This window comes from Carassius carassius, chromosome 46 (genome assembly GCF_963082965.1).
Source record: "Carassius carassius chromosome 46, fCarCar2.1, whole genome shotgun sequence".
Taxonomy (NCBI): Eukaryota; Metazoa; Chordata; class Actinopteri; order Cypriniformes; family Cyprinidae; genus Carassius; species Carassius carassius.
In genome coordinates, this window is record NC_081800.1 from 7,895,416 (window position 1) to 8,017,311 (window position 121,896).

At 38.1% G+C, this 121,896-nt stretch overlaps 3 protein-coding genes across 7 annotated transcripts in view; all 3 read right to left on the bottom strand.

Moving 5' to 3' along the window:
- Window positions 1-29,394, bottom strand: part of LOC132129295 (protein NDRG3-like) — an 84,746-nt gene extending 55,352 nt beyond the window's left edge. Inside the window, exon 1 of one of the 2 annotated variants that reach the window (XM_059540833.1) lies at window positions 29,245-29,394. The gene's annotated coding sequence lies outside the window, so the exon portion shown is untranslated. The remainder of the gene's footprint in view (window positions 1-29,244) is intronic. The other variant, XM_059540834.1, reaches the window with a different exon arrangement.
- A 719-nt stretch (window positions 29,395-30,113) lies between these two features.
- phf20b (PHD finger protein 20, b) lies at window positions 30,114-50,337 on the bottom strand. 2 transcript variants are annotated; one of them, XM_059540830.1, is made up of 19 exons: window positions 50,183-50,337; window positions 45,277-45,384; window positions 44,817-44,988; window positions 44,624-44,708; window positions 42,606-42,682; window positions 42,043-42,523; window positions 41,449-41,550; window positions 41,198-41,332; window positions 40,410-40,475; window positions 40,076-40,324; window positions 37,685-37,852; window positions 37,467-37,565; window positions 36,396-36,527; window positions 35,965-36,143; window positions 33,689-33,788; window positions 33,307-33,502; window positions 32,794-33,202; window positions 31,861-32,080; window positions 30,114-31,775 (listed from the first exon to the last, which is right to left on the bottom strand). In XM_059540830.1, the coding sequence occupies exons 2-19, from the start codon at window positions 45,357-45,359 to the stop codon at window positions 31,630-31,632; spliced, it is 3,099 nt and encodes a 1,032-aa protein (XP_059396813.1). In that variant the 5' UTR covers window positions 45,360-45,384; window positions 50,183-50,337; the 3' UTR covers window positions 30,114-31,629. The 2 variants fall into 2 exon arrangements, with proteins under 2 accessions (XP_059396813.1, XP_059396814.1); XM_059540831.1 differs by lacking the exon at window positions 36,396-36,527.
- A 3,598-nt stretch (window positions 50,338-53,935) lies between these two features.
- LOC132128922 (rho GTPase-activating protein 39-like) lies at window positions 53,936-121,691 on the bottom strand. Of its 3 annotated transcripts, none has more exons than XM_059540325.1 (10): window positions 121,498-121,691; window positions 90,338-90,763; window positions 73,934-75,248; window positions 65,865-66,498; window positions 65,311-65,409; window positions 58,482-58,555; window positions 56,235-56,434; window positions 55,400-55,491; window positions 54,230-54,399; window positions 53,936-54,154 (listed from the first exon to the last, which is right to left on the bottom strand). In XM_059540325.1, the coding sequence occupies exons 1-10, from the start codon at window positions 121,509-121,511 to the stop codon at window positions 53,960-53,962; spliced, it is 3,219 nt and encodes a 1,072-aa protein (XP_059396308.1). In that variant the 5' UTR covers window positions 121,512-121,691; the 3' UTR covers window positions 53,936-53,959. The 3 variants fall into 3 exon arrangements, with proteins under 3 accessions (XP_059396308.1, XP_059396309.1, XP_059396310.1); XM_059540326.1 differs by lacking the exon at window positions 121,498-121,691 and adding an exon at window positions 92,623-92,693; XM_059540327.1 differs by lacking the exons at window positions 90,338-90,763; window positions 121,498-121,691 and adding an exon at window positions 76,882-77,123.
- Window positions 121,692-121,896: the final 205 nt, after the last annotated feature.

Below are 121,896 nucleotides of genomic sequence, written 5' to 3' on the forward strand. Positions count from 1 at the left end.
GAGAATCACAGAAAGTGACCAAATTAGGTTTTATTGTGAACTTGTTTTTTTTTTTTTTTTGCAAAATTCGAATATCATTTTTATTTATCGAATAATTAGAGCAGAACAAATATTCGAATGTTCGACTATCCGTGCACACCCCTAGAACATATATGAATATACATATATGAAACAGCATGTTGTTCTAAACCTCTGTGACTTCAGAACATAAAATCAGTAAAGCAGATAATTGTTAATGAAGTGTTAATCACTATTATTTCTAATTCAAGCCATTTCTTAATTAGGGATTAAGCACAAGTGTTTCAATCTAAAGCCAGTAGTACAGAATAGAGCTGCTCTCCAATTCCATCACAGCAGCTACTACAGAGCAGAGATCAGGATCACTTTACTAGCTCAGCACCTTCATTACAGACATGCTTAAAAGTATAGGCTAGACACACTAACAAATCGTTATTGTGTTCACATGGAGACAAAGTATCCTTATATCCTTTTTTATCTACAGTAAGAGACGGGTGTTTTTCTATGGTATGGGAGGTCAATGTCTACAGGATATGAAGAGGAAAAGATGCTTATGTGCAGCATAATGTATCAGAAGCTGTTCCCTGGCTGCTGAGTATCTACTTTCTGTATTTCCAGGATCAGGTAACTGGACCTCATTAAACCAGCCCTTTCAAAACAGTACAGCAGCATCTACAGTTTCAGCCAGGCTGAAACACAGAGAAAAAGATGGAAAAAGCCAGGACTGCAGGACGAAAGTACTGCATGTTATATTGAATTCACTAAAGCTGGGAGCACAAAAAATGTCCTTTGAGATAATGAAAAAAATCATTATTATTTCTCAAGAAATTAGCTCTCTAACAGCGGTAAGCTAGTTAACTGTATAGTCATCCAACTAGGGATGTAAAATATAGATTAATTCCATGATCGATTGTCGTTTAAATTAACGATCAATTAATCAATTAATTGTTAACCATAATTCTGCAAAATTTATCTATTGCAGGCAGCAGTCACTGGCATGACAGGATGTGCAAAACACACACACAAAAAATGCTTTTCTTACTTGAATTAAAGGGGTTTTTAGTCTGAATAAAATGCTAGTAGCAGGTAGGGCTGGGTACCGAACTTCGATGCCTTTATGGTATCGAACAAAAAACTTCAATACTATGAGTATCGAAAAATTATTTATCTTTCGGTGCCAAATTTTGGTTCCAAAAGCCAAGCGGCGGTTTTTTATTTATTTTATTTTTTATTTTTTTTGCCAAGCGGCTGTGTCTGTGTGAGCTTGTAGCATACGTGCATGTAAGGACCTAAATTCGCCGTGATTGGCTGTCCACCACCACGTGACGTGACAGGGAGGATTTCTGAAGATACTCGCAGTCACACAACACAAGTGTAGTTGTTTTTTCTCAAAACGTTTCCGTTTTACAATGCCAAAGAGGTCTAAAGTGTGGCTACACTTTATAAAAGTGGATGCCGAGTCAGCAAAGTGCAACATATGCGATAAGAGTATTGCAACGAAAGCCGGCAATACCACCAATTTAATGAAGCATTTGTTTGGATAAGTGTTTTGCCCTCCCTCCCTTTTTAGTTTGGTCTACTCCATATTGCGTATCTTGAAACGCCCCCTTTCACATCGTCTAAAAACGAGAGAGAGAGAGAGACAGATTTATCCGGTACAGCGAATTTCTCTAAGCAGCAGGCCACTGTATACGTTCACTTAAAACATAACCGACTGTGTTTACGAGAATACTGCAGAGACAATTATTTTGATATAATTGTATGTGTATGTGTTCATTCAGAAGTTACATTATGCGAAAGATGAATTTATTCTCTGTACGCGCCTTGTCTGAAATGCTGCTCGCAGCGCGTGCTTTGAATGAGTGAGCACAAGCTCTGAACGCGTGCGAATTGTTTAAAACTCTTGAATCAGCAAGATTTAGAAACAAGTGCAAACAATCAGCTACGATCCATTTCACCCCTTCAAGCGAGTGAACAACGCGAATCAAGTTAGGAATTTTACATCACTGTTCACGATAGCCCATCGGACTGGAAAACACAATAGCCCCGGGACGTGGGGTTAACGATTTTGCGAGCACTGCACCTCAGATCTATCCAGTGTTTGAAACACTGGTTTCCACACTGGTTTCTTTAAACAAAATAAATTATTATTTTAAAAGATTGACTCAAAAGAATTATCGGTTCACTAATCGGATCATGAACTTGTATTACCGAGCCAAGAGACAATTATTTTGATATAATTGTATGTGTAGGTGTTCATTCAGAAGTTACATTATGCGAAAGACGAATTCATTCTCTGTACGCGCGTTGTCTGAAATGCTGCTCGCAGCGCGTGCTTTGAATGAGTGAGCACAAGCTCTGAGCGCACGCGAATTGTTTAAAACGCTTGAATCAGCAAGATTTAGAAACAAGTGCAAACGATCAGCTACGATCCGTTTCACCCCTTCAAGCGAGTGAACAACGCGAATCAAGTTAGGAATTTTACATCACTATTCATGATAGCCCATCGGACTGGAAAACACAATAGCCCCGTGACGTGGGGTTAACGATTTTGCGAGCACTGCACCTCAGATCTATCCAGTGTTTGAAACACTGGTTTCCACACTGGTTTCTTTAAACAAAATAAATTATTATTTTAAAAGATTGACTCAAAAGAATTATCGGTTCACTAATCGGATCATGAACTTGTATTACCGAGCCAAAGAATATCTATTATTGAACATCTCAAATGAATAAAGACTTCAAGTTCATCTGTCAAGCACATAAAGCTATCGTATCGTTGATGAGCATGTATCGCTCACTAGGAGTCGCTAAATGAACAGCTGCTGTTCTTTTTTTTTTTTTTCAACGGAGGACCAGTTGCCCTATTGGTTAAAATCCCCAAACTGTTTACTTAAATATTAAATTAATAAATGACATTAAAACAGGGGCGTTTGCGTTATGATGTGGTGGGCTGCTGTGGGACAAAGTCCAGGGCAACTTTTTGGTCCCAGTCCGCCCCTGAATGGCGCACCCTTATTCAAAAAGCACAACCAGTTGTATTAATAATGTTATCCTGAGTGTGATGTGTTACCAGAATTTGTTTTAAGGTGAAAAATAAAAGTTTTGTGTTTAATGTATTTCTGTTGATGTTGAAATGGATTTTAAAACATATGGTATCGGAAAAAGTATCGTTAAGAACCGGTATCGAAACTGAGGTATCGAAATTGGCACCGGATCGAAAGATTTTGAACAATACCCAGCCCTAGTAGCAGGATTATAAAATGAATAGATGTGATTATGATCATTTGATAAAAATGAAGAGAGCGCACCATACGTTTGAGGTCATTTACTTTGTTGACTGTTTTCTGGCGCGGAGACTGCTAAACGAGCCTCTTTAAATGGTTTTGTGGTGCTAGTTGTTGTATTTTAAAACACAACTGCAATGTTTTCAACTGACATTATGGCATTTAAAATAAAATTATCCCAGTGGCACGCGTGTGACTGAGCTGTGCAGTAAGTAAACCGCATCCATTGGCACTGCTGCAACTAAACACTGCTGCTCACATTAATTTGATCCTGCTGGATTCTGTTATAAAAAATGTCTGATTTTGAATTTTTGCGTTCCGATAGGCCTAGCCTATTTGTTTTAAAAAATCCGGCATACAGGTCATTAGATCATGACAGTGTGTGCGTGCAGACGAGGACGAGCGAGCGCAGGTTTGGCTAGATTTATTTGGAGGTTACTGCTCATGTCTCATTTGGCACAAATCCAAATGTTTCCATATTCGCAATGTATTTGAATGTTAAACCATTATTTATAATTCAAACTACTTACACATTCGCACATAGACAGAAAAGATGATCCTCTTCATAGGAGCAAAAACATCCTTTGAACAGCAGAGTAGACCAGTATACTGGTCTGTTTAAACTGATAGTGTAACCTTTTAAATGTTTAGTATCACCTACAGGTACTGGTACGTTTGAATCACATGCCATTACTGTAACCCACCCTGTTAAAATCCACTTTGTGGTCATTTATCGTCCCCCAGGTCAATTGGGAAACTTCTTGGAGGAGTTGGATGTGCTGCTATCAAACTTTCCTGAAGATGGTACTCCTCTGGTACTGCTTGGTGACTTCAACATCCACCTAGATAAACCCCAGGCTGCTGACTTCAAAACTCTGCTCTCCTCATTTGATCTCAAGCTAGTGTCTACTACAGCTACTCACAAATCAGGCAACCAACTGGACCTCATCTACACGCGCTGTTGCTCTGTGGACAACTCTTCAGTTGCTCCACTGCACACCTCAGACCACTTCCCCATTACTGCTAACCTAGCACTTACTCCTGAAGTGCCTCACACTCCAACGCAGGTCACCTTTCGACGGAACCTACGCTTCCTCTCTCCATCTCGCCTATCTTCTGTGGTTTCATCCTTGCTTCCTGCACTCTCTCAGTTCTCTGTTCTGGACACGAACAGCGCTACGGACACTCTTTGCTCCACTTTAACATCTTGCTTGGACAACTTTTGCCCACTGTTGTCTAGACCAGCCTGCACCACCCCATCTGAACATCGCTCTAAACTCAGGGCTGCAGAGAGGAAATGGCAGAAATCAAGAAACTCTACCGACCTCAGTGTGTATCAGTCTGTCCTCTCTTCCTTCTCTGCAAATGTCTTCACGGCTAAAACATCCTACTACCACAACAAAATTAAAAGCTGTTGTGACTAGAGCTGAAACAACTAATCGATTTAATCGATTAAAATCGATTATTAAAATAGTTGTCAACTAATTTAGTCATCGATTAGTTGCTAAATAACTTTTATTTGCCGTAAGCGGCTCAGTTCGTGCATATTTCAAATCTGCAGTGACCAAAGTGTGGCAGTAATGAGCCACCGGAGGTTTTACTCAGCCAGTACAACAGGAGAAGTAGCGAATAGCCAATAGCTGGCCTCGTTTTATGTCACGTGCTTCCCGAACAGCGTCTCTGCAGCATTCAGCGTGATGTGGGAGTACTTTATTTTGAGCCTTCAAAAAAGAAGAGTAAACTCTGCACTACTGAACTGTTTAAGGGGTCGTTCACATATCGTGACTTTTGCGCGCTCAGGTTCGTTATTTCCAATGTAGGCACGCGGTATGCGCGCTCATAATGGAAGCGACGCGGACGCGAGCCGCCCGTTTTTCCAGGCGCGTCCGCACCGCATAGAGTTAAAAACATCTCAACTTTTCAGAGAGCCGCAAGCGCACCGCGGGTCATGTGACAAGAACTAACCAATCAGCTTCATCCTCTCCCGTAACAACGCTGAAAGCTCAGCCAAGATGAAGGAACAGCTGATCATAGTTGTATATGGATTGACATTTTGAAATAAATTTAGTAGCAGAGCTACTGCAAGCGATTTTTAGAGCTGCAAATCCATTTATCCTTTGCTGAAATTTCCGCGTCATCAAGGAGAGAGCACGTCATGGTTGCTTAGCAAAGGCAGACGCCTCAGGAGCGCAACTGCACGAGCGCTTTGGAAAAGAAGGAGAAAGCGGTGCACCTAGCGTTTTCCACGCGTTTTTAGGCGCGATATGTGAACGGCCCCTAAGACTTTTATATGTTCAGATTCTCCAGTACAATGTTGTTTGTAAATGTTTAGTCGTAAAAGCTGATAACATTGCTTTTTAACAGTTAACATTTAAAGCTTTACAAACATGTTACATACAAAAATTCAGTCGTGCAGCCTAATTATGACTGAATGAGAGAGGTAAATGTTTAAAGGTATTTGAAATGCACTTTTTTTTCTAAGTATTCACTGCTCTTTTTCACACAGCAGGTTTTTTGTGTGTGTTCAATTTTTTTTTTCTGGAGAACCTTCTGATGGATTTTACTTTAAATTGTGAGTTCCATTCAGGTTTCATGCCATTGGCACTTTATTCGAAAGGATTGTTTACAATTTCACAGCATAAGCTATAAAGCTGTTTCCCAGTAAATAATAAAATGCAATGTACTGCAATTTGATTCTGTTTTATCCTTATTCTTCGTGAAAATATGTTCTTAAAGATTCCTTAAGCTTTGTTCAGGATGTTAAACTACTTTAGGAGCTCTAAGTACTGCCATGGTGAAAACATTATTTGAAATCTCCTTGTGAAATTTGCTAGAGTATGGGTCAGTGTTTTGATTGCAGAAGAGTTCAACAAAGGATTACTAACACATAATAAAACAACTCCAGGTATATTTTTGATGAGGATATGACAGTGCAAAATGGTTAAAATCTCTTAAAAATCTATGCTGGAGGATAAATACCCTTTATTTATAATTTACTTGGGGAAAAATGGGCAAAACTAAAATATAAGTACATAAACCGATTAATCGATTAATCGTAAAAATAATCGACAGATTAATTGATTATCAAAATAATCGTTAGTTGCAGCCCTAGTTGTGACGCTCCGACACTCTTTAAGACTTTCTCTTCTCTTCTTAATCCGCCGCCACCACCTCCTCCATTGACTTTACAGCGGACGACTTTGCAGTTTTCTTCACAAATAAGACAAGATCCATCAGTGACCAATTCTCCACACCGCAGACTGAGGACAACTTCACAATGACCGACGCACTCTCTTTCTCCTCCTTCTCCCCACTCTCAGAGATGGACGTCTCCAAACTTCTCCTGTCCAATCATCCTACTACTTGTCCACTTGATCCGATCCCCACTCACCTCCTTCAAGCGATCTCTTCTTCAGTCATACCTTCGCTTACTCACGTTATCAACTCCTCTCTTCACTCTGGACCATTTCCCTCTGCATTCAAGCAGGCTCGGGTAAGCCCACTGCTCAAGAAACCATCTCTAAATCCAGCGCTTCTTGAAAACTACAGACCGGTATCCCTTCTTCCATTCATTGCAAAGACACTTGAGCGAGCTGTGTTTTTCTTCAGTTTTCTATGTTCCTTGTACAGAACAACCTCCTGGACAGCAACCAATCTGGCTTCATAAGTGGCCATTCAACTGAGACTGCTCTGCTCTCGGTAACTGAAGCCCTGCGACTAGCAACAGCAGCTTCAAAATACTCTGTACTCATCTTACTGGACCTTTCTGCTGCTGTGTGTCTTGGAGGGGTGATGTTTCAAAGTCACACCACCTTGCTACTGGGGTTCCTCAAGGCTCAGTACTTGGACCACTTCTCTTCTCCATCTACATGACATCATTACGATCTGTCATTCAGAAGCATGGCTTTTCTTATCACTGCTACGCTGATGACACCCAACTCTACTTTTCATTCCAACCAGATGACCCGACGGTAGCTGCTCGCATTTCAACCTGTCTGAGTGACATCTCTAACTGGATGAATGACCATCACCTTTAGCTTAACCTTACGAAGACAGAACTCCTGGTGATTCCAGCTAACCCACTGCTTCATCACAACTTCTCTATACAGCTGGGCTCATCAACCATTACTCCTTCGAGGACAGCTAGAAACCTAGGAGTTGTGATGGATCATCAGTTAAGCTTCACAGACCACATTGCTACAACTACCCGGTCCTGCAGGTTTGCCTTATACAACATTAGGAAGATTAGACCCTTCCTGTCAGAGCAAGCAACCCAACTTCTTGTCCAAGCTCTTGTTCTCTCCAGACTGGACTATTGTAATGCTCTCCTGGCGGGCCTTCCTGCATGTACTGTCAAGCCTCTGCAATTGATCCAGAATGCAGCAGCGAGGGTTGTCTTCAATGAGCCAAAAAAAGCTCACGTTACTCCTCTCCTCATCAGGTTACACTGGCTACCAGTAGCTGCTCGCATCAAATTCAAGGTACTGATGCTAGCCTACAAGATGACCACTGGCACGGCACCAACTTCCCTAAACTCATTGGTTAAATCTTATGTGCCCTCCAGAAGTTTGCGCTCTGCAAGTGAACGACGCCTTGTGGTGCCATCCCAAAGAAGTTCAAAATCACTCTCACGGACCTTTTCCTGGACTGTGCCCAGCTGGTGGAATGACCTCCCAATCTCAATTCGTACAGCTGAGTCTTTACTCATTTTCAAGAAACATCTAAAGACTCATCTTTTTCGCCTGCACTTAACCAACTAACACTAGCACTTTTCCCTTTCTTGTCTTTTCATTTTATAAAAAAAAAAAAAAAAACCTGCCTATGTTTTCTATACTAGACTAACTGAGACTTGTCATGGCACTTGTATACTGTTGTTGTTCTCTTGTTGACCTGACTGCTTCTATTGTTCTCATTTGGAAGTCACTTTGGATAAAAACGTCTGCTAAATGATTAAATGTAAATGTAAATGTAAATGTAGTTGACTAATTTATTTTGATAATGAACAGACTGCGATGTAAGTTTGAATCGCTAGAAAATATATGTGTGCTCCAGGCTCCGGCGCGATCGAAACAGCTGAGACAGAAAAAAAAAAAAAAACTTTTTCGCAAAAGTGTTTACTTTCATTTGTGCACACTAACAATAAAAACAGAAGATTTGTGCTCTTAAAGGGTCATGAAACCCCCCATGTCAGCACAGGTTAGTTCTCACCACGGTTTTAAAAAAGGCTAAAAACCTTTTTTGGGCGTGGTGTGCAGCGGACCGGGGGAGGGGGAAGAGGGGAGACAGACAGCATTTGCACTCTGCATCGAAAACATATTACACTTCAATCAGTCATTTAGCAGACGCTTTTATTCAGCGACTCACAAATGAGACACATATATTATTCTGTGGCGTTTATATAAGCCTTCTGACAGGTTGTGTCACAGAGCTATAAAAACGGTTACACTCACCAAGTGAATGAATCGCATTTGTGCCGAACTCTTATTACAAAGAAAAAACAAACACTCGTCTGCAATCCATGAATGTTTCTCTGTTAATGTGTGCGATGTCATTTCTAGGTCTGATGAGTCTTTCATAGCAAATCAACACATGCTGTTGTGAATAATTAAGCGAAGCGTCTTCTCATAGGATAAGAACACGCAATCTTATGAATAATTGAATAGACACCGACGCGTCGTCAATGTACTATAGTCCATTGCCACGTTAAAAATCGTGACGTCAACACAATGTAGATTCTAAATCCGGAAGATGAAAATAGAGCAAAAAAGCTTAAAATTAACCAATTTTCTCCAACAGTTAAAATTAGCGGATGCTAACATTGTCTTCTATGATGTACAACACAAACACCTCTGCTATAATCTTAGAATAAGTAGTCTGGGGTTTCATGACCCTTTAAAGGCTTAGCAAATGTTAGATCGTGACCTTGCCTCTGGATGCCGTTTGAGATATAGCCTTCATGTATGCGGCTTTGTTCTGGTTTGCCAATTGGTCACGAATTTCCACAAATTCAATAACATCTAGGCATTGTTTCTTTTCTTTAATCTTCACAGTCTAACCCTCTAATTTCGCAGGTTTATTTTATTATCTTTCACTTTTAATCGCATCTCTTACTCTGTGTGGTAAAGATGGGAAGGGGAATTAAAGATTTCATGAATTAAGAATTTGTTCTATTTATTAATTTGTTCCCTTATTTCAGTTAAATCATGGGTTATTTAGGGAACAAAATTAATGAAACATGGACAATTGCCACAAATTAATAAGTCGTAGGAACGAATTAACAAGTTGAAGGAATGAATAGACTATCTGTCCTGTGTCCCGCAGCCCTCAAAGCGCAGTTATCTGATGAAATGACTTAGTTACTACATTTCTATTGCTTTTCATGTTGAATAACTTGTGTTGTTTCTATTTTAATGTACTTTTAAAGTTTAAATCACATTAAAAGCTTAATTTGTACATTGTGAATGAATGGTGCTGCATTTATATACGATCACCGTCACTCACAGCTGCTCGCACGTGTTGAGTGCACATGAGCCCAACATAAAATCAGTTAACCGACCATCGACAGCCGTAATCGATTGCATCTCTTATTGACAATTAACCCGATCATCGATTAATTGTTTACATCCCTACATCCAACAGATAATGGAAAGCAAGACGACAGACTGAGCTGTCATGTTTCAGACAGGAGAGAACTCTATTCTGTGGATATCTTATTTCCTATTCTCTTATGAGAGCTCAACTCTTCCACTCAAAAAATGGTTGGAAAGTCACATTTAATGACCGAAGTTAAGGGACTGTTCATTAAATTGTGAGGCACTTTAAAAGAAACTACAGCTCCCTCATTCCTTTATTATAAGGAGAATTTTATATTTGCTTTCTTATTTTTTACGTTCTGTCTCGTCGTGCCTCACTAAATGTAGTTACAGATAAAGTGTCAAGGGACCCAGTCCTGAGGGGTCCCATTCCTGAAAAGCCGAAGCAATTATGAGTTTAACAAAAGGAGACATGTATGTCGGCATGAAATTATATGTGTCTATGTTACCAATATTAAATACTGAGAAGGATTTAACCTAGGTATAAGTAGGGCTGGGCGGTATATAGAGTTTGTACAATATATCGATATTTTCTTTATAAGCAATTTGATATGAGGCAATATCGTTTATATTGATATGCAGTAATTTGATACTAGTGCATATGAAAATATAGCGGAGGACACAGACTGAGCTGCTGCGGAGAAAGTGCTTAATCCAATTTTTTCTAAGCATGTGACAAGCTTCATATTAAAAACTGGTTTAAGACATATTTTATAATTTCGTTTTGCTTATTAGTTTAAGTGGCTGCGCCCATCATATGCTCTGACAGAGAGGCTGTGTGTGCCGCTGACAGAGACATTAGGCTACTTGCACTGTTTAATGTGGCTGATATGTGCTGTCTTCCTGAATGCATAACTTACATATCACAAGTATATTCTCCATCTGTAAATGTTAGAAAGCCATGGAAATATTTTTCTGTCAGAAGTGCATAAGCCTTTTGCTTTGGGATTCTCTGCTAAACTTCACCGACAGACTTCATTTATAATGAGTTGGACAATAAATGTGACAGAATTTTAAACCCTACAGGTAAAAGTCTTTATAATAGCAATAGCACTGACTGTAAATGGGGTAATTAAAATAGCCTAACAACTCTGTGCTTTTGATCTCATTTATTTCCATTTTTAGTTTAGTGAATTTAACTTCTGCTTCAAAAGCCTTATTTTGTTTTTAGATTGCAATATTACAATGTTCGAATTAAATGTGATTTTAACCCTTTTTTGCACATAATATAAAGGCTTACATGGTTACATTCACTTTATTTGTTTTCATAGCCTTTAATATGTATTGTTTTGTTGGATACATTGGGCGGCAAGAGAGATATTTTCTTTATATATATATATAAATATATATGTATATATATATATAGAGAGAGAGAGAGAGAGATATGATTTTTTGGATCAAAAAAAAAAAAAAAAAAAAAAGAGAGAGAGATGTATACCGTATATCGCAAATTGGCAAAAAAAAAAATACAGAGATATAGGATTTTTTTTGCCTATATCGCCCAGCCTTAGGTATAAGCTTCTTTTACTCCTCCCAAGTCAAGTCAAATCAAGTCATAACTTGATCTTCCAGTGAAACACCAGATTCTCCAATCATTTAGACTGCATAAACTCTTGAACCGGTTTCTTACAACTGACTATTAGCTGACATTCTGATCTGCCTCCATCCAATGTAGCATCTAGTGATGTTCTTATTTATCTAACGGATTCATTTGCTACCTTTCACACAGAGATTCTAGAAAATACACAGATAATGTGTCCCGTGATTTGTCCTGGGATCATTTTATTTTGGTTCATTCACACTGCCAGTGAATTTCAAGAATCTGTTTGTGTGTGTTCACACATATTCCATTAAAAGATCCTTTAAAGACATGTTAAGGATATGATGTGTAATGTCACGTGTACCATTCCACTAAGCTGGTGAATGATCTCAGCTTCAGCGTGGATAGTGAGGAGTTCCCTGATCTCGTCATTCCAGTTTGAACATTTTTTTTCGTTGTGAATGTTGATCTGCTTTCAAAACACCCGATAAAAGAGTCGCACTATAATGTGCGTCATAACCATGATACACCCTTTACGACTAGGGATGGGAACCCGAAAACTATGAAAAGAACTGGAACCGTGAGCAATTTCTAAGTTTCGGTTCCGAATACGGTTCTGGTGCAACACGTGACCAAGCGCTGTGAGCAGCCTTGCGCCGGTGTTCTGAATATTCGGCGTTTCCCGTAAAGCAGCGGTTCTCAATTGCAGTCCTCGCGCCGCACTGCTCTGCACATTTTGAACGTTTCTCTTGGCGCTTCAGACATTTGTTCTATTCGAACATAAGTGCCCTGCGAAGTGGACATCACAGGATATTCAGCCATGATTCCAGTTCGAAGCGAACGTAGCTATATGTTCTAATCAAAGTGCATTGAAGTGTGCAAGACGTGAATTTAAATTGTATTGATTTACAGAGGTATATGATGTCACAGTTGTCCATGTTTAAAGACGCTGCACAGCACAAATCAGTGAATGAATGTTTCAATGTGAGGTAAACTTCAACAGATTTCCCCTGCTCAGGGAGTAGGGAGCAATGAACAATTGGAACACAGTTCATGCACGGAGTTCATTTCTAGCGAGCTGATTATCTGAATCAAAAAGAAACGTGCAAAATATGCAGAGCAGTGGGGCTCGAGGACTGGAATTGAGAACGGCTGCCGTAAAGGATGTCACGAACTGAATAACAGACACCCCTCCCTGCCTCTTTAATTACTGAGCACATTAGGGCTGTCAACGAATATTCTAAATTCGAATATGTATTCGAATAGTAAAAAAAAAAAAAGAATTTCGTAGGTGAAAATTAATATTCGAATAAAAAAAATGTGGAAAAAAAGGCCCGCATTAGTAGAGGCATGGTTGCCTGCTTTGCGAGTGGGCGCGCTAGCGCGCCTGAGGGTTCATGGACAGGTCACAGCCTCACAGGAGTCGCACTGTCTGGCACAGCATCACTGCTGAAAGTTGACGCGTCTTCATGGAAGATGCCAGCAAGTGCAGAGCCCAACTCGACCGCAGCAGAGAAAATGAGGTAAAATTGTTGACCCGTGAGATTGTATGCAAGCTATTTAAGATACAGTTAGCATACCATTCGACAACTAGCAACATGAGGTCACATCTCAAAAATGTGCACTCAAATGAGCATGGCATAATGTGTGGAACTCCAGCTAAAAAGTCACGTCTTGACACTTAACGTTACTTTGCATCGCCCGCCACAAGCTCTTTGTCTGCAACACGACAAGAGGCCATAACGGATAAAATAATTTCGTTCATTTGTAAGGACATGAGACCGATCAGTATCGCGGATGGGGCACGCTTCGGGGAGTTCTGTCAAGCAATGGATCTGAGGTTTGATTATTTATCGTTTCATGTCAAGGAAAAGTTCCATGTTTACCACAGCACAGCTCGCTCGGAGCATTCAATGTCAGTTCTATATGCTGTAAAACTTCAATTAATATTAATAATATTTGTTCCAATCACCGAATGAAGCCTGCTATATTTGTTTGTTCATTTAAACCATTATGCGCAGAGAACGTGAGGGTGAGAGAGCGTGAGGTCTGCAGTCTTGGACATTAGTTGATTTCCTTGTTTTTTTGTGTAGGTAATACGTTGTCATATATGTTTAAACTTAAATAGACTATCTATACAATTAGTTATGTCTCTTTGTACTATTTTTGCCTATTATTGACGTAATGCGCGTCATTGACAACATGTGCAACCAGATGTTCGAATAGTTCGAATATTCGTGTATTTTTTAGAGGGAATATTCAAATGTCAATTTTGAGCAATTTTGACAGCCCTAGAGCACATTGATTCCAATGACGCGCATCCACAGACTCGTTGCGCTGTCCCGTCTTTAATTGCCGAACACATTGTTTCTCATGACTGTATGGGCACTCGCGCCTTTGATAACTGTGCACATCGTTTTGTCTGACTGTACATCTAACAGCAGCGCGCTGCACCTGCCGCCACTAATAATAATATTTGTCCAATTTTGTCATTAATATACATACTGGCTTCAACTTGGACCACTAAATAAATAGACTGCTATTGTTATGCAAGTATGAGGGTTAGATTATTTAGTGTACAGGTCATTTCAAGAGTGATAAGCAAAGTGATAGAAAATATTTATTTTAATGCATTTTAAATGTTTAAAAATGTGGAAACCACTCATTGCATCACACCATCTCCTGACTGCATTATTATTTGTAAAATAGGGACTTTATGGAGAGTGTGTATACGTTTAACCGTTTATATTTCATTAATTAAGGGAAATTAACAAGTGTCTCAGCCCTCAAGGGACTTTTTGGCCAACAAGCTTATTCCTGCTTGAAAAGCAAAATGTTGTTGATAGTGTAAAAAACGTCAACTTTGAAACACATGCAGATTGATGGACTAGCATTACTTCCTTCCTTCCAGCAACGCTACATTCAGTGAAAGTAAAATAGTAAAAAACATAGTTCATTTAAATAAAACCAGAAGCCGAACCAGAAAATTAAAAAAAATACCCCACCCTACTTATGAAGATCTGTACACTGTAATATATGTTGCATTTTGACATTGCCAACCTTAAAAATTAAGTCGACAGTAAGTAATAAACAGTATTGAGCATTGAGTATTGTGCATTTTTCCTTACCACTATTTCTTAATAATTGTTTAATGATTTTAATGGAACCGGAATCAGAACCGGAACCGTTAGGTGGAACCGGAACCGGAAAATTTCTAACGATTCCCAACCCTATTTACGACATTGGTCCTGTCTTTTGTTCACACAGGGCTCGTTCAGGGACTGATCCCAGCAATGTTACTAGGTCCCGGGATAAATCCCACGACATGTTTGTGTTCACCCAGAAAAGGCACTCTGGCAATTTTCTGGACTGCGTGAAAAGGCTTCTAATCAGCCGTTCCCACTTCCCAGATCAAACAAACAGGGCTAGAGACACACTCACATCTGAACAGACAGATTCTGATCCACAGGTCCTGTTGTGCCAGCTGGTTTTAGTTGTTAGCTCTCAGTATGTCTGTAACAAAAGGATTATGAAGTCATTTAAAAGACTAAAACAACTAAACAAGCAGCTCATTAGACAATTAGGACTATGAAAGAAAATGACTCCAGTAAGCTTCCATTTCCAGCTGGATTGCTGTCTGACAACTGCTTTTCCTCCAGGAAAGTGATCAGATAGGTGCGGACAGATAAACAAGCCCGCGAGGAACCTCAGTTCCACCAGTCTACTTCTCCAGGAATCCAGTGGATGCCATGAGCTCTGTCATCCCGTGGGGGACGCCACCAGAAATAGAAGCAGGCGTGGATTGATGGAGGACTGTGGGAAGTATAGCCAATGGAAATTAAGGAACCAGAGAAAACACACAACAGCTGTCACCCAGGGAGGTTGTTGGCATAGCAATGGGAGGAGGGAGAGCCAAGTAAACCAATCAACAGAACAACAGTCAAAACAAGTGTGATCTGTCCAGCAATGTGCTTGGGATTTACATATAGGCCCATTTCTGCTATCTATATTAAAACAATATCATGTTAATTATTGAAGAAAATTCATCTGCAATAATGAATGCGATATTGCATAGCTTGTCAGTGAACTACAGCTCTGTCTATTAAATGGCACTCCACCTGAAAGCAGGTGATGAAGATTTAGCGGTAATCAGGGAACCGGCTTTACTGACGAGATGTGTGTAATCATCGCATGCGATATATATCACCCAGCCCTAATTAAAACACACACACACACAAACATTGCAGAAAACAGTCCAAACAGTTCGGGAGACTTTGGCTCCTCTAATAAACAAAACAAAAAGACCAAAGGAAAAGTACACTGGCCTACTTGTAGTTATCTCCCCATAAAAACACAGTGCTGCAGAATGATGTGTTTTTAGGGCCAAAACTTATGCCGTTTCTTAATACAAAGTACGCAAACTTCAAATTTGCATCTTTTTAACTAAAACAAATTATATCTCATGTTTAATCACTACAGAGACATCAAGAGCCAGCGGCTGATGGAACTGCATGATTTCGCTCCATCAAAATAATGTAACAGCTCAGCCGCTGCGCATCTCTAAAAGCAAACACAGGGGTGTTTCATTCATGAGTGAAAGTGCGTTTTTGAACTAATCTAGTTAGTCAGTGAGTCTTGATTACTCATTCATAAAGACAGTCACTTGCTTCAGTCCTAAATAAATCAGCAATTCATTGAATGAATCAGTGACATGCTGCCACCTGCTGATGGATTTAGTTACATTTTTGGTATGATTATTTAAATCATTTAATATTTTTGTATTCATTAAATGTCTGAAAATGTCCCTACAAGCCAACTTTTGTGTTTTTCTCTGCAACCTCTGTAGTACAAATTATTTTTTTATTAATACGAATTTCATATGATTGGTAACTTATTTGTCTTATTCTACTTCATATTATACTGTTTTATACAGAAATTTTAAAATGCTTATAAACATACTAGGGCTGCAACTAACGATTATTTTGATAATCGATTAATCTGTCGATTATTTTTACGATTAATCGGTTTATGTACTTATATTTTAGTTTTGCCCATTTTTCCCCCAAGTAAATTATTAATAAAGGGTCTTTATCATTCAACATAGACTTTTTAGAGATTTTAACTATTTTGCATTGTAATATCCTCATTAAAAATATACCTGGAGTTGTGTTTTATTATGTGTTAGTAATCCTTTGTTGAACTCTTCTGCAATCAAAACACTGACCCATACGTATTCTAGCAAATGTTAATTTTAAATAATGTTTTCACCATGGCAGTCCTCAGGGCTTCTAAAGTAGTTTAACATCCTGAACAAAGCTTATTAAGGAATCTTTCAGAACATATTTTCACGAAGAATAAGAATAAAACAGAATAAATTTGCAGTACATTGCATTTTATTATTTTTTTCCTGTAAACACACAGCTTATACCTGGGAAACAGCTTTATAGCTTATGCTGTGAAATTGTAAACAATCCTTTGAATAAAGTGTTAATGGCATGAAACCTGAATGGAACTCACAATTTAAAGTAAAATCCATCAGAAGGTTCTCCAGAAGAAAAACAAATTGGACACACACAAAAAACCTGCTGTGTGAAAAAGAGCAGGGAATACTTAGAAAAAAGTGCATTTCAAATACATTTAAACATTTACCTCTCTCATTCAGTCATAATTAGGCTGCAAGACTGAATTATGAACTGGTAAACGACAAACTGATCACAGAACATGTTTGTAAAGCTTTAAATGTTAACTGTTAAAAAGCAATGTTATCAGCTTTTACGACTAAACACTTGCAAACAACATTGTACTGGAGAATCTGCACAAATAAAAGTCTTAAACAGTTAAACAGTTCAGTAGTGCAGAGTTTACAGGTTACTCTTCTTTTTTGAAGGCTCAAAGTAAAGTGCTCCCACACTTTGGATGACTTTCGATTAGTTTTATCTTCCGATTTTTTCTTTTTCTTTCTCGAGCTTACTCCACTGCCACCTGCCTCTGTCATCTCGCTGAATGTCGCAGAGACCGCAGAGACGCTGTTCGGGAAGCACGTGACCTAAAACGAGGCCAGCTATTGGCTCTTCGCTACTTCTCCTGTTGTACTGGCTGAGTAAAACCTCCGGTGGCTCATTACTGCCACACTTTGGTCACATAAGATTTGAAATATGCACGAAATGAGCCGCTTATGGCAAATAAAAGTTATTTAGCAACTAATCGATGACTAAATTAGTCGACAACTATTTTAATAATCGATTTTAATCGATTAGTTGTTTCAGCTCTAAAACATACATTTTGAATTTGAAAGATAAAAATTATGCCATTGCAAAGGTAAAAAGAAAATACTCCTGTAAGTCACTTTAAGGAGTCAGATTTCACCTCGTGTTAGAAAGGTAAATTTTTCATCAGAAAATTTTCAGGTGGCCCTACATTTTCTTAATTATTGGGACAAGTGTATGGAAGTAAAATAATGACTTATGTCTTTGAAACAAAAAAGCATGCTGAATAGCACTAACTGAAAAATAATGCATTGCATTAACAGTACTTGCATTTTAATGCCTTGTATTTCCAGGGCTTGCATTGTTAGGTCCTGATATTTTATATAGTTGTTCATTTAAGCTGTGAATATTTCAATTGAAAATATTTCACACACCTTTTCATAATTAAAAAATCAATAATTCATATTCACGTTCCAGAATTCACTTCCAAAATATTAAATCGGTTAAAAAATACGATGTATAATATTCGACAGGCAAATTTCGGTCCATTTTATTTCACTTTCCAAATTCGCTTCCACAAATTCAGTGGTTAAAATTCGGCAGATAATTCGCCCTTTCACATCCGGGAGCTGCAGGAATAGCGGTAGAGCACAGAGGCTGTCAGTCGCTCACCAGGAGGTGGTGCAAGCGGCTGTTATATAAGGCCAAAGCAACAGGTGGATTAAGTAATACAGTTACAAAAACTAATCTGCAGAAATTAAGCAAGCGCTAAGTAGAAGTTTTGATTATCGGGGCATGTGGAAAAGCTGATTGTGCGTATGTTTATTTCAACCTCTTTGCTGTTACCAAGTAAGCAGCATTCAAAGGAGATTATAATGGTGTTTTACCCAACGCTTGAATTACAGAACTAACATTACATCTAAGGAAGACACATATTGCTTTCGGTTGTTTAGTTTCCGTAACTTTGTGTCATGGCTTGTGCGTCGCTGTGCTGTAATACTGGGGATCCCCTCACGTCACACTCCAGGATTCCCCAATGACGAGTAATGCTTCTCAGTCAAATAATACTGTGATATAAGACCTCAGATCTCAGAATACATTTTATTGATGATTATGCAAACTATATACAGGCAAGCAAATGGGGTCAAAAAGAATCCAATGCGCTGCATTTTCTTTATAATTGATTTCCATTACCGCTGATCTATAAAGTCGACAGTCACACAAAGATATCAATACCATGATTAGTTTTAACAATATGCAACCAATTTATATTAACATAAAAAAAAGAGTTAAAAACAATCTAGATATATTCTGAAAATTTAAACTGAAGAAATTATTGACGTGCTACCGCACCCAAGGGACCTTCTGACAATTCCACTGACTGGGTTAAAAGGTCCAATGTGTTTTAATTAAAATTTTAAATAACACAGTCAAATTCTTAATCCTGTATTTCTCATAGTGATTTTCTACAGGTGAGATTTTGCCAATACCTCCCTTCATATATTTACAGTATACAATTATTTACATATTAAAGATCCCTGGAAAGGGTTTTCATGTTCCAACAGTTGTAGTACATTGCTAGATACAAGACTGACTTAGCCTACTAGGGATGGGCGTTTTCCGCAAATATCACATTTGAATATTTGAGCTCACAAAAAAAAGAATATTCGAATATTTGTTTATTTAAATTAAGTTTAATGAGTCAGACGTTATTTTTCAGCAACATTTGTTTTCGTCATTTTGAACAAGCTTACACACAATAAGCTTGAACATTACACATTGTGTTTTGTAGCTGAAAACCTTTAACAATGCGTGCAAACAAACAAAAGTACAGGGTAAAGCAGCCTGCAGCAATTATATTGTACACTTAACCTCTAAACTGTCAGCAAATCTTTTTTGCTTTTTTCTATTGTTTCAAATGTTCTTGTTAAGAAATACGGGCATGTAAACATGATTGGGGGAAAGTCGGCTCCTTAGTCTGTTAACGATAAGGCCGGCCGCGGAGAAAACGCGCTCTGACGGCACAGACGTTGTCGGGACTCACAAATAACGGTGTGCTAAGCGAATATGTTTTGTGAAGCGCTTCGTGTTTTCGTTTACCACTGAATGGGATCCTCATCTGGTGGAATACATGGAATACATGGCTCCAGCAAGAACTGCTCCCACTCGTCTCGGCTGGACTCTATGTAATAATCGCTGGAGAACTGGCTCAGCCTTTTCCAACGAGTGGGCATTGCATCTTCTTCATCGTGGCGGCTGCATCCACACCACTCGCATCAAGGAAAATGTTCTGATAATGTTCAAAAAAAGTGTTTTTTTCTTACTTCTCTCATGTTTTCATCGAGAAACCTGAGATGTTTGTGCCGAGGGTCTAGGGCAGACGCGAGAAGAGGAGTTTTCACTGCATTCTCCAAGTTAGCGGTGTTTATTCGTTGCTTGAGAGATGCCGCAACAATGTTCTTGAATTCGGTCACTTTCTGTGATTCTCCACGGCATATTTGAAGTAGAAGACCGCAGTTCTTATAGGGCGTTCACATATCGCGTCTTTTGCATGCTCAATTTCGTTATTTCCAATGTAGGCACGCGGTATGCGCGCTCATAATGGAAGTGACGCGGTCGCGATGCGCACGCGGTGCAACGCGCCCGTTTTTTCCAGGCGCATCCGCACTGCATTGAGTTAAAAACATCTCAACTTTCAGGTCATGTGACAAGAACTAAACATTCAGCTTCATCCTTTCCCTGAACGTTGAAAGCTCAGCCAAGATGAAGGACCAGCTGATCATAGCTGTATATGGATTGCCATTTTGAAATAAATTTAGTATCAGAGCTACTGAAACCGATTTTTTTTGTGCTGCAAATCCATTTATCCTTTGCTGAAATTTCCGCGTCTTCATGGAGAGAGCGCGTCATTGTTGCTTAAGAGCGCTTCTGCCCGAGCGCTTTGGAAAAAAGGAGAAAGCGGCGCGCATAGCCTTTTCCACGCGTTATTAGGCGCGATATGTGAATGGCCCCTTATTCATTCATTAATTATTTTTTAAATAAATGAAATAAATTATTTTATATTTATAACATGCACTTTTTCTTGTTCCGTAACTTGCGTTCATATCCTCATCTGTCTGTATATAGTTTGCATCATCAGTCAGATTTGAGTTTTGTCTTTTAATCGCTGTCACTGTGCGCTGAGCCAAATGTGTTTTCTTTTCTTTAACAGATTTCTGAGGGAAACCGCGTGAAACCTTGAGCGTTCTTTCATATTTTACATCTGCTTAACTGTCTATATAGTTTGCATAATCATCAATAAAATGTATTCTGAGATCTGAGGTCTTATATCACAGTATTATTTGACTGAGAAGCATTACTCGTCATTGGGGAATCCTGGAGTGTGACGTGAGGGGATCCCCAGTATTACAGCACAGCGACGCACAAGCCATGACACAAAGTTACGGAAACTAAACAACCGAAAGCAATATGTGTCTTCCTTAGATGTAATGTTAGTTCTGTAATTCAAGCGTTGGGTAAAACACCATTATAATCTCCTTTGAATGCTGCTTACTTGGTAACAGCAAAGAGGTTGAAATAAACATACGCACAATCAGCTTTTCCACATGCCCCGATAATCAAAACTTCTACTTAGCGCTTGCTTAATTTCTGCAGATTAGTTTTTGTAACTGTATTACTTAATCCACCTGTTGCTTTGGCCTTATATAACAGCCGCTTGCACCACCTGCTGGTGAGCGACTGACAGCCTCTGTGCTCTACCGCTATTCCTGCAGCTCCCGGATGTGAAAGGGCGAATTATCTGCCGAATTTTAACCACTGAATTTGTGGAAGCGAATTTGGAAAGTGAAATAAAATGGACCGAAATTTGTCTGTCGAATATAATATATATTGTATTTTTTAACCGATTTAATATTTTGGAAGTGAATTCTGGAACGTGAATATGAATTATTGATTTTTTAATTATGAAAAAGTGTGTGAAATATTTTTAATTGAAATATTCACAGCTTAAACGAACAACTATATTAAATTTCAGGACCTAAAGATGCAAGCCCTGGAAATACAAGGCATTAAAATGCAAGTACTGTTAATGCAATGCATTATTTTTCAGTTAGTGCTATTCAGCATGCTTTTTTGTTTCAAAGACATAAGTCATTATTTTACTTCCATACAAGTGCTCCTAATCACAAGAAAAATCAAATTTTTGATTTGCACATCAAAAGTATATATTTTTTAATGATCAAAAAACAGTCTGGTTTTAAACATTTAACACTTTTACTTTCTTCCAGTTGAAGCTGGTTTTAACAGTCTGTGTGTTTACTGTAAATAAATTATAATACTAAAGTTAAAGTATTTGCAGAAGTAGTCCCACACTTTGCTGCTACAGCATTCACCTTTTTCAGCCATCTGTAGGCAGAAAGAGAGACGGAGAAAGAATAAGCATGTGTATTAATAATATCACCATGTATCATTACTCATGTCATCATTAGAATTATAATAATAATAAACTGGGATCTCCTACATAGGCAAAAATGAGAAATATATATTTTTTTTTATTTGTCAAGCAATAGGTATTACCTACTTATATTTAACAATATTATTTCAACATTTTCCTGTTATGTCTGTAAAGCTGCTTTGAAACAATATGTAAAAAAAAAAAAAAAGCGCTTGTTCAGCTCACATTTATTTACATGTCCCCTCTGGTTTAATCATTTCTGACGCACCTACTGTAGTTACTGTAACTACACTATATTTGCTCTCACAGACACATTCACAACAGACCCGTATATCTTCTCCTCTTCTCTTTGTGCAGTCTGAATCAAAACATCGTCTTGCCTACTATTACCGGAAGATTATGGAATCAATTCGAAGTTGAATGGTTAACGTTAGTGTCATGAACACACCGCTGTCAATTTTGAGAAGAACCACCTTCAAACAAGTTAATAGCAAGCATTTAAAGGGCCTGCTAAAAAGGAAGCTATTAGCGTTAGAGTAACGTAACCAGCCTGAATTCACCAAATTGTTCTCTGGACCTGAGGGTAGCCTCTTCTTCCTTGCTTCTCTCTTAATTCTCATCAGCAGGACTAGCGCTATCGCTCGCTTCTTACAACGGGACAGATACATGTTTGCTGCTGACCGAAAGGAGGAGGAACAGACTATGAAAGAGCTCCCGCTAAACGTTTTTAAAACCCCGCCTACGCCATAGCGCAGCGCAAATCGCGTTGTATCTGAAGGGCAACACTGAGCCCCGCGGCAAGCGCCGTGCATACCGCGTACTGTGTGAAAGGCCCAATTACGCGGTCATTATGTGGGAAACACACCGCAATAGAATAAGAATAAGTTAAACGCTAACGTTATAGTTTGACCTCCTATTAACGTTCGCGCTCTTCCACTGATAAACATGGTATTAGCTTTGTGGCTAATCTAATATAGCAATGCATTAGCGGCTGTAAGTGATGTTACAGAATATTTAGAAGTGATAATAATAGGACCGTTAGCTAGAACTACCACACAGTTTTTATATACAGGGTATGAACTAAATCTACAATCATTTCACATGACGAACGACAGACTCACCGTCAAAACAGTTTATCGCTTTCTTCTGTAGTGGACTTCTGGCGCTGTTGTTAACTCTGGAGCTGCAGAGCTCCCTCTGGTGGGCACACTGTGCAACACTCATAACATGAGTGAAGCATGAGACTCTGTTTCTTATGTTTCATCGGCCGTTATAAATGCCGATGCCGATTTAAATGCAATTAGCTTATATCGGCCGATAATATCGGCCGGCCGATATATCGGTCGGGCTCTAATTTTTCCTTCATTTGCACTGTAAATGAAAACTAACTGAAATTTCTAGTGTCTCACAGGTCAAGATTAGGATGACAAAAATTGAGACATTTCAATAGGCGATTGAACTAAGTGTGCCTGTAAAAGGCTATTAGTGTTATAGTTTCATGAAAATAGTTGCAGTCTTAACTACTACTACAATATAGCTATGAAGACAATTAAATTATTTACACTTATTATATACATTTTCTAAAGTTAATCAATTGATGTGCATTAGATGATCAAATTGAATAGTCTCCTCTTGTAGGTTATGATTTAGTCATCAGAAAATAATTAATGTGGAGTTATGAGAGGTTATGCTATTACACATACATTTCTAACATGTAAATTATTGAAGCCAAATACTTACATTTCCCCAAGCTGTTTAGCTGTAGTACAGTATTCATACTTCATAGGCTTAATCATGAAGCATACAGTGGCCCTTCTTTTATCTCTCTCTTTATATTACCCTTATTGCAAATGGATGCACAGAGGAAAACAAGAGTAAGAAGTGCAGTGTGGGAGTACTACACTCCACCAACACCAGGGAAGGCAGTTACTGTCATTTTGACAATTTTCATTATACACCCAGACATATATATCGGTTCAAAATATCGGTTATCTGTCTTCTTGATCTGTAATAATCGGTATCGGCATTGAAAAACAAATATGGTTCGACCCCTAATTGGACCAGTACTTGGGCAACAACTGATGATATTCTCCAAGTCCTTAAGAACACAAGTACAGAGAAGAAAGCATATCGAGAAACAACCTTAGAAAAGAGCTAGAATTTTAGAACATCAGATTCCATCATCCTCAGGTCAGTGGGTTTTTGGTTAAATGCCTGAAATAAAAATCTAAGGATTTGACATGTCTTGAAATGGTGGTTATTAACAAGTGACTAAATGGGACAACAGAGGTTGTCAGTGACATAAAAAAACATCACACCAAACAGAAAAACTTATGTACTCACTAACTCAGACTTTCAGGGAAAATTTGTTTTTATAAAATAAAGACTGAAAGAGTGTTGAATGCTTAATGGTAGAGAAGGTGAAGTCATACAATTGCGGTGTAGTTCATTTATATCCTACGTTAAGCTTTTTACTTCTGCCAACCTTATTTATCCAGGCTTCAAAATTCATAGTGTTCCCATTATGAAGATTATCATGAGAAACAAAACGCAAGTCAAAAACTTGTTAGTCAAAGAGCTTATTGTCTGCAGTAATAATAAAGTAAATGGAAATAAATCCTATTTGTTTTTTGTCAAGGGAACCAGGGTGATGTGAACTTCCAGGGTGGCCTACAAAAATACATCATGATTTCAGTGCTCTGTTGAGCAACACCTTTTTATGTTTCAGGTGCCTTACAAGGAACAAAAAAATTATTTTGGCTAAGCCACATGTCTAACATCTGGATTAGGGCTGCAACTAACGATTATTTTGATAATCGATTAATCTGTCGATTATTTTTACGATTAATCGATTAATCGGTTTATGTACTTATATTTTAGTTTTGCCCATTTTTCCCCAAGTAAATTATAAATAAAGGGTATTTATCCTTCAGCATAGATTTTTAAGAGATTTTAACCATTTTGCACTGTCATATCCTCATCAAAAATATACCTGGAGTTGTTTTATTATGTGTTAGTAATCCTTTGTTGAACTCTTCTGCAATCAAAACACTGACCCATACTCTAGCAAATTTCACAAGGAGATTTCAAATAATGTTTTCACCATGGCAGTCCTTAGAGCTCCTAAAGTAGTTTAACATCCTGAACAAAGCTTAAGGAATCTTTAAGAACATATTTTCACGAAGAATAAGGATAAAACAGAATCAAATTGCAGTACATTGCATTTTATTATTTACTGGGAAACAGCTTTATAGCTTATGCTGTGAAACTGTAAACAATCCTTTCGAATAAAGTGCCAATGGCATGAAACCTGAATGGAACTCACAATTTAAAGTAAAATCCATCAGAAGGTTCTCCAGAAAAAAAAATTTGAACACACACAAAAAACCTGCTGTGTGAAAAAGAGCAGTGAATACTTAGAAAAAAAAAGTGCATTTCAAATACCTTTAAACATTTACCTCTCTCATTCAGTCATAATTAGGCTGCACGACTGAATTTTTGTATGTAACATGTTTGTAAAGCTTTAAATGTTAACTGTTAAAAAGCAATGTTATCAGCTTTTACGACTAAACATTTACAAACAACATTGTACTGGAGAATCTGAACATATAAAAGTCTTAGGGGCCGTTCACATATCGCGCCTAAAAACGCGTGGAAAACGCTAGGTGCACCGCTTTCTCCTTCTTTTCCAAAGCGCTCGTGCAGTTGCGCTCCAAGGCGTCTGCCTTTGCTAAGCAACCATGACGTGCTCTCTCCTTGATGACGCGGAAATTTCAGCAAAGGATAAATGGATTTGCAGCTCTAAAAATCGCTTGCAGTAGCTCTGCTACTAAATTTATTTCAAAATGTCAATCCATATACAACTATGATCAGCTGTTCCTTCATCTTAGCTGAGCTTTCAGCGTTGTTACGGGAGAGGATGAAGCTGATTGGTTAGTTCTTGTCACATGACCCGCGGTGCGCTTGCGGCTCTCTGAAAAGTTGAGATGTTTTTAACTCTATGCGGTGCGGACGCGCCTGGAAAAACGGGCGGCTCGCGTCCGCGTCGCTTCTATTATGAGCGCGCATACCGCGTGCCTACATTGGAAATAACGAACCTGAGCGCGCAAAAGTCGCGATATGTGAACGACCCCTTAAACAGTTCAGTAGTGCAGAGTTTACAGGTTACTCTTCTTTTTTGAAGGCTCAAAGTAAAGTACTCCCACATCACGCTGAATGCTGCAGAGACGCTGTTCGGGAAGCACGTGACATAAAACGAGGCCAGCTATTGGCTATTCGCTACTTCTCCTGTTGTACTGGCTGAGTAAAACCTCCGGTGGCTCATTACTGCCACACTTTGGTCATCGCAGATTTGAAATATGCACGAACTGAGCCGCTTACGGCAAATAAAAGTTATTTAGCAACTAATCGATGACTAAATTAGTTGACAACTATTTTAATAATTGATTTTAATCGATTAAATCGATTAGTTGTTTCAGCTCTAATCTGGATACAATTTCATAATCTATTCATCTGAGTGCATAAACCATGTACGTGATCTCAGCTCCTGTAGTCATGCCAGAGAAACTCCACTGCAGGAGGGAAATAAAGCAGATCGAACAAGTCCAACTGAGAATCATCCTCATGGGGACAGATATGAGCAGGCTTTAAAACACATCCAGGTGTGTTGGTAAGTTGCATCAGCAATATGCCAAATGTTTCTCATGGCACAGCTTGCACTGCTTTGGTAAACGAAGGGTTCACAGTGATAGGATGCCTCTTTTTGAGTCTGTGCACACTTGGATGGGTGAAATGCAGAACACAAATTCCAAGTATGGGTCAACATACTTGGCCACACGTCACTCCACTTTCACATTTTAAGAGATATAAAAAGTCTCTGAGACGTCAGGATGGAGTTCATAATTTATTTTTTGAATCTCACTCTTCTTGCCACTTATTTAATATATAATGATTGAGTGTAGGTTTAAGGTCTGATAGAGGAATCTGACACTCTTCAACTTCCAAATCTATAGCCTCCTAAGCGGCAAAGTTAAAATGCCTTGATGAAGGATATGTCGTTTTTTTTTTTTTAAATATGCCACTTTTTGCTTCACAAGACATTAAATGATGTACTTTTATACTGATGGGTTTTTATCAGCTGTTTGGACTCTCATTCTGACGGCATCCATTCACTGCAGAGGATACACTGGTGAGCAAGTGATGCCGGACTGAAAATTACTATGAAAAAATAAAATTAGGCATTCTGCTGCGACTGACTTAATTGAAGCTCATGAACCTTTATATAAAATACTATCGGATATTAAATGCATATCGGATTTGTCAAAGTACAACATAAAATGTTAAAAAGAGAACAGAATTTCAATAGAAAGTCCATTTTGTTTTTCAATAACACAACAGCCCAAGCACTAAAGTATGAAAAATACATATATTACAATGAGGAGATGATGTTGCACTAAAGCAGGGATGAGCAAACTTGATCCTGGAGAGCCAGTGTCCGGCAGAGTTAAGCTCCAACCCGAATCAAACACACCTGAACCACACTTGGGCTGTGCCAACAGACGATAGTTCCATGTACCGACAACCTGTGGCTGATGCCTTTGACGACAGCAAGACGACTATTATCATTATTATTATTGCTATTATTATTAGGCTAGTATTATCATCTAGGATATTTTAATGCTTTTTTGTTCCATCATATTTCTTTTTCCAGTGTTGTGTTATAACCAAAAATAAGCATTTTAATTAGTAACTTAGTGTTTCTATTCAATTATTAAGTTAAATGCAGTCATATTAAAATATTTTATGATAGGACATCCATATGATACTTAAGTAAAAATATATAGTTAATAGATTACAGTAACATTAGGCTGCTTTTCCTTTACCCTGGAGTTGGTTCACTCTCCGGCTATGAATCTAAGTAAATAATTAAATTAATTAGTATGATAATATCGTGTATCGGTGATCTCACTGGCTGATGATACGATAAGACCACTAAGAATATAACACTATTAAACACATTTTAATTAAATATGATTATTTAACTTTTTTTTTTAAGTACAAAGACTGAAGGTCCTTTATTGACTACAGTGCAATTAACTAATGTAAATGAGGTAAATCTCTCTTATCTTGCCATGAAGTCTGCACCTCAATTATCAGTCATTCCGTGAGTGTTGGACCTTTACAGTATCATACTCCAAGCACAAAAAAGATGGAAAGCCTAATGATACACTGAAAAATAAAAGCTATAAACACTGAAACAAATGGAAGAAATACAGTAATTACACTGCTGCACATGGTGCCTCATTGCTTTCATATATCATATAACTGCTATCTATAACTGGAAGCCATCAATGGGTAAAAAAAAATCATCACTTTGGCCCACTTGTTGGTGAACAGCCTCGCATCAGAGCATCTGGACTCAAGTCACTTATCTGATGGCTTCGCTGGTGCTATCTTGTTTCTCTTGCAGTATTTTGGGAAACTGGATTAAAAGCCCTTTTATGAAACACGTGCGCAGATGCCCACTGATCAGACCGCTTGCTTTGCTTCTATGGCAATACAGCATCATCCATTTAAACCTGATACGAGGACTGAAGCTGTATCTTTTATGGACACAGTTCAGGAAGAATCGAGATTGGTGTTCAACCACACATCAACATCGCACGGTCTCTGAAGAGACTGTTGTCCAAACGAGGCTGATCCTGGATCATGGAAGTTAAGCTCAGCTCTGCAGAGTGCTACAAAGCAGTCAACACGTTCAAACACAACTAAATACTAAACAAAAAGAGCGCTCAAAGCATAAACAACATGTTAGTTACCCGATTTAATCGAATAGTTTGATTTTCCAACCATTGCGTATGGACTGAATGTGACGGGACTAACGTTAGCTAGTGACGGTTATCAGTCTTCCACACATCCAGGCTTCAAACAGTTATGCGGAAAGAGACAATAATGATACCGTTACCTCCCCCCGTTTATATTCTCGACGAAACAGATGTTTTTAAATAACGGTAACGTTATTATGTCTCGTTCGTCGGTTATCTTGCGTTAGCCTGCTGTTAGCTCGCGCTAGAATTGATGGACTCTGCGACTTTATGAAACACATTCAAACACCAGGACTCAAAAATTAAAAGATATCGCCGCTCACCGTTCAAGAGGATCCAAATGTGCCGGATAAGAGCTGAGGGCAGCAGGAGAGACTTGTTGTCGCCGGAGAGTGTGCGCGAGCGTGTGCGGGGCTCTAGCAGCTTCCTCGCGCTGCCGGAGGAGGAGCTCACGAGAGCAGGTTGCCAGGTTTCACATTTTTTCCAATTGCTACTCAAAACTAGTCTAAATGTAGTACAATGGTGTTTGGGTAAATGTTTTTTGGCGGGGTTCCCCTGGTTAAATTCACATTCCAGGGACTAAATATCACGTTAATGTGTTCGCTTCAACCCACGGACATGAAAAACAACCCACAGAAACGGTGTTAAAGTAACCCAATTGCGCCAGAAAACCGCGAACCTGGCAACACTGGCTGACAGAAACTACGAGTGAAACACGCGCGGCCTTTGGACAAGTGACGCTACGACTCACCAGAAACAAAGTAGACCACACATAAAACATTTTTAGTGAAAGTTTTAGTATAATTTCTTAACCCAAAAATGCAAACTTTCTCCTATACACCAATGGTTCTCAAACGTGGGATAAAGGGCCTTAATATTAGATAAAAATAAATGTATATTATATATATAATTGAAAGGATTAAATGCAAATTCTGCAACATTTTCAATTTAATTAATATAAAAATATACAAGAAAATGAACATTGGCTAGATATAATTAAATGTAACCATGCAAAAAGCTAAAACATTTGATTTGCTACCATTATAATTGTAGATTTACAAGGTTTAAAATAACAATCACTTTAACATTAAGTTTTAATTCCAACTCCGTTAGTCCACTGCCTTGCAATAAAACAATATTTAAGAACCATTAAAATTTTAAAGGAATTTAAAGCAGAGTAAAAACAACTCGATTGAAATGTCTGCATTTATTTCCTTGCGTTTGGATTATGTGTATATTTTTTAAAACTCATTATAGAGTCCCACGGGATCCTAACATAAAAAGTACAATGTAACATACAATGAAGGAGAAAGAAAAAAAGCAGACTGCAGTACTTGTAAATCATAACTAGATTTTCAATGACTGGAAAGCAACAGGGCAGATGTAAAAAAAAATATTACAAACAATACTGAGAAACAATCAATGGACTGTCAAATACTTACTAGCTGTACAAAGAAAGCAAAGAAGAAAACACCAATCCTCCAAACACCTTTCAGCAGGATTCTAGAAATACACAGACCTATAACAAATGTAGTTTGTGTATTTGAGGGTGAACGACACTCAGATTAGCCTGAAATAATAGATCAGGCACAGATTATTTAACAGTTATAGTCTAGGGAAAACAAACAAACCAAAAACTAACACCATAGAGTGAGAACACTTAAAAAGATCCCAGCTTTTCCTCTCGTTCTCTTTCTGACCATACAATACTCAGACGCACACTGTATAAAAGAAAACCAACAGACAGACGTAAAAAGGTGGCAGAATCAATAACTTAAATTCACAATTACAATAATTTAAAGGCATCTACCATAATGTCTTAAACAAAAACAATCTTGTAGACTTGAAAGCAACAGATAAAATTTACAGAACACAGTATCAGAAATATGGGGTGGGGGAATATGCATACAAAAATTCAGTATGCAAGAGAACAAGATTCTGTGCTTGTTTAATGTTGTTTAATCAGTGGAAAAGTTCACTGATTTGAAACGCAAGCAACATCAATTGTCAAAAATGAGAGAGAGGTTACAGGCAGAAAGCCCACAACTACAGTATTCACAACAGATCAAAGTTTACAGAAAGTCTTTACTGTAAATGCAACAGTTTAGATCAGAAATAAAAAAAAGAACATGAATTTAAGCAATTGTTTGGGGTTATTTACAAGATTACATGTCTTTGTAGTACAAATATAGAATTAAAATGCACGTAGTTGCAGATTAAAATATATTTTCATATTGTTATAGTCATATTTAACATTTTTTTTCACATAAAATACCATTTGGGTCCTTAAGCTTTCCACCCAGAGCAAAGACGTGCCGAGAGAGTCCAAAATGATCACTTATGAATTAACAAAATTATTTTGAATACAGAGAAAATACATCATAAAACAATAACAAAATGCCTCCTAAGTCTATGATAGACATAGCTAAGTGCTACCATGAAGCATTATATTCCACAAAAAAAAAAAGAAAAGTTTGCATCAGGTATTGTTAGCCTCAGTCTATTTCTAACTTGTGACTACTGTTAAACTGCTGACTCCAACATGCATGTGCCACAAAAACAATCACATCAGTGTAAGCTTGAATCATTTAAGGGTCTCCTCTCACAAAACAGGCACATGTAAGTATTTCAGCAGTTTCTGATCAGACTTTAAGGGACTCTGTGTGCATCCAATTGAGTGTGAGCCATTTGTATGTTCTCTGGCACCCTCAAGAGGACGAGGAACAGAGTGCGATCTGCTGGACAGTTCCCAGGTCAGTCAGGAGCTGTCTGATGCGATGTTTGAGTTGAGGGAGGCGCCCCAGTGGATCTGGAGGCTCCAGCTCACCTGTGTAGTCTAGCCAACTCTCCAGCACTGCATTATGATATCGACATGTTAATACGAGCAAAGAGATAAAGTACATCCATCTGAAAGTGTTTACAGTTTGTAAAAGTCTCACCGTCTAGTTCTCGCTCGATAAGGTCCATCCTGTGCGTCACCTCGTCCTGCACTGCTTCAATGTGCTCCAGCAGGTTCAGCTGCCACTGCTGGTGCAGCACAAGGTCAGGGTCAGGCTTTGGGTCAGGGGTCACAGGGTCAGGCTCTTCTTCCTTGAATTCTAGCACACAACTCTTTTCCTGCTCCGCGGAAACCAGTTGCTTCATACGGCACTCCAGCTCCTGACAACAGAAACCAATGAGTCACATTTTTGGTGTGTAATGATTATTGATGATGCTGCGACTATTTGCCAGCACTGTGACAAATTTTTTTACAGACTTTGAGCTAATTTGACGAGATGCATCAAACTGATGTACAACCAGATCTCAATCTGGTATGAAAACAGATGTTTTGTAAACAAAACTGGTTTGACAAATACAGATTTCACAACAGTTCTTAAATGGTTTTCTAAAATGAACTGATTTAAAAAAAATAAAAATAAATCCAAGTCTGATTTGAAAATTCTTAAACTGGTTTGAAAATAGAGTATCAGTTGATCTGAAAACAGAGTTCGAACCATTTTAAAATCACATTGAACTGTTTTGACGACAAACAGTTGGTTTGAAACCATTAAATATTTAGAAAACAGACTTCAAACTGGTTTCAATCTGTATGAAAACAGTTTGAAAACAAAACTGGTTTGACAAATACAGATTTGACAAACAGTTCTCAAATGGTTTTCACTGATGAAAAAACAAAAATCTGTCTGATTTGAAAACCCTCAAACTGGTTTGAAAATAGAGTATCAGCTGTTCTGAAAACAGATTGTGAAAATGTGCCTCAGGATCAGTTGGGCAGGAGAATGATTTTGTAATTGACACACCTACTCTTGTGATTGATTGTGTGCACTAAAAAAAAAGTGCCAAGTGCACAGTAAAAGTTGCTTGTAACTTACCTTACTAAAGGAGCGGTCAGCCAGCTGAAGCTTGTGCTGGTCGTGGTCCAGCTGTGTGCCGTACCTCTGCTCGGCCATCTCTAGTAGGTCCTCTGTGCTCCTCAGACTGTCCTCCAGCTCAGAACCGCACCGTGTCTCTACCACAAGTCTTCTCTCCACCGCAGGGTAGTATGTACGGGGCTTCTGGTAGCAGTGCTCGCTGCTAATGTACGAGTCCTGGAAAGAGCAATGCGTCTCCACAGGTGATGGGACTTCGCTCTTCAATGTCTCAAACTCATTCGCTCCCATTCCAATGGGTGAGGAGGGGAAGGGAGTAGCTATGCCCGAGTCACCTGCCGTCTTCCTCCGCAGGCTGTCTGCAGGTGTCCAGGGCTGCCGCCAGAACTTCAGGTCTGGATGGGCTTGTGTCCTAAAAAGAGTGCAGCTTTGCTTCATACCTCAATCTTTCACAATTTACTTTATTAGTCAAATAGCTGGGTGCATCAAGAGCATTAAAGCAGAGGAATTACTTACTGTAGGATGCTCATTTTGAGCTGAAGGCCGTTCAGGACCTCAAACACACCGTGGACGTCCCCCAGGAGCTGATGGGCAGTTACCACTTTCTTACTGTTCTGGTGGGAGTAGTTCTCCTCCAGGAAAGACAAGCCATACATGTGACCGCTGCTCAGCCAGTCTTTATCATACCAGTACCTTTGACTCTGCCTCTGGGCTGCATACAGAAACACGCAAATTTAAAGATTAACAAAAAAGCCCAACAACAAAATGTAATGAAGTGGTTGTCATATTTTGATCCTTGTTCTGTTTTGCCAACACACAAAGTCCAGACAAACGAACATCAAATTAAAAGTTATTATATGCTAAGCGGAGATGGTTTGGGGAGGTTCTGGTGTCTCACCTGGTGGGTCTCTGCAGATGTAGCAGCTGTAGCTGTCTGGCACACTGTCCTCATACAGACCCATACACGTCCCATGCTGCCAGCACAAACACTCATCACACTGCAGAGAGCACAGGACACACCCTTCAATCTCCCAGACCATCACTCAACATGCATATTAACCTTTACAATCCAATCCTATAACCACATCAAATAATTCATTATTCACAAAATAATTCAAGTAATTGTTATCAGTCTAAATGTTCTGCAAAATCAGTCAACGGTGAAAATCAATATTAGATTTCATTTAAAGTCCAACAGTTTAACACTAATATTGGGCATAAACGAACAAGTTAAATATAAGGTATTTAAAACAGGTAAGTTCATATATTTGGAGTAAAGTTGAATTGAACTGATGCATCAGTCATACAGCACTCCGGACCGCGCGCCTCATGACGAGTCTGACGCACCGTCACAGAAACAAGAATGAGGTGCATTCTGACATAACTGTGGCATTAAACTCAGTGAGGGCTCGTTTAAAATAGTTCACATATATAGGCCGTTCAGATTACTTGTTAAAGTACAATGAAACACCTTATATCTGCAGACGATGTACGTCTGTTTGTGGATGGTGACTTAGTATCGGCCAAAACTCATGAAAATAATAACAAGGCTGCAGAGCAAACTTATCATCCATAGTGGTTCTCACGTAGTCCTTCTACGTCATCACCACATAGTGAGTGTTATAAGTGATAAGTCTAATAGAAGGTCTACGTGAGAACCACTATGGATAAATTCGCTCTGCTGCCTTGTTAATTATTTTGTCTTTACTTTATTTGTGACACCAAGAAAGAGTTAATCTGTCATGTATGAGAAGAGCGTGTTGTCGTGTAGCAGCCATTAAATGTGTGGGACACCAACTCCTCGTTTTCTATCTCTTTCATTTCATGGATTTATGAGTTATCAGAGTCAAGGTGGACAGTTTCAGTGACTACAGGCTCTAATCCTCCTGCGCTCGCACGCGCTGTGTGTGTGTGTGTGTGTGAAATGCGATGCTGAAATGAAATAGCTGGGCAGTTTTATTTTAATAAGCAGCCTAATAAAAATAATAGTTGTTATTATTATTATAATCTAATACATTAATAGGAAAATGAGCCTAATATCGTCTTGATTATCGACAGAGAAATCTGCTTATGTCGATATCTCTGACGATCGTTGATACACGATACTATCTTCTATCGGCACAACCCTAGTGTCTCTACTAACTTTGCAATATTTTCTCACTCCTCTTTGCAGAACCGCTCAAGTTCAGTTCAATTTGATGGTGAGTGTTTGTGGACTGCAAATTATGATTTCAAATTATGCTGCACTTTATGCATTTGCCCAATGTCATATTCAAGTCATATTCATTGTGTGCTGTATGTAAAATGAGTGTTACCCTGGCTTTATTTGAAAAATATGATTCCCAATGCACACAGACTTCCCAGAATACGGAGTGTCCTGTTGATTACAGTGTTTACTTTTCTTTTTATATATTATAATTGTATAAAATATTTATTTGTGAATAATACTGTCATCTAAAGTATGTTTCTTTTACACATTTATGTTTAATCCATTGTCAAATGATTTCAAATTTCTTAAATATTAATAATAATAATAAAAAAATATCGGCTATCGGCCCCCTGCTTTCCAAGATACCGGCATCGGCTGTCAAAAAAATTGGTCGACCACTATTATATATGCACACACACACACGCACACACACACATATATACAGTACAGACCAAAAGTTTGGACACACCTTCTCATTCAAAGAGTTTCTTTATTTTCATGACTATGAAAATTGTAGAGTCACACTGAAGTTTGATTAAGTTGAAGATTGACATATCATATAATGTAACTGTCATATGAGATATATTTATTAATCATATTCCTGATTAATTATTCAAATTCCCTATATATCATTTGAGTTAATTATTATGTACAACCCAGTGGGGCTACAATTACATGTTTATTATATTATACATAATTCAACACATAACTAAAATATTTATTAAATTACAGCGAAATACCTGTATATATAAAAAATACATATGTGAAATATCTTAAATTATTTTATAGGTAATTCAATCGTGTTTATGAAAGAGACTTATTCATGAAAAAAAAAAAAAACGGAACAAAAACATGAAATTCTACAATTACGGGAAATGTGGGAGAAATTCTTCAAAAACAAACAAAATAAATAAATCAAATCAGAGGGTTGAGGTTTGGTCTGATTTCAGAGGATGGTATCTCACCTGAATCATGAAGTCGTTCTCCTCCTGTGCTTCACAAACACAGCGTATGATCTCAGAGCCGTGAGTGAGTGTTTCCACACCCTGCTCTGAGAGGGGCACGTTCAGATCCAGCTCAGTGTCAGACTCGTCCTCACTCCACACAGGACTGTCCGAGGACAAATCACTGCTGCTGTCTTCACCTGGAGGAAACAAGACGACCACAATACACACTTAGGCAGCAGATTTGATCTGATTTTATAACACCGTCATCCATGCAAGACAATCAGCAACTCTAACATGTTAAAAACATACAGCACTAGAGAGAAAAATCTACAGAGCGGTTGACATCTGACAGTGGACAACTAGTCAAGACACTGAGAGACAAGAAGGCAGGAGAAACACACAAGGCAGGCAGCTGTGAGTTCGGAGGACCTGCGCTCTGTGGTACCCACCCTGGCTGAGCGTCTTTTCAGGGAAGTGTCCCGTGTAGGATCGGTGTGTGAGGGAGAGGGGGAATTTGTGGGCCGAATTCAGATTGCAGGGGAGAGGCTTTAGGCCAATGCTCTCCTCAGTGCTGTAACAGTCTGTCACAGGAGGAAGAGCAGACGCCACACAGGGTTAAACACAGACGAGTGCTCCTCACCCACGAGGTGGCTTGTAGATCCGATTCAGTTCTTGATGTTGTCAAGGGGGATTGGCAACCAAAACGCTCATTTTGTGGGTGGCTGCGCACTTTCAGGGTCTATTAATAACTCAAGATGAATGACACACAGATTTGGTGTCCCAGCGCTGACACATTGTGCGCAGTGATTTAAATGTGTTGAGCTCTGCTTCTAAAATGATTGATCTTCAGTAATAAGTGAATCGAATAAAACAAGTCCATTTTCAAAAGACAATTTGTATTTATCTTGCATTTACTGAGTGGCATGTGGGAGAAGCTCTTATTAAGGAGTCAAAAAGTGATTGGTTGCCCACGAGTGAAATTAAATTGCAAATGTTCCATAAAATGCCATTTAAAATGTGCTTTTAAAAATGATTTATTATAGACGTATTTGTATTGTTTTATTTAATTACATTTTAAAACATTAAATCATTTTAAATATCAATATTTTTATTTTACTTTAAATGATTTGATCATTCTAACTACATTTTAAATCAAGAAATAAATAAGCAGTCTTAAATAGGTCCATTAATTGAATTAACTGTTTTCATTTTGTTTATTTATTTTATTATTAAACGTCTTAATTTTTTTATAAAAAAGGTAGTCTTTTAAAGACAAGTTTACAAGTTTAGTCATTTATGAACAGGCATTATTAATGTAAAGTAGAAGGCAGTAATTATAAGGTAGTAATTTTTTATTTATTGACATCATATCCCGTTGCTCGAATATATTGCCAGGTCTGAAGTAATTTTATATAATTGAGGAATACAGAGAAAGTTTCCAGCTCGAGCACACAAACAGAGGGGATAGCAGAGAGCCGAAGACACACAGAGACATCACTGCACTATAACAGCAGTCTCACCTGACTTCGACTTCCTTTTCTTCTTCTTCTTTTTCTTTAGTTTGATGCGGAAGAAATCCCTCTGCCGCTTCTCCCTCAGCCTCTCCCGTTCTTTCGCTCCTTCAGATGAAAAGAATCAATCTCTGTTACTGTCATGGCCCGACTGTGGTAGTATGCAGAGGAATCAGCGAGAGCATGTGTTCAGAAATAAGTGAAATGATCACGATGTTCTCCAATACCTGTTTCCTTGGTAACCCAGTCTGTGTCGTCATGCAGCGAGTGGTTGAAGTGCTGGTTCTCTTTGCTCCTCTCTGCACCCAGCGTGGCCGAGCGCTGCCGGTGGGTGGGGACAGCAGGGGGCGACAGAGTGCGACCTGACTTACTGTCACTCAGAGGAGAGGGAGTATCTGTGGGAGGAAGTGCACACATTATGCTTTTTTTAAATTTTACCCTTCTTGTAAAATGTAATATAGCTGTTTAACGTGAATGTAAAGCCTTTTATCCACACAGTTGCAGGTCTATTAGGGATGCATGGATCCGATACTCTGGATCCGTATCGTCTACGAAAGTGGCATTTTCTGCGGATCTGCCGATCCAAATCCGATATTGTGTGTATACAGTCGTGGCCAAATGTTTTGAGAATTACATAAATATTGAAAATTGGATAAGTTGCTGCTTAAGTTTTTATAAAAGCAATTTGCATATACTCCAGAATGTTATGAAGAGTGATCAGATGAATTGCATAGTCCTTCTTTGCCATGAATATTAACTTAATCCCCAAAAAACTTTCCACTGCATTTCATTGCTGTCATTAAAGGACCTGCTGAGATCATTTCAGTAATCGTCTTGTTAACTCAGGTGAGAATGTTGACGAGCACAAGGCTGGAGATCATTATGTCAAGCTGATTGGGTTAGAATGGCAGACTTGACATGTTAAAAGTAGGGTGATGCTTGAAATCATTGTTCTTCCATTGTTAACCATGGTGACCTGCAAAGAAACGCGTGCAGCCATCATTGCGTTGCATAAAAATGGCTTCACAGGCAAGGATATTGTGGCTACTAAGATTGCACCTAAATCAACAATTTATAGGATCATCAAGAACTTCAAGGAAAGAGGTTCAATTCTTGTAAAGAAGGCTTCAGGGCGTCAAGAAAGTCCAGCAAGCGCCAGGATCGTTTCCTAAAGAGGATTCAGCTGCGGGATCAGAGTGCCACCAGTGCAGAGCTTGCTCAGGAATGGCAGCAGGCAGGTGTGAGCGCATCTGCACACACAGTGAGGCCAAGACTTCTGGAAGATGGCCTGGTGTCAAGAAGGGCAGCAAAGAAGCCACTTCTTCTCAAAAAAAACATCAGGGACAGATTGATCTTCTGCAGAAAGTATAGTGAATGGACTGCTGAGGACTGGGGCACAGTCATATTCTCCGATGAAGCCCCTTTCCGATTGTTTGGGGCATCTGGAAAAAGGCTTGTCCGGAGAAGAAAAGGTGAGCGCTACCATCAGTCCTGTGTCATGCCAACAGTAAAGCATCCTGACACCATTCATGTGTGGGGTTGCTTCTCATCCAAGGGAGTGGGCTCACTCACAATTCTGCCCAAAAACACAGCCATGAACAAAGAATGGCACCAAAACACCCTCCAACAGTAACTTCTTCCAACAATCCAACAACAGTTTGGTGAAGAACAATGCATTTTCCAGCACGATGGAGCACCGTGCCATAAGGCAAAAGTGATAACTAAGTGGCTCGGGGACCAGAATGTTGAAATTTTGGGTCCATGGCCTTGAAACTCCCCAGATCTTAATCCCATTGAGAACTTGTGGTCAATCCTCAGGAGGCGGGTGGACAAACAAAAACCCACTAATTCTGACAAACTCCAAGAAGTGATTATGAAAGAATGGGTTGCTATCAGTCAGGATTTGGCCCAGAAGTTGATTGAGAGCATGCCCAGTCGAATTGCAGAGGTCCTGAAAAAGAAGGGCCAACACTGCAAATACTGACTCTTTGCATAAATGTCATGTAATTGTCGATAAAAGCCTTTGAAACGTATGAAGTGCTTGTAATTATATTTCAGTACATCACAGAAACAACTGAAACAAAGATCTAAAAGCAGTTTAGCAGCAAACTTTTTGAAAACTAATATTCATGTAATTCTCAAAACTTTTGGCCACGACTGTAGTAGATTGTGTTTAACACACAAAAGAGTGATGATCAGGTCAACACAGAGAAGTATTGAAATTCTACATTGTTATAAAACAACTGTGCAGGTATCAGATTTGATCGGTATTGGTTCTGAAAAATGGTAGCGTTGCATCCCTAAGGTTGATGCATCTCACAGAATTGAGTTAACATGTTTTAATTCTGACTATTTTACCCAGAATTATGACTTAATTTAATTTTCTCACTAAGGAATAAAAAAAACTAATAACTATAAACTATTAAACTACTAAAACTTTCTTACAATTCTGACTTTTTCTTTTAACTTTTTAACTAGTCTTTATTTTCTCTCAAGTCTGAGTTTACGAGTAAACACATAAATCAGGACAATGTCAGCAGACTTGATCGACAACCCAAACAAAAATAAACCCCCACACAAACGGCAAAAGTGAATACTGATAGACAAAGTGCACTAACTGTGGGAAGCCGAGACGGTCCGGCGCCTGCGAGGGGTCTCCTTGCTGTGGATCGGTTTTTCTGAGGAGCGCGTCTGGACACTGCGAGGGGGGCTCGGGTCGTTCTGTGCGTGATAGTACTTCATGTGGTAGTGCAGCAGGGATGCCTTGCGGAAAGACTTGAGGCAGCCCGCGATCTTGCATTTGAACAGGTTGTGGTCCAGCTCGATGGACAGGATAGGGGGCGGCTGGTTTTTGATGACCCTGTACACTGAGAGAGGAATAAGGTCACATACCGGCAGGCTTTTATACTGTATTGGTGAGAGAGAGAGTGAAAGCGAGGGTGGTGTACTCACAAGGTTCTCTGCTATACTTGTTTGTGGTTGGGAGGTGGATTGTTTGCGGCTGTTTGACTGCTGCAGCTGAGAAAGCAGGGCGCTAGTTAGCACATCATATATCTGCATAAATGCCGAATTAACCAGATCTGTACATATTCTGAAGAAAATGCAAGTGGTGCCTTGTGCAAAATTAACTGCTACAATAGCAGGGTGCTATTATCATTTGCATAAACATCTGATTTATTAGGAACTAGATTGGATTTAATATTTGGCTACTTCATCCCCTTTTTAATGATACAACGCTACAGTGACTAATTTCAAACATGTGGATGCAGGGGTTTTGAAACCACAATAAAGAACAATTCTTATAGTTAGAAACTGTTGTATTCACACATTGTAATTAAAGTCTACTTTACTTAACCCATGTACTCCACTAATTTCTTCATCTTCAAATGTTAAACCATAAAGCTTTTATTTTAATGATGAAAAAAATAAAAATAAAATAAATAAATTGCGGAGAGCCCTTAAAGCTGCTTGTTTGTTGGCAACAGGTTTCCAAAAGCTTTTACAAATTTGGAGGAATGAGTTGCATAGGTTGCATTATTAAATTATATGATAGCCCTAACAAATTACATTTCAAAATCTATTAAAATAGTTTCACAATAGTACTTTTTTTTTCTTTGGTCAGCATAAGAGACTTCTTTAAAATAAATAAACAAACACTCACCCTTAGTATGAAAAATAGCAATAATGATTCAGTCTTAATCACATCTGATTATCAAACCGAAACACAGGAGGATGTTTACCAAGATCAGGTGTGGATCCTGCCTCCTCTTTGGGTGCTGTATTTTCTGCATGACTGGTTGGGCCATCCTTACTTTCTAAAGTCTCTGGGACAGAGTCTGATTTAACCGGTTTGATCTGGGATTGACTGTTTCGGTCTATGAGGGGATCAGAGACATAATGTCCTGTCAGACGGTTTAATCTCCAACAAGTATAAAGAATAACAAGTGGAACAACAAGAATGAAGTATGATGAAGTGACAGAGAGAGTGAACCTGTGCTTGAATTGGCTCTGCTCCTTTTAGACGGTGGTGTCTGTCCTGTTGATGCACGTCTCTTCCTCAGTTCTGGACCATTGGACTTTTCCACATCTATTCCTGTGAGAGACACAAACCATAAACTTGAATCATTAAGCCTGAGAATAACACACGAGTAAATCACCTATTTTGTAACATTATTAAGTAACGGTAAAGCAATCTCCTTCAATGAGGAAAGACCAAAATCTCCATATGTGAAATTAGCAATCAACTTGATGACAACATTCTTGCAAAATAGCTTTTATAGCTCAAATCAAGGGTCCAGCTAACAGACACACATGTTCTGGTGCAAACAAACCCACACTGTCTATTAAAAAAGCAATTTGCTCTTTTAACTGAAAGGCGGGACTCTCTGTCCTACAGATATCAAATTGAGCATTATGATTTCTCCTAATCATTTTTATTCAAGTGCTCCATTTCCTCTCTTCACACTACTCAGCAAATGTTGTCCGTTGGTGTGTGTGTGAGGTTGAATCTGGCTCTTGGAACTGAATCACAACCAAATGAAATATTCAGATGTAACACCACCATGTTCCTCCAAACCAGACTCACCATCTGCCATCCTACTCCGTGTCCTTCTGGGCAGGCTGGGGCTTTCATCTGTTGCTTCTTCCTTCTCTTTCTTGTCTCCTTCGTTCTTGTCCACGCCATTTTGAAGTGCTTTGGACTCCTCCTGTCCACCATTCATCTCTTTCTCCTCTGGTTTGTCCGATTCTCCATTCTCAAGCAGTTCGGTCTTGTTTTCTTCACTGCACTGTTTTTGGTCGTGCTCGTGCTCAGCAGAATTTGGCTCGGATTCGTTTAATATCTTCGTTTCAGTGCTTTCACTCTCTCCCCCATTCTGGAGATTTCTGGACTCATCCATCACTGTGGCATCTTCTTCATCCTCCTCCGATTCGCTCTCTCCATCCTGGTCAGACGTGCTGTGTCTCGAGCCGTTACTCCTGCTGTTGCCGTTCTCCTTGGCCTTCCATTGTTTCCCGTTCTGATCACCCCGCTTTCGAGTACGCTGATTAGTCTTGCCTTCAGAGCTCTGTAGATAGAGACAAACTCATTAAACCAGTCTTTAATGGCCTGGTTTAGTCATTATTAGAGCTGAGGCAATCGCTTCTCACCTCCTTGTGGAACGGCTTCACCTTAATCCCCTTCACTGTCTTTATGACTCCATCAAAAAACTTCACTGTGTAGAAACCTGAGACATCACACAAGCACAGCCATTAGTAATGCTCAACACTTTCATAATATAATGGGTGTAAAATACATATCTATGAAAGATGCACTGATAATAAAATTCTTGCTGATACTGATTAACTGATTTTTTGCCACATTGAGGCTATTCTATTGTATAAACACATATTTAAAAACTTGAATCAATTATTTTATTTGCAACAAGTGAATTTAGGCATTACAACATTATAAGTTAACAGTATGAAATATAAATATTTAGAGACTGCCTATATTTTATTTTCAGAAAATTGTATATTTTACATGTACTTTTCACAATATGAGTTTTTAAATATTAATATGACAGCAAAGTTAATGTAAAAATACAGGAAATGAGCAGCACTAATAAATATGCAATACTAAATATAGATATGTATATACTACTTAGGAGTGTGTGATATTTATTGTTTACGATAATCATAAATGTTGTTTAAATGATTTGCAACTTGACTTGAAAGTATATTGTAAAAGCCAAACAAAAACGCACCCAGAGAGTGCACACCTACACTATGAGTGTTTCAACTTCGCATGCGAATTCGTTTAGCCTAGTTCGGACTACAAGACTTTAAATGTCGGCAGATCGCTGTGCTGTTCAGACTACAAGACTTGCTGTCTGTCTTGAGTCTTTGTGGTGTTCACACTGTGACACTACATAAATGATCAATAAAAGGGCATCTCACACTACACGAGCTGATAACAACTCTTTCAGCCAACTCTACACGGTCCCCAAACCACGCTTTCTCATGAAAACACATGAGAGAAGCTGTTGTTTTTTAAATTGTTTATTTAAAAATGGATGTTGGGAAGAAATTTGTGCTGTAAGCTGTTTGTGTGTTGATCTGTTCTGTAAAAAAACTGATGCATTTCTTGTCTCCAAACTTTTCTCAAAGCTATGCTATTGCTGCTGTTTTTCTTCCGCTGTTCTCAGCCCATGCCTTGCTCATTGGGTGTAGCACGTTTTTAAAACATCAAAACATTAACTATGCATTTGTAACTGCAGTTTAAATGCATTCATGTCCTTCATTAAAATGTCTTTGTGAATGCATCTAAACGCCACTTCAGATGTAGATGTAGGCCCTGTAGCTAATTTTACATATTAAAAAAATGTCAAGTAAATAAAAATAAAAATACATATTTTTTTTGTAATGAGCCTTATTAAATGAACTTTTATTTTATCCAATGATTCATTCAAAACGGCTGATTAAATTCTTAAACTAAACCATCCATCTGTATGGGCTGTGAATGACACGCCGCCAGTTGGTGGTGATTTAAATGACTCCTAATGGTCACATCTATGTGATCGACATCATACAACGAACAAAATGCAAAAGGTATTAAACACTTCTTGTTTCTAATTTCTTGCCATAATTTTGCCTTGCCATTGCCAAATGTTCGAGATATCAAAAATCCCTTGGCAATTTTTCATCCCTGTTGTCTTGAGACCATGTGGACCTATTTTGGTGGCAATTGGATGAAATTCCTAGGAGGAGTATCGCAAAATCCACAGCTTGTGCTTTTCACAAAACCCTGAGTGCTGACTGTCAGAAAGAAAGTTGTTCTTATACTGCTTAGTATTTTTGTGGAAATTTTAATATTTTGTAGATTTTTTTTATTCAGCATTCTTTGATGAATAGAAAGTTGAAAAGACCATTTATTTGAAATCTTTTGTGACATTATAAATGTCTTTACTGTCACTTCTGATCAGTGTAATGCAAACTTGCTCAAAAATATTCATTTCTAAATTAAAAAAGGAATGGAAATATAGATTTGACTGTTTAATAAATAAATGTGTAATTTATGATCATTATGATGAATTTTAAATAATTTTATATATTTTTTTAATTAAACTTTGAATTTGAAGCTGGACCATTCAGAAGATAAACTGAGGATTAACGTTGTGGGTACACACCATCTTTGTCCCGGGACAGGATCTTAGCAGGGTAGTACCGACAGTCTGACCAGCTGGCAAGAACTTTCTGGTTGACATGAAAGCCCTAAGAAGAAAAACATCTATATATAATCTAGAAACATAATGAGTCAGAGAACAACTTTACCCATGCAGCCTGTGAGTGACTCAGCACAGTTAAACAGGAAGTGCTTACTGGAGCGCTCTGCCGTTCAGGGAGACCTTGTTTTCGAAGCTGGATTCGTTGCACGGGTCTGAGGTAGGGACTGCTCCAGTCAAACCACTCATCATAACGGTGACTCCACTGCCTGTAGTGGATTAAAACCTTCTCGTCTTCATAGTCAATCCTCTCAATGCTAGCTGCATACCTGTGAACACAAAACAAACAGTTTGAAATGACCTACTTCAGATTATTTACAGGTCACATCTGGGTCTCTTTTGAAAAAAGATCTTTGAAGGGAGTATTATGAAACATAAAATGAACTTCGATTTAGATGGCTGAATTTTAGATTTGTCCTGTGGGCAAATTTAGAACTTTTTCAAAAATCCTGGAATGCAACAGAACTAGTGGCATCAGCACCAGCGAAGTGTCTGAATTTCAACCAGGCCGAGTGAATGAACGGATGTCAGAACAGAAGCAGAGGAAAGACACTGACCAGTTCTTCAGACTGTCCCTCGCCTCCAGCTGTGCTCCCACCTCGAACGTGATCCCACGCCTGTGAGGAGTGCTCTTTGACATGCTGGTCACACACTCACACACCAACCTATGAAACCAGACACATCATGGGGTCAGACAGAGGTAAAGGATGTAACCATCATGGACCAGGGCGCTCATAAACAAATAACAGCCTACATCCTAAGGTACATAATAGAGCCCTTTCAACCACTTTTTTTGCACAACAATTTGATTAGAATTTTATTTGAAGCTGATGATTTCAAAGATATTTTTCCCCAATACAAATTTTAGTTAGAGCAAGGTTACAGCCGTCCATCGGTTATCTACTTTTTCTAAATGTGTTTCAAATATAATTTCAATGTGGGGTAACTGGAAGAACAATTTTTCACTTTCAAAAAGCTGGCATGAAAGTACAGACATTACAGTTTAGATAATATTGCTCATAAAATAAAAATAAATATTGATTATTGATTTTGGATATCTATTATGTAGACTGTAATATATTCTCTAATTAATGAGTTGTTATTTATGCTTCAATTTGATTTTGGCAGCCGATACAGAATTCTTGTCATCTGAAGCAGCTATCGACTGATGACTATATGCCACACACGTCAAAAATATGGGTTACATGAGCTCTTTATATTCACCACATCTCTCATGCTAGTTTGTTTACAGTATACACAAATATTTTGCTTCAGTGCAATTTATGTTATGATTATGATATGATTTTTAAAGTTGATCAAAACTACACAATGCAAAGCATGACTTTAAAACAAATATTCATTATCATACAACCACTGTACAGCAGACATGATTATAAACAGTCATTACAGATGTCCTAATGATGGGTCTAAATGATTACTGACTGTCTATGGAGCTCACTCAGGCCTAAAAAAAAAAAAAAGTTTGGTTCCGGTTGGTTGTCAGTTGAGGTCATTGGTCGGTAGGGATTTATTTATTTTTTTATTTTATTTTTTTTTTCTCCAGTGGCAGTTTTACACACACACGCGCTGATTTTAAATGTGTGTACCGGTACTTTTACGACAGTGATTCTGTATTCCCGTTTAAAGTCTGTTGTTGCCATAGAAACGCAAAACGCACACACACACACACAAAAAGCCTTCGCGGGAGTTTGACAGGCGATCTCATAGTAGATTAACATGGAGGATTTGAACTTGAAAAACGGAGTGTACAGACATCTTTTTGTAGTCAAACAACATTCTTTGTTATGTTCATTTATGTGGTTTATTTGATTTTGATGCTATAAATTAACTAGAAGCAAGAGACGATCAGTTAGTTTTAACTGATGATCTAACTTACAGCGATCTGTTCGACACATTCAAGAGCCACAAAACGGTATTTATGGTTTACATTTCTTTAAAAAATGACCACATTTGAAAGGTGAAATAACCAAATGAGACTTTGTTTCATATTAAAAGTAAGCTGGTAATGTTAATGTCCTGTCTGTCAGCATGTTGTCAGTGCCCTCTCTGTTCCGCGATATATTGTTTACTCCCCCCTCCCCCCGTGTTTCTCTTAATGTTACGATTTCCAAACCTTAAGTTATAGCTCACTTTAGGAATTGACAGTTAAAGGGTTTTGATGCAATACTTAATGGTTTTTAACGGATTACTTAAGTGTAAAACATCATTTAAAGGAAACTGTAATTTAATTAACGATGTGTGAAAGACCGTTCTTCCCCAGTCTCATAAAATAAATTTGGGTCGCACATAAATTGACAGGGTCGGTCGGAAACCGGAACCAAACAAATTTTTTTTATAGGCCTCATGAAGAGTTGATCATTAAATCTACAAAAAACTACACATTACAAGTCATAAACAAACCTGTCATGCACATAATAACCACAGACAACAGACCACAGAAGAGGAAAACAGGTCATGTATAAAAAAAAAAAGAGGACTGAAAAGGAGATATTTAGGTACACAGACTAATTGCACTCATTAACCTCCTCATTCAAACCAACAGCATACTGGACACATTTGTTTATTTTCTTGGTTTATGGCAACATTTATATGGAACAGATTATCTTTTTTTCATACACTGTATGAACAATATCAAACTCACTGGTGATTATGTCTATGACCTTGTTCCGATATACAGCCATATCTCACGTCTATCAATTGTCAGTTGATTATATAGGTCTACAAAAGTATATATGATTAGGTGACTTTGTTTCTTCAGTAGAACACAAACCAAGACTTTTTATGCCTTACCGTAGCAGTCTATCACTCTTATAATGTAAGTGGATGGGAATCACGGCTAAAGCATACAATAAAACGAAGCACTGCAGAATTATAAGTGCATTACCGCCACCTATCTCTCAAATTGACCATTGACACTATCTACAATGGTCCACTGGTAATGCACTTATAAGTCTGCGATCCGCTATAAAGCAAGACGCCTCACGCGCCTGCTGCTGAGAACGCGCTCAGGAGAGTTCTAACAGTTCGGACATTGTGTGAATCAGAGGTAAAAAAAACTATATAAATACTGTTCAGCACAGACTGATCGTTTTGTATCTTTACACATCAGTGTCTCATCACGAGCCACTGGGTTTAATTTGGTTTTGTGTATTTTTTTTCTATGCTATAGCTTATAAAATCTCTACATCAACCCTTTGCAAGCATCTATAGGTAAGATAAATACTTGAATCATTGCTTGCTTTTTGGTGGTTAAAATGAAGCTTTGACAGTTTCGCAAAAGGTTTTCCACAAATTAACCAAAAAGACAGAGGTGCAGGGTGTGCAATATATATATCATCTGCAATAATATGATGATGTTTTTTTCATGTGCGGCAACTATCTGGTGGCAGAAAATGGCAGTTTTATAGCAGTCTACGGAAACCATGGAATAAAATAAAAACAGTTATGTTAAAGTTCTGACTCTTTTCTTGCAATTGCGAGATTATACCTCACAATTCTGGTAAGAAATATCAACTGGTCATTCTCTCTTTTCCCCTCGGCTCAGAGTCATGAGTTTATATCCCAAACTTCTGGTTTTTTTCTTCAGAATGGACAAACTCGCAACTGTTGCGTTGTTATTACGTCTGAACTAGGAGATATAAACTTTCATTTGCAAGAAAAAAAAAAGTCAAAATTGTGAGATAAAATAAGTAAATGTTATGTAAAATATTATAGGTTTAAATAGTATTCCATGCTTTAACTATAGTGCTAATATAAAATTCATCCTAAGTGAATATGTAGACCTATTGTTTCAATCAAATGTATGCTTTAAAATAGGGTAACCATAGCAGGTTTCACTTGTTACCAGTGTTTTTCTGCCACCACAATGAGCGCGCAGCTGCAAGTGACATAACTGTGTTACAAAATAACTTTGATATTACTAGATATATTTTAACAGTAAGTTGCCACCATTACTCATATTGCATGATGATAAATAAATTTATAAAAACAATAATGTATTAGCATTCAAGAAGTAATTACAAATGACATAATTGTTGTTCAACAGCATCATTACTTACTACTCATTGAAGACACTATGAATTAAATAATAATAATAAAATATAGTTTTATTAATATTTTGTCGGATAAACCACATGTTGAGGCTGTGCTTGCTTTGGTTTTAAAAAATAAACATTGTCATCCATAAGAATATTCTCATTTTTGTGGGTCCCTGGAAGCACTTTTTTCCCAGGCTGGTAGAGTGAGGAAAAACATTACAATGTAAATAAGTTTGCCAGTCTGAAGGGTGGAAAAAGCTAATGAAACTTGAAGAATCCCATTTTCCTTCTTAAATCAAATAGAAAAGACTGACATCATTTACACGAAAATCCTGTCTTTATCATCAACAAGCTTCATCACGATCACATCACGATCGCGTCATCACATGCGTCGCTGAAGTTTCATAACGGACTCTGGCGCGTATCCAGGCGTCCTCGCGGACAGACACGCTCCTACCGGGCGCATACACCTTCAGTACGTCATAATCGCGGAAAACCGGCACCTTTGGTCAAATCAATGCATTCACAAACTCCACGTCTCTCCCGCTTAACGGTCACGCATTTCTAAAGGCGCTCGAGCGCGGCGTGACGCAAATGGCGCGCAATCCGTTTCCTCGTCGTTGTTTACATTGTCAGGCCAGCGGCTCATTTCTACACGCCTGTCATAACAAGCCGCAATCAGCACAGCAGACGACAGCGACTGAAGATAAAGGTGTTTTTTGTAGGAGGAAAATATCAACGCAAATATCAAAGAAAGCAGGCATTTGACATTTCCTCCACTTCGCATGCAAAGAAAACGTGGGTGCAACGTTGTCGCTCACTGCTGTACAGGCGAACAAAAACGCTATGCGATACGACCTGCACTGCACAACGACGAGCCAGGCCCTCAGAATAAAAAAGTAATTTGCTTTGCATTTTAAATTACTATTTTGACATTGCATTATTCAGATGCCGACAACGACGCGCAACAACAGCAAACCATTTGATTGGGTGAGCGCCCTGACTGACGCGAGCTCCGGCGTTCTGATTGGACCGCACATCTGTCACTCAAACTCTGACGCTCAGCGGCCTCCGCTAGGCCTACTCCTTGCTGCATGGGTCTAACGTAATAATGAGTCGAACAAAAGTCTCCCAGATATTTAAGAAGCCTAAACGCCCATTCATCGCGATCTACTTAAAGAGCATGAACGCAGCCGCTGACACTTTCCACGAACGCACTATTTGATAAAATCATTTCCATGCGACCCATTAGCATCAAACACGGGGAACACATGCATGGAGGCAAGTTTCGTTTTAACAGCAACATCATCAATTTAAAAAATATATACATTTCACAATTACAACAAATAAAACGTCCAAGACAGCTCCTTATTATTTTGCAGTATATAATCAAAGCGCCGTTTACCTTTATTGTTGATAAATGTACTCCGGCAGCGAAGAAAGCAAGTCCACACGCGTGAATACTGTTTTAAGTCGCATGCTTTGAGAGCGCAGCGCGTCCACGCAGCTTGTTTTCTCCGGCGCGAGCAGCAAGGCCGGTGTCCGCGAGGTGGAGTCTGTCTGCGCATGCGCGCTCGGAAGCTCGCTCTTCATTTGATGGAGATTGTTTTGCTTTTCACGGTTCCCATCAAAAGTCGACGGGATAGTTTAGGCCTGCAGTACAGAAGCTGTATTATTGTAAGTTATGTGAAGTTTAGAGCAGTTTTGTCTTTGTTGTCTGAAAATGACAAGACAGATGCAGGTGTCTTTCATTACTTTTAATAATGTCATTCATTTGTACTAATCATGAGACAACATTAATTATTAATTGTAGTGTAAGAAATACAAGAGACTATCGTATTTATCCCTTATTTTATTCACACCCCAAATGATATCGGTCACAGTGTATAGATCAATAGCAATGAACACAAATCTAGTTTAAAACGCATATCCTCTTGAGAATCGTAATTTTTTATTTATTTATTTTTTTGCTGTTTATTATGTTATTACACTGGTTGGAGCATAATAAGCAAATGTAGAGAAAAAAAACATTAATATATATATTATTCTAAATCCTTTGTAGCGGATGCCAGGACTGAGTCATTAACAATAATAATAATAATAATAATAATAATAATAATTAGGCATGAAACAACATGTGTAGGCAAAAACAATGGTTTCTTTTTTTTCATTCACCAACAGGTTTTTAGGTTTCATGCTATCTTTAACCAAACTTCATACAAAGATTATACTTAACTATGTAATGAAAGATATATCGGAATGATTTAATGTAGGCCTACTAACTTTGTTTAACTTTATGTAAAATGTATGGGAATTCTCCATATATTGCTATTTTCTTTCTATACAATGTGTCTATAGATCACATCTAATTTGCAGTTAAGGCCTTATGTGTTTTTGGAGAAAAACATAATTAAAAAAGAAGTGTAATAATAGGAATAGTAACTTGGCAACATTTTCATAAGAATATCTCATATTTCATAGGAATATTGGTCTATACTTTCTCATCGTTTCCCCAAAATGCCTGATTAAAATGCCGTTTGTCCCGGTGTCCTCATAATTCTGTGAGTATCAGTCATATTTAAAGACCAAGGAGAAGGTGTGTTTGATCAAACCTCCAAACATTTGATGAGAATGCATGACACACTTCATACATGATTATGATTAGACTACCCAGACTGAGCAAAGACAAGGACTGACAGGTAAGAGCCGAGGAAGACACCAGACACTGAAAGAACAGCGTTGCTCTTTGACAGATCATCCCCATGTGGAAACGAGTATAAATGTGCAGATCTCAAGATTTTTTATTTTTTTTAAACTTGGTTATACATGTGGCCTTTCTTAAAGTATTTTTGTTTGAGATTTGGTATTGTTTTCAGAATATGACAGAAGCTTCATTACATTAGTTCGCATCATGTTACACTGCACTGACTTTGCCACAAGAGGTCAGTAGCAAAGTAGCTTTTCCAATTCTGTACCTTTGTCTAAGAAGCTTACAGATGCTCTCACGGGTATTATTAATCAAATGTAATCTAAAATAATTCTCTCTCTCTCTCTCTCTCTCTCTCTCTTTACAATAAAGTGACATTGTATGATATGAAACTAGTCCGTATATTTTATTATACCTCAAACTAAGCAGCAGATGAGCCAATCATTGCATTCAATTTGTGCTAAACTGAAGAAATGTACAGTATGATATGAAAAAAAAGATAGTCTGTAGGACTGAGGTTTTTGCATTTAAGCACCTGGGAAACTCTTGCTCTGTGCATGTTGTGTGTGGAAAGGCCCAGACAAATCAAAGAAGTGAAACTCACAACCACTTTTGTACAATTATACAAATTTACAAATTTTATTTCAGAGTTCTTTATGAAACTATGCAAATTTAAACACACATCCATAATTCACTGCTGTCTTCTCACGCAGAGAGCAAAAAAATAAGACGAACTCATTTACAGTAAGAGTGCAGGAGGAGTATCAGTCTCTGCAGAGATGACACAGACCCACAGGAAGCCAAAGGAATTGAGGGGGAAGTGCAACAAGGAAGGGGCTCATTTACTTTCACCATTGAGCTTTATGAACACAACGACCAGTCAGCTATTGGGGGATCCCACATTATATCAATAGGAAATGTGATTGATTGAAAATCAGAGATGAATCAAGGAAATTCAGTTTTGAGTAAAGGATGAAGAATGGACTGTGATTTCCACATGTTCAGATGCTGTAAGTGTTGATGTGAAGGCCTGTAACAACAAGTGGCTTGCTCAATGGCTAACCACTAGTATACACCCATTCATTGTTAGTGTAGCGCCAACTGAACTCCGCTTCCAGCTCATTCACTTCTTCAAGTGAACTATATCAGTGGACTAATTTAGGAAATAGTGAATGAGGGTAGAGGGTTATATAAAGGGTATATATCTCCACTTCGAGTAAATTCAGTATGGCCACAGTAACGCAAAACTCCTCGTCAAGGTTTACGTACTTTCCTATATCCCAAAATAATGCAGCAACAACTATATGCAAGTCATTTGTAATTTGATTCCCCTGAAAAATGTAAACATGTTGTTTAAACATTTAGACTACTAGGCTGACATGGCAACAGCTCAACCAATGGCGTGAGTTTGGGGTGGAGCTATTCGTCTATTTGACCAATGACCTATGGGAGAGGTGTTTAAGGAAAATTACTTAGTCTTTTTAATTGCTTTTAGTAATATTAGTGGAACAGAAACAGTATGAATGTCTTGGTGTGTTTTTGTATTTGCATACTTAGTACTTTTAGAGTATGGTTCTGCCCTAAGTCTCCTCTTTATTCAGCCTGGGCATTGTGGGCAAATATGAAATGTAAGATTCTTGGCCATCCACTGATGTGGGAGCTGCTGGATTAACTGAAATCTTGGGAGAGGAACAGTTCCTGGTTCCAATCTGGTTCCTGGTTCAGTTTTCTACAGTTTAGTTCTGCATTATCATCTCTGATGTAGCCAAACCACATCTGGAAGTTTAATCTTCTATTTCCAAATTGGACGACTGGGAAAAGTACTGTGAGGGACAGATTGTACCAGTTCATTTGGAGTCAGAAACATGGAGGGTGTGTTTTTGTTCATGTGCACTTATTCATCTTATACATCAGTGATCGTTCTCATGTAAGGCACCAGACCTCAAGCTCTCACCACCATGTGAAGTATTTCAGAGCTGTCTTTGTGGTCCACAGCTCTGCAACATTAATTCAGCATTTCTTGCTTACGCTCAGCCGTGCAAACATAAACTGAAGCCAGTAATTCTCCCCGCACTCATACTTTATCTTACAAACAGTTCCTATCAAATAATCAGAACACTCATACCATATTAAATTAAGGAAATACACTGCAGGTCATATTGCATGCGTGTTATTACGATTATGATTGTCCAATGGATGTATTTCCCTGCTAATCAATACAAAAGACAAACCTCGTGCATTTGTTTTCTTATGGAGTCAATTGATTCAGTTCAAATAATGTCTGGCTTCAACAAGAGTCATAAGAGTCTGGATGATTCACATTGAGCCAAAGCTGGATTAGTTTAGACATTGTCCGAACTAATATTATGATGCTTAAAGAGGATTCTCTGAACGGAAGAACATCCTGATTCCCATCATCTATCTCCTGGATGATTCACTCAAATGACTCAGATGCCGCAAAATAACGAATAACTCTCAGATTAAGCCCTTGATGAAGCTGGTGTCCAAGTGGACGATGAGTATGCGGAGGAAGGACATCTCTTTCCGCGTGTTTTCAAAGATGACTCGAGGATCATCAGACTGACAGCGCAGACAGTTTGGAGCCATGACCATCGCCAAATTATTCACATCCATCTTAGTCCTACTCACATTCACCGGCTGAGCAAAGACCTGGCATGAGAGAAAGATTCAGTGCTGTCATTGTGTATTTCACCGCAGGGTTGTGTTCACATGGCAGGACATTACCTGTAAGAAGTTGATGAAGTAGCAGAGCACGAGTCTGTTGAGCTCCGGGAGCGACTGAACCACACTGATGGCTGCGTCGGGATCTTCATAGTGACTGATGCACTGCTTATAGAAGCTCTGAGGAATCACCGGCTCCTCCAGCTCTCTGTACCACAGCTTCAACAGAGACGCTGACACAGAGACAGACAGAGAGAGGCGCTACATCCAATATTCACAGTATCACACAAAGATATGCAGATCTTTAAAGACCCTAAGAAATGGTTTGATGAACAATCTTCTTTTCTAGTTCTTTTAGAAACACTGTTGGAGCAACAAATCAACAAACTGTATTCAAATTTCAAAGCGAAACCCTAAATTGCTACTTGTTATTAATAACCAGTGACAGGTGTTATTAGTGTGAGCGGATTGTTTTCATTCTAGAGAGTATTTGAAACATGTGCCCATTATTTTTGGTTTGTTTTCCATGAAGAGAAAGACTAAATATTTAATGCATACTGTATATCTGCTATAATTCATCCACTTTTATCAGTATAATAGATACTAAAAAGCTATCAGGCTATCAAGGACAAAACAGGCAATATTTTTTGTTAGCTTGAAGTTTGTGGAAAGACATATTTTCAGTATTTTGTAGACTGAACAGTTATCCCCCTTCTACAACAATCACCAGAAACTAAAAATGTAAAAGTAACTAAACTAGCTAAAGTAACACATTAAATACTCGGTCTAAATCAGTGGATCTCAACCAGGGGGCTGCATGAGTATTCAATTCATAAATTATAAATATTAATTGTAATTATTATATTAATATGTTAATACATATTATTAACATAATATTAAAAATCTAAATTAAAATGCTAAAAAAAAAAAAATTCACATTTTCCATGTCAATAACAATGGTTTGTAAAACTTCTGGAATCACAAAATGCATTTAATAGAGCAATAACCCTGGTTTCTCCAAAGAAGAAGCACGGAAACAAACTGTTTTGTCATAACTATAGTAAAAATACAGAATATACTGTATAATAACCCACATATTTGGGGATATAGCGGACAACATGGGGCCTTCAAATCAAGCAGAATGAAAACCTCAGGTCTATAGGTCTCACAGATGCACACTTTCTCTATGTCAGTGCTGTTTGAGATATAAATGTGAATGTTTGATGTTCTCACCAGGGACACTGGGATCAGAGAGGTTGTCTGGAAGTTTCCACTGGTCCACCTGTAGCTTGAGAGCATTCACCTCATCAATATCCCCCGGGACTCTGCAGGATAAAGACAACCGCTTCAGCCAAGACTGCTTATGATACACATATTCTGTTTCGCTCATTTAATGCTCAGAAGTGTTCGGACACCTCAATAGCACTAAGACCCTGTCCTAAATACTACCCTCAGCCCTTGTGCTCCACACTGTAGCAATGAAGGGGCCTACTGAATCATAAAATGACAAATTGGACACCCTTAATTCTTGAGGAGCATATGGACATGCACACACAAAAAGCACATGATCCATGTGGGACCAGGCTAGGAATAGTGTGCTGGATCACTTGACCACAAGGTGGAGCCAATGTGACAGGCTTAAGATGGTGACCCATACTCAGAATTCGTGCTCTGCATTTAACCCATCCAAAGTTCACACACACACACACACACACAGCAGTGAACACACACACATCATGAACACACACACCCGGAGCAGTGGGCAGCCATTTATCCTGCACCGCCTGGGGAGCAGTTGGGGGTTTGATGCCTTGCTCAAGGACACCTAAGTCATGGTATTGCCGGTCCGAGACTCGAACCCACAACCTTAGGGTTAGGAGATATACTCTCTAACCACTGGGCCACAACTTCCCACAGAAGTCGACATGATGACAAGATGAGCCTCATGCACAATATTTAATGGATGAAGAGGGATGTTGAAGGAGGGATGAGCCGTGTAGCTTAACAGTTAGCCTGAATGACATTATAATTTGCTAGATATAAAACACTTCTTGTTTCTGTGTCCCACCTGAAGATGCCCTCGGTCTGGGCTCCACCCAGGGCCAGCACATACTGAGAGAGCTGCACCTGCGCCCAGGGCAGTTTCCTCTCGGGGAAGAGCTCACTCTGCCTCTCCATGATCTCCTCCAGAGCGCTGCCGAACAGAGACGGGGTCACGATGGCGTTCCGACTGTGATCAATCTCCTCCAGAGTGGGCTTCTTCAGACCCTACAGACAGAACAAGAGATGAAGTACATACTTTGTCAATTTGAACAAAAGAGATCAAATGTAGTGATATCACATTGTATCGACTCTATGAACAATATAACTCTTATCAGTTCACTACGAAGTTTGGGGAGGGGGTGAATTTTTTTAAATGTTTCTGAAAGAAGCCTCTTGAGGCTGCATTTATGTGATCAAAATACAGTAAAAATAGTAATATTGTGAAATATTGTGAAATTGTGTTTTCTAATTTAATGTATTTTACAATGCAGTTCATTTCTACTATCAAAGCTGAATTTTCAGCATCATGACTACAGTCTTCAGTGTCACATGATCCTTCAGAAATCATTCTGATATGCTGATTTGCTGTTCAAGAAACATTTGTTATTTTTATCAATGCTGAAAACTGCTGCTTCATATATTTGTGTAAACCATGATACTTTTTATTTTCAGGATTATTTAATGAACAGGAAGTTTCATTTATTTGAAATATATACAGTGTTTTTAGGCACTTTTCATCAAATAAATACATCCTCGCTGAATAAAACGTATTCATTTCTTAAAAAAAAAAAAAAACACAAATTTTAACTTTAGTTTTTTTTTCTTAGTATCAGCCCGGTGTTGTATATTTAACAGCACATTTTATTTTTACACGTACATCACATTTGCTATCATTCACTTAAAGCTAATCACTCAATAATTTATCAACTCTGTTAAATGTAATTTTTGTAAATCTCAAAATGAATATCTATTTTTCACACATTATAAATGCAATGATGTCTTAATTCACTTGTAACACTTAAAACAAATGTTTTTTTTTTTCGTTTTTAAAGTATTATGTATTATTTATTCAGACAAAAATAGTACATTATTTTAATATTGGATATTTATCAGTTATCTGAAAATGAATATAATTATCAGCATATTGGCATTGACCAGAATGTTAATATCATCCAAACTACTTTTCTAGTGTTTTGAACTTTTATGTTATGTTTGTCTGTGCTCATATGCATCCTTTGCGTGGAGAAAAGAAAGAAAAACATGAGGATGAATGATGGCAGAATCCTCATGTTTGCCTGAACTGTTCCAGCACAAAACAGAAGTTCTGACGTTTTGAATGTCAACCCTCCACTGACACATGAAACATCTGTGGATCTGACCAAGTGTTTCCCTCGTAACTATGTGGAACAGACGGACACCATCTCAGCTGTAACACAATATGAAAGATCAGCGCTAAGCGGGATAACACTAAAAATAGCCCACCCAGTAAAAACGCTGGAGACAGAGGTGGGATGACTGATTACAGGGTGGGACTGACTGCTGAAAGGACAAACAGGGAGGGAAACAGCTTCTTCCAATGCCAGTGCTGTTAGCAGTGAAGCGTGTGCATGGACGTAACTCATGGACAAGGCTTACAGAGGGGCCTGAGGGGTTGCTGTAACCTTTTCTTCTTAGTTTGGGTTAGTGGATTAGTAATTCTCACGGTGTGTGCTGTGATTGCTCACAGATGTGACCAATTTTAGACAGCTGCTGCACCATATACTGCTTCTATTGACCATTCGGAGACTCCTGGGTACGATCTATAAACAAACTATACTCCCAGGAAAAACTGTTTTTAATTACATTTGACATCACATGACGGAATCGTCCAATTTTAGACAGAGAGACACTGAGCATGTTTAGAGCTGATGCTGCCATCAAGAATTGAAGAAGAACCGTAGCCTGCCTATTAAAAATGAAACATCCTTCAAAATATATTTTATGTTGAACAGAAGAAAGAAACTCTAAATAAATCAAATAAACACTAAAAACTAAAATCATTTGAAACGCTATAAGTGAATTTAGGCGTCACATTATAATGTACAGTATGAAAAAAATGGATATTTAATTTGGAGATCAGCTAAAGATGACTTTAAAAAGAGTTATTAGTATTTACTTGTGTCTTTGCAAATTTACTTTAAGTGGAAGTTGTCAGTAAATGTAAATAAAATCTAAAAATAGGGAAATGAGCAGAAAAACACCAATTTTTCCATGAAAAAAAAACAACTCTTACCTTCTTGCCCCCAGTAATGGCCACTTTTTGCAGCTTTCGGTAGCAGTACTTTGCGTAAGTGCTGATGGGAAGACCTGTCAAAGACAATATGCAGTATTACTGACCACTGACAGAACTCTGAAAGGAAATGACATAATTGACCACTGAGTGACCCAATGCCAGGTTTTTTCAGTTTGGCTTATGAATGTGCCTTGTGACTTGTATCAAAGTCCCAAGCATAAAGTTCTTTCCTAAGAGATTTATAAATAAAGAAGTCTTTAGAAACAAAGCCAAACCACTCCACTCATTTTCTACAGTTTCAGAGCATGTTATGAAAGAGAAAGGCTTTGGGTGGCAGTGGCGTAATATGATTTCGCAGGCATTCCAAGAGTTTTTCCCAATCCGAAGCTTTTCTTAAATTCGACTGCGTTGTTTTTACTCTCACAAAATGGAAATAACACAAGCAACAACATTTCACAGATACTCAACCAATCCAGTTAAAAACACGAGATCAAACACAGAAACACAGACCGCTGAGGCATAAGCGCTGTGCAAGTAGCTACTAGTCAATCCAGAACCTGACCAACTACTGCTGAGAGAATGCTGGAAGTGAACATTTCGAGTGAGATGTGAACGTTTCCTCACAGCTACAAGGTGCATGAGGCGTGAAGTTTAACTGTTATAGGAACAACTGACTGGAAAGCAGCATTTAAAGCTCTACAGGATTCTGTCATCCATGAAATATGGCTCACACTGACTGATATTAAAAGTGAAAGCGATACAGCTACTAGTGACTCTGGCTAATAAGCACTGACCTCTAGGAACTACACTGGTTTTATTAAACTCACTCTCACAGCGCTTCCCTCCCTTGTTTCTTCTTGGGAACGTGACTCATTCTTTGGCTGAACAACCTTATGTGGTTACACGGGTCTGAAAGAGATTTACAGCGAACAGGTGACGGAGGTTTGACTGGGCTGAGCTGAAGCCTGAGAGACAGTAAGAACCGACACAGAGAGGCTTCAGGGCTCTTCACAGCCATTACTCACACGCTCAGACAAACATCCGGAGGGGAAGAGGGAGTCCCAAAAATGTTGACGGTAAAAATATAAAAAGACTAAATTCTCAGTCAAACAAGGTGACTATGAAAACAAAAAATAGCATTTTTTCTTTAATTTAGCAGCTGAAATATCTTGTGAACTCTATGCAACGTTCAAAAACCTTTGATAAGACGTCCTGAATGAGTGTCCGAACCAAAAGCTATGTTTTCATGATTAACATGACGGATTATGCAGTCAAGTGAAATGGGCATATCTATAAAATTTGCATACTGAATTGCTGGAGAAACCATCTGAATGTGTATTATACTAGCGCATCATCAAATATGGAGAAAAAGATATTCAGTGTAAGATTATTTTCACTAATAATTACGAAGAAACGGCAAGTGATGTCTTTTTTAACTAAAAAAAAAACTAGTCCACATGTAGACAAATGATGTTTCTTTCAGTTAAATGTCTGAAGATAACCCTCATAAAACAGATAAACGCACACTGTCGTCAAAGTTTCCCAAAATCAGACCTAATAAGAACAAGTCTATTGCCATCGGGCACAGTCTGTGAATCACAGAGATGGTGAGATTTATAGCTCTTGTGTGTATGGAGCTGTAAACTCGTGTTAGACGAGCAGGTCAGATGCTTCTCACTTCTCTGTGACACAGCCTCTATTTTACAGCTGTTCTATAAACTGTTCTTTCCCTCTGAGGTGTTTATTCTTACATTTCCTGATGTATGACCCTCTTCCCTTCATCTTTTCATCAGTCCCCATATCTCTATCACTCAGCATTATAGAGGTCAGTTTTGGTAAGTAGGAATAAAATCAGTGAATTTATAACACGGGAATGATACACCGTTCAAACGTTTGGGGTCTGTATGATTCCTTGAAATGAATCATTTTATTCAGCAAGGATGCATTAAATTAAATGTATCCTGATTTATTTCTTGAGCAGCAAATCAGCATATCGGGATGATTTCTGAAGGATCACGTGACACTGAACACTGGAGTAGTGCTGAAAATTCAGCTTTGCATCACAGGAATAAATGACAAGATCAAATATATTCCAACAGAAAACAGTTTTTTTAATTCTAATAAAATTTTTACATATCACTGTTTTCACTGTAAGTTGGTCAATTAAATGCAGCCTTGATGAACATAAGAGACGTCTTTTAAAGCTATTAAAAACTCTTACAGACCCTAAACTTCTGAATGGCAGAATGTATATATATACACATATATGTGGTAGGGGTGTAACGGTACGTGTACTCGGTACAGGGCTTTCGGTACGGTGCAAGTGTGTACCGAATGAACGAATGCAATATTGTGTGTGCGGAACATAAGTACATTTTCGTGTTTCCAAACGAACATATTAAGTGGCAGAAGTCTCCGCGTTCAGCGCAAATCCCGCCTTCAGCTGATTCTAAGGCCGGGGACACACTGCTGCGTGGCGTGAGCGTGGCGTTTCTGCTGTGTGTCAGGAGCGTGACGGCTGCCTCGCGTTTTCTGTGTCTTTACACACCAGAATCGTGCCTGACGCGGCGCTGGCGTGCTGCTGCTACTGTAGGTGACATAGAGGGAGACCGCCAACAGACCAGGATCTTGGCTTCACGACAACAAGATCTATATTTCATGTTGAGCATAAATATAAAGCCTACTGATAAAGGACACTGTCAACAGTATTGACGGTGTTTGACAGGTGCAATATGCCAGTGTGTCACCGGCCTAAGGTTTTCAAAAGGCATCACGCGAGTGTGAACATCACTACAACTAGGGAAAAACGATTGTGATTCAAACGCAGCTCCCGTCGGCATTTAAACAGAACTTTGCTCTTAATTCCGATCGGTCCAACGCAATAATGAAATCTGAGCAGGTCTAAAAACTGAAACTGTTGATGCTGCACTTCACACTTTGGAAAAGTTATATATATTTTTTAAATAGGAGCAGGCCTACAAGCTGGGATTGGTAATGCTGCACTGTAATCATAGTTATTTATTTATATTTTTCATTATATTTTATTATATGATATTGGTTTGAGACAGAGTTTTTTATTTAGTGGAGAACTTTGCAGCAGTATTTTATTTCTTATTCTTTTTTTATTTTATATATATTTTATTAAAAAATATTTTTAAAAAGTGTAAACAAATTATTAAAAAAAGTTTATAGTAATAAACAACCTGCAGTTTAATGTTTGCATTTCTTTCCCTTACTGTACCGAAAATGAACCGAACCGTGACTTTAAATCCGAGGTACGTACCGAACCATGATTTTTGCGTACCTTTACACCCCTAATGTGTGGCCATTACCTCTGTTCTTTGACCATCACACCATACTGTCGTTTATTAAGGTTATTCCTCTTTCTTTCATCACGTATACTCTTGGACTCATTTATTAATGTGTGCTGCTTCTCATCTTCAGTTAAATAATTTTAGCATCGACCTCTTAAAGATAAAAAAATGACAGTTTGGACACTTCAGCAGTTACTGTGAGAAAGGAAATGAGCTGATACGAGGGCTGTTTTGCATACAAATAGTACCAGCGTTGTCACTGCAGTCCTTTTAGCCCATACAGTTTTTTCCCCCAACAATGCACGTCTAATAGGAGGCAGGAGGAAGCCACACCCACACAAAACATCCCGAAACAAGAGGGAAAGAGTAAAAAAGCCTTACAAAATAGAAAAAAGAAAAGAAAACCAGTGCCACATTACATAATAAAATCCACTGAGAGTTTTTATTCTGTTTCAAAAGGGCCTCCTCTTCCCACAATGCCATCTCTGGGGGCACATGGTGCTGGTAGACAGCTGCTGAGGCCCTGCAACAGTAAAGCCACATTCCTTCTGCCGTTCCAGAACATTCCCAGCATCCAGTCAGAGAGCGGGAAGGTGCAGAGGTGTCACATGGAAAGCTCCACTCCAACAATGCTTAAACCGGCGGCACTTCAGTCAGCTCATGAGACAAATGAACACTGTGTTTAGTGAACGCAGTGTGAGACAAGTGAATTTGTTTCTTTTGTACTTTCCATCCACTAGACCCACAACAACATGACGCTGGGATTTGAAAGGCCACTCTTTTTCTGGCTTAACTGCAACTCATCACTCGTACAAACAATGATGCCACCATAAGTCCTCCCACAAATCCTGTAATCTTGACCATGAAGTTCAAAGATCATAATATTGTTGATCTTAAGACAGTGGCACATGAAACCTAGTCTGCTGCAGTCCAACGGAAATCAAACACTGAATCTAAAGGAGTGCATCTGTAATGTGGTAATGTTGTTGTTGCTTTATGCAACAATTAAAGTGATTAATGGAGGATGGATACTGAATTGATGAAGTCACAATGATGTATAAAAGTCATGAAGTATAACACTCCAGGTTGCTCCAGATGTGCTGCCTCTGTAATAAGTATTCAGTACTAAATGATATTGTATCTGGACAATGAGTTCATTTTAGCCTTGCACTTCCGCCTCAAACAGTGGCAGTGGTCTTTACTTAACTGGTGATAGTGTAGTGAGCACATGTCTTGTGTCACTGCCCCTGTGAAGTCAGCGCACAGTGTAATTAACCGAGGCCATGCTGGAACTGCATTATTAAGAGCCCACGCAGAGCTGTCTCGTCAAACTCTTTGTTTTGGAGCGGGGCTCTTGAGAAAGACTCACTGTGCGAGAGGGATATAGAAGAGAGATAAAAGAACTAGCTGAGGGTTAAGTTGGATGGCAGCCACTGAGGGTGTAACCTGATCAAAATGTCCCGTTCTACGGTTTTTTTTTTTTTGGTCTCAATTTGCCTGTTCTTCTTTCTCTCTCCATCTCCTATCACTCTCGCTTCAAGACTGAAAGATGTTCTCAGGATCTTTGTTGCCTCTCAACCCACATACTCTATCTCTCTTTGCCTGCGCAGTCTGGATGCGGGCCAGGGAAGCGTGGGACTCGCAGAACGTCTTGTTGCTCAAAGCTTTAATCTTTAAAAAGAGAGAGTGAGAGAGCGAGAGGGGAAGGGGATACTCCCCTTCTGTGTTCAACCAGCTGCTCTCTCTCTGAGTGGTCCTCCTCCACCAGCAGACCCACTGCGTCATTAATACTCTCCCTCCTCAGCCAAATGTGTTACCTCGTTATAGAACGAACAAACGAATAGTGTTGCACAGTGCATTCGTGGCTTTACTAAACTGATTTGGCTTTACTAAAAAGTATGCATAATCGCATTAAATAGTTTAAATAAGTTGTTCAGATGAACAATGCACAAGGTTTTCTTGCATAATTAACATTTTAATTGTTTGGTCAGACAGTTAATATATAATATTCACATTAATCGGGGATTAAACGTGGAGTTATGTTCTGTTTGCTAAATATGAAAACGAGCGTATCTGCACAGCACCTATAACTGCGCTTTGTATCTGCTGATTGAGATTTACATGCTTGGCTCACTGACCCTGTATACTCATTAATTTCATTCATGAACGAGATGTATCAGTTCATTCGACTCGTTCACGAATGAGAATATCTCTCGATCTCGTTCAGTGAAGGGCGGATTCGTTCACTACATTCAACAAGTCACATGCTCAGTCACATCTTGAGTAACTCTTTGACAGGATGAAACAGTTCACAGAGCAGTTCACGAGCTGCGCATGCGCTGCTAATAGCGCCTCGCTCGCGCGCTGCTGTGGAGGGAGGAACTTCAGTGAACGAGAAATATGAGTCAGTGGATTACCTGAACGAGAACGATTTGTTCACCTAAAAGATTCGTTCACGGACGAACCATCACTAGGGCAATTTCATATAGCCTTTATTAAATATTTGGAATATATATTTTCATATTTTATTAGCGTCTTTGATAAGATAAGATAAGAAGGTCTAAGTAGCAACGTATCTTCCATTATGCCCCAGATGCGCGGAGCGGATAAAGAAATGTTACTATATTTGCAGGCTGGGGCGGGCCAAATAATTTCATAAAAGCGGGACCCGCGGGTTGGACAAAACCCCGACCCGCGCATCACTAGGCTGCATGTGCGAGCACAAGTGATACTGTGGACGCCCGTCCACGACTGGTAGAAAAAGATGATGCTCAACAAAGCTCACTGGCTGAGTTTTCTCCTCTGAAAGAAAAGGTTGCACAACTGACAGAATAAGTTACAATATCTGAGATATTGCTGCTAAATTTTATTTGCTTTTTTTTTTTTACTTGAATGCCATTGCTTAAATTTATATTATTAATCTTTTGACATTTAATCTTCTGAGTTCAGAAACATTGTTTAATATAATCGCTGTTCATATTTCTATTCAAAGTTCAGAATCAAGATAAATGTATTACTCTTATGTTTCTTATGATAACTGAGATAATGCTGCTAAATTTATTCTTTCTTTACCTTGAATGTCACTGCTCTAATTTATTTTTAATATTTTAATATTTCATATTTTGTTCAAATGTTTAATATATCTGCTGTTCATATGTTCATTTATTAGTGTGTTATATGATTAGAATGTTGTCCGTGTTTTAAAATAAAGCACAGCAATGATATTTGAGAGGGTATTTTTTTCCTTTTCAGGAAAAGTATAGAAAAAGTATCGAAATCGCAATTCTTGACTAGGTATCGAAACAATAATTTCGGTATCTTGACAACACTACAAATGAACAAATGACAAGACAGACAGACAGACAGACAGACAGACAGACAGACAGACAGACAGATAGATAGATAGATAGATAGATAGATAGATAGATAGATAGATAGATAGATAGATAGATAGATAGATAGATAGATAGATAGATAGATGTACGCATGTGTTCCTGTCTTTGCAAATGACTCACCTTTATCCTCTTCTTCCTCATTGTTCTGTCTCCTCTTCTTCCTGGATTTGGAATTTTTCTTGTTTTTTATGTCCTGCTGCTCCATGATGTGCTGCAGTACTGTCAGATACAATAAAACTGTTAATTGTGAACACTCATATGCTCCGACAGTCTGCCTGAACAATAGATGACTTTTTTTGTTCCATGACCTGTAACATCTGACCTGCAGTAACCCCTGCGATTTATTTTTCTCTCCTACGCAGTGTTACATCCTGTTTGGGTAGGCACAATGCCATAACCTTTTTAGCATTGTAACCAATATTGGCCTGCTCTGTTTGTATGTATATAAGTGTATCAGGCTTTGAATCCATATGGGACAGCCTAAAATATAAACACTCCCCTGTGTGTGTCCTTTCCCTATCCCACAAACAAAAACACTAGACTATCCAAGACATACACTGGCCCTATTTGGCTTAAGTATTTGGACACTTATAAATGTATGAATGAAACTGCATTAGACATAAAACCTCAGACCAAGTTGCATTTATCTATAATAAATATTTGAAATGACTTACTTTTCTTATCATTAATGGGCTCAAGGTGTCGCTGGATGTAACCTTCCAAGTAGCACCTAAACTTGGGCGAAGGTGAGAAGAACGCTAGGCTGATGGCCATCATCTCCCAGCCTGCCTCCAAACTCCTCAAACTCAGGTTTCTGGTGGTTTGTCGCACCAACTGCACGTACAGTTCATCCCTCAAGCCTTGCATCCCCCAGCACTTCGTGACCACCTGAAGGGCTGCGTGGCGTTTGTCCAACCTGGCCGGCCTGTCGCCCATGTAGGCTTGGACCAGCTTGAATATCTCGCAGGCTTCCTTTTTGACAGACCGGTCGCTGGTGATCAGCATGGGTTTCTTAATGGAGCCACGGTTCCACGAGAGCATATTAGCAATGGAGACGCGCCGGCGAAACAGGCCCTGTGTGTGCTGGTTAAGGTTCTTGCTGGCCCAGTCCTCCATGTTGGCGTCAGGTGTAGGTTTGCAGAGAGTGGTGTATGGGTACTGGTAACCAGAACCTGCGCTGCCAACGGAAGGAGGGGGACTGTTGTTGTTGTTTTTATGGCTGAGGTGGGCAGTTCCGCGACCCGCTCTGCCATGGTCACAGTCCTGGGGCGAGACGTCCTGCTGAGTTTTGGATTCCAGTGTTCCTGTCTGGACACAAAAAGAGAGATTGAGAAACAGAAAGATGTCAGTACGGATGCAGCTGTTCTAGCATTTATTTGCACCATCATGACTGCCGCAGGAACTTGAATCTGAGTGTGTGTGTTGCGTAGGTTGCAGCTGATTGGCTTACTTACTTTCCATGCAGATATTTGGAAACCCTCACATAGATTACGCTCACTCCCTAAATAGGTGACCCAATATGGAAATCACATCCTAACTTCAAACATTACTGCCTCCTCTCTTCTTTCTCCTCCTTTCTCCCTCTTTTCCAATTCATTAATGCTCTAAACCCCCCTACCCTATTTCTTTTAAACTAATAAAATTAATTTGATGACCGAATTTAATGTAGTTTATTCTCATGTAAAAATATTCACATACACACATATAAATCAATAGTATTTCTAAAAATGTGTTTCTTTCATATTGTAGCATGCAGGTGCATCTCAATAAATTAGAATGTCAGTTCAATTATTTCAGTAATTCAACTCAAATTGTGAAACTCGTGTATTAAATAAATTCAATGAATAGACTGAATTAGTTTAAGTCTTTGGTTATTTTAATTGTGATGATTTTGGCTCACATTTAACAAAAACCCACCAATTCACAACTAATTAGAATACTTCATAAGACCAATAAAAAAATTTTTTTAAGTGAATTGTTGGCCTTCTGTATAGTATGTTCATTTAATGTACATGTACTCAATACTTGGTAGGGGCTCCTTTTGCTTTAATTACTGCCTTAATTCGGCGTGGCATGGAGGTGATCAGTTTGTGGCACTGCTGAGGTGATCTGGAAACCCAGGTTTCTTTGACTGTGGCCTGTTTGGTCTGTTGTTTCTCATCTTCCTCTTGACAATACGCCATAGATTCTCTCTGGGGTTCAGATCTGGTGAGTTTGCTGGCCAGTCAAGCACACCAACACCATGGACATTTAACCAACTTTTGGTGCTTTTGGCAGTTTGGCAGGTGCCAAATCCTGATGGAAAATGAAATCAGCATTTTCAAAAAGCTGGTCAGCAGAAGGGAGCATTAAGTGCTCCAAAATGTCTTGGTAAACGGATTCAGTGACTTTGGTTTTCAAAAAACACAATGGGCCAACACCAGCAGATGACATTGCACCTCAAATCATCACAGACTGTGGAAACTTAACACTGGACTTCAAGCAACTTGGGCTATGAGCTTCTCCATCCTTCCTCCAGACTCTAGGACCTTGGTTTCCAAATGAAATACAAAACTTGCTCTCATCTGAAAAGAGGACTTTGGACCACTGGGCAACAGTCCAGTTCTTCTTCTCCTTAGCACAGGTAAGACGCCTCTGACGTTGTCTGTGGTTCAGCAAATTCCTCGACACGTCTGTGTGTGGTGGCTCTTGATACCTTGACCCCAGCCTCAGTCCATTCCTTGTGAAGTTCACTCAAATTCTTGAATTGATTTTGCCTGACAATCCTCATAAGGCTACAGTTCTCTCAGTTGGTTGTGCATCTTTTTCTTCTACTCTTTTTCCTTCCACTCAACTTTCTGTTAACATGCTTGGATACAGCACTCTGTGAACAGCCAGCTTCTTTTTGCCTTTTGGGTGTCAATGATTGTCTTCTGGACAACTGTCAGATCAGCAGTCTTCCCTATGATTGTGTAGCCTAGTGAACCAAACTGATATTCTGAAGGCTCAGGAAACATTTGCAGGTGTTTTAAGTTGATTAGCTGATTGGCATGTCATCATATTCTAATTTGTCGGAGTTTGTGGGTTTTTGTTAAATGTGATACAAAAATTATCACAATTAAAATAACTATAAACTACTTAAAATTTAAATAAGACAACTTACCACAGTCTGTGTGCATTGAATTTATTACACGAGTTTCACAATTTGAGTTGAATTACTGAAATAAGTGAACTTTTAAACAACATTCTAATTTATTGAGATGAAACTGTACATCCAAGTATAACGGATTATTGCAAAAAAAAAAAAAAAAAAATTGTAGACCAGGAATTGGTTCTATGATTGATGTTGCTGTTGGATTAAAAAATGTATCCGAGCTTGCAGTTGATTGCGGCATTTAAAAAGACTAAAAGCTGTTTTACAGGTGGGTCACTTCATGGAGGCAGCCATTTTGAAATCACATGACCAGACAAATACTACTCAAACTGTGATAAGGGATGTCCACCTTGTAATTGGATACCATCGTTTGTGGAATAAATGAATCATGGCTAATAAGATTGTGAATGTGATCATATCACACCGTGCCACAGTTTAATGTTGGGCATACAAATCTACAAAAACATTGAAATTTAATTTGGGAAATGTACGACCTTTGGTTCTTGAGTCAGCCAAGCATATGACACAACCAACCCCAATCATGCTGACATTATTAAGGTTACAAAAAGAGTCGAGAGCTGACAGGTTACGAACATGACATTGTCTGTATATGCAGTGTCATATACAGTACAGACCAAAAGTTTGGACACACCTTCTCATTCAAAGAATTTTCTTTATTTTCATGACTATGAAAATTGTAGATTCACACTGAAGGCATCAAAACTATGTATTAACACATGTGGAATTATATACATAACAAAAAAGTGTGAAACAACTGAAAATATGTCATATTGTAGGTTCTTCAAAGTAGCCACCTTTTGCTTTGATTACTGCTTTGCACACTCTTGGCATTCTCTTGATGAGCTTCAAGAGGTCGTCACCTGAAATGGTCTTCCAACAGTCTTGAAGAAGTTCCCCGGGAGATGCTTAGCACTTGTTGGCCCTTTTGCCTTCTGTCTGCGGTCCAGCTCACCCCTAAACCATCTCGATTGGGTTCAGGTCCGGTGACTGTGGAGGCCAGGTCATCTGGCGCAGCACCCCATCGCTCTCCTTCTTGGTCAAATAGCCCTTGATGCCTTCAGTGTGACTCTACAATTTTCATAGTCATGAAAATAAAGAAAACTCTTTGAATGAGAAGGTGTGTCCAAACTTTTGGTCTGTACTGTATATCCAGCACATTACATTAGTGGTATATTCCCGTAAAATAAGGATTTCCTTTCATGCCTTGGCACCTCCTGGCATTACGTCAATGTGACACTGTGCCCGAAGTGATACAGATTTAACAATGTGGTCATATTAAATTAAAGAATCAAGCGTTTCTCCATGCGTCTGGACATTAGTGAGGTTCTGCCTCCATCAAGATGTAATGAGCTTGCTCTGAACCAAATCATTGAGTCAATGTTTCCAACCTCACAACCTTTACATTTATTGTTGTATTTTAATCAGACATGTAAGTATGAGAGAGAGAGAAAAAGACTGATGAAGGTAATGAGGCATGTGAAGGCAAGAAGAAAAAGCCAAAGGGCAAGAAGACATACAGAGGAGGCTGAATAGGCTAATATACAGATAAAGTTCTATTTTTGTTAAATCTGACATTTTTCAATTTGGCCATATTTAAATAAACGTCATCATCTATTCATTAACATTAACATGGACCTATGTAATACTTAAAGAAAAAGATCATTTTGATAAACTTTTACAGATGTGATCATTTAAATCATCATACACCTCTCCTAGTGTATTAAGATCCATAATATTAACTCCACCAACTTATGCTTCCCAGGAGAAGCCAAAACACATGTGGAGCACTACACTAATGACAAATGAAACTGTCAGCACACACATCGAAACACATTAGCTGAATGTGCCAAATCACAGCAAGCTGTAAGAGCCGACTGTCTCGTACAATCACAACACCTGGCTGAGTGAATGAGGGGACTGGGCCGGTCCCTGTTTTGCTTTCTCAATTCTTCTGCAAATAGCAGCAGGGCTTGTATTTCTGTTATGTTTTAAAACAGACAGGTTGTTTCTGGTGGAGCACAGACTTAAGGTTAATTCATGTTCCAGTTTTTCCAGCACTCGTGTGGGAATAACTTCATGAACAGCATTAACACGAATGCTAAATGCTATCAAACGCAGAGTCTGTAAGTATGTTCATAATGACGTGATGAAATTGCTCAAGTTCCTGCACTGTTGGTTGTAGTAAAGGTCAAAGTACAGTATACTTCAGTTTAGGGCTGTAGCTATCGAATATTTAAGTAATTGAGTATTCTACCAAAAATTCCATCGATTAATCGAGTAATCGGATAAAATGTGTTTTTGCTTAATTAAAGTGCAATATTAATTATGCAAGAGAAAATAAGACTCCTGGGTCTTGTGGCGGTCACGGAGGGGCCGCACGTTCAATATGGACGTTAATACGCACACATACGCACAAACACACACCGAGACTGTTTGGTGATACAAGAGTTTATTGTAATTATTGATCAGAGAGTGAATGAAATACCTGTAAACTATGTGTATTGTTCCCGTGTAGCATTTGTCCCGTGATTTTTAGAGTCCTGGTAAGAAACAATGGCAGGAATTATTGGTTCCGCTTAGGGTGGGAATCTACCATGTATTAAATTGAGCGTGAGGGTTTCAGGGGCAACGTGGCCGAGTTGTTGCTGTTATTTCCTGTTTAATTTGAACGAATTAATAACATCAAAGTAGATTTATTAAGTAGAACATGATGCCAATATGTTTCTTTCAGACTCAGTATATTTAAGGGAACATGTGTAAAGTGTTTTCTGTGAGTTTGTCCTTCCACATGTGGTAATGGTGCTGGCCACCAGTATAAATGTGAATGTCTTTGTAATGGAAGGTAGTCTGTGTTTGTTTCTGCAGTGGAGAGTGTGGCCTGAGGGTTGTAGGTATTTTGTTCACTCTCTGATCAATAATTTCAATAAACTCTTGTATCACCAAACAGTCTCGGTTTGTGTTTGTGCGTATTAACGTCCATGTTGAACGTGCGGTCACAGGCCTCTTAAAATGAACAACTAAGTTTCCTTTTTTAGAATTTTTTTTTTTATTTTTTTAAATGCATAGAATGCAATGCATACATCAAAAATAAACATTTAATTATTACCCATTGTTTCTCTGTCTGTACTTGTACTGTGAACAATGACAAGAAAGTTGACAGATGAATTAAGTGCATTTAAGTGCCATTCAGTTGGGCTTTTAAATAAACCATTTTCTGAGATGCACAAAAAACACATAAAACATTCATTTAATTTATCTTTTAAGTATTGAAAATTAACTTAACTTTTTGGTAAACAAAGGGGATTTACTATTAAAAATAAAACATGGAAGAAATGTTGTGTGATTAAACCTTAAAAAAATTATAATAATGTTTGATTTTGCTCACATTCTGCTGAACAAAAGTCTTTAACCGGACTTTTATTTTGACGGGTTGACGCACCTTTACAGTTCTGTGTATGTGATGTGACGCTAGTTTTACTCTATGGTTTTACTAAAATCAAACGGTCAAATGCTCATGAAGTGACTGTCAGAGCAGTTCTGGAGATGTTGTTCATGTGTTCACGTCCTTACCCCTCTTTCACACCGCAAGGGTGAGCGTCGGGTGAACAGCAGTGCAGCGGGGGTTTCGGCATCCGGTCTATTTTTGCTGTGCTGCTCACGCTCAATTAAAGTGAAAGCACACTTTTGATGGACAAAATAAATGTGATTTAACACAAAACGTGCTCAAAATGCACAGAATAAGCATGTCAAGAGTTTTAACAACAATGCCAATGTCTAGTGTTTTAACAATTATGCCAGAAAAGAAAATTAAGTATAACAAATATGTATTTACCCATTTAAACTTTTTAATTAATCATTTTGGGTGAAAGTATGGTGTATTGTTATAAAAACAAATGTTGAAAGAATTATACCCATTGTTTGAAACGGTTATACTGTCTGCTGAACACGCTTTGCAGCCGCTGCTGTGATGCTGTAGTTACACGCTTCCAGTGTGAATACTCGCGAGAGTCTGCTGCTGCAGTGACGATGTAGTTGCGCGGACGCGCTGCTTGCGCACCGCTTTACGCTTGCGGTGTGAAAGAGGGGTGATGCTCACGCGCTGCTCCTGCTCCCGGTGTGAATGCACTCATTGATTAACATGGACGCCGAAAAAATATGTGCTGCTCGCGCACCGCTCACGCTTGCGGTGTGAAAGAGGGGTTATTTAGTGAGACAGCAGACGCTGAAATCACCGGAGCGTCACACGCGCTTCAATGTGTGTAAATAAAGGAAGTCGGGCTTCTGCTCCATTCATTAACACAGACACGCAGAACATGCAGGATTCATATTTAAATAGTCTGTTCTGGCTTAATATTTACAGATATTAGTCCATATCGTGATTTGATGTAAGTGCAATGACCTATTTTTGATTAATTCATTCAAAATTTGGCAAATTCCGTGTCATTCCGCGTAAATTCCGTTTTTAAGACTGGATTCCGCAATTCCCTCCACGTTTTCTGCATCACGGAAATCACAGGGCCCTAGTTGTGGTATGCCAGCTCTATCTTGCAATGGACACATGCCACGACGTTCTCTTTATGTTTGCCCGTGCCCTCAAATCAAAACACTGCTGACTCCTTGCAGTATGCGACTTCGGACTCAGCGCTTGTGTCTCCTTCCACTTTGTGGGTGACGTAAACGTGTCTTTGCAGGCCGCACATACGCATTGAATTTGTTTTGCACTAATCAGTTGTTTCACAGTTTGGCAACACTGTCCAAGGCCACTTATACAGTAGAAAATTAAACTACAAAGACGGAAACCAAAGAGCACAAATACTGGACTACGTTGAACCTTTCTAGAGCGTATATGTCGACTGCCTGCATTCGCACATGCTATGAAATGGAGTCTACTTTGAAAGGCTACACATTCAACTCTACCCATACACTAGCGTACACATACATTAACAAGTATACTTTGGACATATCATAATAATAAAGGCTATGACCAGTATGTGTTCATCCACATAAAACATACTCTACAGTACATTAAATACAGTCATCCATGACAACAGTCTGAAAAAGTTATTTGGTTCTCAAGCTCTACACTGACCTACTTGCTTCCAGATTCCCATATGTATATCTTCCACAAACAAACAATCAAATACACGCACATTTCAGCTGATCTTTTACTTTTGACTCTTTTACATCTCCCCATCCACCAGTCTCTTGCTCACTAAACACACCTGTGTCATTTCCCCCCTTATTCTTGCACATTTTCTTCATGAGAAAAACAACAACTGGCCCTCGTACAATCCTATTAATCTAAGCACAACACACACACATTGACAGACCGAAAAAGTAAATCTCCCTAGAATGGAATATTCAAAACCTTTCAGCTCAGGAAACCCCAAGCCTCGCCATATCCTGCATAGTTTCTACAATGACTGGATGGGAAGCCTTGTTTTGGTTTTCCACTCCAAGGAACTCACACAGTGGGACCATTGGATGTGAGGAGAAAAGAGATTTAAAAAAGGAATAAAGGTAAAATTTGGTGGACTGGAGGTTGCTGCACTGGATAAGCAAGTGGACAGCTGTAAAAAGCATTGGTACCTGTGAGTGTGACCTTGGTGGTTCTGGGGAAGATAAGCTAGTCTGTGATGTTATGATCTTCTCCAGCGAATCCACTTTCTCATATGTCCTTTTTTGCCGGCCTCCAAGACCATCTGTTACCAGTGCCGACAATACGACATCACCGTGGTTGTTGCCCCCGCCCCTATAGAGTGATCGGTTACTTGATGTCACATCCTCCCTCGATTCACCCCCTCTTGCCCCCATTTTAAGTGAACTGATCAAGGAGCGGGCAGTACTTCCAGAGGCCTCTGAGCCCATCTCAGTGTCCAGACTGGCCTTGCTTCCATGAAGTGCATTGGAACGATTTACCACCGCCCTCATTTCCGCGATTAGCTTCTCATTCAATGCATTTAACTCCCCACTGCTGCCCACCGACCCGGGTCGACCCGACCCAGTGCCCAGAGCTGCATGACGTCGGTTCTTCCTTCTCAGACTTGGGGACGGCCCTGTGGAGTAGCCAGAGTCCTGGTATGTGACGGCAGAAGGGCCTGGGTACTCCTGAGAGGCAAGACTGCTTTGACGGCTGTGGCGGGGCTCCAACAGCCTCCATGATTGCTTCTTCTCCAGAGACACTTCCTTCTTAATCTGGGCAGAGACTGGAGACTGGGGCTGGATTTGAGGACTGGCTGGATTTGAAGGCCCCTCGATAGGGTTAGACGTTTGGGGCTGATGCTTGGATGCAGCTGCATCCACATTCACCATGTGTTTGATGCACTCCCGGCCAGCCGGACTGTACTCACTAGCTGAGGAGCTGCAGATGTGTTTGGAATGGGGGAACTGGAGGAGTTTAGGAGGCTGGGTTTCTCTCTGCAGGCTGTGACTGGTGGAGTAGGGAACCCGGTGTAAGTGGTGCGCACCTTCTACTTCCATTTCCACTGGGGGTTCATCATAAATGGGGGGATCCATGGGTGGAGGTACATCGTAGATGGGTGCTGAGGGTGTAGCTCCGTATTGAGGAGAGGAGGGGCGAGATGTACCTGCACCAGAGTGCTGGTGGGCAGAGTAAGAGGAAGAGTTAGAAGGGGGCAAAACCAGACAGATGTTGGCATCCCCCTTTTTGAGGTGGTAACCCTGCTTGGAGTCTCCAGGAACAGCCATTTTGCTGAGAAGACCGGTTCTGTCAAGTTGCGCTGTGTAACCTGGTTTGGGTGAAGTGCTAATGTTGGTGGGGTTGAGGTGGAGCAATTGGTGGGCAGTAGTTGGACCAAGAGACTGGTTTCTTCCAATGCTGTTAACTTTCACCAACATGGCAGCCTTGGATCCAGGAGCAGGCTGCCATCTTTGAGCGGAGTACCTGAAACACAAAAGAATACTGTTAACACATACTGCACTGTTCTTTACTGTCTGCATAGGTAGATGCTTTTGAAGACAGAATCCAAAATAAAATGGAATTGTTTGAGAGTACTTTAAGAGTATCAAATATTTGAAAAAGCAGCGAAAATGCAATTGAAATATTTTTACTGAGAAAAAAAATAATAAAAAAATCAACAATGTGAATGTGCATACACCACGCAAAGTCCATTTTACAATTTAATTATTTTGTAATATGAAGTTAAAAACAATTATCATGTAACAAGAATGTTACTTCTTGCTTTCAAGCATATCTGGCAATATCCTGTGGGTACTTGAGAGATAAACATGACCCTCTCTGTAAATCTATCCATATCTAATAGACAGGAATGTGTGGTTGAGATGCCAAGGCTGGCATAGTACTTTCCTCTTTCTCATTTTCATTCAAAGAATAGTTCATACATGCAAATAAAAAACAAAGACGATTAAACAATGTGTTTGAGCCTTAGGTAAAGAAACAACAATTTTAAAATTTCTTAGTCTAAGGAAATTGTTTTCGTACCAGAGAACTGCTTGTAACGATTTCAATCAAAGCAATAACAAAAATGTGCAGACACACACACACACAATCCAGGCCACTGCTGTGGAGTGTGTCCGAGAAACACAACAGGAAAGGTTGAACAGACAGTGTGTTCCAGCAGAGTGGAAAAACAGGAATCCACTATGGACTGCTATAGTGATACTATCAAAATATTACAACAAAATTAACAAACAATACTAACAATATTGTGAAATAATACTAACAATACATGACATCATATAACAATTATATTCATTTATCTCTCACCTAAACACACATGCTGAACAACTGGAATGAACTTATGCATGACTTAAAAGTTTACATTTGGTGTGTACACTTGCATAAAAGTACATGTGCACACAATTAGTTGTATACAGTTTGTGTGGATTTGTGTAGGTTTAAAACACAGAAACCACTTATGTTCCAACACACATGCAAAAACGCATGTCAAACACACGTTCCTGCAAACGCAACAAAACACTTGAAATTCTAAAGCATCCTGTATAATGCCACTGTGATGTCCTGCAACCAACGAGCAGACACACACACACACACACAGCAATATGCAACCATACACATCCCCTGCACAAACACACAAGAATTTAAAATCAACATTAGCTGATGTTTTCTTGGGCTGATTAGCAGTGTAAGCCACCTTCAGACCTCAAACCACTAATCCAGATTATAGTGATACTCTGTGTGCACAGGCTAATCTGAACTCCACCAGACTAGCAGTTTCTTAGCCACCACAAACCCACCGAAACGAAACGCAGCTCTCAGTGTCCAAGCAACACATGCTGCAACTATCGGATCAGTTTAAGAACTTCTAACCACTTTATATAAGCGCTTCTAAACAAACCACACAACATGTGCAGCCTTGTGAACCAACATTACAAGAAACAAAGCAGCCATTAAGATCCAAATATGAGCAAAAATATATTCTCAATACAAGCGACTGCATCATCCGAGATACACCTGTTGCGCAAGACTGTCTAAACTCACCTGAGACAGTGATGCATAGCATATGCTCGAGCATACGGTCAGCAGACATACTTACCCCTGGCATACCCAGAGGTGGCACGGCGATCTGTAAGGGTGCTTGGGGTGACAGAGAATTGTAGAGGACACCTCCCTCAGCTGGAAACGTAGAAGAAAACAACCAAATCGTGGAGAAGAGGCACGTGCCCGCCGTTCAAAATATCTGTTTTTAGCTAATCAAGCTCTTTCCGTAATTCTGTAGGTTATTAACTTCTGCTCAAATTCTTAGTGTCACCATGCAATCGTTTAATTACGGAGTGGTTCGGAGAGGGAGAGAGCGAGGGAGGAAAGGAGGAAGGGAGGGTGAGAAAGACAAGGAGGGAGAGAGGGAGGGGGAAGGCAGCTACTTTTGGCCCTCCTCTGGGTTACAGTAGCAGGAATGCAAGTCTTGCCATTGTAACACACACACTTACACACACACAAACTTGGATCATCACTCCCCTGGACCGTTCTCGATCTGCTTGACTCGATCAGATCAGACTCACGGCGTGTGAAACTACACATCTTCAGCTCCCCGAGAGGCCCGTATTAACTAAAGAAGCACAACCCTCCATTCCTTAAGCTCCACTCTGAGCTCATTTATAAAAACACTCTTTGTTTTATTCAAGTGGCTGTCCACCTATTGATCTGGATCTTTTTTACGCAGAAACTTCTCTCTCCGTATCTCTGACCGCTGTAGTCTTTCCCACCCATTGTGTCTACTGTCTCATTGCCAAATGTCAACAATCTATTCACGGTATCGAGTAAATACAACGTCGCAGGCATGTAAATAATCTCAACACAAGGAACAAAACATCATTCTTCTCGGTCTTCTCAGTCAAGAAAGTTTACTGGTATAAATATTAGGATAAAATTATGTTAGCCATCCTTGTAGCACTCCGCATGTATTGGTGACTTAAGCTGTGATTACTAATGAATACATTAGCTCATTTATCATCCAAGGGGGTGAAAAGCATCTGTGATGCCCAGGTGTTGAGGTTCTCACACACACTCATTCACAAACACACTAGTCCATCTCACAAAAGACTTCTTGGCGAGTTCAGGCCACGCCGATTGTGTTATTTGCAGTGAACACAAAGGGATGCTGAGAGAAGCTGAACAGGGGGCCGGAGCGCAAAACTGGGGTGTCCTGAGGGAGTGCATGTTGGAAAAGTTCAAAGGGCATTTCTCCTACAGCATAAACAGGAAATACCAGCGCAACGTTCACACTGAGCCGAGCAGAGAGAGTAATGCGTGTGCTGCATTATATAGATGGAGAAAACACACAAACGAGGGGGGGGGGGGGGGGGGGGGGGTTCTTATACTGGTTGCAAAAACTGCATCTAGTCAGATTAGAAGAAAATAAGTAAAGGAGAAAGATGCTTTATGGTGTAGTTACAGTATCTACCAGCAGTGTTGGGAAGGTTACTTTGGAAATGTAATAGGTTACAGATTACAAGTTACCCTGTTTAAAATGTAATAGTAGTGTAACTTTTTCAACTACTTTATTAAAGTAATGTAACTAATTACTTTTGAGTACTTTTTGATTACTTTTCTAAATTTTGGAAAGTTAAAGAATAATAAATAAAAGCATATACATCAACTCAAATACAGTTATCTAATAAGCATGTGACGTATTCTGTGTACTAAACTCCTGAAACATTGGTGTTTTTTTGAAACTGCTGTCTCTGTATATGATGATAGTTTTCTCAAAATAAGTAAAATGCACATGAAGTGACACAGAGCAGTTCAAGAAATTATGTTTATGTGCTCGTGTACTCCTATATTGAGGCGGCAGAGGTTGAAAACACTGCGAGCTTCAGTAGGCCTCTGTGTAGTAAATGAAACCATGTCTTTGCCATTAATTTACAGGAGGGGCGGACTGGGAAAAAAATTCAGACTGGAAAATTCAAACTCATACAAACAAATTCATGGACAAAACTATTTTTTGTATGGACCTGACATAAAAAAGGTTTAAATCTTTAATTTGGGGACATGCAAAATAATTAAAAGTTCTCTCCTGAACTGCACCTTCACTTCCATTTTTCACTTCAGTCTCTTTATTTTGCCCTGTTATCCATCTCTCTCATGACTTTAATACTCAAGATTGAACAAAACTATACTTTACAATACAATACTCTACAATACTACAATCTTTATAGAAAAATCCTAATACTGTACACGAGTCATGTTTTTCCCTTACAAAAAATTACCATGCTTTTATTAGCCTATATAAAAGTAAAATAACCTTGTTTTTTTTTTTTTTTGCAAATGGATTTGTATTTATTTTTAAATAAATACATTTGTAAAACAATTTTAAATTTTTGGTTATCACAGTTAAACAATATTAACCATTTTCTCTGGATTTATAGTTAAATATTAAAATGTTCATTTTCGTAAGGGTTGTGTTGTTGTCTGTCATAGTTCCCCCTAAACCTATAAAAAAATAAAAATTCAGCTAAATTACTACTGTAACATTTCAACAGATAATAATGATGTCCTTTATATAGTATTTTGAGTGATGACTGATGAGCAACGTGCTGCTGCTTGATTAAATAAATAAAAAACAAAGACAAAAAAGCATCTTTACAGATGAAACTGACCTGAAACCCTGAACAGTAGTTCTGCTTCTCTGCTCCAGCAGTCCACTCTATTCTATTCTATTCTATTCTATTCTATTCTAACGCATTCTCATCCCAAGGCGTCATATACTGACACTCTTGACATTTCGTCAACATCCTACGCATATGGCACCCTCTAGCGTCAATATGAGACACAGATTATGGGTTAAGGTTAGGGTTAGGGTTAGGGTTAGGGTTAGACCGCTAGGAGGCGCCTTCTGGCCCATTTTTATCTGCTTCTAATATTGACGCTAGAGGGTGCCATGTGCGTAGGATGTTGACTAAATGTCAAGAGTGCCAGTATATGACGCCTTGGGATGAGAACGGGCTGTCTATTCTATTCTATTCTCTCTCTCTCTCTCGCATTGATTACTCTGATCCAAACCGTTTGGCGGAGGCGCGGAGAGCGCGCGAGTCATGACTAACAATTCATGATTTATTAGAGATTTAATTATCAAATGGCGGATTCGCAAATGATCGCTTTAGTACATTCAGCAGGCTATTATACAATAATGATATTACATAGTGGGGCAAAATCGGCTGCCAGGCCACCGGGAATTGTCCCGGTTCTCCCGGTGTCCAGTCCTTGCCTGATTTCCACAGACACGCGGAATGTGCAGGAGTCATACTGTATATTGCATTTTTGGGGCTTTATATTTACAGACACTAGTCGATGTCATGTTTTGATTCAAGTGTACTGACCTACTTTTGATTTAGTCATCCAAAATGTGGCATATTCCGTCCGCGTTAGGCATTCCGTTTTTATGACTGGATTCTACGAACCAGACTGTATTTCCGCATCCCGGAAATTATTAGTGCGGTATGTCTCAGAATAATCAGTGCAATTTGGGAAAGAAATCAGTTAAATCTGTATGTGGATATGTGTAAATATTCAAATGTAATCCCCTTTGTAATCGTAAAAAATTTCATAAGTAACTGTAATTTAATTACTCATTTTTTCTTAGTAACTGTAACTAATTACAGTTACAATAATTTTGTAATTAAATTACGTAACGCCGTTACATGTAACTAGTTACTCCCCAACACTGTCTACCAGCAGGGGCTAATTGGTTCATGTTAACCAGCTAAACCTTGACCCCTTGATCTAATACCACATACCACCATCACACAAATATATTTGAAGCAGAATTTCACTCATCTATCTATCAGCCTGTTGTCTTTTTATTCATCTATCCATCGATCTATCAATCATGGTATTAGCAAATAAACACTGTATTATGTTTTGAAAGTGAATGTGATGTGTCATGTGGCCAAGTATGGTGACCCATACTCGGAATTAGTGCTACAAAGTGTACACACACAGCAGTGAACACACACACACAGTGAACACACACCCGGAGAAGTAGGCAGACATTTTATTGAACACAACTGTTACCAATCTACACTGGCACCCATTGACTTCTATTGTACATAATAATAAATGATGATGGCATTTACATTTAAGGGTGTACATTTACATTTACTTTTTCAGAAACATACTTTGAAGATGAACTAATCTCAATTAGCTTGACAAGTTTAAACCTAGCTTCCCTAAAATGAACAGGTACTGTTGTAAAGCTAGATATCGAGTGGCGTAGAGAAGGACAGATAAAACAGCAGGCAGACAGACAGATACAGCTGTGTTGTGGTGAAATCTGTGTAGGTGTCATTGTGTGACTGCATTTCAGAGTCTGAGCATCACACTCACACACCCACAAAAACACACCGCTCCCAAACAAACTGCATTTACTTCAGAACACACAGGAAAATACATCTATTTGGGAAGGAGGATGAGAAACAGTGAGACACAAAGATGGAGAGAGAGAGAGAGAGAGAGAAAGAAGGGGAAAGGGAGTGGGTTGTCCTAAAGGAATTTGTCATGGGAAAGTCCAGCATGGAATCCAAAGAGACTTCGGCATTCACTGCTTTCGGAATGTTCTGAACATACAGTATATAAAACTACGCATGTGCTTGTTTGTGTAAGCGTGTGTGCATTTGCAAAGACTTCGTATAGAATGATAGAGCGTGTGTGTGGCCGAAACACAAGGGAATTTCACTCTCCTTTCTTCATCTCGATTCATGAGGTCAAAACTTTTGACCGCTGAACTCCAGGCCGATCTTATTGACCTGATGTGGGGAATATGAGCTCAAAATACTCTATATGGCCACACTCACACACCCTTAACCATCCCAGACCGCTCACTACATTTGACAAACACACTGCGTAACACTTGCGCGTCAACACGTGTCTGTGGGAGAATCGATCTGGCAGTCGTAGGGTTTAGTTTCATATACTGAGCTCTCGGTCATCCCCATCGCTGGGCCAACAACTTCTGAGGGGAAAAATACGTTTGGAGCCACTGAATTTGAAGGAAGAGAAAAAGTAAGATTCGTGAGTTAAGATTCGTATGAAATGTGAGCTAACTCGGTTTGGTCGTGGGGAGTCAAATTGGGTTAGCAGTCAGGGTGTTTTAATTAGTGTGGTGGAAAGGGTGACGGGGCGAGACGAGAGGAAGAGTTTCTCTGAACTGTGAGATGGATCAAATATAGTTGAGGAACAAAAACAAGCTTGTTGCTGCAATTTTAAGCATGAGCTACCACTAAAGCTTTACAACTTTTATGACAGGGAGAGATCGCTGTTAAAAATAAATGCCTGTAATGTACTATTTGTGTGTAGTGTTTTTCGTCTAAATTAAAAATAGCATTTTGTCAAGAAAAAAATGCTTGGAAAAGAGTGAACCTGAAATACTCTACAAAATGGTGTGATGGACACAGTTCTCTTGGTGGACACATTAGGATTTTAAAATAGCCAATGTTATTTTTGTTTATGTTACATATCTGGCAAAAACCAGGTGGGCATGGTTTGGTAAGTTAGCTGGTAGATGTCAAAACTGCACCTTTCTGCAGGCAAAATGCCTTTTGTTTTGGGTTGATCAATATTGCATTTAAAGCTAATATAATTTAAATGTACTAAGTTGGAACTTCATTATAATCACGGAATTACAAATATATGTTTTTAAAGATTACTAAATGTCCATCTTTTTCTCAAGTGAAGGGGTCATGTATTGCATTTTTATATACATGTGTGCAGAACATGAGTCATATTTGTAGTCTATAAAAAACAACACAAACACATGCATCTAGTAAAAGTGAATTGTCATCTTTTCGGAGCATATAGACCTTAAAGTCATGGATTTGATTAAACGGTAACATTTTAATTTTGACTGAATGCTATGTTGCTCACGTCAATTAAAACCTAAATTACACTGATCCAGCCCAATATATAAACTGAATACTGTTAATTAAGAGACAAAATCATCAAATGTTTTAAGGTGAAGTGTGTAGTTTGTGAATTATCTGTTAAATGTTAAGATACTTTCTCCTATTCCATCTTAACATGCGGAGACAAGAACAAGTAAGCCATTCCTATGTTGATTAGATGGGTGATTTCTCCTAAATCTAACAAAACATTGCTCTGTTTGTTTAACCATCCTGACAGGCATCCGTTTGATTTATGGAAATGACAATAACAATATAACAATATAAGAATATAAGAACCTGATGTCCTCCAAAAATTAAGTTGCTATCAATTTAAACTAGGCATTCTTTGCTCAAGCAATAAAGATTATATAAATTAAGGATCAGCAAATTCCTGGCAGGAAGTGAGTCATCGTGGCTGTGTGACAATGATACAGCAGTGCTCTCCTGATAATGGCCTAGTGAAGCAGGACAAACAGATTAGAGTGTAAATATCACCAAAGTCTAGCACAGACATTGTCAGTGTGAGAGTTAAGTGCATGCTGGCACATCATACGATGACACTTGCACTTGTGACCAACAAATGACAGCATTTTTGGGGGGTAATGTAATGCATCTGTCTCCCTTCAATTCGGTCTCTCAGGAAACGGGTACCATGGTGAAGACGTGTATTTCTCATGGCTATGTGCCACTGAAGAGGAAAATATGGCAAGTATTCAGACAGGCATAAACACAGACAGCTAAATCATTTGGGTCTTGAGTGAGAGGGTTTCTGTAAACTCAGTGACCCTCCAAATGTCATCCGAGAACTTCTGCATTTGACTATTTAAAATGTATTCAACATTATTTGGTTGGTAATTTACAAATGTCATGAATATCACAATGATTTTAATGTGTTTTTACTAGGTCATTAATGTTTCTGAAGACCTCAGTAGCTTTACAGCTATTTTTTATTTACTTTTGAGTAGGGCACATTTTCAGATTTTATCAATTCATTTGAAAGAAATGAAAAACATCAATCAATCCAATATTTTCATAAATAAAAAACAATGAAGAATCAGCACAGTGAAATAAAAACCTGTAAAGAGCTACTACTGTATGTCTAATATTTAATGTTTGCATGATGATGACAGGCGGAAAGCTGCTGTTATTTGTTTTTACAAAAACAAATTAGTCATTTTAGTCATTCTGAACATGACCTTTTGAATTGACCTCCAAAACTAAATGACTACATTTGGCTGGGAAATCTGTAGCATTGTCTTTTTATGTTTCTGATTGTTTAATGTATGTTCAAGAAACCCTTGTGCACTCTCTGCCTTCAAATGTCATGCATCTTTTCTGTAAAGATATTGAACAAGTCATTTGTTTTACATTTAAACCATGTTGAATTTCATGAATTCTGCACTCGTAATAGAACTTTGTTTAACCAGACGGTTAAAAAAGAAAATGTGTTGAATCATGAATCATGGCCTTTTTCTAATTATTAGAAATTAGTTATATTTTAATAGTGACTTTTACTTTACTCATGCGCATAGCCCTGCCACCCAAACTAATACCTATGGTTATGCCAGTGTTACTGTGCGAGGCTGGTCGTGATGACCCTGGAGTGTGTGTCCCGCTGGGTGGCCCTCGAGTTGTGCACTCGCCCTCTGTCTCTGATTCTTCCTTTATCTTTTGCAGCCCTATAATCACACACACACACACACACACACAAACACGCATACAGCCCACACACTGCTGAGTAAATAGTACTAGTGTGTACTAGATGTTACTAATCTTGCCTGTTCCATTTTAGCAGAAGCAGAAGATCTCCTACCTCTTTGTTTTTCATCCCTCCCTTCATTTCTTCACCTGGACTCCTGTCATTACCAGTCAGCCCACCTTAAAGTCTGCTATGCATTTGGAGAAGTTGGTTTTGAACGTGAACAGAGCGTCTCTGTTCCCGGGTGGACTGCTACTCTTTGGGCCAGGAAGCATGAGAATACCTCTCTGAGTACTGTGTGTGTGTGTGTGTGTGTGTGTGTAGCACCATGCCAGTCTGGGATTGGCCAGAACTTTACTCTACTGGTTCTGGAAGGTGTGTGATGTTAAGATCTGCCGAGTGCTGGCGGTTTAACACATAGAAGTTTTATTTGTATTTATTTTTTATAGATGGGTAGGCTGCTAAAATATAGGTGTAGTTGTAGCTACTAATGATAATGGGGTAACATTATGATATAATTTAATATAATATAATAAAATATAAATATAAATCTTAATTTAAATTATTAAATTATTTTATAACATTAAAATATTATATTATATTATATTATATTATATTATATTATATTATATTATATTATATTATAACAAATATAGGCTACTTGTGTCAGAATTATGGATTAGGATTAGTTTAGGACTAGAACTATGGATTAGTTCATTCAGTTCACCTGTGTTTCTCGTTTATTATCTGATTAGTTCCCTCGTTTAGTTCTTGTATTAGTTCTCCTGCCCTTTTGGATTATCTTTTGTGTGACTTATTGTGATTAAACTTTGTGTTGGAATATATTCATTTTCATCGAGTGTTCTTTGTCAACACACAATGACAATTCGCTGTTGGCAAGCAATGTGGAACAATAATTTAGGAAGTGTTCTTACAGTTGTGAATTCATAGTCGATTTATAATGGCTTCTTCAATGTGGCTCATCCCATCAGAATTTAGTTTTTCATGCACTATAAGATTTAACAGTAGATTTATACATTTTTCAGTGGGCCATGCAGAACTCACTACTACTCCTGTGCTTGCATTACAAAGGTGCTGTGAGAAGGTTTTAGCATGTTGCTAGGGTTTTCCGTTTGACTCTATGTGATCAAAAAGACCCATTGAGTCTTTATGATATCCTGGTCTCTATATACATCTTCATTTTGTTCAAATCCCAGCATGTAAGTATGAGCACTAGTGATGCTGCATTTGCAAACTAGCGATCAGTTTCAACGATTGAACAATTGAACTATTCACCTCCTCCTTTTGTCTAAAGACTGTGCAACTGGTACATCTGCATGTCAGATATAAAACACAGAAGAAAAGATAAGATCTGAAAGGACACATCCAATTAAAGCTCCCGCACGCAGGATGATAGATCCACAGATATAAATAAAAACAATAACAAAAACACCATGAGGTGGTCTGTCGTGAGATTAAACCAGATGTCATGCTGTTCTTCAAACATCACATACTATAAACACATTCGATGAAAACAGACAGACAGACAGAGCCCTAACTACTCATCGAAACTTTTCATCAGCTTGCCGTTCCAAACCAATTAGCTGTTACTTTCATGTTAAGTAGAACATTGTGAAAAACACATGAGCAGCTTTTTGTAAAAGTGTTTCATGCAACTAATAAAAGTGGCCCATATGACTTGTGTTGTGATTTATAACCATATGATAGATTTGGGCGAAGAACTCAAAAGCACACAAACAGCACACAAGACAACTTAGTATGCACTCATATTTTTGTATTATTTATATGCTATTATAGTATTATTGCTAATTTGATTAGTTTTGATACATTTTTTATATTTTCAGTTTTTAATATTTTTTAGTTTGAGCAATTTTCTTATGTGCTTTTTAAATATTTGCATTTAACTTTATTTTATTTCAGTTTTTTAAGCACTTCTACTTATAGTATTTTAGTTAGCTGCCAGGGCAACATTTCTAAGTTTTGTTTTAGATTAAGATTTTTTTATTTTTTATTAAATTTACTATTTATATTTTATTTTATTAAATTAACACAAACGTAAATACTTTTCAATTAAGTTAACAACAACAACAACACTGTTTTTATGATTCTCTTGCTTCCTTATTGTAACTTGACTGTTATTGTATGAGTACAAAAATTGACATTTTGTGTTCCACATGACAAAGAATAACTCAAAAACTAAATAAAATAAATTAATTACAGCATACATGTTTAAAGCCACATGCAAGTGATTTTTCATAATAGTTTATTTTTTGGCTGCACTGTTCCTTTAAGCACAGATCTGTTCTCTTCTCATCTCAGTGTCTTTCTCTGCTGGGATGCGTCTGGTAAAGAGGGATGAGGGTTTAAACCAGTCCTTTGTTCTCAGCTCTAATCTGAAGGGATTCCTGCATTATACAGGAGCACATAATGCAAGAATGTATGAGACCGATTACTGCTGCCCACCTCAATCCTCTTTACCAGACAAACCTCACAGCAAGAAAAGAAAAAGTGAAAGAGTGAGAGGGAAAGAACGAAGGAGGGAGTGAGAAAGACAGATTGAAGACACCCATGATTCCCTCTGTCTCTGGCTTTAGAAAAGAGTTGAGTCACAAGACCCCATTCTGAGACTAATCTCTTAACACTCAGCACTACACACAAATCACAAGAATTAATGCCAATTCAACAAATTGCCATTCATCAGTGGCAGCTTTTATGTTTTGTCTTATTTTAACAAATAACCGGATAAATCTGTATTAGCTAATCAAAATCCAGAATTCTAAGTGCAAACAAATTGATCACAACACTGTAAAGGCAGGGACTGACCAGCCACGCTGAGCATCGGGGTATCAGAGTTGCACAACTCATTTCACTAATTATTAACAAAATATGTCCATGTTATTGTACTTCTATTGTCAGTAAGATAAATGACACAAATAATTATAATTACAGTCATAATATGCAATTACAAAAAAATGATAATTGGTCAGTTTTCACTCCAAAACAACACACACAAAAAAATGCATTTTGGACTGTAAAAAAATTTTGCTTTGGAAAATGCAAGCACATGCTACATGTCTTAAAAATAGCGTATGAGCATATCATGGGCAAAAATGTTGTCTAGGTAGGCGGCTCAATAGGTTCCATGCCGGTCAAGATGGCAAATTAGGTTCACCAGCAAGCTAATCAACCAATCAAGTCTTGCTGGTTAAGCTTGTTAAAGGAAGAGTTGAGAATTTGCTAAAAAAGCAAAAAATGTAAAGTGTTATAAAGTTTTATCAGCTGTTTGGACTCTCATTCAGAGAATCCACTGGTGAGCATGTAATGCTACATTTCTCCAAATCTTTTCTGATGAAGAAACAAACTCAGGCGGAGAACACCAGCAGTGCTTCCTAAAAAGCTAATATCCCATAACTCTAACTTTATTCCAAAGGCTGTGTCTAAAAACCAAAATCTTGTCAGCTGCCTAGCTAGACAGCATTTTGGATATACAGTATGAGTGTTTCAAATTAAATCAAATGTTCATTTGGGACATTTTTACATTCAGAACTTGTCTGACACCCAAATGTTGTTATCCAGGTAGGCAGCTCACTATGTTTTAAACGCAGTCCAAGAACCCCTGAAGAGTAGAGCTCTTACCCTCTCTGACATCCACAGGACGTGCAACGCGTGTACAAGTAAAGAGAAGCAGGTTTCCTCCATGACCTCAAGGATGTGCGCTGTGACTCTACCCAAAAACAGCTCAGCGTTACTGGGCTACACTCCTTCTGACGGCAGCCTGTGCTGGACGTCCTCTAGCTGCACCACACACACACACACACACACACTCCAAAAATATGTACAGGCTGGAAAACTTGCCCTACTTTAAATTGAGTGTGAGCTGCTAATTTGCTTTCCTGAGAGCTAGCATGTGCATACACACGTACACATACTACTTGTACAACAAACAGCTTCACTCTTTTTAGTATCACTGAGGCACTACTACTGTTTCAATTTTTTCTGTACATTTTTCTGTACATTTTAAATTCAAAGTTTTAGTAATTATGTTGTGTTTCTTTATTTTAATATTTATATTTAACACATAAAAAAATTTAAAGAAAAAGGGATGAAAAGAAAACATGCAAGACATTTTTTTTTTAATAACCATTTTAGGATGTATTAACTTTTTCGTATCTTTCATCAGTTTTTATTTTTTGATTTTTAAATGAGCATTTTTTTTGTGCATTCATAATTTTTATTCGTTTTTGCTTTCTTAAATTATCTCTATTTTTAGCTTTATTTTATTTCCATTTAATTAGTTAGTACTTAAACATATTTTAGCTAGTCATAAAAGCAACATATTTAATTGCTTTTTTTAAAGTTTTTTTTTAGGGTTTAACTTTTTATATTTATAATTCATTTTATTTCAGCTCTATTTCAATTACTGAAAACCATTTTTTTTATTAACAATAACAACATTGGATGAGAATGGTATAGTAAACCTAAAAAGAAAGAAACAACTGTGCACTCTAAAATCAGCTGCTGTTGAAGTTTAAGTGGGTGGACGTGTTTGTGAAGGTTTCCCAGCCAAGAAGCTACAATTAGCAAACAGGTATTAACACAGCATTTTAAGAACCGCAGCAAAAACCCATTCCAGGGAGTGTTAATGGTTGTGTATTAACAAGGAAAAGTGTGTGACCATTTAAGGCTGATTTTGTTAAAAGAGTCTGCTATGCACCTTTCTCTTTCTCTTTCTCTCTCTCTCTCTCTATTTCTCTCCCTCATACACAGTGTTCTCAGCAGCTGGCACTCAACCAGCTAAACAAACCAGAGTCCAAATGAAGAAAATATTAAGAGAACAGAGCTTGCATGCTATTTTTACCCCTAAACTGCCTATGAGGCTGACCCAGAAAGCCAATGTGTGACATCATGTGTGTCATGGCCTCCAATGACAGATATCCTCTGACATATTCATACTCCGTGTTCATCAGAAAATATTCTTGATAATAACAAAATGCCTGAAATGGTGATCCTCTGAACACAAACGTTTGTAGCTTTCCAAGCTCAATTTCACGCACTACTGGGTTCAGAAATTCATAAACGCAATTCATGATACAATTTAAAATTAACAAGCTCAATTCATAATGCAATCCATGTGTGCTGCATTCTCAGTTTGACCACAAGAGGCACTACAGCAGACTTTTTAGCATAAACCATTTTTTCTTCTGTGGTCAGCTTTCTCTTTTTAAACAGAGAGAGGATAATTAAATTAAACTAATTAAACTGATCTAAGTTTATCTGGTCTCAATCGGATGCATTGTTTTCAGGGTCTAATTATCGATTTTTCAGACAACATACGCGATTTCAAATGTGATTTAACAATGTTTCGTTTTTTTTAGGGCTGCACAATTTTAAGTATTTAATAGTGTAATCTTTATTTTTATAATAATTTGATAACAATATTGATAAAATATGCATTAGAAAATCACAATACTTATATTTATGTCTTTATTTCATCATTTTCAAAAGATCAAGTTTTTATATTGGTGAAGCAGGTATCACAAGTTGCGGTCCCTGGCAGAAAGAAATCCCATTAAACACAGCCGTCAAAGTGTATGCCACAGAAAGCAGAGCTCACAGCTTTGACGTCTACAGCTAGAAAGGATGGTTGACCCAAAAATGGAAATCGTGTCATTTATTCACAGTCGTTTCAGACCTGTATGACTTTTTTCTGCTGAAAACAAAAGATGATATGTTAAAGAATGTTGTTTGTGCACTCAATGGAAGTACGAAGTGTCCAAAACAACATTAGACCACTGAAGAATTAAATCATAATCAGTAAACGATGATATTTTTGGGTGAATTATCATTTTAATTGCCACCGTAAGAAGTTTTTCAAGTGCTCCAGACATCCTCACCTATTTCCCTGGTTTCTTCTCTCCAGACTGTCTCCTTTACCCTTGGACGAAGGCGTCTCCCTCCCACTCTCCTGCTCCAGTGAAGAAGACCCCAGTCCAGGTTGGGGTGTCCGCTTGCCATCCGTCGGACCTCTCTGGACCCTCCCCTGACCCCTAAACTCGTCCTCAGAGCTCCTCTTCATGGCTTGGAGCTGCGCTAGAGGCACTATGTCACTGTCTTTAGGCCTATGCCAGACCGTCTGCTGGCTTGTACAGTTGTAGTAGTAGAATCGATTGTTATTGCTGTCAAAAAGCTCCCACCACTGGTTGCCGTCTGACTGACGGACCGGGACACCGGGCGGTAGTTCCCACCCGCACTCGCTGGTCAGCAGGTTGATATACATGCGCTCCCTCGAGCGCGGCTCCACGATCTCCACCCAGTCAGACCTAGACAGAGGACACATGGGTAATGTAGTCAGGATATGGGTGTAATAAAGAAAATCAAGCAAGTGGTTTTGTTTACAACAAAAATGCAGTGTAATAGAAAACCCCAGCTTGTAACATAAACAAAATTTTAACAAAAGCCAAATGTAAAATGAGAGCGGAAGTTCAGCTCAGGTCAGTGGAAGAAAATGTAATAGTATCTTAAAGATATTCAGAAGATAGGCCTGCCTACAACATCTAATAGTCCATGGGTTTTAGTTCAGCAGATTTACCCTTTTAGAGACCTGTGATGTACTGATTTTATAACATTTATTTGGAGTTTTATTTCCATGGCGGCACTCCACTTCTTAATTCCCTTCCCTCGCAATAAGGGCTGCACGATAAATCGCATGCAATATTTAATGTGCATCTTGTCAGTAAGCTGGTTCTGTAATCAGCGGTAAATCTCCATCACCTGCGTGCTTTCACATGGAGCAGCATTAACTACACAGAGCCATTGTTCACTGACATGCTGTGCAAAGTATGATCAATATTTATCGTGCACCCCTAGTAAATTTCTGCCAACCACAGCTGCCGTTTTTTTTTACCATTCTGAATTGGAATGTCCTAAACCCTTGATCACTTGAGATCTGCTATGGAGTTGATTTATTATTTACTTTTTATTTTCTTGATTTTTAAACAATATACAGTATATTAAAAAAAATTTAATATTCGTTTGATGCACTATTCTATATGCCTCTAGGTATTCTTGGGCTTTTTAAAAAATAATATATAAAATTACACAAACAAATCGTACTATCCCTTTAAATCACTCTTCATATGAGGAGGTCCTATTTAGACTTAGACAGCACAAATAAGAGCATGATTCTCTGTGATTCTTTACTTTAACAGCTGAGGAGAGCTGCAGCTGGTCTGCATACTCCCATACTGCCTCCACATAAGGAACAGGAGGGTGCAGGTGTGAGCCAAAAACCTTTCAACTTCCAGTGACTTACCATGGTTCAAACTCAACATGCACTCATGCATATGATGAACCTACAGCATCAGTTTCTCATCTTGTGGGATTTGTCATCAACATTGGAGATGTTCATGCATGTTTTCCCACAGTCTGTTTTTGGAAAACATAGTGGAACCACTTCCCTGAATGTGAGGTCAGATGGGCTTTCAGAGCCAGAACTGTGTAGGGGCGACCAGGCACACGGCCCAGTGACAAGAGCATGAATCTGAGGCTTGGAAATCACAAAAGGAAATCACTTTACATTTTAAATTACTGAGGTTTTGTCCAGTTTTGACATTAAATTGTAAACAGACATGTGCAAATTAGAAGTGTGTTTGCGTACACAGTGAAACTAGAGAAAGAAATCTGAACCATTTAACCAATAACCAAATTCTGTTTAAGGCATTTCAGTGAAAGAATCAGCAACTGCGATATACAGTATGAATCACAGCTCACACAGAAGTCACTTTGAAACCAAGCTGCTTTCTGATGGTCAACACGGCCAATTCACATAAAAAACCTGAATTTAAACCACGTGAGGAAATCTTTGGCCCTCATACAAAATTCCCAATCACGCAGATGCCTATTAAGATGTCTGGATCTTCCCCCAAAAAATTCACCAAGCAACAGTAAAAATGTGAGAGTGCCTTAAGACTGTATGTTAACACACTCATTACATTAAGAGTCCAGTCCTTATCATTTACACCATATTCTGTAATATCAACACATCAATACATGTAAATACAACAATCCAAACTGTTCCAGCAAGCTTTGAAGATTTAAACAGTCCCATATGCACCAAAACACCAAACAGCATCAGGCGGTACCTGCAGGGACCCCCACTCACATCTACAACACTCTTTACCTTGTGTTTAAGTCTTGAAGTCAATGTTCTGAAACCAAATCCACTAAGACACACAACAGAGTAAAGCGGCTGAAAGCAGGGACTAAAGGAGGCTACATGAGATAAAGTGTGTGTGTGATATCTACCTCCACTGTGAGGGTCTTTCCAGGACAGTGAGTCGTGAGCCCTACCCTATCCCAGCATGCAGAGAGAGGGCCATCTGCTGTGTATGGGGCCAGCAGTGAACTCATAGCGGCCCTGTAAACCTGACCACAAGCCCCTGACCCCCACACTCACATGACCAGAAGGACCAGAATAGAAACTCTTTGTGCTACAGGGCACGTGTTAGGAGAAGAGAAATGGAGTCTGATGATGAGACACAGACAAACATAGAGAACACATAAAAGCTGTTGTGATCTCTGTGACTAATAGTGCGTTAGTAAGTCATTCATGAGATGAAAGCACATGAGCGACACCACAAAATTCTGAGTGGGAAACGCTGAACTTTGTTCAAGCCTATAGTTTCAGAGTTGGGATGATTCAGAATTGTTAAAATTATTGAAATGATTATTTTTTAATTTACAATTAAACTACTTGAGTTTTATGATGCATGTAAAATATATTATTGTATTGCACAATTATGATAGATCATATAATGATTCAATTTACTCCACCATCATAAATTGAATAAAAACTATGGCTGTCAACTTTTAATCTAATTAATCGCAAATTAATAGCACAGCAAATTTGGCTCTGAAATTAACTTTTATATTCAATTCCTTTTTTAAATGAATTGAAACCCTAAATAAGAAACTAACAGTAAATGTCATTGAGTCATTCCTTCATTCGGTTTGTTCAAATGGTTGATTCGATCAAGAATTAAGTAAACGGCTCTCTTTATGAACAGGTAATTGAATCATTGGCTCACCCATTTTGGATTAATTCAGAAATGAATCACCGCTGTGTTCCTTGGAGATGCATGAAGTTTCTGTTCTGGCTTTATATGTAATACTTTTGTTTGCAAAATTGAGCAAAAACAGACAATATTGTTTTTAAAATATTAACTTCTTATATGTTGCTGTAAAAATTTAAATTTTAACTTGTGTTATTCTTATATCATATTATATAAATATTAAAAACTTTCACGGGGGTATTTTTTGCCCCAATCTCTTGAATTTTAGGGGCATATAACTGTATTCTTTAGGCTTCATTAGACAGTGAACTGTTGACCTGTTTCATGTTCATCACCAATCAACTGTATGAAATGTAATATAACCTACAGTACAAAGGTCTTGGCGGGGCAGTTAATTGCATTAAAGTATTTGTTAAAATATTTATTTTTTCATAATGATTAATTCGATTAATGAGTTAAATTGAGTTAAATTGACAGCCCTAATTAAAAAAAAACATAAAAGCTAAATCAACATCTTGCTTTGACCAAAGTAGCTTGAATGCCTTGACTTCGTAATTACAACTTCTCTCCTCATAAATACGAACTTCCCAGGAGGACTTGAATAAGTAAGCACCCTTCTCCATGTGTTCAGACAACATGCACAGTCAGCGATTGATGGGAGAAACAAGGTTTTTCAAAACTTAGAATCAACCAAACTAATTGCATCGCAAAATGATTGTTTTAAAACACTCAAAATGTTCACCTGCTGATTAAAATTACATAAATGCAATGAAAACAGCCCAGGCATGCGCAAAAACATTTTTTATAAACCGGCTGCTACGGTTTTATTAAAAAGTGTAATCTATTATATGCAATTAACAAATCTAATCGGATTAATTATGAAGTGTCTGTTAAATGTGAGTTATTTTATTAAATTCTAGGGCTTGTTTTTTTTTTATTTATTTTTTTTATGGAGAGCTTGATTAATCGGACCAATAAGAGACTTCTAACTACAACTTTCTCATTTTTATTATACAAATGTATCATTAAAATGTCTACAAATGTACAATTTATTCATTTAGAGATCGCCCCCTAGTTGCAAAACCATTGACATTTCGAAACAGTTATGGTATAACGAAGCATTATTTGCTGAAATCATGTGTCTTTGGAGGTTTTTAAGATGATTTTTAAATGACTTGCGAAGGTTTCGAAGCCTCACAAAGCAGTGTTTTGAAAACGCTCATTACTTAAAATTCTTTTACAATTTAATTTAAGAAAAAAATTAAAAACTTATTTTGGCATATCACAAATTTTACATATCCCTTGAAACAGGAAGGTTTGACCAGTTCACTAAGAAGATGCGGTTAAAAAGATTGATTCGTTTGAGATCCGGACATCACTAGACGAGACAAAACCAATAAAACACATTACAAGCATTTGTTGCATGCAGTGGGGACATAATTACTGATTATAATGACTTATACTGGGTTTTTACATGTTGTTTTGCGTATCGCGCTGTCAACACAAAACCAAGTCTGCATTTGTGATCAGAAAAACAACAATCGTTACTCTACACTGCTTAAAACTCGCCTCTGAATCATCTCTGGCAAATTATTAAACATGTAAACGTACTTACAGACTGTGAGTCAGAAGCGCCAGATTGTCCTGCGACATGGAGGTGGCGGCAACAGCGAGAATAAAAGTTATTTTATTTATGTATTTATTTATATAATTTACATTTATATTTAAGTAATAAAAGTATCAAGAGCTTGTAACACTCCAAAGAGAAAGGAAAAATTTAAATCGCATCATGTGACCCATTTAAAAGCCACCTGCTGTGATTATTTTTGTGCGTGTGACTGTTTTTCTTTCATTTCTGTGGCCTGCTCTCAGGATATGGACAGTACATTAATTATTTCCAGTGTCATAAAACCATCCAGTATATGACTGCTGGGAAAGTTGCACCACATTTGAATTTAAACCGTCACAGAGGGTGACAAGTCTATTTCTGTTCCTATCTCTCTCTCCTAAAGAGCAAAGGAAGTCATCATGTTAACTTACTCCAACATGGGAGCAGTGGAGAACACACACATGCTTTCAAACAGTGTGTAGAGATAACACACACACACACCAGTAAACATGCAAATAACCCTCCAGCTTCACAGCTGTGCCTCTTCCCAGGGCAACTTGTCATCTGTTGAAAACTTTATCTGTGCGCTGAGGGAGGAACGGGCTGGACCTCTGGATGATTGCATGCAGCTCTGTTTGAAGATGTAAGGGCCTTTTTTAATCCTCCAGCACACTCCTCCATGGAGAGCAGTGCACAGACGGGCTCCCAAGACTGGGATCAGATGAGGTTAGCATCTGATTTGTTTACACTGTGGTTGCGGTTGGAAGCTGCACGCTACGGCAGCAGCATACGCATATGAGTGTGTAAACACTCACATAAACACAATGTCTATCATGCTCACTTCTCTTCTTTATTATTCTGTCTTAATTATACTATGAACACTTATATTCAAATTATAAGCATGAATAGTTGCTGTTAATCTGACAGTACGCACTGCTGTAAAGGCTACCTTAAACCAACACGAATTTGCATGCTGGGTTTCATTTTTGAATCCAAACATGGGTGAGACTAAGATTTAAGAGCTTTAGCAGAGGGGAAGATTATCAAGGAATAGTGATTTACACTATGGTCTGTGAGTCACACTATTTGTGTGCTGATCTATTAATTTAGAATGCACTTAAAAATATATTACAATATAATCCAGTGCACAAACATCAGGCTGATACCACTACCCTGATATCATAACTCACTATAAAGAAAAAGACTCATTAACAGAGTTGCTTGAAGAAATTCTTGAAAAGAAAACCCACAAAATAGTTTGAAACTTTTATTAATATAGATTTTTTTTATATTCTAAATATTTGGAAAATGTTTGTAAACTAAATTGAAGTGGTACAGCTAGCATGCAGAAATATACAGGAAGAATAAACCCCCAAACAGGCAAAGATATAAATATCCAATACTTTTACCTTTGTTTATGAAAAGGCAAGGTTAGTTGTAAGTTGTAAAATGTCATGTGGTGCAACTTGCCAGAAATGTGATGATATTTATGAATTGAAATAAATTAATAAATATTTACCTTAAAATATATTTAAAATTAATGATTAAGATGTGTACAGTCGCATGCATTTAAGGTGTAAAGCAAATGTTTTATTAATTGTAACTTGGCAGTTACACCACATGACATTTTGAGAGTTATTAAATATGATCTTTTCTTTGTTTTTCAAACCCATACGTTTTATAATCGATTTCAAAGAAATTTGACCTTTTCTTATCTATACCCCTTTTCCTCACACAAAGCTATCAAAAGGCTTCAGAAGAATATAAATAATGTACACAAACTGCAAGGTGATTTTATGGTGATTTTGTCTGTCAGACTATATGCAGAGGTGGGTAGTAACGAGTTACATTTAGTTTGTTACATTTACTTGAGTAATTTTTTGGGGTAACTAATACTTTTCGGAGTATATTTAAAGATGGGTACTTTATACTCTTACTTGAGTAAATTTTTGATATGTAAATCAACATGTATAAATTGTTAGTAGTCAATTAATGGGGAGATAATCGAAATCAAATCGGTCTGAAAAATTAATCGTTAGATTAATCGATGCATCGAAAATAATAATCGCTAGATTAATCGTTTAAAAAATAATCATTTATCCCAGCCCTAAACAGTACCTTTGAAAAAACACTAGAGGCAGGTGGGAGGAAAGCCATTTACATGAATTAGGATGCCCAGTACAACAAACACTGCTCCGAAAGGTGAATTATTTGTACAGGTGGTGCCTTCAAATGGTCAAATTATTAGCTGTGGAGCGTGTAAATCTGAAATCAGGTCTGTTGTGCTTTATGACAGAGAGTGGAGCTGAGTCAAAGGCAGACAGACAGTCCAACAAGTGGGGCTGACTCACGCAACACTTCAGTCTGCGTATGAATATGCATATTTAAAAAGGTCTCTGTCTCTGTTGCTCTCGCTTAGGTGCAGTTCAGTTCCAGTGTGTTTTACTGGCATGATAGGAACTAGTTACACAACTTTCAACTAATTAAACCCTGCAAATATACAGCAAGTGAAAGGAAATACAAACACAGATCATAATGAGATAATAAAGAAGCTATAATAAAACTGGAAGGAATAATAATAGACGTAACTGTAATTCGCAGACAGACAAGGTCGATTAAGACTAGTTTTACACAACCAGACTGTTATCAGCATGAAGTCTGTCCCTCTTTAGTTTATTCTGGCCAGGAACCACCTACTTAGACAGGAAGGGCTTGTCTGATTGACATATGGTGATAATCTGAAATGTGCTTGAGGATATCTAGTTTATGAGCTCAAAACAAACAGCTGCGCAAGTTTCCCTCTATAGTAGGTAAAGCAGTAGGTGAGGGATGTTGTGTTGTATGGTAAATGAAACAGGCCCACCTGTTCTTCTCACTTTTGTAGTCACTAGTCACTTCACATTATGTAAATAAACACAAACTTCAGCACTTCACACCCACACACACAGCATTTTACACTGCACCATCTGCCACTGTTTGGAATGATGTTCCCTGTCCTACCCACTGTTTTAAATGATGCTCGCTGACTTCACCTTTTGACGTCACAGCAGAAACAAATAATCTGCTCCAAAGCAAAATGGGGACATTCCATACTTCTGTTAAAAACCTTTAAATAGCTGCGGCTGAAATCGGTCACTTGTTCACAGAATCAGTATTCCATAGACTGCTCTTAAAAACCTTTTGGAAGTCCCAAAAGCATCTTACATAGATGAAGCTTGTGTGATTATGATGGAAATGATGACAGTTTTCATGTTTAGATAAGCTATCGTATTAAATAATGGTCATGAAATTGGCATTTTTAAAAATGAAACAGTTTATTAAATCGTTACCTCATGCTCATAAAAGAAAAAAGGAGCAAAATATGCAATTTGGCTCAGTTTATGAAATGGCCAAAAATTAAGATGAACTTTTGAAAACTTGAAAATCTAGATGATATTTAATTTAGCTCTTTTTTTATTGTGGGGGCAAAACATATAATGCATATGATTCATAGATTCTTTTGTCAGATAATTTTTCACAAACAGAAAGTATGGATAACAAAGTAAACCCAAGTTTCCTATAAAAAAAATGAGTAAACAAGTATCAAGTATATAAACAAGTATTCAAGTATCGAGCAGGGTTGCACGATGTGTCGTTTAAGCATCGATATCGCGATGCACGAATCCACGATAGTCACATCGCTGGATGTTCGATGTAGGCTGTTGTAGTTGATCCATTATTCATTAACCGTACGGGTCAGCTGCTCCCCTGCCCTTGACGAATGTGATTCACGGATTAATTGCACAGCTTAACCATCATAGAGTGAAAGTTTATCATTTGCATGTGTTTTTAAGTCCTGTCAGTTTAACAGGGCTCATTTGAGAACGAGCAGAGAGAGAGAGAGAGAGAGAGAGAGAGACAGAGAGAAAGAGAGAGATTTTACAAAAACTTTAATGCACTTTTCAAGAATTAAATTACAATCATAAACATTTATCAATCAGATCATAACAAAGTTCACAAAAAGAAAAATACTACTTCATTTTCAAACAGACAACACAGGGCACTATTGCAACACCAAATATTAACAAAGGTATCGAGATCATCAACAAATTTATAATAATTAAAATCAATCAAGATTCTTGCCTGTACCATATTAAAAAGAAGCTCAACTACATTTTGTTCTACATTATCTTCAATTTTTTTCTTTCTACTCAGATAAATTGCTAGTTTAGCCTTGCCTATGATAAAATTCAACAACTGACATTGAAATCTTTTCTCTCTAGCATATTTAAAACCAAAAATAAACAATTCCACAGAAAAGGTTTCACCACATCTTTCAAAAATATTGCTTAATGACAAAAATAGAGGTTTTAACCTGTGACACTTTGCAAAAGCATGGAAAACAGTTTCTCTTTCATTACAAAACGGACATTTGTCACTACTTTCAGGGTTTATAATAGATACAAAGGAATTAACCGCAATGGCTCCATAAAGGATTTTCCATTGCAAATCTCCAGTTTTCATTATCAATGGTGGTTTATAGAGTGACCTCCACTGAGGTTTTATATCTGCACTCAAATTGAAAACAGTACGCCACGGGGTGTCAACTTTCCCATCCAACATCTTTTTGTTAAAACTAAACACACAGTATTTATATAATTTTTTTCCAACACAGGATAAAAAATCAATATACACAGTACTGCAAGACTCCAAAAAAAACCCAGAATAATTTTCCACATTCACAGCAAAAACTAAATTTGGAAAAGGATCCGCTGGATTGGGTTCGATAAGCCCATCTCGGAACCTAGACAACAGAGTTAATTCAGTTGGTTCAAGTGTAGATTTCCATTTTGATAAAAGCTTTGTGATGATGCGAACAGACTTGAAGCCCAACTTTTGAGCAATTGTACCATTGTTCTTTAGGTCACAGTCTGTTTCCTTCAATAAAAGGCCCAAGGTTAGGATTCTGTTATCAATAAGGGCTTTGTTAAGTCCTGGAAATAAACCATTTCTAGACAAATCCATTCGTGTACCATATATTAAGGGCTCCTCCAATAACCAATGAAGTGATTGTAGATCCTCTGTTCGCTTGAAGTGAAAAAGATTCCAGATTTTAAAAATGTTCCTATAGAAAATTGGTAGTCCAGAAACGTCTATGTCCGAAGAATTCACGAGGAAAAGATTTTTGTCCAATCCTAGACCTTTGAACTTGCGTAGAATGACATGGGAAACAGCACACCACTTCACATCAGAAGAACTAACCAACAGTTTCTGAATACGCTGAAGCCGAAAAGTTGCCACTCTGCTCTGCAGATGTACCAAACCTTGACCCCCTTCTTCTTTAGATAGAAAGAGCAAACTTTGAGGAATCCAATGTATATTGTCCCAAAAAAATTCAACTAAGATGGCTTGAACTTTCTTCAATAAAAGAGAGGGGGGATCAATACATGCAAACTTATGCCATAAAGAGGACGCAACCAAGTTATTAATTATTAGGATACGACCCCTATATGACATTGCTGGAGTCAGAAATTTCCATCTTTCTAAGCGACCTTTAATTTTTTCCACAACATTTTCCCAATTCATTTGTAAAGTAGAATCGTCTCCCAAAAAAACACCTAAGTATTTAAAACCTGTTCTTCCCCAAAAAAGACCTTCTGGTAACTTTGGCTTTCCTCTCAACCATTTACCTAATAAAAGAGTTTCACTTTTTCCCCAGTTTACATTTGCAAATGATAGCTTCTTAAAATCGGATAATATCTTCAATAATTTTTCAATGTCATCTTGATCATTAATCATTATGAGGACATCATCAGCATAGGCTGATAAAATAAAATAATCTTTGCAATTTGGCAAACATACACCTTTTAACTGAGCTCTAAATTGCTGTAAAAGGGGCTCAATTGCTAAGGAATAGAGCATTCCAGATAATGAGCATCCCTGTCGAACACCTCTATTCACTTTAACAGGAGCACATAAACCACCATTGATTTTAATAAGACTCTCAATATCACAATAAAGAACCTTTATGAGATCGATAAACTTTGGGCAAAAGCCGAATGATTTTAAAACTTTCCAAAGGTAACAATGTTCCACACGATCAAAAGCTTTTTCTTGATCTAAAGAGATTAAGCCACAATCCAAATTAAGCATCTTGGAGACCTCTAAAATATCACGAACCAACGAAATATTATCAATTATCGTTCTGCCAGGGACACAATAAGTTTGATCAGAATGGATGACAATATCCATTACATCTGCTAATCGATTTGCCAGAATTTTAGAGAGCAATTTATACTCACTACAAAGCAGAGATATGGGACGCCAGCATCTTATATCAGTGAGGTCACCTTTCTTGGGCAAGAGGGTTAATACTGCTCTCCGGCAGCTTTGAGGTAGCCGGCCCTCAGCCAGGCTTTCATTCAACACCTCTAACACATCCTCTTCCAGGACAGCCCAGAAGGTCTTATACCACTCAATTGGTAGACCATCAACTCCTGGAGCTTTTCCTGACTCCATTCCTTGAAGTGCTTTAAACAACTCAGCTCTTCCAAGAGCACCTGAGATCTTTGCATTGTCTTCTTCTGATAATTGAGGTAGATCATCGAAAAAGGCATCCTCCCTCTCATATTCTGCTCCGAGTTCGTTCGTGTACAGTTTTTCATAAAAACTGATTGCTCTCTTTCTAATTTCTTTAGGATTAGACAAAAGCTTACCAGACTCTGAACGTAGAGCATGGATAACTCTGCTCTGTCCATTTTTCCTTTCCAAGCCGAAAAAGAAACTGGAGGGAGCATCCATATGATTTAATTTTTGGAATCGTGATCTGACCAAAGCTCCTTGTGTTTTAACCTGCAGTAAATCATTCAGCTGTGTCTTCTTTTTTGCTAGAATATCAAAATAGTTTTGGGTTCTAGTTGATTCAGCCAATTCTTGTAGTTTTAGGATATCAGCCTCCAAGATACTTACATTTAAAAAGGTCTCAGCAGTGATATTAAGAGTATATTGTGTACAGAATTGCTTTATTTGGACTTTTCCATAGTCCCACCATTGCCTTACAGAGTTAAACGTTTCCTTCTTTGTCTTAAAATCATCCCAAAAAATTTTAAACATTTTTCTAAAATATTTATCATTTAATAAATTAGCGTTTAATTGCCAATAGGCACTCTTTGGTTTAATTGAATTAACAAACACATGACACTGTACCATACAATGGTCAGAGAAACCTACAGGAGTGATTAAACATTTTTTAATGATGTTGCAATGATGATTAAAAATATAAAACCTATCAAGCCTAGCTAAAGAAATCGTATTGTCACGAACATGTGTCCAAGTATACTGTCTTTGGGTTCCTTCTAAATGCCTCCACACATCACATAACTCATAGGTTTTAACAAGTTGAATAAGGCGTTTACGAGAAGGTGCGTGCGGTTCGATGTGATTTCTATCCAAGTTCGATACAGTACAATTGAAATCACCACCCAAAAAAAGATATTCTTCTCCGTGACAATTTTGTATAATAGAACTAAGTATGTCTAGAAAAACCATTCTTTCAACAGCAGAGGTAGGGACGTATACACAAATCAGAACAAAAGTACACTTTTCAAAAGTAACCCTTACTTTCAAGAGTCTTCCTTTAATGACTTCGTCAATCTGATATGTATGGGGAGACATTTTTTTTGTAAAAAGGATAGCAACTCCTCCACTGAGTGAGGTATTATGACTCAAGATTGAGAGCCCACTCCACTCTACTGCCCATTCAGGGGCATTTCTAATATCACTATGCGTCTCTTGTAGCATAGCAATATCTATTTTCTTTAGTTTAATTTCTTCAAACAAGCCAGCTCTTTTTTTTATATCTCCCAATCCATTAACATTGATTGTTGCTATGTTTACCTCACAAATAATTAAAGAAAAAAAGAGAAAAAATAAACAAAAAAACAGAGGTGTACACACATACTCTTTCATGGTTTTAAAGTTAGATCTTTCCACTGTCAACATTGTTATCCCCTAATGAAAGCTTTCTCACAATTTTTTTCAACCGGTAAACCTCCTTGTTTGTGAACAAACTCTCAGACATAGAAAACCTGACCTTGTCAGCAAATTTTCTTGTGTCTGGGAAAAAAATCAGCTACACACACACCTCTTCTATTTTTTGTTGCTCTTAAAAAGAGTTTAATATCCTCAACTTCATAGCCGCTGCTAGTAAAGTCACTTTGAGACAAACAAATGCTGGAATCAGAGGATTCACTATCACTTTCTATGTCTTCATCAATATGTGTATTTCCAATGTCTATCTTTATGGCCTTTGCAATTTGAGGAGAATCAGTATTTTTCCTTTTATTCGGGACTTTAAAATGAATTTGCTCTGTTTCTGTCTCGTTTTTATCCAGATGTTGATGAGACTGTGGCATATTAGACTCATCATCACCTTCTTGCATTTCTGTCTGTACACTAGGATCATATGTTTCAGTGTTAACAAGATCATTTTTACCAGCCATAGTAACAGAGCCAACTCCCTGAGATTCTAAACTCACTCTCTCAGATACAGCGTCTTCGATCCTCTTATCAGTATTCACGGTTTCACTCGCAGCAATACCCGATGATCCCGCTTTAACAATCTCATTCACATCTTTCTCACTATCATCATTGACTTTGTTAGGACAAGAACGAATTAAATGTGTTGTTTCTCCACACCTAAAACACTTCATTTTCTCTGTTGTGACATAAATAATATAATCACAATCCTCTACTTTGAGGCGAAGTGACAAATCAATCTCTTCATCATCCTTTAAGATCATGAACAGATAGCGTCTAAAAGACACCACATGTTTCAACAACGGAGACTTGCATCCAACTGGAATCATCTTAATCGGTGATACAACTTTACCGTACCGTGACATAATATTAACTAGAGTTTCATCACTGACAAACGGAGGAACGTTCGAAAATAACACTTTCTTGGACGGCATAGAAAGCGGGAGTACCGGAATAAAATTCTCACCCACAACAATGCCGGTTTCAACTAGCTCATTAGCTTTTTCAACTGAACTAAGAAAGATTACTACGGCACTGTTCATTCTAGAGGCCGATAATACATGCTCATGTCCCACCATTTCACCTGCAGCCAAACAACATTCCTCTACAGTCACCGCGGACGCCACTTTCACTCCGTGACGCCGTGTGAGGGAGCTTAAAATTTGCGATCGCGGGGCCGCCATGCTGCCTACAGCAACAGCAGCACACACGGCCCAACTCAATAATAACAACACGAAAAAAAACTCCAATTACTAAACTAATCCTACAAGCAGAGAAAAAAAGGAAGGAAAAGTACTCACATTCACTTCTCACACTCAAGCCACTCAGCCTCACACACCTGTCCACTCGCACCGGAAACGGAAACGAGACAGAGAGAGAGAGAGAGAGAGAGAGCGCGAGTGAACCCCGGCCGCGTGCGCGCGCGCTCACCTTCACCGTCTTCAAACAACACGAGCGCTGTCTTGCTCTCTCTCCCTCGCGCATATTAATCAAAATCAATTGACACGATGGTGTCGAAAAAAACAAAAATATCCAGTGATTAAATGTTTTCTGTGTTGTCAAATCTTGTGCGATATCCTAAACTGCATAGATAATTACACAACGCATACCGTACACATCTAATTCGCGAAATTATGATTCCTTTGAACTGATTGAATTTAATGAATGGTTTAAACAACTGACCTGTCCAACACTGAACTCACAAGACATCTGAATTAGTGTATAAAAAAAATCTGTAACACTTTACAATAATGTTCTATTTATTAAACTAATTAACTAGATTATTTAACATTTACTATTACTAAACTGCACTTCTACAACATTGTTAATTTCAACATTTAGGCTATAGCCTTCATTGTTGAAATCAAAAGTTGTACAGTATTTGTTAACATAGTTAATGCACTGTGAAGTAACATTACCAAACAATGAACAGCTGTGTTTTTATAAACCAAGATAAACAAAGATTAATAAAATATAGTAACAAAAGTATTGCTCGTGGTAAGTTCATGTTAGTTAATTTGGTTAACAATTCAAACCATATCCTAAAGTTACAAACAAATAATTTACTCTAATTTAAATAATACTCTGATGTTTAAATCCTTTAAAATGAGAATGTAAGTGTGCTAACCCCATTTTTGTTTGTAAGAAAAAATTAGATTAGATTTCATATCGCAATATATAATCGCAGAAAAATAAAATATCGCAATGTCACTTTTTCCCAATATCGTGCAGCCCTAGTATCTAGTATCAAACCCTGACATTTATATAATGAGACTATCAATCATGTGACAGATGGCATGTAATAGATGTGTGTGTGTAACAGGATTTCAAGAAACGTTTTGATCATGTTGAGGCCTTAGAAATTTGCTACAGTAGGCTTTATAGAGCTAAAAGGTCAGATTAAGGTTAAATGGTGGTTTCCCGGATGTTGCCCTGTGATTTTGTTCCCATAGCAAGATATGACATTCAGTCAGAAGTGTGTATTGTGGGTGTATATTGGAAAGATGGTTTTATTGAGTGTTTACGATTGTCTGGCATGTTGTGTGTCTTCAAAGAAAGAGGAATCAAACCACCCTGCTTTATCGTTGAACTCTATATTAACACACTTTGTGTTGTGCAAATCAAGCATAAACTCCTCTATCACTACGTTATGTAAACAGCATTCATACACCCATAGCCATATGAATGATAAGCCAAGGACTCCGGAGGAATCATCAAAAGAAATATTTTTGTGTTGTAACAGGAAAGATCAAACAACCTTCTGTTAGAGAGTGTGAGCTTTGGAATGTCAGATAGTTTCAGATTATGAAGGCTGTGTGTGTGTGTGTGTGTGTGTGTGTGTGTGAGTTGAGCGCAGTGTGTGGTCTAGCGGAGACGAATGCTTACTGGGGTACATGTGTGACTGAAGGGCAATCCCTCGATCCACTCGCTCACCTCTAAGGACACCTGCATGACATTCCAGAGCAGAGCACTTTGAACTTTGTGTCACTGTCAGAATGCTGTGTGTGTGTGTGTGTGTGTGTGTGTGCGATTTTCAAACAGAAAGTAGTAGACCTGAGGCACATGGACACACCTCTAATCCTTGCTGGGTTCAAATTTCAAGATGCAAAAAAATGTTACTGGCATGATAAAACATGTTTTGAAGTAATTGTTAAGGCAAGCTTCACTATAAATATTGATCAAGCTTAGAGCTGACGTGCAGAATCTGTAAGACTTTCTTTCTTCTGCAACACACACAGAAGACATTTGTTTTTTGTCCAAAGTCAATGGGGTCCAAAACTAGCCTGGACACCATTCAGCATGTATTCCAGTATTCATTTACATTCCAGTATTCATTTACATGTGGATAAAAGTGTCTGCTAAATGGATAAATGTAAATGTGCATTTAGCACCCAGATGATGCGGTCAGAACCAGAGAAAACCGCATTGATATTGTTACTGAAGTTACCGCAAGCATAACTGACATTTTTACCTTTATGACATATCTCAAAAGAGAGCTTACTATATGTTGGAAGAGATTTTGCTAGAAAATATTTAGTTAATATTCAGTTTTCCTGTAGATCAGTTTATTTAAATTCTGTACCACCACGGCTTTCAATCCAATTGAAACTGAATTCAGATCAATCTCAATCAGAAGAACTATGACAGCTTTTTAGTCCGAGCCATTAATCAGATTAGAAAGGGTATATTTGGGTGCATGTAAACATAGATATTGACTTAACAAAAAACCAACAAAAACAAACACGCACACACACACACACACACACACACACAAACACACACACACACACACGATCTTCTGTCACTCCCTTACTGGCTTGGCTCATTCATAGCACTGTGAAAGCCAATAAATGTCTCCACAGGCAGCCATTCAATCACCTCCAGCCATTTGGACTGCTGCTGCCATGAGTGTGTTTTTCTGTAAAAGGTGGAGCTGTTCACAAGTACCAACCTGCCGCTTGTAAAACAAATGGGTTGTACGAGATGAAAAGTCAGTTTGGAGTGTTGCTCAATGCCACACTGCTGCGTTCACCTACTAACACACAGAATACACTCAGAGCTCAACAAAAATGCCTTTTATAGAGCAAAACCTTATGCTCAGATCATAAATGCCAAATCTAAAATAAAGCTCATAAAAATGAAACTCACACTCTTTTCTTTCAAAACTGAATACAGAGGACCTTAAGAATATTCTGTCTGTTAATCTGGCACTTTCTGACATGCTTCACTGTTACACATTTACAAAGAAAGAATGCAGCACTTAATGTTTCTGATGTTTGTACAAACACACTCACAAGACAAAAACACCACCAACATTTGATCAGCCATTTAAAATGTTATTTAATAATTGCATCAGTTTCAATAATTTAATGTGATAATAATTTATATTTATATTATTATATTAATTTATGTGATATTGCCATAAATGTCATTAAATAACGTCGCTTTACTTAATCATTATTTGGTGGTTGTTATTATTATTATTACCATTATTATTATTATTCACTTTTAAAACAATGAATTAATTTAATTAAAATTAAAAGAATTTAAATTTTTTTTTTAGTGTTATTAAATTATATGTGTGAATAATTTAATATGCAATCACAGGTTTTTTTTGCATCGAGTTACTTAGAAAATGTATACCATAGTACTTTATTGCCTGTGTATAGTTAGATATATTTTATGTAACTTTTTTTTGTAGTTTATATATACACACAAATATACACACACACACAAACACACACACATACATATATATATATAAGCTATTTAAATGTTAAACTATGATCAAATAAGAGGTCAATATTTAATATGTGATCAAGCTTTTTTTTTATTACCTGCTTTACTCCTATTATGTTACCCATTTACCTGAACTATGTGTTTTGCGAGCACAATTTCAAAGCAGAAATAAATACTACACCCCGACCCTATAACACACAACCTTCTGATTATCATGTTCATCATTATTAAGCCATCTGCACTTCTGCATTTATCACCATGTTCTTATACGCTTATATAACATACATAGCTGTTACATTCACAAGTCATATGCCACATGTTCATACTTTATATAATATTCAGAGTGATCCAGATTAAACATACGGAATAAAAATGTATGCAGCTAGATGTGAGACTGCAGCAAACTCTCTGGCCAATTCAATCAGGAACCTCTTCACAGCCTCCCGTCTCTTACATGTACGCTCACATGATACTCAATTCACAAGATAATCTCTCAGAGACCTCCAGTCGGGTCTTAATATATCAGTGTTTGACTGTATCTAGTCAACAGTACCGTGCCAAAGCCTGTGTTTCCTGGAGATGATGGACAACAGCATTTGTGATGCTCTGGACATAATCTCACGACATGAAAAGGCCATCATCTGTTTTCCATACTGCATCTTTCATTGCATCACTCCACTGTGGTTTACATAGGACTGAATGCACTATATGGATTGTATTTACATGCATTTAGGTGTTTAAGGATATGCAAATGAACCCTGAATTACATCATACCATTGCAGATTTATCTTTAATCTCACAGAATGAGCTTCATGAAGATTGATGCTCCAGCTTTCTCATGCACATGTGCAAGATCATGTGCATTAAACAGATCGCTCTAGAAACACAGAGGTCATCATAAAGGTTAATTACCGCCTGTTTGATGAAGAGTGCCAGGTGTGAACTCTATAACTTTAACATTTGCTGACTTATAGCACATCTGCCTCCAGCAGGGAGGCTCAGAGGATATTTGTACTTCAGGAAACTCTCTCTCTGCTTATTCAGTAGGTGAAATTTAATACTGTGTGCCCGGCTTGATCAAAAAGAGAAAAGGCCCACCTGTTGTAGCCATGCAATGTATATGCATCCTAGTCAGTCTGTTAATGTCTGGGAATGGACTGGGAAAGGTCAAGATTCTCATCATAAATCTTTTTTAAATGCATGATTATGAACTGGATGGATCACGTCACCACGATGTGGTGACATTAGATCTTTATACAGTATATTCATGGTTATAATGCTCTTTTCCATCATTTTAAGAATAACTGCTGTTGAGACATACAAATGAAAATGTACACAAAAATGTTGTTTGCTGAAGAGATTTTTTTTTCATTGTATATGTAATATTTAATTGTGCTGCTAATTTCCCCTGTTTACATTCAGATAACCTTTACCGTATTCGAACGGTAAAACCCTTAAAAAAAGAAAATAATTAAATATCATTTCAATGTAATCTTCAATAGATCTCAAAATAATTTCCCCTCTTTTCATACTGTACATTAGTTGTGGCGATGAAGTTCACTTGTGGCATTTAAAATGACTGATTTCGACTGATTTATTTATTATTTATTTTTTATTTTTCGCTCTCTCTGTTTGGCAAAATAATAAAACATTTTATTATAGCCCATAACAGGAGAAAAAATGCTCGTGTCTATCAGCCAGAATTTTTATATCGGTAAAAAAGTTCCAACCAGTTTTGGCTCATTTCTGAATGCAGAATTACTGCATAAGTATTTTTAAAGTCACTTTATAGAGATTGCTGTGGAGGATTCTGAATTGTTTGTCAGATATCAATCCTTGAAAATAAGAGGCGCGTGTGTCTACTAAATTTAAATCCATTAAACCTAAAACCCAAAATTCTAAATACAGGTAAAACACCTGCAACAATTCCTTCATATTAATGCAGTGTATTGTGTTTTACAGATTTTTTTAGCGACCACTGACTAACGTCCAACCTGGACAACAGTTCAAGCCTGCATGCTGAGAGAGAGATGGGAAGAATAAAGATGAAAAACTGCTGAATATCTCTCTGCAGGGGACTGTTTAAAGCAGGAAAGAGGATGACTAAAACCAGAACAGATTGTGACTAACTTCTAGAGCACTTCTGACACAAAATGTGTTTCCTCTAGATGAGCCCAAACTGCTGATGGTGTGGCCTCACAGAGGATGAGCTACAATACAAGAGTTTGAGGACGAAAGGGGAGGTAGGAGAGAGATAGAGAGAGAGAGAGAGAGAGAGAGAGAGAGAAAGTCTGGAGGACGTCTAGATCTTGCCAGAACATTCAGTCATTCCTGGCTGCAGAAGTACAGCCGTGCCTTCGGACGATTTGTTTGAGTCTAGCCATTTTCTCACAGTCATCACTTTTCAGCCTGAATCCATCAAAGAGAAAGTGACTGAAAAAAACGCAACAGATCACAGTAGTTCATTCCAGTCATGATTTAATCATGAAGGGACTATCGGTGGGTTTCAACAGAGCCGAATTATGATGGATTACCACACCGCAGCTCAAACTCCCATCTAAGCATTGCTAGCAAAATAACGGTTCATTACCAAACCTGTATTAATTTAGCATTAAATCACTTGCTCGCCAGTGGATCCTCTGCAGTGAATGGGTGCCGTCAGAATGAGAGTCCAAACAGCTGATAAAAACAAATCCATAATTTTAAATTTAAACCATTGCTTCTGGCTAAAATATGTGCTAAATTCGCTAAAATATGAGTTCTCTATGCATAACATGAAAACGTCGTCTTGTCGAATCAGGAGAGAAATATGCACAGATCATGACTGGAGTGGTGTGGATTACTGTGATGTTTTTATCTGCTGTTTGGACTCTCATTCTGACGGCACCCATTCACTGCAGAGGATCCACTGGTGAGAAATTGAAGGAATGCTAAATTTCTCCAAATCTGTTCTCATGAAGAAACAAACTCATCTACATCTCGAATGGCCTGAAGTCGAGTAAACTTTCAGCAAATTTTTGTTTAAACTATCCATAAAAATAACAAATAAACACTCACATCTATATTCCCTTTGAAAAACCTCCAAATAATGACAATGTCCCATCTCAATGTCTAAGGGCCTACACGAAGCATGTCTTTTCATCAGTTTTTTCCACCTCAAACTCAACTTCTTTATCTAAACTGAGACAGACAGTCACAAACGAACACATTTGGAGAGAGATGATGGTGACTGCAGTAGAATATGAAACGGTGAGTCAGATCCCATCAGCACGGCCCCAGAGCAAGGGCCCACTTCATCTGTTGGGTTGTCGGCTAGAGTTTCACCAGAGAGCTTCACACCACACACTCTCCTCACGCACACAGCAACTGATAAAACCGACAGCCACCCACCCCTGTCTTCCTTTCCCAATTTAAAATGGCAGCTGGATTAACAGTCTTGGTGAAATAACGGTTAACTCCCACAGAGTCACAGCAGGCCAGTATGGCTTGAAATTGGATAAACATACACACCTTAATTTGGCAGTAGCGCAGATGTATTTTCAGTTGTTTAGTTTTTATTTCCACACAGTTTATGAGAGTTGACTCATGCTCAAGCAATTAGCTAGTTGCTATAGCTAATGCGGCTCACTCATAATTAAAGGAATTAGCATACCAACATAAGCCTGTGTACTCCCTGACCACGGACAAAGGCGACCTTTGTCATTGAATCTAGCCTGGTTCCCAGTTTGATTGCTGATTAGGGATCTCAGAGCAGCACGGATCTACATTCCTGCCCTGAAGGTTAAAGGCTAATGCATTGGGCAGCACCTTCTGTTGCAAAATTCAGCAGTGGTTGATAAACAACAAACTCAGACCATTGAAGATGTAGGTGACTTTTTTTCTTGAGTAGAACAGTAAAAAAGATTTTAACCTGAAACCGTGGTTCATGACATCAGAAAATGTTGCAAGCTGAATTCAAACTTGAATTACCCAAATGTGCACCATTACACAAGTTATCAGAGAACATGCTTAGGACATGGCTCCAATATTGCTTACAATTCCAGTCTGGACATATTCCAGAATATATCTGTGATGAAGCAGACCTATAGTTTTAGACTCACTAAGGTATGATATAATTTTAAAATATAATAATAATTTTTTTATATATTTACATTATATTTGTGGTACTGTGGCCTACACCTTTTTAGTCTTTCTTCTACTCAATCCACACCTCTCCACTCCTCCAACAGAGACGGGCAGGAAGGAAGAGGCACGGTGTGGATGAAGAGCACAGGTCAGACGTGTCCTGCATCCTCCACCGCTGAGCCCCAGTTCACACACAGTCCGAGGTCACTGGAGACCATTTAAACTGTGACACAATCAGAAAGGAAAAACCTCAAGAAGAAATAGAAAAAAAAAGACACAAAAGGTGGATGTGGCGGATGTACATGTTCAACACGTACTGTACCAGGCAAGAATGTTGGTAACCAAACAGTTTCTGGTCCCCACTGATTTCTTTCCCCATCCAATGAGGACCATCAACCATTGGTTTGGTTACCAACAATCTTTAAAATATTTATTTATAGTAGGTCTGGTAAGCAATTACATTTTTTTTATCTAATTAATTAATATAATTAATCGCACATCAAATTTGGAAAAATTACTCTGAAAATATCATTTAAAGTCATTGTTGTGCGAAGCATCAAACTGAGATTACAAAAAGTAGGTTCAGCAAAAAATATTTTGTTTGATAAAATTGATTAACCACTTCAGCTGTTATTTTGATTTTTTGAGAATTAGGCATATGCAATATTGGACCCACCGGTGGGTCCCCAGAGTTGATGTGGTTAAATATACTCTTTTAGACCATGTGAGTAAATGATGACAGAATTGTCATTTCTGGTTAGGTGAACTATAACTTTAATAATTTATTTTCTTAATTTTATTTTATTATTACTATGAAAATTATTTATTTAATGAAATGATACTCTAAATAATAATCTAAAACTGCCAGTAGGTGATGGTAATGTCTTAATGATTAAAATCAGCGAGTCATTTATTCATTCAATTGATTCGTTCAAATGGCTGATTCATTCAGGAGTGAAGTAAATGGTTCTTTATGAATGATTCATTGAATCATTAGGCTTGTTCGACTTGAAGCAGGTCACCACCATCAGACTGATCGTTGTGTGACATCAAAGAACCGCAAGAGCTTAGAGAGCAGACGACTCCTTGTGCTTCTGAATCGCTCTCGCGGTACTTTTGATGTCATACATCGATTAGTCTGTGCAGCGCCACTTCAAATCCAACATGCCAAATGGTTCACCCAAATAGTTCAAAAGGTTGATTAAGAAATGAAATGCCGCCGTGGTTTGCTCGGGGATGAACAGTTCTGATTTGTCTTTATATTTTGGTTGGCAAAATTGAGCAAAACAGACAACATTGTGTCTAAAATAACTCAATATTAATGAACTGTCGTATAAGATGAGTATCACATTTGTACTCGTGTGATATTGCACGTAGCCTACAGTTCGTGCAATATTTCTAAACTATGTGATGTAAATATGAGACAAAATTTCAAACGGGCATTTTGCCCCATGTCTTGATTTTTAGGGATATTCTCTAGGCTCCATCACACAGTAGTTACTGAGCCCTGCCTCATATTAGTCATCAATCGACTGGATGAAATGGCAGATGATACACATAGGTCTGGGGCGGGGCAAGTGCGTCAAATGCGTTAATAATTTTAATGCATTATTTTTCTCCATAATTAATTAATCTAATTAACTGGTTAAATTACCAGCCCTAATTTATACACGTGCTTAACAGAAAAAAAAAGAAACTCATACAGGTTTGGAACAACTTGAGGTTGAGTAAAAGATGACAAATTATTATGTTTTTTTTCCCCCTTTAAACCTTTAATTCATGTCCAATCCAGTAAAATTATGTGAATATTTAAATATTTAATATGTTTTTTTTTTTTTTGCAACAAAATATTTATAGCAAGTTGGATGGTAACTATTTCTAATAATTATATCTTATACAAAATTAAATAAATTAATTTTAATACAAAACAATATACATTTATTTAAAAAAAGCAAGAAAAAATGAAAATTGCCTACAAAAATTTCAATATGATTGTTTGTTTCTTTCTTTTTTCAAAGCAAGAAACACATTCTTTGTGTAATTAAACTGCAGCATGGGAGCAGAAGAGTGACCTAATTCATTTGCTCAAGAGCATGTTCCCATGACTTCCTCTATGGCTTTACTATCCCATTCATCACACACCTGGCCAGAAGTGGACACTCATTGGGGTCAAATCATCATATTAACTCAGCAAACAGTGCAGTACAATACCTTACATATTAACATTTCTCCAGACCTTCAGCTGCCAATCACAACATCAGTCCATCATCTAGCCAAAGTCATTATAGAAGAGCGGGATATTGACTGTGAACGAAAAGGGGAGCTTTCTATTGACTAGTTAAAGACGCATTTTCATCCAGAACTAAGTGCAACTCTTCGGATCACAGTGTGTGCATTCTCTGACAATATTTAAACATGCAAATCTTCACAAGGTGAAAGGTTATGCTGATTCAAGCACATTCCTTAATCTGAACACACACAAACAAGTTTGGGAATGCGCAGACCACAGTCCTCTGGGGTCATGACCACTCTTATCAGGCGGATGAGGAACTTCAGCATGGAGCGACTGGCCGGTGTAAGAGGTGGATCAAAGGGCAAGTGTGAGGGTTTCAGATGGGTCAGGCTGTTCATGTGAGGGGATTCAGAAAAGTGCATTAGCACAGATGGGGCACGTCTCGTGTTCATTAGGGGATACTGAAGAAAAAACTATTTTCTGCCAGTATTATTAAATGACGCTTTCCAACAAGGATTTAAAAGACTAAAACACAGAGGTGAGCCTCCGGGCTGGTGTGTGTGTGTGTGTGTGCATTTGTTCCCCTGTTGTATTTCCCCTCCGAAGTAAAGAGCATGTGGTGAACTTCCTCCAACTTAAAAAAAAAAGATACTTGGTGGTACAGACTGGTATGTACATTACAGGCTCTCCTGAATAGAGGTCGACCGATATATCGCTCGGCCGATATATCGGGCCGATATTTGTCATTATTAAATATATCGGCATCGGCATATTCAAAGCCACTTGGAAAAAAGCTTTCTCACCCGAATTAAAGGGGTTTTAGTCTGAATAAAATGCTAGTAGCAGGACTGTAAAATGAATAGATGTGATTGTGATCATTTGATAAAATGAAGAGTGCGCCATACATTTTAGATCATGTTACTTTGTTGACTGTTTCCCGTCAAGGAGACCGCTGCATGCGCCTCTTTAAATGGTTTCGTGGTGCTCGTTGTTGTATTTTAAAACGCAATTGCAATGTTTTCAAATGACACTAGTATTAAAAATAAAATGATCCCAAACGTAACTGTGGTGCTTGTGGGTGCGCTGCGCTGCGCAGTCAGTGAACCGCTTTTTCACATCAAACGTTTCATGCAAGTATTATGACCAGTACTTTTTTTGTTTGATCCTGTTCTGCAAAATATTCGATTTAGAATTTTTGCGTTCCGCTAGGCCTATTTGTTTAAAAAAATCCTGCATTTACAGAGCATTCGATCGGGACGCATGAGTTCATGAGTGCGTGCGTGCATACGAGGACGAGCGAGCGAGGGTTTGACTAGATGTATTTGGAGGTTATTGCTCAGGTCTCGTTCTGCGCATATCCAAATGTTTCCACATTCGCAATGTATCTAAATGTTAAACTACAATATATATATATATATTTTTTTTTATGTAAACTAGACGGAAAAGATCATCCTCTTCACATGAGCAAAAACGTCCTTGGCATAACAGCAGAGTGGACCGGTATACCACGGTCTATTTAAACGGACCAGTGTAACCTTTTAAATGTTTGGTTGACTGTACTTTATTTTAGTAATGAACATACTGCGATGTAAATTTGAAATTAGAATGCACTTTAGATGTTCTGTGTCATTTATACCAAACACAAATGTTGCTGGTTGCTGAAGGGGAAATGAAGGGGAAAACTTCAAGATATCGGCCCTAAAAATCGGCAGCACATATCGGCCATCGGCTGACCCTGAACTCTAAACATCGGCATCGGCTATAAGAAAAACCCATATCGGTCGATCTCTACTCCTGAAACACAAAGACCTCTGAGAACTGAAAGGCTGGTGATCTAACACCAATGTCTCTTACAGTATGTTACAGTATGTACACACTGAAAAAAAACAGGGCAATATCTTGCCGTTTAACTCACATGTAAGCGTCCCTGTGCCTCTTCATATGCTGGCTCACAGCAAGCAATCAAACTTCCTCTGCTTGGTCTTACATCAGCACTGAAGGACCTGAAAACAATGCTAAACTCAGTGTGTTCACAGCAACCAACAGCACAATTTATCACTGCTACCTTTAAAACAGCACGAAGCAGCGCATTCAACTTGTGTAATGAGTTCAGCAAAACACCTTACAAAACAACATACAAAACTCATAACGCCCCAGAAAGGGAAAAATCTAGTTATGAAAACGAAAATCAGCTATCAGATGATGATTTGTGGGGGATAATGAAAGTGAATTGCACAATAAGACCAGTGACGTTTATTAAAAAAAATAGAAAGTACCCATTTTGAATTCACAATGTAAAAATAAATAAATAAAGATTTTGTTATTTCAGTCTTTCTACTTTAAAATGTCACTTTTAATTCAATGAGTTACTTACTGTTGCTGTTGCAATTATTTGTAAAAGTTATTAGTAATTTCTAAATGAAACCTATTTAATAGTAGACCGAAGTTTCTCAGAGTATGTCAACAAACCCGTGACTATCTTACTTTTTGGAAAACGTAATGCTTCATTTCATTCAGTATTGTCAATTCATTAAAATATACATACATATATATATATATATATATATATATATATATATATATATATATATATATATATATATATATATATATTATCATTATTTGTTTTATTAAACTGTATGCATTTATTTAAAATCACCAATTTGTAAAATTGTTATGTTTTCCCTTTTTAAATCCAATCATATTTATTAATTCGATATCACCATTTTGTAAAATAGTTCCGTTTTCTCTCTATAACGGGCGGACGCGTGTCCGTTTTTAACCTCTTAGAGAGTTTCAGCAGTCACTATCTGTAAAAAAAACTCCACCTTGCTATAGAGAGAGCTGGGGTTAGATCTGGAGCGCTGGAGCGTCTGGCTCAGTTTCCTATCATCTCTGTGGGGGTTGGGAGTTATTTTCAGACAGCCGCAGACATGCCCTACTGTGCACTTAATGACTGCCACTTCAGGCTAAACGCTTTTACTTCAGCGCTACTGGGTTAATATTCAGCAGATACCCACCGAATGCGGCTTTAAAACATGACTCAGAGAGAATGGCACGTCTAGTGTGACAATGAAGACATCTACACACACACACACACACACACACACACACACACACACACAGTCTGTAAGGGTCATACGTGTTAGTGTTGTTTGTGAAGAGATACTCAACAGAGCTCTTCATTCATTTACAATGACTATTAAAAAGATTTACAAAGAGTCTTTTATGACTAAAGCGATTGCTTATAGTGTGTATATTATCATTTGCCTTTTTCATTACATTTAACTTTTGTGTAATTATTAGGGATGGGTCCTGTTGGATGACTAATCAACCAACTAGTCAACTGACCAATCAAGTGGTTTCAAATTATTTCTAACATATATTTTTCATCATTTCATCACAAAAGCATGTCTTTTGTAAACGATTTCTAAGAAACACGTCTGACAGAAGTCATATGAACCCAAAACCACCCTAACTGAAGGGCTTTCTTAAGACTAATAAAACATAATATTAAAAATATAATACTGTATAATATAATATAACATAATATATTTTTGCACTGACTCATACAAGACTAATTGTTAGCAGAAAGAGTAGGAGCATGTTTCTCATTACAGCAATGAGCCAACAAAACAAACAAAATAAAATGAAATCAATCATCATCATCATGATAATCATCATTACACAATAGTATTTGCCTTATATGGTCATGTGACACTGAGAAACACACCTTGCCAGTTGAGTTCTCTGGAAATATCTAAGGTTCCATGAACAGTTGAAAGTCTTCTAAATGTCCTCTGGGAAGAGTTATCTAAACTGGCCAACCGGAAGATTTAGGGCTGCACAATTAATCGATTTCCTAATCGCATTCAAAGCGGCAATTAATCAAAGTTCAAAGTCCTCTTATGTTATTCTGCGTGCTAAAGATTGGTTCATTTCTAATTAAAGGGTTTTTCCATTGTTTTAATATAACATTATAATACCATTCATGTTCTTCTACTTTTTTTATTTAAAGAAGAAACCAATCCAATGTATAGTTGAGACTTAATACTCTGGAAAAGCAATAAAAGTTTTTCAATTTGTGTTTTCAGCTTGTTTATTTTCATATAAATATATGACATGCAGTTGCTTCAAACACTATTCAATAGAAATAGCGATAATCGTAATTACCAAAAACAATTTCAAGGAACTAATTATGATTTTTGCCGCAATCATTCAGCTCCGGGAAGACAGTATTGGGACAGGCAGCTTTGTGTTGTATTTGAGCCTCTCTCCAGAAATAAAACAAGTGAACGGAGGAGGCCAAGATATATCATCTAACACAGAAACCCTACAGTTACAGCTGAGCCAAGTTTGGACTGAACACACACCCACAAACTCATTTTCCATCTGATCCGGCCCACATCTATCACAAATGGTCATTTAATTTAAAAAATCTCTCTGCCATTCCATATTAAGTCCTAAAGCACAGAGCGGCAAACACAACCAACATCTGCCCGAAAGATTTACTCCTAAACTCCAACTTCATACAAAATATGTTTATTAATACATTTAGACTAGACAAAAAAAAAAAAAGCCAAAACCTCTTAAAAGAGGTCCCAATCAGAGAAACATCTTGATGTTTCCATCAGGGATGAGGCATTTATTTTGTGTTCCTCAGATGTTTTCCAGCAGTGCCAAGCCAATTTGTAATTTCATCCAAGAAGATCCAAAAAGCAAATAGTAATTAAGGCTTTACCACAAACCAATAAGAGCTCCACCATTTCTTTCAAGCAATTACAAAGTTAGTTAAACGCTATTATAGAAACACAGAGCCAATAGAGTAAGACTTTCGTCTGCTGCCCAACATGTGTTTCCTGGCGGTGGGAAACATCCATCTGCTGGCAGAGTAAACAGCACAAAGCAAGAGATGTGTCACATAACCACATAATGCAATTAAATACAATTCTTTATGTGATTAGAGCTGGGCGATGAAACGATAACAAGAGTTCGATAGTGCAGTGTGCGCTTACTGGAGCAGATGGGTTTACTCGCGACACTAAACAGCGCCTACTCTGGAACACAAATGGTTAATGTTAGAAAACTTTTCTTTGGCCATATCGCCCAGCCCTATATGTGCTACTACGCAAATTTACAGGGCAACCCCAAACACATCTTGAATGAACATATGGAAAAAGTCACATCATTTCAATTGTTCCAAGTTCAAGTTTAAAGAAATTATTCACTCAGAAATTCAAACATCATTTTCAGACATTTAACATCAAACACTGATTAGATTTGAAAGCAGAAGTGAAGATTGTGAGCAAATAACAACTTGAGAGCTTTATTTGTGTCCCAATTCAGAGGCTAAATCCTTCAAAAGATGTGGACTTCAAAGGCCACTTTAAAGAATTATGTAAAACAAAATGCATCTTTAGTATGATATGTGACATCACAACATACATTTTTAACTATTTTAAACTGCCTACAATCTAATCTAAAATCATTAGATATTTGTGTCAATTAAAAACCAATACATTTGGGATGAACTATTCCTTTGGTTAACTAATTCATAAAAAAAATAATGCATTGACAATTAAGTGTGTGAGCAATTGGGGCGCATTATCAAACTTCCAGTCTCCAGTCTAATAGTAACTCCATCCAGATATGGCTTTGTGAATATTTGAATAGTTGAGAAAAGCTGTCAGAGTTTGTCCTGGCTTCAGAGGAGGCCTTCTGAAAATTCAAAGGGATATGGCATTGCAACATGATTAATAAAACATGTCAAAATCCACTCTATTAACTCCATTAAGGCTGACACCTGGAAGAGGACACTGGGCAAGCCTGCAACAGCCACATGGCATCTGCTCATCAATCTGTCCCGAGGATCAATCCATCTCTGGTCTGCACATCTAATATGGATCGCAGAGACTTTCTGACATTAATATAGCTCAGGTGTCTATATTATTTTACTCATAACTTAGCATCACTCTCCTTCCGTGTATTTCGATGGGCACCCAATGCAATTCTAATGCAGCTCCATTACATTTAATTCAATCAAATGGGTGTCCTCCATTTTTTTTAAATTAGATTTTGAATATTTTGTCAGACAATCAATGACTTCAAGTGTTTATAAACTGCATCGTGCCATCTAAAGCAAAATACAAACAAAATAAAAGTAATACTTAATACTTACTAAAATAAAAAAATAAATCGTAACAAGGTGAAATGTATCGGGTTATTATCATTATATCATTATTTGCATCTTGCTCAATGTCAAGGGTACAAAGTGCGTTTTAGGCTGATATTTCACCAAATATCCAGTTTACAATAATTACTTGTCCTCATGGTTATTTAAAATGGTTTTAAATCATCCACTATTGATAAACTTAAAATATAAGATGAAATGACAAAAAGACAACATGTGATTGAAGAGTTTACATGATGATATCATATATATATATATATATATATATATATATATATATATATATATATATATATATATATATATATGCATATATGCATATATTAAATCTATGGATATGTAAATCATTTTAGTAGGAGAAGATTATAAATATGATAACAAGGTTAACATTGAACATGGGATCACAGACTTGAGTGTTTTTGATACGATATTATGCTTAATATGATATATGATAATAGGATATTACGCAGTAAAATCTGAAACGTTTTTTGTTAATAAATCTGCTAAAAACAAAAAAACACTGAAACCGGCCAAAAAGGCAACAGGGAGAAAAATTCTGAAAATAAAACAAACAGTTAACGTTACAAAAATAAAATCCATTCGATTTTTGTAAATAAAATGTTGTCTTGTCTACAATAGAACACAGTCAAAGTTGTTGCCAGTTTTGCATTTGTAAAGTCACTGTTTACATGTTCATGAGTGATACAAAAGACTCATTCATGTAATTACCCTGACAGTTCTTAAGTTAAGTTATATACTAATTAAATCAATTTAAAATTGGATAGCAACATCATAATCGGTTTCAAACCAGTTCTCAGAGAACTTGTGTTTGAACATCACAGTCCGTGCATAAGACTTTATAAACACAGCAACAGCGTCATCTGATGTAGACTGTATTTCATTTAATCAAAACATCCCAATAATCTGACAACCAGACCCCTGTTACAATGAACAAACAGAGTTTCTATTTCAAAGTTACCCACGCGATTCACAATCGATCAGCAAACTGAGCTGAAGTGCGCTTGTGCAACAGCAGTATCTCCACAACTCAGCAAAATGATCCATCTTACCTTCTGTCAGCCATGTTCCTCACATTGTTTGGACTAATGGAAGTGAAAGCAGTGAGATGTGTGCTCTGGCACAAACTGCGCAGACTGCACCGAGTCTGTGAGCGTCCCGCTGGAGTCTGAGGCAGACAGTGGAGAGGGTTCCTCCCCCGCCCTCTGCAGCACGGGCCATGCTCGACATCTGATCTCTGCTGCAGCCTGCTGTAGTGAATGAGGCTGCAGTCAGTCAGTCAGTCAGTCAGCGCTCAGTTTGACGAGTGGCGCTGTCTGCTGGCGAGTCTGGGCACTACACTGGTGCTGTAGCGCTGGGGGAACGCATTACAAGTAACGTTACGCGAGTTACGTACTAAGATTACATTACTTTTTAATTTTACTTTTGTTTGGGGTGTCCGCTGAGTTCCA

Coding starts and splice junctions, on each gene's coding strand:
- phf20b (XM_059540830.1), bottom strand. CDS start 45,359: ATGTCAAAGAGCACTCCTCACAGGCGTGGGATCACGTTCGAGGTGGGA. Junction 40,476..41,197: donor AGGATCCACACCTGATCTTG/GTAAACATCCTC, acceptor CTGCTTTCTCAG/CTGCAGCAGTCAAACAGCCG. Junction 36,528..37,466: donor GAAAAGGAAGTCGAAGTCAG/GTGAGACTGCTG, acceptor CTCCTGTGACAG/ACTGTTACAGCACTGAGGAG.
- LOC132128922 (XM_059540325.1), bottom strand. Junction 75,249..90,337: donor AGAAGAAACCAGGGAAATAG/GTGAGGATGTCT, acceptor TTTGTGTTTCAG/GTACTCCGCTCAAAGATGGC. Junction 56,435..58,481: donor CCATTACTGGGGGCAAGAAG/GTAAGAGTTGTT, acceptor TTCTGTCTGTAG/GGTCTGAAGAAGCCCACTCT.